A 122,834-nucleotide genomic window follows, 5' to 3' on the forward strand; every position below is an offset into this window, starting at 1 on the left:
ATAAATAGAATAATTTAACACAAGTTTCTGACATAAATCCAAATCATGGTTTTTGTATAAATGCGTTAACCAGACTCACCATTTTCTGTGATAGACAACAGACAAAGGAGTCTCAGGCTGTCAATCATCGACACCTGATAGACAGAGGTTCCGCAAGCATAACTATTATTGTAGCATAATTATACTAGAGTTTAGTTTTAATTTCTCATACCTGTCTGTTGATATGTTCTTCAATGTAAGCGATACATTCCCGGATCTCAAAGCCTTCAAGTAATGCTAACAGATGAACAAAGGGGAGGAAATATAGATAAATTGGTGTTAAAAGTTATGGGGTTGTGCTGTGTAGAATGATCTTATATCAATTGAAAAATCTTACAATGTTCAGTTTTCAACAACTCCTGGAAATCTTGCTTTGTTTTCTTCTTCATTATGGATTCGCTTGCACCAATATCTGTAGCGGGAGAAAAAAAAAATAATTTCAGGATTATTAATCATATTTAAAGGTCTCATGAAATAAAAAATAAAAATATTATCAATATGTTCGCTTTAAGGATATGTGTGTGCTCCAAAACAGTGACAAGATTTGTGTTTAGAAGATATAAATTTATAGATATAAGATATAAATCATACTTCATTTCTCATTAAAGCTTCTGACCAATCAAATGCTCTCTAGTATCTGACATGCCCCACCCCCTTCAAGACATTTCTCATTTGCTTTTAATTTGATGCGCTTTGCTTTTTAATTTGATGCTCCTCTCTTCATGTTTAAGTTGAATTGCATTAAACATCAAATAAAAAATGCACATTTGAAAGCACAGGACCCTTAACATATAAATCACAAATTATCTTACAGTCATTTTAACTATTTTAATGCATCCTTAAGAAATCTTTAATAGTAGTGTATTCAAAACCTACGAAGACTAAGAAGACGATGTTCCTGTTTCAGTCCTTTTAGTTCATCAGCAACGAATGCCTTCATCTGCTGGATGTCCATCCCACGCCGTTTCTGTTGACATTTTACACATTTGTTTAAATTGTCACAATAATAATATGCTAAAATGTTTTTACGGTATTGAGCATTATAAAAAAACACACGCCATCTCTAGCAGACACTTACATCATATGCTGTCTGAAGATTTTTGGCCTTCTGACTTAAAAAGCCAAACACATTGGAAAAATGTTCATTCCTTATTTCATTGAACACCTGATGAGTTAAAACAAAGCACGGTTTTGTAACATAGCTGCTTCTAATCACGGTGAACTAATGGTAAACATGGTGGCATCTGAGTGACTCTTACTTTATCTTGAGAGTTAAGCATCACTTTGATACTCTTGTCAGAGGAAGTGACGTCAGGGCCAAACTCCACACTGCCTATTGGCAACATTAACAGAAATCACATGACAAGAGATCAACTTGAAGATTTCAGAATGTTTTAGTTAAGCATGTTGTGAATGGATTCTGATTACTTACTACATTTTATTCTGAAAATGTCATCCACCAATCCCTCGTAAACCACTTGAGAGCAGAGAGGAGTAACAAAATCCACATCTAAAAGAGCAAAATGCAGAGATCTGGATATAAGTTGCCATTACACATATAATACAATTATACAAACTGTAATTGGGTCAAAAAAATAATCATTTCTGCACCATAATGTGTCCTGTTTAACTTAAGTTTTTCTGAGCAAATGAATAATGATTACTATACAGTTTTACCAAGATTTACAAAAGACGCCCAGTAGAAATTAATATTGTGTAAGAATAGTTTCTATATCAAACGATCTTGTCTTTATATTCTCATAAAAATGATTTGATGTCAAAATAAAAGACTACTTAATGATCACAGTATGGGCTAGAGCTGGGCAGTATAACTATATATTCAATTCAATTCAATTCATCTTTATTTCTATAGCGCTTTTACAATGTAGATTGTGTCAAAGCAGCTTAACATACAAGTGCTAGTAAATGTAAACTGTGTCAGTCCAGTTTTCAGAGAAGAAGTTCAATTTAGTTCAGTTCAGTGTGGTTTGATTTTCACTGCTGAAAGTCCAAACACTGAAGAGCAAATCCATCGATGCACAGCTCCATAAATCCCAAACCAAGCAAGTCAGTGGTGACAATAGAAACCAGGTTCTGTTACCATATATATATACTGTTACCACAGAATACAATGTGTACTGTAAAAAATATTTCATTCCATGTTTACCATGAAAAGGGAATCACGGTGGCTCAGTGGTTAGCACTGCCGCCTCATAGCAAGAAGGTCACTGGTTCGAGCCTCGGCTGAGTCAGTTGGTGTTTCTTTGAAGAGTTTGCATGTTCTTCCCGTGTTCACATGGGCTTCCTCTGGGTGTTCTGGTTCACCCCACAGTCCAAAGACATACGATGTAGGTGAATTGGGTAAGCTAAATTGTCCGTAGTGTATGAATGTGAATGAGTGTGTATGGATGTTCCCAGTAATGGGTTGCAGGTGGCAGGGCATCCGCTGCATAAACCATATGCTGGATAAATTGGTGGTTCATTTTGCTGTGGCGACCCCTGATTAATAAAGGGACTAAGCCGAAAAAAAGACGAATAAATAAACAGAGGATGAGATGTAAATAGGTGGGCATGCATGTGTGATAGATAGATGCAGCATGTGTGAGGCTGAGAAAGACGCTCCATGGGAGACTGGCAGTGTTGTCAATTGCTTTATATTTTTCAACAAGAAGTATAATATAATAATTGTAATTGTTTATATTTTGTATTTTTGAAGGGAAAACTGATATTTCCTTAAATTGTTTACATTTTTTCTCGTTACTCTGCATATATTTCATATCGGTGAGAAGATGTTTCTTGAGAAATGTTTATATTAATAGTTTCTGTCCACAATAAACTGAAATGTGACATACAGTGGGATTTGTTGTTCATCTAAAGTCATATTTTGTTCAATTTGCTCATTTTTTATATAAAGCCCTTTTGTATATTTTCTGGAATAACTACCTTTATAAAAAACGATATTGTGAAAGATATGCTTGCAGTGAAATAAACTCTCTCATACCGTGAAATAGCCCATAAATACCAACTGATTATTTAAATGTTTACTCTTTGCCACTCTCATAAATTCGGACAAATATTATTTGTCAACACTTAACTTTAATCATATAAAGTGTACTAACAATTAGCATGATTAATTTTTTATATATTTTTGTCATATTTTGTCACGCAGAGTGATGATGATATAATATTTTGACTTTTGTATATGAAAATAGGGTTATTAACATTAAATTAGACACTTTCCTTTATTATGGTTTCTGCATATATATTACTTAATTTTGTTTACTGGAATGAGCACACCAAATTGGAACACTACACCTTTGACACATTGACATTAAAAAACTATTTTCCAAAAGTGTGAAAAATGCAAATGCAATTAATTTTAAATGACTGACCTCTGTCAATAAGAAATACTTTGGCAAATTCAGGTTGTCTTGTTCTCTGTTCCCCCTCTTCCATTAGTTCCCTCCAGGATTCATACACCATCTACATAAAGAGACATACGGCATGTAAATCTGCATTTCATCCACTGAAATCTGTACTAAAAAGTTTTGCTACTAATCCTCACCTTGGCACATCTTCCAATCCCATAAACCTTTGAGAAGGAACCATAGACAGACTGTAAAAGATGTAAAGCACCCCCTCCAGTGGTCACCCAGCGCTGGTCTCCCTCCTTATAAATAACAATGTTATTATTCACACACAGTATGAAGCCCAAATGCTAAATACAATACTATAGTTAGTTATAGCAGAATAAGTTATTATTCATGTATTTTCTCTTCAGCAAAAAAGCAAAGATTTAAGCAAAGAAGTCCAAACTAGGACCCGCAGGCCAAAGTTGGCTCATGGCAACCTTTGATTTGGCCCACCATTCCATCTAAGAAGAGAAGGAGAATGATGGGGAGTATTGGGGGAATGCCTTTATAAGAGATCTTGATTTTGAATTTAACGTAACCTTTTTTGTTTGTTTTATTGTTGAGTTGAGCTACAAAAAAGTTAACTGAAATTAAATGTTTCAATTAAATGTTGTAAATTAATCAGATTTTAAAAGAAAAAGAAAAAAGGAAATATTGTCTCTAAACAGATATAGGATAACGCACAAAACATCATGAGCAAATCAATGCAAAAGCTAGACTTGTGTATTAGGCATAGAACTCTATTCTATAATAAATGTGATTTTATTTAGTTTTAACTTTAATGCATTCATTATATCTATATTATTATTTATTATACTGCATTAGTTCACATAAAGCAATGTTTTCTTTTTTTATATAAGGAAAATAAATTACTCATGGCAACTTTAATGCAATTCAGTTTGCTATATTAACTTATGGCGCACAGCCCTTAGTGAGATTTGGATTTTGGACCTTCATAAGAAAACGTTTGGGCACCCCTGCATTAAAGGGATAGCTCACTCAAAAATGATAATAACCTCATCATTCTCCCTCATGTGCACCTTTTGTAATGCTGCTTTGGAACAATAATTATTGTAAAACGTGCTATACAAATAAACTTGAATTGAATTTAATGTGTTGTTTTATACATTTACAAGTATCTTTTTTCTATTGAACACAAAATTAAGATATTTTGAAGAATGCTGGTCCATAATAGGAAAGTACTATGGAGGTCAATGGGTGCCAGCAGTCAGCATTATTTAAAATATCTTCTTTTGTGTTCAACAGAATAAAGAAACTCAAATAAGTTTTAAACAAGCGATGACATCTTATTTATTTTGGGGTGAACTATCTCTATAAGTTCATAGCATGACAATTAAAAAATAAAAAGTAGAATTTTTATGAATAGTAACAAATTGTAATTCAAAAAAAGTGTTATTGTTTAGCACACATGGCATCAAGAACATCATTACCAGAAAGTTATCTCTGAAGAACTCTGGCAGCTCTAAGCTGAGGATATCATCATCCAGAGGAAGAATGTAGAAATTCCATTCATCGGTTGTAACATCTAAGAGAGAGTGTCATAGTTAATGTCTGTCTAATGTAGCTAAAAAACAAAGCTTGAAACACTAAGCATATTTAACTCGCCTCCATGGACTCCCTGTTCCTCCAGAACAGTCTCACAGGCATAAAACTGTAAAGAAGTTCATAACCTTCCAGTCAGAAATCAAAATAAATATGTAGCACATTTAAACATGATTGCCAGAGTACTATTTACCTTTTGTGGGGTAAAGATGATCTTATATCTTCTGAATCGTCCAGCTACCTTGTCTGAATTAACTAAATCTGGAAAGGTATTTAAGACAAATTATCAAACTATACTTCCTAATGCTTTTTTTAAATCATGCAATACATACAGTTAAAGGCAAAAATATTAGTCCTCCTGTGAATTTTTCATTATTATTCAAATATTTTTCAATACATTTTTTAAACAAAACAATACCGAATTCCCAATAAATAATTTATTTTGTCTCCGCCATGATAACAGTAAATACTTTTTTTTTGTTGTTTTTTTGCAAGATACTATTATTCAGCTTAAAGTCCCATTTAAAGGTTTAATTAGGTTAACTAGGCAAGTTATGTTAATTAGGAAAATCACTGGACAACAGTGGTTTATTCTGTAACCAATTTTTATTTTAAAATTACTTCTTATTAGTCCTAAAATAATTAAAACAGCTTTTATTCCAGCCAAACACAAAAATTATTCTCCCGAATGAAATAAATCATATAGTAAAAACTGTAAAAATGTCCTTCCCTCCATTAACCATCATTTGGAAAATTCATTCATTCATTCATTTTCCTTTGGTTTCGTCCCTTTATTAATCAGGGGTGGCCACAGCGGAATGAAACTTATCCAGCATTTTACACAGCGGATGCCCTTCCAGCTGCAGCCCAGTACTGGGAAACACCCATACACTCTTCCATCCACACATACACACTACAGCCAGTTTAATTTACTCATTTCCCCTATAGGACATGTGTTTGGACAGTGGGGGAAACCGGAGCACCCAGAGTAAACACACGAAAATACAGGGAGAACATGCTAATGCCACACAGAAATGCCACCTGGCCCGGCCGGGAGTCGAACCAGCAACCTACTTGCTGTGAGGCGACAGTGCTAAACACTGAGCCACCGTGCCGCCCACATTTGAAAAATATTTAATTTAAAAAAGCAAAAACATTCGCCATGTAACTCCAAACAGTACCAACCTGAAATCCACTTCACAGTTTGTATTCTAGGACGTATGAGGAAGCACAGCCTGCACACAAGAAAGAATATAAATATTTTAAAGAAGAACCCATGAACAATCAAAACCAGTTTCCCATAAGAAACATTTGAATTTACTTACTGGTCTGAACTGCTGACGATTGGCTTAAGCTCAACTTTGTATAGTTTGTCGACTTCATGTTGCTACGAGGCAAAATCAGATTTACACGTTAAATAATTAGTGTGTGTGTGTGTGTGTGTGTGTGTGTGTGTGTGTGTGTGTGTGTGTGTGTGTGTGTATTGTTCCTTTCTGCAAAATTATATAAACAGCAAATCATTTTCAAAACCTTGTTACACACCTTCAGGATGGTGACATTTGCTATTCGATCAAGAGGGCTCATCAAATCTGCATCAATAAATAAATCCTTCTTCCCTGGCAACTGTAAAAATAACAACAAAAATACATGTTGGCACTTAAAAACGACAATACACAATAAAAGCACATTTTGGTCACCTGTTCCAGCAGAAAGATAAGCTGGTCTCTTGCCAGTCTTTTGAGCAAAGAGAAGTCGGGCAGCTCAGGAGCATCTCTCCTCTCTGTCTGTGCCATATGGACAGATCCTGACAGCTGGACAAACAAGTGAAACATTAGTGTTACAGCATTACTGCCCCTCCTATCTGTGGAAGTTGCATGTACTGAATGCTGAAAGTATACAGCTCCTGTCACAATTCTGTTAATGTCACTATAAGGCTGGTTTTCATACAGCAGCTCATGTTAGTATTTTATTTACAGTGTTTATCAGCAAACAGGAACGTCAAATCCCAACCTAATTCAGCCACGATAATAACAGTAATATAGTCATGCAAATTCATTGATTATTTTATAATAAAAATACAGTAATTTCGTATAATACCTCGAACACCTTTTCCGGAAGTGGGTTTGCTATGTGACGACTGACTCAGTGAAAGTCTGAATCATTTCCGAAAATCGGTTCTTTCGAACAGGAAAGTCAATTCAGTGATTCTTTTCAGCAAACCACGCCTTGACAGGTCTCATTATCATATGCAATCATTTGTTTTTTTTACTAGCACCAGATTCTTTGTTGTTGTTTGTTTGTTTGTTTGTTTGCTGTTTTATGGTGTATTTATTTGTTTATTTGTTTGTATCAAGAATTTTTGTGATTGCTTACGTAATTGTTGACATCAACAATTTATGTTTTAACTCGTGGAAATGTAATCTTGGTATCAGAAATAATTAAAAATCGTTCAAAGTAATAAAATATTGAAATAAATAAATAATAATAATGTGCAAAAAATCTTCAAAGAATCTGTTTTATAAACCAGAGAACTGACTCGTTGAAAAGATCCGACTCAAAAGAACAACTTCCCACGAATCAAAATATCACTACACTAGTTTCCGTACGGACATCTTAGTCTGGCGGACTCAAAACATCAGATTTCCATAATCAAATTTTAGATATGGTCAAAAATAGCTTTTTAATTCATAAGTGACATATATTCTGTAAAAACTCTTGTGAAATATAATCATAAAGCATTATACGCTATTATAGACACAATCTATATCAACCACTTCTAGTTTTAGGTACGTTAAGCATGAATTGTTCGTCGACTGCAGTGCTGCTAGAAACGGTTAATTTCGCCGCGGAGAAACATCGTAATCAACGCCGGAAGGATCCTGAAGGCACACCATATATCAATCATCCGATTGGTAATGTACAAAGCAGTTCACAATTCCTATATATTTTGACAGACGTCAGAATATAAAGGTGTTTTCCATTTCTTTACAGGGGTGGCGAGGATTTTAAGTCATGAGGGTGAAATCACAGATATCGAAGTCATACAAGTGAGTCAGAAATGAATTTCTGGCTTCTCTGTAAAGTGTGGTTTGTGTTTCATTAAGAACGTGTTTTATAAAGTTCTAAAGAAATAATAAGGAATTAAAGGGATAGCTGTCACAAAAATAGAAATAATCAAATTCTGTCATCATTTATCCGTCCTCCACTTGTTCCAAACATGTTTGAGTTTCTTTCTTCTGTTAAACACAAAAGAAGATATTTTGAAGAATCCTGGAAACTAATATGAAATACATACTATACTTTTCACAACACACAACAACCTCAAATCATAAGTGTCATCGTCCTTCATCCATCAGCATCATCCTTTTGAGTGTGCCTCACACAGGTGAGTGGAATTGACAAACCACCTGTAGAAAACACACACTTTAACACTTTAACTGATGCTTGCTCAAGTTTTGCACATTTGCACCAGATGCATTCTTACAATAACTCCATATCTTAAAAAAACGTTGTGCATTTAAGAAATGTGTTTACACAACTCACACAACAACCTCAAATCATTATAAATTCTGAGTGTGCCTCACACAGGTGAGTGGACTTGACAACCCCCTGTAGAAACACTCTTCTCTATATATATATAAAAACCCTCCCCATTACTCTAGCACTTGATTCTCTGAGCACTAACAATTCCTTTGTAAAACCAGCACTTCTTGTATGTATTGCCTCTTCTCATTAAATCGCTGGATGCGAGAAACTCGTTATATTTGGACAGGGTGAGTAAGGTTTAGTTTTGGGCTGTGAACTATCCCTTTAATTCATGACGCTTATTACAGAGGCAGAAACAGAATTTTTCAAACACATTTATTTGACTGATCTGTGTGCACCTGTGATGCAGGCAGCACTGCTTCATGACACAGTAGAGGACACCGACACCACCTTTGAAGAGCTGGAGTCCGTGTTTGGAGCAACAGTGGCCAGAATTGTCCAGGAGGTGACCGATGACAAGTCGCTGCCTAAAGCGGAAAGAAAACGTCAGCAAGTGGAGCACGCACCACACTGCAGCCATCAGGCCAAGCTGGTTAAGCTAGCTGACAAGTTGTATAACTTACGAGACCTCAATCGTTGCACTCCCGAAGGTGAAATAATGAGATTACTATCAAAATATTTAGTACCTGTAATTGTTATGCTTGTGTAAGAATGCAGTCTTGCTTTTTGTTAATAGGCTGGTCAGCACAAAGGGTTCAAGAGTACTTTGAATGGGCATCTCAAGTGGTAAAAGGGATTCGTGGCACCAATGCAGCAATTGAAGAGAAACTGCAGCAGCTCTTTTTGGAGAGAGGAGTGAAGTTATGATGACACCGATTACTTGTTGAAATTGTGGTGCTTTTTTTTCTTTGTCATGTAACTGACCGTGAGGCAATGTTTCTCACCTTGTGGACATTACAGCCAGAAATGATCATTCTGATGTTGTTCCAGATGTGTATCACCCTTTCTACTGTGAACACAAGAGAATGGTGTTTCCTTTTGTGTTGATAATGAGGTAATTCAGGTTAAAATAACACCAGGTTGGGTTAATTATCATTTGAATTTTTGAAATTCTGATGCATCTTGAGTTGTTTAATATAAAGATGTTATGTTTTTTAATCAGATAATTGTATTCAATAAGGTTTGTATTATACATGCACTGATTTAAAATGCAACTAAAGTTTATGTTGAAAGGGATTGTGTAGTTGTGTATTTACTATTTCCAAATAGATCATTATGACAAAGTATAAAAACAAAACCTCTCTATCAGGATATGTCTTGGCAACCATCATTCAGTTTTCACGCAGTCTGTGTGAGTCTTCTGAATTCTGAAAATGTAGTTTATTAACAATATTTTTGTATTGACTCGAAGAAGGTTTGAATGACCAATTAGCAAAAAGGTTAAGTTTTAGAAATTGAACGATAATACATTTAAATTCAAATATTGCAAAAAAAAATACAAACTACAACGTTTCAACAAAATTGTATATCTTTTTTTATTTGTTTCGAATTGTGCTATTTTTAAAAAACTTATTTAATATTTCTCTATAACATAAATTTTGGCTACTAATTTCTGAACCATTATTAACTGTTATTTTGTTAGAAAAGCTCCAGATTTGGCTTCAGTACTGACTAATGTACATGCACAAATATAATATTGTATAGCTTCTTATAAAAAATACTAATTTAAATGGGAGATTTGTGGGGGCTGTACTGTGCATCCATAAAGTATTCATGGCGCTTCTCTTTTTTATGTAACAGCCTTATTCCAAAATGGATTAAATAAATTTATTTCCTCAAAATCCTACACACAATACCCCAAATTTATTAAAAATAAAAACCCTGAAGAATCACATGTGCATAAGTATTCACAGCCTTTGCTTAATACTTTGTTGATGCAGCAATTACAGCCTCAAGTCTTTTTGAATATGATGCCACAAGCTTGACACACCTGTCTTTGGGAATTTTTGCCCATTCCTCTTTGCAGTACCTCTCAAGCTCTGTCAGGTTGGATGGAAGCGACAGTGTACAGCCATTTTCAGATCTCTCCAGAGATGTTCAATAGGATTTAGATCTGGGCTCTGGCTGGGCCACTCAAAGACATTCACTGAGTTGTTGTGAAGCCACTCCATTGATATTTTGGCGGTGTGCTTTGGGTCATTGTCCTGCTGGAAGAAGAACTGTCGCGCCAGTCTAAGATCAAAAGCACTCTATAGCAGGTTTTCATTATATTATTTACTGTCATCATGGCAAAGATAAAATAAATCGGTTATTAGAGATGAGTTATTAAAACTACTGTGTTTAGAAATGTGTTGAAAAAAATCTTCTCTCCGTTAAACAGAAATTGGGGGGGAAAAAATAAACGGGCTAATAATTATGACTTCAACTGTATGTGTGTATGTATATATGTATGTATGTGTGTGTGTGTATATATATATAATCTAATTGGTCATTAAAACCATATAAATGTTTCATGAAAGAGAACAAAAACAATCCTCTGTAAGGATTTTTAGCTTGTGCATGAAGAGAACACATTATTATTATTATTATTATTATTATTATTATTATTATTATTATTATTATTATATAAGTAAAATGTGACTTTATAGTTGAACATAATTAGTAAAATGTAATTACTTATAAAATGTATTATTTGGGGGGAAAATCCTTTGTTATTATGCAAGGAAATGACATGAGCAACCGAATCGAAGGTAGGAACCAGTTAATAACGCGTTTCCGGAGGACAATTTCACGGTGGGTTTTCTATAGGGTAGCACATCCGCCACGTCCATGTTGGTGGGTAAAGGACTGTAAACAGGATTTTTGTTTACGGAGAGACTTTATTCGATTTTGGGACTATTTGTAGTGTAAAAGGACCAGTGTGAACCATCCAAAATGTCGGCATTTGACGCACTGAATAACAAGCAGCCGCCGATTCAGTCGACGGCTGGAGCTGTGCCCATCCGCAATGAAAAAGGTAACAAACCGAAGAGTTAGCTTTAATTGGATGTTTTGACATGATCAGTGTTTTTATATTCTTAATAACGGGAACATGAGTTAAACAAAACAATCATTTATCTAAATCAATCTTCTGTTATTAGTCCACTTTAATTTGTTTGTACGTACCTTTGTCTCGTATGCTGCCAGTTTAATTACCTATAGTGATGGTTGTAGAAACAACAGACCATAATAAATTATGTGTTGGTGTGGATGTTCAGTTGGTGTGTTTTTTCATGTTTATATTTCACATATGAAGGTAACGTTAGTCTTTCAAATTTAATTCTGTCTTTGGTGTCATGAAGGTAAATCACCTCAAGCCCCTGCCAACATTAAAGTTTTGTGTTTGTCTCACTCCAGGTGAAATTTCTATGGAGAAGGTGAAGGTGAAGCGATATGTTTCTGGTAAGCGTCCCGACTATGCCCCGATGGAGTCCTCGGATGAGGAAGAGGAGGATTTCCAGTTCGTTAAAAAGGGTAAAGAAGCTGAACCAGAGATGGAAGTGGAAGAAGAGGAGAAATCAGATCCTCGTCTTCGACGTCTCATGAACCGAGTTTCTGAAGATGTTGAAGAAAGGTAAAGCATCTCCATCTTATCCGTCTGTAGTAAATATATGATGCTAGAGATCCGTTGGTGTTAATGCACAGCGCACTGTTTATTCCCACACAGGCTTGCGAGACACAGACAGATAGCAGAGCCAGAGCTGATTGCTCAAAGCAGTGAGGATTCAGATGAAGGAACGTGGCATCCTGAACGAGAGGAGAGCAGCGAAGAGGAGGAGGAAGTCGACGATGAAGTGTGTGACTTCATTTTAAATCTTTTTATGAGTCCAGTGCTTCCCACAGGTTTGAAATACACTTGAGGTGGAAGCCGGATTGAAACACACCATTTACCCACATCACATACATAGTTAACTATATGAGACAAACAAAACATAAATTCATTTTTAATAATAATTGTATTTATTATGACGCTGTTTCTTTTTAATGGGTTAAAGTAAAAAAAAAAGACTGTTAAAAAAAAGACTGAAATAAAAAGAAATACTTTTATGCTATTCAGAAGCCATGTGCACCCACTGACAGGTCAAATCTGCTTCTCTCTCTTTCAAGTTCAAAGCAAATTTGAATGCCAAAGGATTTTAGATCTGTATATAAAATAGCCTATGTAATATATTAATATAATCAAATTAATAAAATAATCAGCAAATGAGAAATAAATGACAGAAAAGTTAATTAAAACAGACATTATCTCTTTCATAATTGTAAATCATAATTGCAAGATTAGAACGGATAGATTAAAAAAAATAAATAAAGTAAATGCATTGATTAACCATTACTAATGGTGTACAAATTTTGCAGCCAGTTTAGATGTAATTTCATTCTTTCTGAGTATATAGTAAAATTTTACTTAGTTGTTTAGATTATTGAATCTATTATTTACTTTTCCTCTCAGTATCACAGCTGTGTATGTGCTGTCAGCTGTAAAACAAGCAGAAAGTAGTTATTATTAAAAGAGTAATGCTAAACTGCATACGAGCTTTTAAAAGCAAACATTGAATTCTGGACATTTTAGGAGATATAGAAACCCGAGCCAGATGATTTTAAGTCCCAAAAATGAACGTCTCTGTGGGTCTGAACAGCACTGAAACTGTCTGCACGATTGTTCACTGGTCTTACGGGCTTAGAACGAAACTGGTAAACGAGAGAAGATTTTCCACTACTTAATCAATCGCGGATACAAAAAACTGTAAAAGCATGTTAATATTAGTAAAAAAAATGTCACTAATATATATTCAATATTCAGTGTGTATTGTCATACAAAAGATTCCTACACACACTTTACTTGGGCAGGCTACCCAGGTGTATTAACGGCCGCCTAAGTAAAGTCTATGTGTAGGAGTCTTTTGTATGACAATACACACTGAATATTGAAAAAAGAAGTAAACAGTAATATAATGTCCATTGTTTTGTCTTTTAAACACCGTCTTTATTAATTCTGTAGGGACTTTAAACACGCACTAAAGAAAACAAAACATACAAAAATTATACATCAAATTAATAAAAATGACTATTACAAGTGTATGTGTGTGTATATATATATATATAAGAAATGTGTGTACATACACATACAAAATAAAGGTATCAAAACAATGGTATATTAATAGCAGGTGATACAAGTTATATGAACAGAAGATTCATATCAGCCTCCTTCAGAAATCTTACAAAGGGATTATATATTTTGACTAACTTTTCAGTTTTTTTCTTAATTATATAATTTTTTTTAATGGCAAACAGTTCTTGCAACCATTGTTTAGAAGGAGGGAATGTTTAGAATGTCTATTGTTAATCCCATTCAACACCTCCATTCTTTATAATTCAAATAGACAAAATAACACTTTAACAAAAGGTGACTTTAACGAAAGATTTAGGAAAGACCAATGCTTGTATACGTTTTCAGTAAGTTTACAAACTGGTGGTGTTTTCTGTGTAGGAAATTGAAAGGAGGAGAGCACTGATGCGTCAGCGTGCACAAGAAAGGAAGAACGAGGATATGGAGATCATGGAGGTGGAGGAGGAGGGAAAGTCTGGAGAGGAGTCTGAATCCGAGTCAGAGTATGAGGAATACACAGACAGCGAGGATGAAGCTGAGCCTCGGTTGAAGCCTGTGTTCATCCGGAAGTAAGTTTCGTTAGCATGAATGCCTTTGCTTATGCCTTTATAGTTATCCACCTTTTTCCTATCATCTTTTTTGACACTGCGCAAAATGTGGGAGCAGCTTCCTTATAATCTGTGAACTGTCATTAAGTTTAAAAAAAGCAGGGAAAAATAAGGTTAGTCCATCTTCTCAGCATTGAAAGGAAATAAAAAATATAGAAGCGTCAACAAATTATTTGTTGATAGCACAAAAGATGCAGCATATTAATAAACATTTTAGATATCATTGCAGTAATAGAATACATCTATAAAGATATGGGACTTACCTCATTTAGCAACATTTTTAGTAGATATTTCTATAAGAGATTTTGAGGTGAAAAGGAAAGACAGGTACATTTTGAAGCAGAACACGAAGGAAAATCTAAAGTTCATTCAGTTTTCAGAAAGGTTTGTTTCAGTTGAGTGGACGTGCCTCCATTAATCTAAAATTCAACATACTCGTTTTGAAAAATGTGTATTAATCCCAACTAAAACTGTTAATAAAACATTTTTGCTAATTGGAATAAAGCTGAAATGAAACTTTAGATTTTTGATGAAAAACAAAATGAAGAAACTTTCTGGGTTTCTGCAGAGCCTTTTTTTAAAGTCTAACATTTCTGAATTAAATTTACTGAAGTGTTGTAGTTAAATAATTTTAAACTGTTCGTATTTTTTTTTAATTCTGTGTAACACACTACCTTTTTAAAAAAATTCCCAACGTGTTGCAGTTTTTTTTCTCTGTCTATTCACTATTTAGTACTACAAATTATGCCAACATTGTGATAAGAGCATTACATTTAATAAGTGCAAGGATATCATACATAAAGATGCTTGATACCGTACATCATACAGGACAGTAGCTACATTTCCATCCAACTATTTTTATGTGCATTTTGCATATGCGGATAAAAAACTGCTTTTGCGCATAACTGAGTAGGATAAACGTTTTATTCGATAAGAAAAGATGCAAATAAAATACGATGGAAACACTTTTACCGAACAAATTTCAGGATGTGCATTAAAAAAAGAGATTATAAGAGATCATGTGATGATGAAAATGTGTGTAAATGGACAAACCAGCAGGCTGAGCACACTGTAAAACATCTGAAATGTTGTTTTGGTCATTCTAAAACGACTTAACTGTTTCAGTATTAGTGTTATATTAATAATGACTTTCAGAATCAAGAGCATCTGTGCTCCACGTCTCATGCCTTCACACACCACCCACTGTTTACTGGGTGTCAGTATTGCCTTCTGAGGCACAAGCCATTTATTAAATAAGGAAAAGATTGACGCAGCTTCTCCTACCACACCAAATTCCATTTTTACTGTTGATCTTTGCCACCATTTAATTAGGAAGTGGTGATTTTGTTCGCTTTGACTCGTTGGATGGAAACGCTGCTTTATTCGCACGTCTTTTATATGATATTCCAGTTTTGCACATAGTTATTTTGCATTTTTGGACGGAAACATAGTTAGAGATTGGAGCATACAGGACTTATGCAATTCAAAGTTTATATATAGCAGCAAGAGAAATGTCACTTTACAACAGAAGATTGAAACTGGCTGTCAACTATGCAGTCAAGCTGAAAGCTAACTAAAGAAATCCAGCATATTCTATAGTTTTCCACCCTCAATATCAGCACCTATACGAAGCCAGAGCCAGATACACCAGTCCTTTTGGAATTTGAATGAAATCTGATTTGGAGAAGTTGGATATTAATCAGGAAAAAATTACAACTACACATGTATGCCATATACCACCTTGGTGTATTAAATGAAGAATTTATGAATGTAAGATGCAATCTACCAATTTACGTACAAGTCTATAGAGACGGTTCAAAGTCAGATGGACAAGTATCTGCTGCAGCAGTGATTGGATCGGAGTGTTTCAGAAAGAGTATTCCCGGACAAAGCTCAATATTTAGCTTGTGCACTGCTTTTAGCTCTGGAGCAATTAGAAAACAACAGCAACGTTAACCTTTAATTTCCACAGATTCTATGTCCTGCTGACAAGCATTTAAGTCTATGAAAACAGATCCTCCTATGATTTTTAGGATAATAGAAAAAGTGGACAATTTAAAGAAAAAAGACTTTGATATTATTTTCGCTTGATACCTGGTCATAGGAGATTCATTGGACATGAATGTGCAGATAAAGCAGCTAAGGAAGCCGTACAGGTGGCGATAACAATGTAAAATTCCTGTGTCTGACGTTAAAGCTGATGTTTTAATTATATTAATGTATGGTATATTAATGAGAAATGGCAAAAGGAATGGGATGAATGATGAAATAACTAATTGTATAAAGGGAATTCATTTGTAAATGAAAGAAATAATTACCGTTTTGAAAATAGACATGATCAGGTTGTACATATGAGAATCGGACGCTTAAGACTTACACGCTCATATTTATTGAAAGGGGAAGAAAAACCTTCCAGTGACGTGTGTAAAAATATTTCGATGATAACACAAAGTTTAATAGAATGTGTATTTTGAAATGATATTAGAGGATGTTATTATTCAGAAAATGTTTTAAGGCAAAATGTGTCTCCTGGAGGGATTTTAGAATATTTATGTTAAATCAAACTAAAAGACTGTTTGAGTCATTTCAGTGTTGTTGCTACTTGTGCATTTTTTTTGTGCGCGTTTGTTTTTGTACAATGAGTGTTTAAGAAACTGATATGATTGTATGTTATATATTGTATATTTAGTACTTTTGCCATGAATATAGCCAATGCTACTGATATGGCATTATAAAATAAATAAATGACTGAAATGAGTGCTAAAATTAATTACTACCTGAAGCTACACAACTAAAGCTGTATGTGAAATAAAAATAAATTAAACCTATTTTATATCATAAAACAAAGTCAGCGCGCATATTGAAAAATGATTGGAAATATAAAAACCCCAAATCAAACGTTTTAAATCGAGATTGTAAAAGTATTTTAATGTTAAAATGACTACAAATAAATCAAGCATTTATCAATGTTCTCAGGAAGGACAGGGTGACTGTGGCAGAGCGAGAAGCAGAGGAGCAGAGACAGAAAGAGCTGGAAGTTGAAGCCAAAAAACAAGCTGAAGAGAGACGACGCTACACGCTGAAGATTGTCGAGGAGGAGGCCAAGAAAGAATTTGAGGAGAACAAACGGACTCTGGCTGCTCTTGAGGCTCTGGACACAGATGGAGAAAACGAGGAAGAGGAGTACGAAGCCTGGAAAGTCCGAGAACTGAAGCGGATCAAGAGGGACAGAGAATCCAGAGAAGCGTGAGTAGCACTTATCATTTTTATCCAAGAAAAAATATAACTTGTTTCCCATTACCAGTGCTTAAGCCTGGTCTAGCTGCAAGTCTTTAATAATCTGGCATTTCATGTTTATAATTGCAGATTGGAGAAAGAGAAAGCGGAAATCGAGAGATTTCACAATCTTACGGAGGAAGAGCGCAGAGCAGAACTGCGCACCAATGGAAAAGTCATTACCAACAAAGCATCAAAGGGCAAATACAAGTTTCTGCAGAAATACTATCACAGAGGAGCTTTCTTCATGGTGAGTGATGAGCAGATCTTCTCTAGCTGATTATAATCGGCTCTTGTTGACGTCTGACATGTATTTAATCTTTTCTGTAGGATGGCGAGCAAGATGTCTTCAAGAGAGACTTCAGCGCTCCAACTCTTGAGGACCATTTCAACAAAACAATCTTACCCAAAGTCATGCAGGTCAGTGCCATGTACTTAAAGAACATTATTGACAAAGTAACATCAGTGTTTCAGGGGGTGAGTTTTGACTGTAGTGATTAAACAATATTTTGATGAGGGTTATTGTGCTCTGTCTAGGATGGTCTAGTTTTTCATGGATAACTAAAAGATGCTAAAACCTTTCTGAATGAGTGATCCATAGAGTCATCCATTCAAACTATTTGTCTGAAATTTAATAATCTGTTGAGTAGATGCTTAAATGACTGCTAATGGTTCTGCTTGCTTGGTACTTTAAACAAGGATCATAAAAACTAAATAAAATACTTTAAATTAGGTACTGTGCAAAACACTTGTTCAAAAAGACTTTCAGTAATTATCATATTTTAAACTTCTGTAGTTTTATATCATGTACTTATAACAAAAGCAAATGAAAAAGTTGCTATTTTCTAGGTCAGTATGTCTAACTATATAACTATATAGTATAACTATAATCTCATTTCGGCATAAGTCAAAGAACTTTGCTGTTGTACCATGGTTGCAGCAGGCGCAATGATGTTACCAATCTGGGGACTATTTTCAGGCGCTGCATGATATTATTGCACCTGCTGCAACCATGATGTGGCAGCAAAATTCCTTGACACTAATTGTCTAATCCAATTCAATGGTCTATGCTAAGCTAAAGGTGCTCCCATTAGATATAGGCTGAATGGATTAAAATGGTCAAACTCTGCTGTATATCTCTAACAACTTATAAAATGAGCCTATTTCCAAAAAAGAGTCCTTAAGAGTCTTTTCTTTGTGTTGATTGTGCAGAGTGCAGTTAAATGTAGTCCTGCTTTCCTCCATTTTAATAGTCTAGGATTCATGTTAATTCCATTATCACGTGTCTTTCTATGTGCTTTTGTAGGTCAAAAACTTTGGACGTTCTGGACGGACCAAATACACACACTTGGTGGATCAGGACACCACTTCATTTGACTCGGCCTGGGCTCAGGAAAGTGCTCAGAATAGCAAGTTCTTCAAACAGAAGGCAGGGGGCGTGAGAGATGTGTTTGACCGGCCAACAGTACAGAAGAGGAAGACATAATCCTGTTCATCATGTCAGGAAGAGCAAGTTCAGCTCAAACAAGGACTCTTTTTTTAACTTTTCCCCTCCTCTACATCACCCTGTTCACTAATGTCTTGTGCAGAAGTTGGAGAAATCTCATAACAAAGACATCAGATGTTTATTGCAGTTGAAATCCAGTACATCTAGATAATGTTTGATTGCGTGTACAGAATTGAGGCTTTTGTTTCACTTTCTAAAAGAAAAAAAAGTGTACTTTTAGTTGTTGTTTTATGGTAATAAATTACTGTGACGCTGAGCGCATTGGGAGGTTGGATAATCTAAAGCATGAAGAGGGCTAAGTTGAACTGTTGAGGGCTGTTAAAAAAATGGTTCCTTTATTACAGAATAAGTACAGTGTGGAAAAGGTAAGGTCATCACAAGCAGAAAAAAGGCAGTCCAATGTGTCCATATACAGCTCAAAACTATCAATCTCCTCAGTTGGTGAGTGCGATCAGAGCCTCCACCACATTCCCCATGTGTTCTCTCAGACTGCGCTCCGCCACTGCTCTGGGAATCTCCATCTCTCCCATCTGAGAGAAACACGTTAACATGTTTATACATGTCAAATCATTTACATCAGAGAATACACTGCTATATACTTACTATGAGCTCCACGTCTTCTTTCTTTATTGTTACTTTGGCCAGCTCTTTTTCTCTGTGGAAGTGACAGCGCCATTTATTAATAACACTTCTCTGGGAAAATGTGTCATTTAATTGATAACTCACCCAAAAATGTCATTTACTCTTAGTCACTTTCAGGCCATACAATAGTGAGGAGGGGGGGGGGGGGGGGGAATTAAAGTTTTGAAATAAACATGTATTTAAAACAGCACATGCTAGGGACACCTGCTGCCCGAAATCATGCAAATGCAACTCAGGGAAAACATTGCTTTTTCAAACATGTTGCAAACTTTAAACTAAAAGTTTAACCCATAAATACACTTAGTGCATCATCTAATATCATGAAATATTTTGTGTATACAATATAATATACATTCTTTTATACATTCTCAAGTCTTATATCGTTTGTTACATGGTACTGATAACAGGCCAACAAGATAACAACATTATTACATTTAATTTGACAAGTGTTTCATCTACAAACTCACAAAACTGATCTGAGATCAGGTAAAAACTATTAAACCTGTTCAGTGATTGGCCAGTGGGGGTGAACTAATAATATACTCTTACACAGATCGTCCCTAATGGGGAGCCATTGAATTTTCTACATATTTTGAAGCAGTAATGACGTAACAAACTCCCAATTACTGAAAAACCTTGACCATGCCAATTTGATATGCACTCAAACACTTATTTAAAACAAAACATTGATCAAGTTTCGAAGCTTCATGAAAGCAGTCATCACTACCATGTAGCGATGTAGGTGAGTTTATCTTATTTGGCTAAACATTAAAGATTTTAACGGGACAGTTCACAGAAAAACGACAATTCTAACCTCATTTACCCTTGTTGCAAACCTGTTTGACTTACCTCTGCTGAACACAAAATAAGATATTTTAAAAAGCTGGAAACTTATCGACACCTATAGTACTTGTTTTTCCTCCTATGAATGTCAATAGTTACATGTTCTCAGCTTTCTTCAAATATCTTTTGTTCAACTGAGTAAATAAATCCATAAAAGTTTGGAACCCTTGGAGGACGAGTAAATAATGAGTGACATTAACATGTTTAGGTGAACTATCCCTTAAAGCTCAAACTAAAAATCAATGGCTACTTTGTTGAGCGAAAAGTGCTCGCACCAGATGCGAATTGGCTGAATTTAAAAAATGGTAAAGTTCAACTGTTAAACTCTAGGGTAGTTATAAATGAACCTAATTCCAAAAAAGGGAAATGAATACGAAATGAATACCACTTTGAACAAAAAACATCACATCACAGGGAGACCTGTGCTTCAGGAGTACAATTATTTCTTTTAGCAGTGGTGGAGAGACATGTGTATCAGTTGTCGTTTTGTTTTGGGTTTTTACTCAAAAAAAGTGCCAATAGCAATTGACCTGTATATTAAGAATCATCAAGGACTTCAGCTAAAAGGTTTGTTAAAATCCCTCTTTAATGTTCTAGATGCGCCGATATTCAATACAATAGATACCGATTCTTTACAATGAACATGCATGACATGACATCAAAATACCACAAGTTAAACGTTTAGAAAGCCTTTAGAGATTATTCAGACTGTTGTATTAACAGTGGTGTTCATCACAGCATATGTAAAATCAAATTAATTAAACTGAATTAATTTTATCAAAAATTCGATTAAACCGAAGTCCTAATAAGCTATTTTTAGCCAGCCATTTTCACCGTTTCATCTGGCATACATCATGACCAAGATACTGAATAAATATTCTGATTCTCTTTAGATCCTAAATAGTGAATTGTTTACAATAAGGATCCATTGTTTATTTAAACTCTATTAAGAATTCCGGTTTAACAAAGTGCAGCTTAAGCCAGAACTGCTGTAGGCCTTATTTAAATTAAGGGATTTTAAGCAGCTTTTATAGAAATTATTTAGATAAACACTATCAGTGTGCATCTTCAGATAAATCTCATCTCAAGTTATTTTCAGTTTAGACAGCTCCAATTTAGTTTAAGGCCTTGTCTGTGAAAGCAGGGGACAATGTTTTCTTTTTAAAACTAACTAACATTAAAACTTTAACTTTACTAATGATCGCCAGTTATTCTAATAAGCCTTATTGTAAGTGTTAGTAAAGTGTACTTTATAATCTTTAGCTAATTAATAAAAAAAACTGTTTATTTCAGAGATGCTCCAATCGATCAGCATTGCCTGATAATCACATTTCATGACTCTATCGGTACTTTATGATCTAGCCGATCACATAAATCGATCAAAACTGTGATTTTTATTTTTTTTTATTTTTTAGAGTTTACAAGTATAAGACACACGTGCGCACACAAACACACACATTCTCTCCTTTTAACCATGACATGTCCACACTAAATGGTTATAAGAGACATGTTTAAAGGATTACATGCAACATCCTTCATTTGTTCACTTCAGTATGATGAAAGCTCCACTTCAATATCGTACTTAAAGGGAACGTGCTTTATGCAATGGCACAATTATATAAAGCTTGAAGCATCAGAATCAGTATAACGTATCGGCTGTAATAATCTTGATCAGAGCATCCTTGGTTTAGTCAGCATTTATGTCAACAACATAAAACAAAAAAAGTTATTTGTTTTTACACCTATTAAGTATTTTTTGCAGATTATGTCAGTACTCCAAGCTTCTGCCGTAATAAGAACATTGGATATAATGAAATGCTTATGTTCTACTGAGGAAAATAAGTTGCATTTTGGATGACCCAAGAAAAAGTACATTAATAGCAAATTTTAATTCTTGAGTGAATTATATTTAAAATCAAGGTAATCATTGATGGGAATTGCTCACCTTTCTTGTTTTGCCTTCTGTTCTCTGGATCTTCTGTCTCCAATCACGGACATGGCCTTAAATATAAAAACTACGTCAATTACTTATGAAAACCCACAACCTTAATCACATTACTGTTTAATAACAGATACTTTATTAACTTGATCCACATTGTTCTGTAAATTATCCCACAATAATTACATTTTTAAGGCTTTGACATCTCGACGTAATTTAGCACAAATTATTAGACAAACTTTTATTTATTGAGTTTCAATTACTAATTTTGTAGTTAAGTATCAGGTTGAAAAATCCACCGATAAACATGTCAATATCAAGACATTGAAAATTAAGACTTTGCACGATCAGATGTATCGTAGTTCGGTGAGTTTTAATACAGAAACCTGCTGTGCACATGGCTTCACTGCTAGCCTGACTAGCTTCATTCGCTTTTAATACTCACCGTTTCCAAATTTGAGCTGGATATTTCTTTTTCCTCCGCATAGTCGGTAACCTTTTCTAAATCAGCAGCCCCACTGTCATGTTTTCTCGGCTTTTCTGTCGGTTTTCCCGTACAGTTCTCCTCAGCCTCCAGATCCAGATCCACATCTCCCTCAGCCGCCATGTTTCCTTCTTCGCGCAGCCGGAACGAAAAACAGTGATGAAAAAACCCGAACTGCCATTCATGTAACACACTATGAGGTCACGTCACGTGTGTAAAAATATTATAAAAGGATAATACTTTGCAGTTTGAATAATAATAACAATAATAAAAATAATACTTTTTTTAATTCATTCTTTCTTTTTCCTTCGGTTAGTCCCTTTATTAATCAGGGGTCACCACAGTGCAATGAACCGCCAACTTATCCAGCATATGTTTATGCAGCAGATGCCCTTCCAGCTGCAACCCAACACTGGGAAACACCCATACACACTCATTTACACACATACACTACAGCTTATTCAATTCATGAATGTGCAGTTTACACACTGCTGAAGTGTCAAGATACATCTCCTGTACATTAAACAAATTTAATGAAACAACAGCAATAGCCTATAATTAAAAATACAACAATATGATAAAATCTTTCAGAGTTATTCAGCGATGTTTAAACTCAACTATATTTTATTTTTAAAGATTACAGACTAATGTATTATATGCCTGAAAATAAGATGTATAAATGCAAGCAAAAAGCAATATAAACATACAAAAGTTAGTCAAACTGAGTATCAAAGTTGCTATTATTTATATACCAAAAAGTTTGCGTTCCAGGGACCCAAATCTTTTACAGAATTATTATTATTATTATTCGGTTAATTGGGCATGTTACAGTAATTAGGTAAGTCATTGTATAACAGTGGTTTGGTCTGTAGACAATTGAGAAAAATATTGCTTAAGAGAGCTAATAATATTAACCTTAAGTGTTTTATTTTATTAAAATCTGCTTTTATTCTAGCCAAAATAAAACAAATAAGACTTTACACAGATGAAAATATATTACTGTAAATATTGTGAAAAATTCCTTCTTCTGTTAAACATCCTTAGGGAAAAACTTGACAAAGAAAACAAATTTACAGGAGGGCTAATAACTTTGACTTCATATAACAATGAAAGCCATGAATTGTGTGTGATACAGGCTTAATTCAAAGGTAACCAAAAGCTTTTCTTTGTCAAAAGCACAGAGTGACAGTGAATGGGGACCCACCTGGTGCTGCATCAGAGTTGAGTCGAGTGCAGGTGAGCAGAGATCCAGTATCTGGACTGCAGGTGCTCTAGAAGCTCAGCAGCAGCAGCAGCAGCAGCAGGGTTTCCCAAAGTACTGCTCTCCACATCCTGTCTGAGGAACTTCTTCCTGCGCAAAAGAGCATTTGTGTTGCTGTACTGATGAGTGCCTTATGAACAATCATGCACCAGGAAGATGGCTTTGGGCATCTACATCTGGAGAAATTCAGTGAGAATACTTTTTTAATTAATTAGAGAGGAATCTGATGTGTATTAAAATGTATTCTAATTCATTTTCAGCTGTTTCTAATAGAACAGTTAATTCGACTGCTTGACAAGGAAAACTGGATTTTTAAAATGTATTGCAACAAGGAAAACACTGGATGTCATTTACTCTAAACAAACTAGGTCAACAGTACTATATAGTGATGACTTATAGCAGTGGTAAGGCTACTTAAGGGTCAGGGTGGCACTGGCCCACTTAGATTGAAGGCTGGCCCGCTCAGACAAAAGTATTTGAAGGCCAAAAAATTCTGCAATAAAAACATGTAAAGGATGTGAAGAGAAATATGAATGTCATTGAATGTCGACGATTAACGGTACCCTTTAGTTATTGTAAGTTTGTCAATCAAATAAATATCCCTGTCTATTGCACAAGAACTATTGCACAACAATGGAACAATGGCTCCGCACTTTGAGCTGATGATGAGCGCTTTTGTTTTTGGCTTGATTTAATTGAGGCAGCAGATCTGAAAATGAAACTAGAAGTGCTGTCCAGCTGACTATTCTGATTTGCTGGTCAAGAATAATACAAGTAATAAAATGACAAATAAATATTATGAGAGAAGCATAATAATACATGAATCTGGTTTAACTTGTTTTCAGCATTAAACTAAATGCCTTGTTTTGGTAGTTTAGTTGTAATGTTGTAGTGTAGTGTAGTGTAGTGTAGTGTAGTGTAGCGTAGTGTAGTGTAGTGTAGTAATCTTGTTAGGCGATCGTTTGGAGTTTTATGCTTCAAAAGTCTGAAGAATATAACAGGACATTTGTTGATCTTATTTGCAGTGTTAGGGGAAAAGTAATAAGTTACAATCTAAAGTCACTTAAAAAGGTAGCTAAATGTGTTACTTAGTTACTATCTAAGGAAAGTAATGTGAAAGTATGTGTTATTTATTTATTTATTTAGAGTATGGGCTTATTTGGACCTCTGCTTATTTGCAGTTATTAAGCATCTAAACTTATTTTGGTTTTATTAATGGGCTTAATTCAGTCTACTTTTACTTCACTCTATATAATCAAATGTGAAGATTCTTCACTGGTCATCACTACTGATCTGTACACGCCAGCTACTGGGAGAAAATGATTTAGCATTTTTATTCTGCAAAGTGTTTTCTACAAGGATGAATAATGCAGCTTAATTTCACCAAGCCAAGATATGTTTCTAATTATGCATTTAATTCCTATTTTGAAATAATAAATCGTCTTTAAATAAACAACGATTCAAGCTAGCTATTGGCCACTGTGTGGATCACTGTTACTGCAGTGGTTGCCAATAATTGAATTCCCAATCAGTGTACCACAGCCTGTAATAAAGCAAATAAACAGCTGGTTTATGTTGTCATATTTCCATTGTGTTTTTGTCGTTGTTATTGTTTCTAGCTTAATAAAGAAAAAATACATTTTATATCAGAATCAGTTTAAAAATGCTTAAATTTGGCCTCGTGGCAAAGTAATGATTTCAGATTCTCTGAACATTTTTGCTATTTACTTATTTATTTATTTAAAAATGAGGATTTGAATACTCAAAAATGTCACTTGTTAAATCAATTACTACATTTTCAAAGCTGTCTGCGCCAGTGGTGTAGTGGTTAGTGTGTTGACTCTGGTGCTCACGGTGACCCGAGTTCGATTCCTGCCTCGTGGTCCTATGCTGATTCTTCCCCTCTCTTTGCTCCCCACACGTTCCTGTCCAATACATTCTACTGTCCTATCAATTAAAGGTGAAAACCCATAAAAAATAATTCAAAAAAAAAATGATCAGAGATCATAAATATAAGAAACTAGTTATTATAAACTTTTAAGAGTATTAGAGTAGGCACTGAAGCCCATCCCTATTTCACCAAGCTCCACTTATTTAAAATATCTGGCCTCGCTCCTCATCAACAGTAGTAGTAATATAGTATTGGTAATATCTAGATCAATAATAATTCTTTAATGAAAACTCTGAACTCAGATTCAGATCTTATGCTCATGGCCACTCAGAAGTTTGAGAATACACGTTGAAAATGATTTACTTTATTATTATTTAATGAAAAGGGTACTGAGAATCTCATTAAACATTACCTTAATAGCCTCAAAAGATCTTGTGTGTGTCTACTTTCTGATCAAATCCCTGTTTTAAACAGTCCAGAAGGCGGTTTACTTCTTTGTTGAATGATTCCGTTGTTTGAGCGAAACATCTCACTCGTTAGACAACACTACCACCTGCTGGAAGATTTAGATTCTTATTTTGAGGATTATTTTCATTTTTAAATAAAATCACACTTTTCATAATAAAATGCAATAAAGTACAATAAACTTTATTCTGTGAAATAAAGGGATAGTTCACTTCACACATAAAATAATGTCGTCATCATTTACACACTTTTGTGCCATTGAAATCTGTATCAATTTCTCTGTATTGAAGACTATTTTTGTAAATGTTTACTTGCTTCTTTTCACATTTAACATAATAATGAACTGAAATATACTTTGGTGGTAATTTCAGAATTTTTGCAATAATTTGCATGAATTTAATTCAGGATAACCAATAATAACTTTTAAGTGGTCACTTCTTTTTATTTGTCTTCAGGGCCGTAAGTATTACATGTTTGATGAAACAATCCAATTATTTCACTCACGTGTTTTAGTGAAACTCGCCCATTTCAAGACACTGAAAAGTGTTTTTTTTTTTCAAAGAAGTAAAAATATTCTTTAAATTAAGGTAACTAATAAATATTTCGCAAATAAATATTTAATTCTTACCGTCTGCAATATTTATTCTATTTATTTTGTGTGTGTGTGTGTGTGTGTGTGTATGTGTAACGCCACATAAGCAGTAAATTAAAATTTTCTTCCAGTCATTCAGGCGACATCTTCTGTCTGGAGCATCAGGCCAATCTTCTGCTGTCCAGAATCAGGTGGTTTGTCTTGGTCGGGCATCTCAGCTGAGACCTGTCCACTATGGGTGACCCTACCGGTAGCTGTGAAGTACCAGTGGCGTAGCTCTCAGCATCACTGATGCACACAAGCCCTCACAGCACGTCAAGCTGCAAACCATGTGAGGGACCCTAACCTACCCTAACTCAACAGCCAACACTAACAACTCTAACAACAACCACTAATCTGCCAAAAACCACTCAGAGGAGACCAGCAACATGCAAGAAACCGCCTAGAAAACCTTGCTAAACGCATGTCAACATCCAAAAGAACCCAAGAGCCGAATATCAGTAGCACGGACAATCACCAAAACATCCAGCAATGTGATAAACTTGAATGAAAAGTCAAATTTGATTTATTGAAAACTTATTCTATAACTATATACAGTATGTACATACATGCCCATGATCCTCCATCTGGCACTATGATGGCTCAGTGCCTGGGCTTCTTCCTCCGGGGCTCCTTGGGCAGCGGCTCTTTGCTGATATCCACCATGATTTTAGGGGGGATGCTGGACCCGGATCTGCTCTCCGTGATGAGCACACGTCCATCAGGCTGCTCTGTCTCAAGCAGTGCAAGCTGGTCCAGCGTCTCCCACAGCCGCAGCTTTATCTCTAATCCTTGCTGGAGGGTGTATCGGCCAGCGCGTCTCTTGACGGTGGAGTCCATCACACTGCGGTAGATGTGCTGATATTCCTGCACACTCCGGCCGTGGATGGAGAGCGGCTCCTCCTGCAGACACTCACCCACTGGGGAGACTGAGGCTGCAGGACAGAGGACAGGAAGGACAGCCGCATTCCTCAGGTGCCGCTCCTCCATGGGAGTGTCCGGCCTGGCTTCCAGCAAGAAGTCCTTGAGGTGTCTGGGGAGAGTCCTGGTCCTTCGTGAGCGTCGCAGTGTCATTGTGAACAACTTCAAAACAACTTTCCAAACTGATGAAACTCAGCCAACAGGAGATTTGTTCAGAGTTGTGTTGCTGGATGATCAGAACAGACGACTATATAGACAGTTGTATGGATTTGTAAATCAACTCAAGTTGTCATGGTGACAGAATGACGAGGGTCATTTAAATGTACACAATTCCAGCGTTAAGTCAATTAGAGCAGCACAAGCTGAATGTTTGTACACTGCAGTTTTTTTGTTAAATGTTATTAAACACAGAAAATCTCTTAAAAAATATTATGTATAATAATAGAGGGCCCATATACCAAGATAAATCAATATTGTCCCCGTTTTCAGTGGCGCAAAAAGGGGGTGTGTAGTATATGCGGCGCATAGGGGCGCCACACATGGGGGGCGCCATTGTACCAAAACTATGTTTGAAATCCTGATTAAACATTTCAAATAACGAAAATAAATAAATATTTTGGTTAAAAATGTTTATCCTCCATTTTATATGAATATAATATTGTATTTTAATAAATAAAAAAAATATTCCACCCCTCCCCCTCCATTGACAATTTGTCAACCTCAGTTACAATCACATGTTCAAAATGGAGAGAAGAGTGAAGAGACGTGGAGTGCAAAAAGAAAATGAAAAAAAAAAAAGAACAAACAGTGGCTTAAAATGAAAACTTCCATGACATACTGGATAATAAGAGATTGGTAAGCTTAACCCACATACTTTTAATCAACTTCTAATGTTTTTGTGAGTGACGGGCCGCCATATCATTAATTATTCATTATCGTCACCCAGTCACACTGCATGGGCTTTTACTTAAAATAAATGCGTTAAATTTGTCTATAAAACATATATTTCTGTATTTCTCAGGCAATGGTCATGCTCTCGATCTTATTGTTAATTTTTTTGCGTTACTCTGTAAATTTTTTATACACAAAAATAAGTTCCTAAAAGCAATACCTATATTTAATATTTTCCTTGCTGAAATTTTGTACAATATTGAATATCTTAAGCCTATTAATAATAAGAAGAATACGTTTCTTAAAGCTTATGATTATCTTTTTTCTTATGATATCTTTTTTTCTCTGCTTTCTTATTTATTTATTTATTTATTTATTGTTATTGTATTTTTTTTCAATGCAGTGATGTTATTCTTGTATTCAATAAAAAAACCTTAAAATAAAGACAGACGAGGTGGTTTTGTGTAACCTTAAGAATGCAATAAAACATTAGTTTTGTTTATGCTCATTAGTTGTTTAAAATAAAACATGTTTACATATTATTAAAGAGCATATTGTAGTTTAGACACCCCTAGTGAGTCCATGTGTGTAAGAGTAAAGTATGAACTAAATTTTCTTTAAAATATAGGTTAAAGTTTATTATTAAGCCATCTGGAGTCATAAGCTGCGTCTCAAATGGCACACTATACACTATGTACTTATGCACTTACACACTCAACAGCATATGTAGGTAGTGTCGTCCCAAATGGAGCACTAATGTTTTTTACTAAGCGGAAATTTCAACCGTTTCCTTGATGGCGTTTGACGGTTGCCAAATTAGTGAAATAAATGACCAAACTACCAAAACAATACCTGCATGAGTATAACCGCATTCACCACCTCATAGGAGAATTTTGCTTTTACCATCCAAAATAAATAAAGTTATTCAACATGTGCGCCCGATAGCTCCGTCCCTTCCGCTACGTGAGCAAACCTGCGGTCGTTGAGTGTGTGAAATGTCCAACATTACACACTTCATATTACCGGCTGAATGAGTGCATCATCCGGGTAATTCAAGTGCACTTATTATTTTTAGAGTTTTCAATGTGAACGAACTACTTACACTATTTATACTACAAAATGGCATAGGATAGTGCATAAGTATGCGATTTATATTCAATGAAGCTTCTGCGCTAGTCTGCTGATTCTGACGGGCGCGTGCGAGTAAACAGCTTTTTGTCTCGTTTTACACTTGAACAACTAAATAAATGCCAAAGTCTATTTAACTGAGTGTATTTGAATTACATTACAACATCGATGCTGTAAAAGGAACCATATAAAATGGAAAAAAAATGTACAATAACAGGTCACCGGAAGTTTATCGGTATGGGAAAAACACTAGCTCGGCATATACCCTATTGAGCTGTAATGTGAGGAGAACAGAGCAGGTTCTCAGTGAGAGACCAGTGTTGGCTTACAGACAGATATGTAAGATAACGAAATCTTATCTGGCAACAGCAAAGCTGGTATTGATCATCTATAGGTATTAATACTTGCCAGTAACAAAAACTAATGAACATTTAACGAGTTATGCCACATTGACCATATTTTTTAATTGTAAGTGAACACAAAACACAAATAACACAGAACATCTGGAATAATGCAGAAACATGTAAAGGTACTTGAAAATCTTTTTATTATACAAAATTTTTTCAGAGCTTTTGTATTAAAATAAAAACAACATCAAATATTAAAACAATTTAAATAAGTTTTTAAATGTGTCTTTTTTGTCCGTTTTTTTGCATTGAGTATAAGATGATCCGTATCAGATCCCATTTAGGCAACAATCCATAACAAAATACAAGTAAATACAAGTACAAGTTGTGTTACTGTATAAAATATTTACAAAGATTTAATCAACAGATCTGATCTGCAATTATGGTAAATATACTTCAACCCTAATTCAAGGTCAAATACTAATTCAACTCAAATTCAAGTTTTATTTATATAGCACAAAACCATAAGCACTGTTAATGCCCAGCATTTTTACTCTTTTTATATGTATAAGTATCTGTGTGAGTGTGTGTATAAGTAGGTAACAAACATATAATACTGAAAGAAAAATATATCACCTGGTACATTTAAAAGTAAACCTTATTTAAATTATTTTTCAGTAAGGGTTAGCGATAGGGATCATGTCTTTAACGTGTGCTAAATTGTGAATGCTGTGTAAAAAGATGCTGACAGCCTCCTCATTGTCAAGCCTGTGATGACCTCCATTCCACCGTCAGAGATGCAGTGGGGGCTGATGCATATATGCTGGGGAAATAATGCAAAAGTTTAAATTATGTTTATTGATCATGTACATTTTTCAAATTTACCATATGATTTTAATATAACATGATACAAAATACCCAGCCACATTTACAATATTTAAAAAAAAATCAAAGATAGTGTTTTAGTGTTTTTTACCTGCCTGCATTATATAGAAATATTCTAGTAAATATTTGCCCTTCTATTTTTTGTAAACAGATAATACCATGTATAATTTATTCAAATTAGGGGGAAATAATCTACCTGATGAACGAGGTGAAGGTCGGAGGTTACTCTTTGAGCCAAATTGAAGCACAGTTGAGCGAGAGGCCCGTGGAGAGAAAGCCTTCAGCTCAGGGTCAGCTTCACTGCTGCAGATATGTCTCCCAAAGCCTTGTAAACACACCACATGACAATAAATTAATAATTAGCTGTAACTAAACAAGACATTTATAATATTAATACTGATGGTACAAGTTGTCTTATCACATGCTTATATTTTCACACGGTTTAAAAAAGAATATTTAATTTGCTTAATGTTACAAGCTAGAAACAGTGCTTTACTGTAGGCTACTCCAAAGTAAACGCATCGCGTTGCTTCAAGATACTCAAATAATCATACTCACTGATTTGAAAGTTGACAAATACAAAGAAAAAGGAGTTGTCTTACCGTGTACTGTTCTCGCTTTCATTGACTGATCCAGGAGTGTGTTTTTCGCCGTTTTTGCGTCAGCTCGGTCTTATCAGATTCATCCTATTTCACAAACACATATAAACCAACATAGCAACGGGAAACTTGTGGACTTGATATGCTGACAGGCTGGAGTTTGTGCAGTTCCCATAAATGCAATAATATACCATGATGATGATAAATTACACCAAAACTAGCAACAGTTTCTGCTATATGCTACTCTGCCTCATTGTAAACAGTTCATGCCTGTCAAATAAAGGGGGTCACACACCAGAAGCGCCGCTTGGCGACACACCGCGTAGCACCACGTAGCACCATACATTTCAGAATTCTAATCATAGGTTTCTATCAGGGTACACACATCAGTGCAGCGAGTCAGCAGCTGTCCGCGGCGCCCAGCCACGACTCAGGACACTGTTCACTTTTCTGGCGCGTCACAGAGCGCCATCTGAATAGTTTCGTTTAAAATAGCATGCAAATGTCGGTGCCTATGGCGTTGTGGAAAGTGCACCGACACATGCACTCTGGTGTTCGCGGCGACCCGGGTTTGATTTCCGCCTCGAGGTCCTATGCCAATCCTTCCCCTCTCTCTGCTTCCCACACTTTCCTGTCAAATTAAAGGTGAAAACCCCTAAAAATAAATAAAAATAGGATGTGATTGTGCGCATCAGGTGTGCAATACTTTTAACTGTCATGTGCGTGCAGTGTCGCAGCGCATCTGGTGTGTGTTGGCCTTAAGTCACCAATCTGACGTAATCGGGGTTGTTAGAAAAAAGAGCGGATCTTCCGGAAGTGGCAAAAACAGACACATTTTCTTTAAAATTTGTGCCCTTGCGCTACGTAAAACATTTTAATATGGTATTTTATGGTATTATATAGTATTTTCACAAACGATTCTATCTTTTTTTGAAATAGTTTTTTAACCTACAATATGCTCTTTAAGTGTATTTGTCTGTTTACACACCCGAATCTCAAAGTATCAAATCGCGTGTATAGAAGCTGTGTTCATCACTATGGAGCACATCCGTCACTCTGCACCGTTATACATGAATGGACTTATTCAAAGGCTGCACAAGGGCGACGATCGACGTGAATGCGACCGTTTTTATATTAATTTCAACGTGCTGTCAATCCAAAATAATGCAAAAGCATAATTCTCTTAGTTCTTGCAATCACATTTGAGATCGGCTTTGTAGCTGCTACTCTCACTCTTCATAGAAACATTACAAATGCGGGAGAAATATGGGAAAATACATACACGGAAGAGCAAATAGAATGGTAAAATATGGTAGAATATAATATAGGTATGAGTTGCATACGTAGGCACACACGTTTTAATTCAAAATCATTTAAAACAATAACATGCGGTCACACAGCCAAGTGTAAAGTTCATGTAGATGTAAAAGTTTAAAATATGACATTAAAAAAATACCTTTTTAACTTTTATTTTAAGTTTACAATGCAAATCAAATTAGATCCACTTATTTGGTAAACATAGCAAGTCTCTCATATAATATATCTACTAAAAGGCAGAAAATACTACTTTACCAACTCTATTATAAATAAATCAAATGAACATTTTAATATCAATATTATCATATTACAATATTATTAGTGAAATGAATTTAAAAACTGAGTTAATATAAATTTACACACATTTACACAAGTAAATAAATAAACTCAGTGATGGGCTAAAAATCTGCAGATTTCTGCATGCACAGATTCCGTGTTAATCTATTGAATATATTTCAGACTACATAGAAAACACTATTTGGATTAAAAAAATTCCCCAATATAAATTTGAGATATTTGATTATAATGATTCTTAACCCTGTTAAAACTGACACAAACACAGAATATTCACATTTTTTGAAACTGATATGTTTATTAATCCTTCTATTAAGATCCATTTTTATACCCCATGTTTTTATAAATTTATTATGTATCATATTGAATCGCTTATTATGGTGGGCATATCCCTTATTTTCACATCCCAATGTTGACAAGTATGTTCATCTATTTTCGCAGCTAAAATAGACCAAATCAGTCATTATTACATCAAAAATATAAGTGACTTAATATTATTAACTTGTTTATTGAACTCTGATATGAAATCAGTCACATGTTCAATCGTAAGGTGATGGTCAATTGACAGCTCTCTTAGTCGTCAGGTCGTGTGATGTATGTTGCTGAACTGTATTCAAATGTTATAAATATAAAAACACCACATTTTGAAATGTAACTGCAGCATGTCATTTTAGTTTATTTGTGTGTGCTGCGCTCATAGACTTTAGAAAATGGTGCTCATTTGTTTGATTTCTCCTTGAGAAGCTGAGCAAGCCTCAAAAGTTTAAGTTTAAGTTCTTGCACTCTGACTGAGTCCGAAACTGTTGTATTCGTTTTTTCATATTCGTCATTTGGTGGCTGTCAATTGTCAAAAACACCCCTCAAAATATTTGCTACGGATGTGAAAATTGCAGAAAATCGAATCATCCGATTTCATTTTTTTGACGGGCGGAAGTTGCAGAGGCTGCAAACGTATAAAATGTGAGGTCGTATTTAGTTTATATATATATATATAAAATGAAAAAACTAGTCAGAATATAGTCTACAGTTAAAGCTTTCCTTTAGTTTTTGTGCAATACACGCACGCACGCGTAAAAATGTAATGATTTGTCAATGCAAAAAGAGTACCGCCACCTTTTCCCCCCACTTTAAGCAGTGATTAAAACACAAACAAATCATCCTCCTGCGACTTTTTTTGTCAAAAGCGACAAATCCAGTGACTTTTACTGGTGTTTTTAAAGACTTTTGTGGTGTTTGGAGACTCGAAAGCCAGAATCACTCTGCAGTTAGGCCTACTGTGCTCAACGAGCAGCGGGTGCTGCCGTGAGCTCCTCTCCCATCCAAAAGCACTCACAGGTAGGGATGGCTGATGTGTGATGTTTTGACACAGTGTCGAGATTCCGAAGCGCAAGTGTTTCAAAACACTGCACCGAAGCATGATCTGAAACACCAAGGTCACGTGACTAAAGTGTTTCGAAATAACTGGTCACGTGACTAAAGCGATTCAAATCCTCAGGCATTTCAGAAGCGTTTCGAGACCTGGAGAATCTGCATTTGACTGACAGAGTCGCTTAAACTTCTGGCTCATATAGCTTGGTGGACCATGTGTGTGCATGTTGTTACTTTTGGGTTCGAATCCTGACTTGTACAAATACTCCGAAATCATGATTTTGTTTATTTGATTCATGTTACTGTTTTATGGTGTAGTCTAGATAAGATACAGCTGCTGATACGCCATCAATTTAGCATCATTTTTATAACACTGTAAAACAATAATTCATATTTTTACAGTACTGTGATGGTTGGGTTTAGGTTTTGGGTAGATGTTAATAAAATACAATGGGAAATTTAATGAATAATATAGATAATTCCTTTTAACTTCTGGCCACAACCGTCTCTGATCTAGCAACAACCCTGTTTTATGACCAAAACAAGACATATTTATTCACAAAGTGTTTATTCGGATGTGAGACCAATGTTGAAACAAAAGCATTTCAAAATAGTTGTACCAGCCTGGATTTGAACCTAGTATCGCCGTACGGAACCCTAACCACTCCACTAAATCACTTGAAGACTTGAATCTACAAAGTTTTCTCAACTGTTCTTTGCTGAAGCTGTTCCAGTGCAATACATAAAAAATGACCACTAGGTGTCACCGTAGAGTGGGGTTCACTGGGGCCCCAACTGCAATGAACCAGCTTTGGGGGGGGCCCAACTTGCAAAAGGTTGAGAACCCCTGGAATAGACAAACACAGACAAGAAATGACACTACAGGGTCTTCTATCCATTTCATTTTGTTTCAATCAATTAAACAGTTTTCTTCCTAAATGGGGCATGTGGTGAAATGGGAATCACACCTTAGGAATTACTGGAAACTGATGGTCTGGTTAGTTATTTCCTTGATTGATGGATGAAAGGATAAACAGATGCTCTTCCAAGAGTAAGGAGGTAGAGGTGGGCTTAGATTGTTAGCTAGATGTCTTTTTTGTGGCAGGTGTTTCTTTTTTAAGTAATTAACTCACAACAGGCAGAAAAAGGAGACTCACAAGAGCATCGGTGGAGATTTATCTAAAGAGCACCAGAAAACACTTTGTTTATTGCTGGAGATCAGCTAGCAAGTAGAGCTTTGTTAGTCCTGTTTTTGTCTTTTGCAGATTGAGCTGGGGCATGTGGAGAAATGTAAACCACACCTCAGCAGTGACTGTAAACTTATGCTCAGGTTAGGTATTTTCTGGATGGATGGATGGATGGATGGATGGATAAATAGATGTCCTTCCAAGAGGAAGGGGGTGGAGGTGGGCTTAGATAGATAGGTGTTTTGTTTGTGGCAGGTGTTTCTTTTTTCAGGTAATAGACACACAACATGCGAAAGAAGGAAACTCACTAGAGCATTGGTGGAAATTTATCTGAAGAACACTAGAGAACATCCTGGTTATGAACATAACCCACGTTCCCCGAAGATGGGAATGAAGATATGTGTCTACCGGCATTTTGGGAGTTAGAAAATGGGCTAATGAATACCTATGAGTTGGCAGAGCTCAGCTCCGCAGGTAGTGGTGGTTAATCATTAGTAGAGTATATAACCAACACACGCAGAGTGAGCCGCTAGACTTTTGCTGCTAAAGAGCCAAACACTAAGCTATCAGCTGGAGACCACACAAATCCGGTCCCATCTTTGGGGAATGTGGATTATCTTTATAATCTGTACTTTCCCCTTCAGTAAGAACTATGGCATGTGTCTACCGACACTTTGGGAGTGTGTATGGAAAACGCTACAGCAGCTAAACCCGTCTCACCCCAATGTGAAATTTGCTAAGCATAACATGAGTGCACAAGCATCACCAGGGTGCAACCTTCCAGTGTCCCCTAGGCCCTTAAATGACTAGAACATGCAAATAAGTTAGCAATTTAGTAGTCAGGGGTCGCAAACATGCTTTTTACCTCGCTAGCTGTAGTCTAGGGATTTTTAAGATATGACAGTACGTTGGGGAAGCGTGCCAGTCCTGAAGGGGAAGGACACTGCGGAGGCCACCTGCTACCCAAGGGGAGACTAGGTGACAATATGAACATATGAGCTAGCACTATCCAGAGGGAGTGCTACATGTGATAAGCTGGCTAGCGGGCAGAATGACACGTATGGAATTGCCACCGATCTCCAGCACACGGGTTGACCAAGCGAGCATACCAGACATCGTACTGGGCCAGGAACTCTGCAGGGTTCGCCAAAAAATGGGGAACTAAACTAACAAAGCTGAAAAAACGCACGTATCTACGGGTTAGGGAGAGTGGCGCAGCAAGCGTATTTCGACACCTTAACCGAATCGTTTCCTCAATCACCAAGGGTTACCTAATACCCTTGAGGAAACCGGCTCCACTCGCAGATTGTAACCTTACAAATGTATTGGGTGTCACCCAACCCGTAGCTCTGCAAATGTCTGTCAGAGAGGCGTCGCGTGCTAACGCCCAGGAGGATGCGATGCTCCGTAGTGGAGTGCGCTCTCACCCCCGGGGGACATGGCTCACCCTGGCTCAAAAAGTGAAGGAGATGGCATCCACTATCCAGTGGGCCAACCTCTGTTTAGATATGGCACTTCCCATCTGCCGACCACTGTAACAGACAAAGAGCTGGTCAGAGAATCTAAGGCTCTGAGTGTGGTCCACATATATTCGCAAAGCGCGAACAGGACACAACAATGAAAGGGCTGGGTCTGCCTCCTCCGCGGGCAGCGCTTGCAGGCTCACTACCTGATCCTTAAACGGTGTGGTAGGAACCTTGGGCACATAGCCGGGCCGGGGTCTCAGGACAACGTGAGAGTAGGCCGGCCCAAATTCTAGGCACGAGTTACTGACCGAAAATGGCTCCAGGTCCCCAACCCTCTTAACCGATGCCAACGCGACCAGCAGAGCTGTCTTCAAGGACAGAAATCTCAAGGATACTGAGTCGAGTGGTTCGAGGGGATCCCCACGTAGGCTCGTAGCACTACCGCGAGATTCCAAGAGGGCATGAGAGGGGGGCGGGGTGGAAACATCCGCTTCGCACCTCTGAGGAACCGGATGATGAGGTTATGCCTCCCCACGGTGCCGCCATCCACGCATCATGATGAGCGGAGATGGTGGCCATGTAAACCCTCAGTGTGGAGCGCGACAGCCTTCGCTCCACCTGTCCTGAAGGAAAGAAAGCACAACACTGATCTGGCAAGATCGGGGGTCTTCTCGGCGAGAAGCGCACCACTCAGTGAATAGACTCCACTTCAGGGCGTAGGCATGCCTCGTAGAGGGTGCACTAGCCTGAGTGATGGTATTAACCACCGCCAACGGTAGGTTACCTAAGTCTTCCTCGTCGCGTCTTATGTATCACACGTGGAGGTTCCACAGAACTGAGCGAGGGTGCCAGATGGTGCCCTGTCCCTGAGAGAGTAGGTCCTCTCTCAAAGGGACTCGCCAGGGGGGGGCGTCGCGAGGAGGGAGAGTTCTGATATCCAGGTCCGGTTGGGCCAGGGGGCGCAACTAGCAAGACCTGCTCCTCGTCCTCCCTGACCTTGCACAGAAACTGTGCGAGTAGGCTCACTGGGGGAAGTGCATACTTACGCATGCCCCGAGACTCGTGGTGGAGTCGCCATTCTTCCGGGGAAGGAGCTGCCGTGAGAGCCCGTTGGCCGCACAGTTGAGCCCATCCAGGGTGTGAATAGCAAGCAGCGACTTCAGCCGCGTATGACTCCAGAGGAGCAGATGGCGGGCGAGCTGAGACATGCAGTGGGAGCATATACCCCCCATCCATATACCCCACTACCGCAGCCGTGCTGTCCGTCCTGACCAGCACGTGTTGCCCCCTCAGCACCGGTGAAAAGTGGCGCAGAGCGAGAAACACTGCCAACAGCTCTAGGCAGTTGATATGCCAATGCAGCTGGGTTCCCCTCCACAGGTCCGCAGCAGCATGCCCGCTACACACGGCCCCCCAACCCGTACTGGAGGCATCTGCCGAAGCGACAGCATGCCTGGACGCCTGACCTAGGGGCACACTGGCCTTTAGGAAGAAGGGGTCCTTCCAGGGGTTGAGGGTGCGGCGACACAGCGCAGTGACAGTCACTCGGTGTGTGCCCGCGTGCCCTGCGCGTCTGGGGACCCGATCGTGAAGCCAATGCTGTAGTGGTCTCATATGGAGCAATCGGAGCAGTGAGGCCGCGGCTGTGGATGCCATATGCCCCAGGAGCCTCTGAAATGATTTCAGGGGGACCACCTTTTTTTCTGTCGAACTCTCTCAGACAGTTCAGCATTAGCTTGGCGCGTTCTCGTGAGAGGTGCGCCTTCGTGGTGATCGAGTCCAGCTCCAATCCGAGAAAGGAGATGCTCTGCACGGGGGCGAGCTTGCTCTTTTCTCGGTTGACCTGAAACCCCAACGGGCGGAGGGGCCGGAGCACCTTGTCTCTGTGCATAATCAATTTCTCCCGAGAGTGGGCTAAAAATCAGCCAGTCATCGAGATAATTGAGCGTGCGGATGCCCGCGAGCCGAAGGGGCGCGAGGGCACCCTCCACGAGCTAGGTGAAAACCCGCGGAGACAGAGAGAGCCCGAAGGGGAGGACCTTGTATTGCCATGCTCGACCTTTGAACGCAAATCGCGGTCCGTTTTACCGAACTTAGCGGCGCCCTGGGCGGGAGACGCTGGTGACGCGTGGCCGGGGGCGCAGGCGGGTGCAGCGAAGCAAAGCTGCAGGCGGGCGTCCTCGGCGAAAAAGCAGTGGATGTGGATGGCTCGGCAGGGGGGAGCGGTCATACAATCCCGCCGATAGAAACCTCGCCCATCGCCTCCGACTGCTCTATCATCGGCGTGAATTCCTGGGCGAATTCACCGCCAGTGTCGCCGAACAGGCCAGCCTGGGATATGGGTGAGTTAAGAAAGCGAACTTTGTCAACGTCACGCACATCACCAGTTTAGCCTGAGGTGGCATTCCTGGATCACGGATGTGATCATCATCCTTCCCAGGGCACACACAGCCGACTTTTTTTATTTATTTATTTTTGTAAGAGCATAGTCGGTTGCGGTGCGGAGCTCATGCCCAGTCCTGGGTCGGAACCATCCTCGCGCAGCCGGGCCAGCGCCTGCGCTTGGTAGCGCTCGTAGGTGGCCATAGCATGCATGGTGAGGGGTAAGGCGCACGCAGCACACTGCGCGAGCCTACTGTGCTCATCCAGGAAGAAGGGGATGGGGAGGCTTAGAAGGTCTCGCCTTCATCCTCCACATCAGACCCCTCTAATCGGTCCGGCCGCGGGGCTGGGGGATAAACCATCTCCAGAGCCATGGCCGAAGCAGCCTGGGGAAGCACAACCACAAAGTCTGCTTCTGGATTCGATGCCGCGCTCATAGTCCCGGAGGGAGCGAGCGGGTTCGAATCCTCGTCAGACCTTGACAGCCCAACCTCCAAGGATGGTGAGGATGGAAGCGCACGCAGATTGGGCAGAAAAAAATGTCCTCAGACTGCGTGAGTTTACTGTGCACTTCCGGGAAGAAGGGGACGGGAGACTTTGAAGGTCTTGCCTCCTTATATCCTCCACATCACACCCATCTAGTTGGTCCGACCGTGGGGCTGGGGGATAAACCATCACCAGACCCACGGCCGAAGCAGCCCGAGAAAGCACGGCCATCATGTCTGCTTTTTAGATGCCAACGCCGCGCTCTCCACCCCGGAGGGAGGGAGCGAGCGGGCTCGCATCCTCATCAGACAATGACAGCCCATCCTCGGATACAGCGATGGACATCTGACCCCCAGTGTCATCAGGTGAGAGAGCAACCACCCAATGACGGAGCGCTTCTCTTCACCTGAAGCTTGGATGGAGCGCGTGGAGGACCGAGAGGTCCAAAGCCCGAGGGCGGAGGATTTACTCCCACTGAAACCCTCAGATCTGCCCGAGTGCCAACCGCAGTGCGGGTGACAACTGGGGTGGGTGGCTCTTTTGCAAGAGCGAGCCGCGATCTTAACTGCGCAACAGACATGACATCAGTGATGGCATGTACTGCCAGCGAGCACCGCATTAACATGCTGGACCCCCAGACATGAAAGGCTGTGCTCGTGCCCATCATCCGGGGATAGGAAACCACCGCATCCAGAAACGCACAGTCGGAGTGACGTCTTGAAAAAGACGCGCTGCACGACCGTCTTGCTCTTTTAGGAAAGCTTTTTTTCCTATATACAAACCGCTCTTGGAGGACTGGACCCAAAGAACGCCAGGCAAGGGAGAAATCCCCAGCTCGACCATCTGCCACTGCGTATACGCGCTCTGGACCGGGAGAAGCTGCTTCTCGATCTCTCTCTGTAGACACAGGTTGGAGATACCCTCAAAGACTCTCTCAGAAGCTTCGTGAAAGGCTCTGAAAGCGAAAAGGATGTCGACCATGGCACTGGCTGCGTCTTTATAGCATGACTGATTGTCATTGACGCCAGCTGTGAACGCTGACGCTGCCAACTCATTGGCATTTCATTGGCCCGTTTTTATACTCTTTCAGATGATTGGTTTCTGACGAAATCCCCCATAGTGGAAGTTTCCACATAGCATTGGAGTTCCCCATCCAAAGGGGAACTACTTCACTACTGTACTTAAGTACCAAAAGTCTGTATCTGTACTCTACTGGAGTATTGTTTTTTTTTCCCTACTTCCACTTTTACTTCAGTGCATATTTTCGATGAGTTTAATACTTTTACTCCGATAGATTTTTTATGTGCATCGTTACTCGTTACTAGGGGTGTCAAATTTATTACTACAATGAAGGCAGCATAGCCGCTATTTCACTACTACGGAAAAATGATGTAAAACTCCATCTCTGCCTCTCTCTCTCATTTTGGACGTTTGACCCGCTGGCGTTTGTGAGGTAACTTTTCCTCTCCTCTTGGCTGTTAAAGCGATACTTGTGGATCCTGACACGAGCGTGCCTGAGGATAATATTTACATTAGTTTATTTGCTATAAATGCTCATGCTGTCTTCTGTGCATGTAAAGAGTTTTGTTTGATACATTCAGAAAGATTGCTTTCTTTGAGCAGGTCAAATTAAGGGTACAGTTCTTATATCTTACTGCTGTATTAAAGAACAAAATTGTATTCCAAATAATATATAAATATAAATATATTTATAGATTTTAATTTTAAAAATTGTTGTGTTGTGAAGAAAAAAATCTATGTATGAAAAGCATCGTTAATGCACCGAGATATCGAATTGAACCGAGTTGATGGCATGATAATCGTAACCGAACCAAACCGTGAGACCAGTGTAGATTCACACCCCTACTCCTTACAATTATAGACCTTTTTCTTGGCTACTGCATGGAGGGCGCCATAGCAACCAACGTCTTCTGGTAGAATATTTAGAACTTCCATTTACAGCCTTTTTAACTGGTAAGTGGGTTTCCGAAAATGGGTTTCAATGGCCTTTTGAGTGGATTACGGAGTGTTTTTGTGACACACAACTTTAAAAAGTGTGTTAAAGCTGTTATAATCTGTCAGATCTGTGATTCAAGCACGAGAGAAAAACAGTATTGGAAGACATGTTTCTTTTCGTTCTGCTTAATCACATGCCCCAAAAAAAGATATTTAAAATAAACAAAACAACATGATGTCTTTTGACTGCTTTCTTTAATAACTACATTACACAATACTTGTACTTTTACTTTCAGTACTTGAGTAGTAAATTTTGAAATAAAATACTTGCAATACTTAAGTACAAAAAATGTTGAATACTTTAGTACTTCCACTTAAGTATGGTGCTTAAACAGCACTTTCACTTCTACTCAAGTCACTTTTTGATAGAGTACTTGTACTTTTACTTACGTCTGGGTCACTAGTACTTTATACATTTGTGGTTCTGTCTTTGTCTTTTACAGACTGTAGTGCAGCATGTGGAGAAAAATAGGAATCACACACCTCAGCAATTACTGGAAAGTGATGATCAGGAATATCCTTCAAAGGCAGATGGATTGGTGCATGGACGGATGTCCTTCCAAGAGGAAGGGGGTGGGCATAGATTGTTAGATAGATGTCTTCTTCTCTTTGCAGAAATTTAAATTGTAGGTAATGGAACCACTACAGACAGAAGAAGGTGACTTACAAGAGCATTGTTGAAAATGTATCTGAAAATTGCTGAAGAACAGCTTGTGCATTGCTGAAGCTCAGCCATAAGGAAGGACTCTGTTAGTACTGTCTTTGTCTTTTGCAGATTTAAGTGGACCAGAAGAAGGAGGCTCACCAGGGGTATCACTAAACCCCCTTTACTGGGGCATGTTCCCCAGTAAATGCGTATAGTTACAGTTTACTTTATATGTAAGTGTGTTAATTAAAAGTGGTAATCCCAGAATAAAGACGTTATTCTTTATGTACATCCGAATCAACACTTGCGAAAGCAATGTAGTTTAATCGAAAACAAACTGAAGCATACGCACAGATAACCATTCCCACGCGCCTCACACGTTGCTCCTGCTTATGGTGTGAATCTCGGTTGTTTAACACGCATGCAGAAAAAAATACAAGCCACTCATATTTTGTGAAACCGGCATAACAGCCTTTAATTCAGAGGTATCGGCATGCAGTAAGTTTTGCAAGTCGGCAAAACTAAAGTTTAAGTAATATGATGATGATCATATTTTGACTTTTGTCGGGGGAAGTGTGTGCGGTTGAGGGGGCCCGTGCCCCAGTAGAGCTTTATGTCTAGCAACACCCCTGGACATAGGCAACAAACAAAGTAAACACAGCAAGCACTGGTTTGAGTCGTGACTGGGTCAGTTGGCATTTCTGTGTGGAGTTTGCTTGTTCTCCCTTCGTTCGGGTGGGTTTCCTCCTGGTGCTCCCATTTCCCCCACAGCCCAAAGACGTGCGCTATAGATGAATTGGGTAGATAAAATTGGCAGAAAAAAATTGAATGAAAGAGTGTAAGAGTGTTTCCCAGTGCTGGATTGCTGCTGGAAGGGCATCCGACCATGGAAAAGTATGTCAGAGTAATTGGCGGTTCATTCCTCTGTGGCGACTACTGATGTATTAGGGACCAAGCCAACGGATAGTGAGTGGGTGAGTTCATTTACTTAATAATTTAAATCAACATGTTGAAATTGTTTTTGAAGTAAAGTCAACTAATCGCTGTTTACAGTCTGACTAGCATTTACAGAAAACTAGCATTCTGTAGAACTGAATGTGCTTAATGAACTGAATTAGCTACACACCGATAAAACTTCTGAACACCTGTGTTCCTTGTAAAGCAGCTTTGACACAATTCGCAAGGTTTAAAGCGCTTCAGAAATAAAAGTAAGTTGACTTGACTTATAGGCATGCAGACAGATGTTGTTTACAGGTTCAAATGGGTTCCGTCTCGGAACAAAACCTTTTGCCAGACTATTTTTGTCCCTTAATAGGTTTAGCGACGACAAATACTTAAAGCTACACTGTTACTACGGGCCTTTCTCTTCCAGCAGGGTTTTCCTCCTCCTCAACTCATAATCAGCTTAACAAAAAAGCAAGTCTTTCCAGAGCACACCTGAAATGCAGCACCTGCTTAACTCCTCTGCTCTTCTCCGCTGAATATGTTTGCGGCGTGTGAGGAATGTTACAAAGGTTTGACAGAAAACCTTTGCCCATCATCACCAATCTATTTATTCTGCTGTACGATTGATCTCTGACATCCAGTGGACTTCTGACTGCTGGATCCGTGCGGAAGGGATGTGTTGCCGCTGTTGCTGGCCACAAGTAAGCTTCCCTGCATGTGATGTGTGTTTAGCATTTAGAGATTGACCTAAAATGTAGGTTTCTGATTTAGTAGGGCAGTAAACTGCTGTGATGATGGGATTGAGCTGTGGATGTCAAATTAGTGAGGAGATGAAGAGAGCATGTGTTTGGAGGGCGCTGTGTAGCGTGACTAAAACCGGAAGAGAAAACTAGTCCTTCACTCAAGCTTTATAGTTTTTTATTTGCTTAAAACATGTTCAATTTTAAATTAAACTCTATGGTGGTTTTATGAAGAAGCTTTAACTCAAAAGGTTCTTTATTTATGGTGATTCTACGGTGGCCGAGAAAGCTGAACGCGCTGCAATTTAAGAAAGCACATGCAATTACAAAAAACACTAGCAAATAAAGAAACGATCTTCATCAATTTGACTGCACATGTTTTGCAAATTGGTCACAACACAAACAAGTGAACTCGCAGCAAATTGGTCACAACACTTGCAAATATCTATGTAACGGAAATGTTTCTAGGGGACCCAAAAACATGATGGACCCTGCTGAGATATGGATGTGTTATGTCGTGTAATCAGGATATTAAAATAAACAAAAAACAACTCACCTTTCAAAGACCACCAATCACTTCACTGAGCAACAGTCACAGCATAATAACACATCCATATCTCAGCAGGGTCCGTCATGTTTTTGGGTCCCCTAGAAACATTTCCCGGTGCGTTACATGGATATTTGCAGTTGTTGTGACCAATTTGCAGCATGTTTCTTCACTTGTTTGTTGTGACCAATTTGCAACACATGTGCTGTCAAATTGATGAAGATCATTTCTTTATTTGCTGCTGTTTTTTGTAATTGCATGTGCTTTCTTAAATTGCAGCATGTTAAGCTTTTTCGACCACCGTATGATAATTTAGATCAGGCATTTTCAGACTGGGGGCTACAAGAGAGTGAGTCTTTGGAGGTGTTTAAAGGAAAAACATAAAAATGCTAAAATAACCAATTAAAAATCACTTATAAACGTTTTATTGGGATTAAACAAACAAAAAATGGACTAAACAGACTTTTAATTATAATAATTATATAATAATTTAATGATTAAAACAAAATTTTAATTATTTTAATTTAAAAAGAAACTCATTCATTTTCCTTCAGCTTAGTCCCAGTCTATCAAATTACACATACAGAAATCTGATGACAAAATATGGAAATCATTCATTCGTTCATTGATTTTCCTTATTTATCAGGGGTCACAGCAGAATGAACCGCCAACTATTCCAGCATATGTTTTACGCAGCGGATGCCTTTCCAGCCACAACCCTGTACTGGGAAACATCCATACACATTCATTCACACACATACATTACAGACAATTTAGCTTATTTAATTCTCCTGTAGCACATGTGTTTTGACTGGGGAAAACCGGAGCACCCAGAGGAAACCCATGCCAACACAGGGAAAATATACAAACTCCACACAGAAACGCCAACTGGTCAAGCCAGGACTCAAACCAATGACCTTCTTGTTAGGCTCTTGTTAGGCTAACCACTGAGCCAACGTGTCACCCTAAAAGAAATTCAAATAAATAAATATTATCCAAAATAAGTTTAAAATAATAGTAAAAGAAATATGAGCAGAACAAAATGTTATAATCAACCATATAAATTTAAATATTAAATATTCAAGCTAAATATTTGCCTTATATTTTTAGGCCCATTTATAATAAAAATTTTTTACGGTATAAACTGAGACTTTACATTTTGGGGGTCCCATACACAAGGACAATTACATTTGGAGATCTGTGGCATCTAAAAGACTGAAAATCACTTGTTTAAAATATAATTAGTTTCTTTAGAAAATAAATGTTTATTTAAAAAAACTGTCTACGGAAAGGTTCACTTTTATGCATTACTGAAGAAACATTTTTGTTACCTTTAGTTTTAAGTGTGTAATTTGCAGTCGTTTACATTCATTTTTAAAATATATTTTTGCATAAAAGTCTTGCGGCTGTTCATTCAGCTGTGACGACCCCTGATTAAAGGGACTAATGCCTGGTTTATACTTCTGCGTCAAGTGATCGGCATGACCCACGGCGCATGCAACGTGCGTAGCTGGGCATTTATACTTCTGCGCGCTGTTTCTGTTGTTCTGCTATAACACTTCCGAAACGCTAGTTGCCAGAGAGGTGGTAATGTTCCTCTGTGTCGAGTTTCTTCGCTGGTGTTATGTTTTTTTCTGAAAGCTTCCTTAATGTACAAGTGGCTCAAACTCGCTCATTTTGAGACAGTAACCGGCGGACGTACAACAACTTTAACCATGAGGTAAACACAAAACAAAACTTTCCATCCGGAGCTCTTTCACAGGACTCCACACTTGTAAACTATCGCTCCATCAGGCTTGCGCGCCCGCCCAGACTCGTCAGCTCTACCAAGCCGACCAATCACAGAGCTTGCGCTACGCGTCGTTGCGACGTGTAGTTACATTTTTTTGAAAGGTGCACATCAGCGACGGCGTAGGACTATGCGTCAACGCGTAGGCTGCGCTGTAGCATACACGTGCGCTTGACGCAGCAGTGTAAATCAGCCGAAAAGAAAAAGAATGAATGAATAAAAGTCTTGCTGGAAAATTGACTCTTGGTGTAGAAACACAAACAATTACAATGAAAATCACTTCATTGTAAACATACTCAAACATACTCTGATTACCTATGTTTATTTACAAGTTCAAAACACTGTTAACAATGTCCTGTTGAATCTACAGCAATTTACTGGCAGCAGTTCGCCAGTAACTTACTGTAAATCAATTACAGCAAAAATACTGTATTTGCATTTACTGCACCATTTAGCTTGCTCTATTTGTATTTACAGTATTATACATCTTTACTGTCAAATATACAGTAATTTTCACAATGGAACTTTAAAGTACAGTAACATATTTCATAACTGTCCTACAGTAAAATACAGTTAAATACTGTGTAATTTACAAAAAATGTTAACAGTGTATATAACCTGGCGACGCAGTGGCACAGTAAGTAGTACTGTCGCCTCACAGCAAGAAGGTCACTGGTTCGAGCCTCGGCTGGGTCAGTTGGTGTTTCTGTGTGGAGTTTGCATGTTCTCCCTGCGTTCGTGTGGGTTACCTCTGGGTGCTCTGGTTTCCCCCACAGTCCAAACACATGCAGTACAGGTGAATTGGGTAAGCTAAAATTGTCCTTAGTTAATGAGTATGAATGAGTGTGTATGGATGTTTCCCAGAGATGGGTTGCAGCTAGAAGGGCATCCGCTGCATAAAACATATGCTGGATAAATTGGCGGTTCATTCCGCTGTGGTGACCCTGGATTAATAAAGGGAATTAGCCGAAAAGAAAGTGAATGAATGTATATAATCTATGAATCTCATTTGTTGTTAATTTGATTGTTTTTCAGATGCAATGAATTATGTATTCCTTTAAGTTATAATAAATAAGTTTCTTTATATTTTCACATTAATTCCTTGTGCTACTTGACATTTTTGTGATTATCTGTTAAATTTATTAACAAACTGGCAGTGAAAATTGTCTCTAAATCATTTTTCAGTATAGTGACAATTCACCTTAAACAACATTGTTATGATCTAATATCACAAATGAATTAATCCTGAGACTATTACCACATTTATTAGTCATCCATGAAACTAAACATTTTAAAACCTGTGTGTGTGGCACCACGGTGGCACTGTGGTTAGCATTGTTGCTTCACAGCTAGAATGTTTCTGGTTCGAGTCCCAGCTGGACCAGTTGGCATTTCTATGTGGAGTTTGCATGTTCTCCCTGTGTCAAACACATGCGCTAAAGGTGAATTGGGTGAATCAAATAGTCCATAGTGTATGTGTTTGTGTGGGTGTTTCCCAGTACTGGGTTGCAGCTGGAAGGGCATCCACTGCGTAAAAAATATGCTGGATAAGTTGCCGGTTCATTCTGCTATAGTGACCCCTGATAAATAAGGGATTAAGCTGAAGGAAAATGAATGTGTGTGTGCGTGTTTGTACTGGTTTTGGTGTTTTACAAAGACAAAAATGTGTAGAGCGACATGAGTGTTATAGAGTGAACTATAGTTATTACAACATTGAACATTGAGGTGGTTTATGAGGACTTTCTTCATGTACTTGTAATTCAAAATGGTTAAAAAGCATACTGAACAGTGTCTTTTTCAAAAATTGGTCACATGTTTAATGTGAAGATTGGGTTTAAGGGTAAGGGTGAGGTAGGGCCATATAATAAGTGTTTTTTACAATATAAAATACATTGCGCCTATGGGGAGTCCTTGTTAACCACCAATATGATCATGTGTGTGAGTGTTTATGTCTGCTGTATATGTGGATGAAAGTTTCCCCTCACTTCTTCTAAAACCTATTAAATAACAAAGATTGAATGTTTCTTATGGAGCAAGCTGAGTGATTTGCATTGTATGTCATCAACATTGTGTTTGTTGGAACAGTGTTCCAGTGTCTCACTCGCACACCAACACACAAGGCCCCCAATTATCGGGTGAAAAGACCTCCAGTCATTCTGGGCGTTTCTTTCAAGGGAGAGATTAGTGCTTCCTTTACTACACACTCTCTCCACTAAAAAAGACTGTAATTGGTTTAGAAAAGTTCATGCCTGTGTTATGTAGCTGACCGAGGATTAAAGCCACTAAATTAAACAGGCAGTTCCTAGTATCACAGTTGTTGCAGGCAGTTATTTAGAAAGAACATAATGCTGATTCATACACTCTCAGAAAAAAAAGCTGTAACTAAGCTGAAAATAAAATGAATGAAGGTACTAATATGTACACTTTAAAGGGGACCACTTTAATGAAAAAACACCACTAATTATGTTTAATAACTTTTTGAATCTGCCCCTTTTAGGCTTTGATCTTAATTGTGTTATTTTGGTGACTGTCACTTTAAATTCAAATGAGATTGTGCTTTTTTCACAAGAGGGCGGAGCTACAAATGTCTGTATGTCTGCATAGTGGCAGATTCCGAAACTAAATTAACGTCCTATGCTAATGAGGGAGGGATTGTCACTAATAGGCAAGGCCTTCCCCTCTGATTATATGTACGAAGGGAGAATGTCAATCAAACTGTTTCTGCAGATTGTTTTTATTAAGTCTAATTCTAAAAAATAATTAATAACTGTTTACTATTGGAAGCTGGCTAAATTCACACACTGTTGAAACACAACTGAGTTTAAACCCCTTGTAAAAACAAGTTTTGCATAATAGCCCCCCTTTAAGTACTAATATGTACATTTTAGCAACTAATTTGTTACTTTAAGTTAGTAATATGGACTCTTTGATTATAGATGTGCATGTTCTGAAAGTGTATCATTTCAGTGACAGCTGGTGTGTACAACAGACTTTGTAAATGTGCTGCTCTCTATGTTTCCTCTCAGAGTTAAATGCAATGGCCATGCTGTAATGTGTTGCCACACTGGTTTCTGGATCTCATTAATAGTGTTACGTAATGATATTGTGCCCGACAAGGTTTTGGCCTCATGGCTGTGTGGAATTGTCAATATTTTAAATGTTCTTTCCCTGCTGGAATAGTACACACAGTCTGTGCTACAACAATAAACTCAATTGCTCACTTGAACAGATTCTGTACACTCACAGTTTGGCTGTCAATATCACGTTCTGCTATTCATTTCCCTGCCGGATTTTCAGGGAAATGAATAAATAGGTCAAATTACTGCACCAGGCCTACAAAGCATTAGCTAGTCGGGACATCTTCTTTCAGGTGACTGTCCTTTTTTCCCCCTGCTGACTGATTTTCTCTAAAAAAAAGTTAGACAGCTGCTTTTTTAGTATAGGGTATATGCCGAGCTAGTGTTTTTCCCATACCGATAAACTTCCGGTGACCTGTTATTGTGAGTTTTTTCCCCAATTTATACGGTTCCTTTTACAGCATCGATGTTGTAATGTAATTCAAATGCAATCAGTTAAACAGACTTCGGCATTCATGTAGTTTCTCAAGCGTAAAATGAGACAAAAAGCCGTTTACTCGCACGCACCTATCAGGATCAGCAGGCTAGAGCAGAAGTTCCATTGAATATACTGGGGTAAAATAAATGCTTATAATAAAGACATGGCGGGAAAAAATGTAATTTAATGCAGTGCTTCTTGTACAATCTGAGACCCACTTCATATAGGATATCACTCAGCCAGTGGAGATCGCTGATTTTTCAAGAAAACAGACCTTAAACGCGCCAAAATTGTATTGGCATACACTTCATCGGAAACGATTAACCCAGGTTACTGGCAAATTAAAAGTCCTATTAGCATGCTTCGGCATATACCCTATTACATTTAAAGCTTAAATGTCAAAGAAAAAATTAAAGCATTCATAAAAAGTATAAATATGTCATTAATTTGAGAAGGTTATTGAATCATTTTGAACAAACGTACTACTCATGTTATTGGAATAAACAGTATTTTTATGAAGTAATTAATTTACTCATTAACTAGCCGTCATGTAATTTTAGTTGTGTATAAACTTTCTTTTTTCAGCCGAAAAACAAAAGCTGATAAGTAACACTTTAATGTGACGCTGTTGCATGTTAATTGTGGGAAAGAGCCCATTTCAATATGTTAAATCAATCTTGAAACATATATTATTTTAATTGCTTAATAATTATACTATGTAATTATTACAATTATTACTATGTATATTCAAATCATGTTTAATGTGAAACATGTTCAACATAACAAAAGTATTTATCTAAAAACAGAAAAATCATACTTATTCTGATCTGCACCTTTTAAATTACATAGAAGAATAAGTTGCCATACTAAACTGTATTACAGTTGAAATTATTAAACCATCTCGCTGATGAATAGGTAAATGTATTGGTTTTAGGGACAGAGAAAAGTATTTTATAAACTTTTTTATGATGTTTTTATGTTTTAAAACGTTCAATTGTATAGTATTTTGGGGCTGCACTCTGATTTTTAAATACAGTCTACACTCAAATAATGATCAGATAGCATGCGGATGTGGGCCACTTAAGGCATTGATACGGCACTGCTGGCTGACTTATGGCCAGTAAAATATATATATAAGCCTGAAGTGATCCACATGTAAAATAGCAAAAATGAAATGATGGCATTTGGTTGGTCCGCTTTGTTTTAAGACAGCCGGGTTATATTTGCTTAAACATATGTGGCCCATATTAGGCTTATACCCACTTAAGCCAGTGTTTACTGTGCCACATCTTTGCCTTTTTCATCTTTGCCACAACTGGCCCAGATTTGTTTTAAGACAACTGGATAATATTTGCTGAAACATATGTGGGCCACTTTAAGCGATCAAATCACATTTGGGCCACTTTTGGCAAAGATCAAGTAATAAAAGCAATGTGTAATTTGAATGTCACCCTAAAGTGGCCCAGATGGTAAATAGTGAAACTGGGCCAAATAGTGCCAATGAAATGCACAAATGACAAAGCCCTATCAAGATCCAACCCAAATCTGGGCCACACATTTCAGCAAATGTAGCCCAGTTGTCTTAAAATTAATCTGGCAAAATTTTGAGTAAATTAAAATGTACTTAAGTGAGCACTGGCTAAAGTGTGTGTGAGCTTAAAGTGGCCCGCATGTTTCAGCAAATATCACCCAGTTGTCTTAAAATGAATCTGGGCCAGTAAAGGCAACTATGTGGCACAGTGAATACTGGCTTAAGTGGGTGTAAGCCTAATATGGGCCACATATGTTTAAGCAAGTATAGTCAGGTTGTCTTGAAACAAAGCAGACCACCCAAGTGCCTTCATTCCATGTGATACATGGGCCTGAATAGGGTGTTGAGTCTGGGGCAAATGTGTGCCAGAATTAAAATGAAACTGGCCCAGGTTTGGGCCAAGTGTGGTTTATTGATTTTAATTAATAGTGGACATTCGGCTTTCCTTTGGCTTACTTGTGGCTCAGATCTAGCAAACAGGATCGGACCGCCCAAGTGCCTTTATTCCACATGTTATGTGGGCCAGATGAATGCATTATTTGTAGGCCTGATCTGGGCATAAGGAATTTTGCTATCTGGGCTGCTTGTTCAAACTACTTATTTAAAATTAGCTGAAACAACACAATTGTTGAGATTTTTTTTCAACTTAATTATTTTATGTTCAATCCACTTAAATTTGTAAAAACAAATAGGATAACTTAATTCCTAACAAGTTTTATGCTGCGTCACGGTGGTGCCGCAAGGCTAAATTGTCCGTGGTGTATGTGTGTGAATAGGAGTGTATGGGTGTTTCAGAGTGGGTTGCGGCTGGAAGGGCATCCGCTGCGTAAAACATATGCTGGATAAGTTGGCGGTTCATTCCGCTGTGGCGACCCCTGATTAATAAAGGGACTAAGCCGAAAAGAAAATGAACGAAAGAAGTTTTTATTGTTTTTTTTGTATGCAAATTATTATACGGTCAATAAAAAGTAGTGAGCTTAGAAATCCAATGTTACTCAGACCATAATTTAAAACATATATAAGTAAAGTTAGACAAATTTGGAACAACATGAGAGTGAAGTGAATTACTGAAGCCTGATTACTGAAAGAACACATTACTCAATCAAACACTTGTTTTATGTGATGTCATGTTTACATGATGTTGATTTCAAGCGGGCCGCGTTTATCAGACCCTGCTGTCTGGATTAGTGTGTCACTCTACCGGAGAGAGAAGGTCACCCAGGCTGAGAAGAGGGCTAAAAACTCCAGGATAATCCCAGCACACATCCTCACTCATACACACTGACCTAAATATAGCGTTACCGGCGGCCTGCACACTAAAACACACAACAGAGCCTGTGACGCTACACAGACACAACACACTATCACATAAAGGATGACTATCCACTTCGGTACAACAATTATAGCAATTAAACTGCTTTAAGGTCGTCCAACCAGCACCAACACACTTGTCTAGAAGTTTCTAGTCATGATTAGCCAGTGTTTAATAAGGTCAATGCTAAACTCTGGAAGATAGATGTGGGATTGGACAACCTTGATTTACATCAAGAACAATAAGCATAAAAATAACTATAGCAATATCCATCAGTGCAAAAAATGGTTTTGTTTATTAAAATCATGCACTACACTTTTATCATCTGCCAATTTTACATTTTAAGCAGGATGGATTTTAAAACTGATTGACTGTTTTAATTAAATGGGATTTCCTTGTACTATATAAAAAAATTATTTTTACTACTGTACTGAAGTATATTTTAATAGTTCACCCGATTCTGTCATCATTTACTCACCCCTGACAAATTAACAACAGACTTAGTTAATTTCGTTTGTTGTACACAATATATATATATATATATATATACAGTTTAATTGGGGGGAAAAATAAACAGGGGGCTAATAATTCTGACTTCAACTTTGCATATACAGAAAATGCTGGTTGCTACAACCCATTGAGCTCCATCCTTCCATAGTATTCTTTTCTACGGGTTCCGGTAACCAGCAAGCAGCATTCAGTATAGTTTTATCCAGAGTGGCCCAATAGTGTTCAATTTGTGAGTTAATGTGGTTCTGTTTTTCACCCAAAAATGAACATTTCCTCAAGTGGTTCCAAGCTTTTATGAAATTCTTTCTTCTGTTGAACACAAAACAAGTTATTCTGAAGAACGCTGGAAACCAACAGCCAATGACATCTATATAAAAGCAAAAATACAATGAAACTCAATGACTCCAACATTCTTCAGTATATCTTAAATCAAACAAAATTGGAGGATGAGTAAATAATGACATATTTTCATGTTCCTTTAAAACAGCTGACAAATCATTCATTGATTTTATTTTTTGCTTAGTCCCTTTATTAATCAGGGGTGGCCACAGCGGAATGAATCGCCAACTTATCCAGCATATGTTTTACACAGCGGATGCCCTTCTAGCTGCAACCCATCACTGGGAAACACCCATACACTCTCATTTACACACACACTACGGAGAAATTAGCTTACCCAATTCACCTATAGCACACGTTTTTGAACTTGTGGGTGAAACCAGAGCACCCGGAGAAAACCCACGCCAATACAGGGAGGACATGCAAACTCCACACAGAAATGCCAACTGACCCAGTCGGGGCTCAATCCTGCAATCTTCTTGCTATGAGGCAATTGTGCTTCCCACTGCGCCACTGTGACACCCCAGCTGACAAATCGCACTTAACAAATAATTTGTGACAGGTCTGATCTGATTGCATCTGTTCTGCAGTCAACATCTCACTAATTCAAATGATCAAGTCTTGCAAAAATAAAAATAAAACTTTTTACTTTCAACAGTTAGGTAGGCCTATAAAAACACTTTGACTCAAGTAAATTTGAAACCTGGATACTTTTATGGCAGTAATATTGTGTGTGCAGGGGCAAATTTAGTCAATTGGGGACCCTAAGCAATTACAGCCATAAGGCCCAACAATCCTAATATGCACCATATGTATTTTTGCTGTCTTTTTCTTATATCGCCCATCTTCTTTTCTACATTTGCATATTAATGCAACCTCAACATTTGAAATTATTTGCTTTCTTAAAATGAACTCACAACTAAAAAAAGTATAAATAAATTATTTGTATTTAAAACTAAATTTTTTTTTTGATTTGATTTGATTTGATTTGCTGTGCTGCTCTGTGATTGGGAGTGGGGAGACACATTTGCATGGATGTAATAATTATGCTAATATTGTATTTGTTAAACTCCCACGATAGAAAATATCATTATATTATATTATATTTGATTTATAGAATTTTCTAGATATTTATTGGGGGGCTGCAGATTTCTTGGGGCCCTAAGCGGCCACTTACCTTCCCACATAGCAAAATATCTCTGGCCCAGGTCTGGTCCACACAATCAGGTTTTGCTTGGCCAGCATGCCGCAGTAAAATACGGTACATGACTTGGCCAAGTCTGGCTTCCAGACAAGAGCCAAACATGGACCATATCTGGGCCAAGTTTCAGCCAAGTTACTAACCCATAACTGAGCCTGAACTGGGCCATATATGTTGGTGTGTCACGATTGCAGTGAAATTGATAAACCCATGAAGCATTGCGCTTTAGGCTTGCCATGGGCGTGCTTTTTCTCGAAGCGACCTGATTGGTAGAATTTTTTTTTCTTTATATGAAAATAATTAAAAATGTATTTTAAATGTGGGTCAAGATAGGCCAAACTCACATGTCCCACATATCAGTTATTAACATCTGGCCCAAGTATTGTGTGCCACCTTAAAGACGGTGCCACCTCTGCCAAACCAGGGCCATGTTTGGCCCACATGCTTTATGCCAGAGCCGGATAAATGCCTGCTGTGCCAGATTTATGCCAAATCTGGGCCAGAATTCTTTGCTACCTGCGTTGTTTATTGGTTAAATCCGCCCCTGAGTGTGTGTATATAATTTACATCAAGAACTTGATTTGGTTTTGAGCTGGGATCCTTTCTGTGTGTCATTATCGTGATAGTTCTGGAAGTCTGCCCAAGTTTTAATTTGTCCATGTGGGCAATCAATGTATGCAGAAGAATGCAGGATTGGACCTGCGCCGCTCTTCCTGTGCATTCCTGCATTCGGGCCCTCTGTTTCTGGGTCAGAGCATAATGACCAGATTACATATGTGGCCTCCTGAATGTCAGACAAGCTAACAGTTGCTAAAGTACTAACAAACGGGGGGATGCAAAGGCATGTCTACTTCGCGAGAGAAATCACAAAATTGCAAGTAATTACATTATTTTGCCCTAAACCGATTAGGACGCAGAGCAATCCTATTGTGCGTGAGGTGCAGCTCTGGAACGGGGCAGCGGAGCGCAGGCCGGGGGGAGGGGAGGGACAGATGGGACAACACAGTACAACACATGGGACCTGCTCCCTCCTCCCTCTCCTCCTCTGCCTAATCTCACTGGGCGAGAACAGGCGAGCGCAGGGAGGGCAACTGGGCATCCACCCTCACATGCACACACACTCTCTCTCTCGTTTTCTCTCTTGGCACCAGTCGATGCCCCCGGCCAGCTCGTGTAGGATATGGGAAAACTCTTCGGATGTTCCCGCGAGAGCATCATGAGGGTGTTAAATTGGGGATCTGTGGAGCCGCACCTGCCGGAGAAACTAGCCGAGGAGCTGTTCATGTAAACCTGCTGGTCGTGGTAGATGGTTTTATGTATTTCAACTTTTTACTGAGGTTAGTTTAAATGACAAAGCGTCCTTGACAAATAAGAAGTGATGTCGACCGCTCAAGCTTTACACCACAGCGGCGTCTACAACTATTTCCTCAACATGGTGGCTTATCAGGTGAGAAAGATGGAGATGGAGATTATTCCGTGGGGATGAGTGATTATTGTTATGAGCACTTTAAGACAAAAAATTGTGTTAAATCTGGCTTTGTAGAATCTGTAGATGTCAAAGAGAGTTTGTGTGAATGTTGTTGAATGTAAGGAATCTGTTTCATATGCAACTTGATTCATTGTATTTACTACATTTTTTAAGGTAACGTTAACTGCACTGTAAAAAATCCTGGCTGCCTTAAATTTTTAAACTCAACCAAATTAACTTTATGAGTCCATTGAGCTTATATTATGTTGAACTGACTTAAAACAGCTTGCTTAACTTATAAAATTAAGTTAGAACATGATTAACTTAGTTTAACAATTTACAATGAATTAAAAACATATGCTGTCATGACTAATTGATCATATACTTTTTTACAGTGGGGTTGCAAACATTTTATATGGATTGAATTTAAACAAACAAAGTTGAGCTCTTCTAAATCTGTTGAAAATTCAGCCCATATAAATTGTTTGCAACCAGTTATCTTAAAAGTAGTCAATCAAATAATCATTTCTTGTTTTCAGTGTATCTGTTATAATAACATTTTCAGGTTAATACATTTTCAAACTTTTAGCTGTAGCTTTAGAAAACATCCGGATGTATGTTAAAAGTCATATTATTGGTTTGTCTTCAAGTTCTTCCAGTTGAATATTTAAAGTTTCAATGCAGAATGAGGTTATATTTCTCAATTTTCCCCAATGCCAGTCAGCCTACTGGGTTTCTGAGTGAAGTTGCCACTAAATATTATATTAACACCTATAATATTGAATATAGTTTATTATATGATTTTTAAAAAGTGTCAGGATTTAAGTGGAGAGCTATGTGGTAACCAGAAAAAAAGTCTGCTTCTGCTTAAATACTTAAATTAAGTGATGTTTACTGGCTGTCATGTGTTAGTCATGAATTTCTGTTTTATTGATTTAAAAATAACCGTGCATTTGTGCAATTTCATTTAAACAATTGAGTTTGATCAACATTTTCTGCATTGAGATGAAAAATCTTCAGTAAAAGAAAATGATTTGGTATTTTACTGCATCGTTGTTGAGTTGTTGTTTGGTTTATGAGAAGGCAAAACTCTTTACAACAGAAACACTAAGGCATCATGGAAAGTGCTTTCTGTCGAATGAAATTAAGAGGATGAATGACTCATTCAGTCATCATGAGCTTTAGGAGTCAGTGTGTTTTCATCCTCCTACATTGGCTGTAGGAATACTGTCACTGATATATTGAGAACAATTTTGTGGTATACAGTAATTACTGAGTTTCTCAGCTGTATTTTAAGAGCATAAAAACAATACAGTGATACACTGTCATTGGTCTGTTAGACACATATTTATGTCAAATTGACAAATGAATAAATGAACTTAATTGTAAAAAATATACTGAAAAGAATTTGTGTATAAAACTGTTCAGCCCCAAAAACTTAAATTACCGAAATAGTTTTATCTTGCAAAGATTTATTTATTTATTTATTTATTTATTTATTTATTTATTTATTTATTTATTTATTTATTTATTTATTTATTTATTTATTTATTTATTATTTATTTATTTATTTATTTATTTTAATTAATTAATTATTTATTTATTTGTTTGTTTGTTTTAGTTAAGAGGAAAACTATTTAATATCAAGAGCAGATTATTATTTTGCAATAATTAATTTATTCAAAGAATCACGTTGTCAGTTTTCATACTTACACTGTGAGTCATGGTAATTCAGGCTAAAAATATTGCACTGTCACAAGCTGCCACCATCACTTGAAAACCAATCTGCTCAGCATTCAACAATTAACATGGACTTTAACATGGGTTTGTAACAGCAAACTAATAACAGCAAGAAGTTCGCTGGCTCGAGCCCCGGCTAGGTCAGTTGGCATTTCTGTGTGGAGTTTGCATGTTCTCCCTGTGTTAGCGTGGGTTTCCTCCGGGTGCTTCGGTTTTCCCCACAAGTCCAAAAACATGTGGTATAGGTGAATTGGGTAAGCTCAATTGTCCGTAGTGTGTGTGTGTGTGTGAGTGTGAGAGAGAGAATGAGTGTGTATGGATGTTTCCCAGTGATGGGTTGCAGCTGGAATGGCATCCGCTGCATAAAACATATACTGGATAAGTCGGCGGTTCATTCCGTTGTGGCGACCTCAGATTAATAAAGGGACTGAGCCGAAAATAAAATGAATGAATGACTGTGACATTTTGGGTGAATTATCCTAAGGACTACAACAAATAGGTTAGACATCATTTTTGGAGAAATCTTTCAAATGATTCAAATAAACAAAATCAAATAAGCCTCTTATGCTTACAAAGACTGCATTGATTTGATAAACAATTCTGTAAAATCTCAAAAAATTAAAACAAAAATGATTACTGTGTAAATCTGAATACATTTTCAAATGCAATTTATTCCTGTAATAGCAGAGCTTTCCGCAAAGTTCTTCAGAAATTATTCTAATATGTTGAAAATATTTTTTCTTATTATATTATGTTATAATATTTATAGCACAATGTTGATGCATAGTAATTTTATGAAACTCATGTTACACTGCCATTCAAAAGCCTGGACGTTTTACACTAAATTTACGATGTTAGAAATGATTTCAAGTAAATGTTTTTTATTTATCACAGAATGAAAACTTTTAACATTTTCCACAAAATATTGGTCTTCAGAACCAATACAGATAACATAACTATTAATAAGCCGTGGTCAAAATAAAAACAACCGAATAAATAAAAATATAATAATATATAATATATAAATATAATAATAATAATAAAAATTTTATTATATGATTATATTCTCACATGGGTTTCCTCCGGGTGCTCCGGTTTCCGCCACAGTCCAAACAAATGCACTATAGGTGAATTGGGTAAGCTAAATTGGCCGTAGTGTGAGTGTGTCTGTGAAAGAGAGTATAGGTGCTAGTACTGGGTTACAGCTGGAAGGGCATCCGCTGCGTAAAACATATGCTGGAATAGTTGGTGGTTCACTGTGACAACCCCTGATAAATAAGGGACTAAGCCGAAGGAAAATGAGTGAATGAATGAATGAATGAATGATTATATTATATGTATCACCACATTTGCACACATTTAGTTTTACTCAGTTTTATATACTAGATTGTGCGATTTTTGGTCAAATTTAAATGAATAAAAAAACTTTTTTTTGCAAAACAAATAAGTACTTTACTCTCTTAATACTGAGTTACATTAAAGTCAGCATGAAATCAAATGTATTGGATTATATATTATATTAGTCTATTTTGCTAGCACACATTGTTAGTCCTAATTTTAAGAGTTAATCCATAAATTAATATGCTGTTTGCATTTGTAATTATTAATTTAAATGTATTTGCTATTAGAAAAATCTCTTCCACTCTGGAGTCGCAGTCCTTCTCCAATAATCCCAGTTTGACGGCTTGAGTGAAATATGTGTAGCTACACCTTTACAACCGTTAGTTTGCTGCAAGTGAAAGATGAAAGGAGGAGTGTGAAAATAAAACTCCGCCCCCGCTCTATGTTTTGTTTCAGTTGAAATGTGTTATTATAATGAAATAAAATCTGCAGCAACTTCTGGTTCACATAGACTTTATAATTAAAGTACTTTTTCTACTTTGACTCAACACTCAAAAAAATATTTTTGCTGCTTGTTCAAACTACTTATTTATAATGAGCTGAATCAACACAATTATTGAGATTTTTTTGGTATAACTTAATTGTTTTATGTTCAATCAACTTAAATTTGTAAAAACAAATGTTAACCAATTTGTGTTGGGACACTTGTGTGGAACCCTGCATTCTTAACAGTGAAATACAATTGAAAAAGGCATACGTAATAATTAATATATACAGTCTTGTGCAAAAATTTGGGCACCCCTCTTTGGCTGCATAGTAATGTGTTATTTTTTTTGTAAGAGAAGATCGCTGTAAAATGCCATTCGGTCTCTAGAGAAAGCTATATAATGTCAGAAAGAAATCCGTAGTGTAGCAGTATTGAGATGAAATTTAAATTAAATTGAAACTGAAAAATAGGCTATGCAAGTTTGGGCGCCCTCTCTTTTTGTGTGGATTTCAAAACCTGTAGTTACTTAATGCACACTGATTACTACACAAAATTGTTTTAAGTGACTCAGTGAACCTTACACAGGTGAACCTGAAAGTAGCAACATGGGAACCTCAAAAGAACTTCCTAATGACCTAAAAACTAGGGTAATTCACCAACATGAACTAGGAGAAGGATGCAAAAAGCTATCACAAAGGTTTAAAGGCTCTGTCTCCACAGTCAGAGATATAGTAAGAAAATAGAAGGCCACAGGATCAGTTCTTGTGCAGGAAAGATGTGGTAGGCCAAGAAAAATATCTGAAAGGCAAAGGCGAAGATTGGTTAGAATTGTCACAGACAAACCACAGATCACATCCAAAGAGCTCCAGGAACATCTTGCTGCTAATAATATCACTGTAAATTGTATCAAAATCCAGCAAACTCTTCACAAAGAACAGCTCAATGGAAGGTGATGCAGAGGAAGACTTTTCTGCATTCTGCCAACGAGAAAAGAACAAGCCTAAATCATTTTGGAAAAATATACTGTGGACAGATGCCACAACCATAGGCGCTTTGCATGGTGGAAAAAGAACAGCATTCAGGAGAAGAACCTGCTCCCTACTGTACAATATGGTGGGGCAATCACAGCTACTAGAAATCTTGTCAGAGGTCTCATGGATTCCACCCAGTATATCAGCAAATTCTGAAGAACAATGTTCAGAAATCAGTCAAGAGGCTGAAGTTACGCCAGGGTTGGATGTTACAGCAGGACAGTGACCCAAAGCACAGTTCCAGGTCTACCAAGGAATTCATGCTCAGACATGATACAGTGATCTAGAATGGCCATCCCAGTCCCCAGTCTTGAACTTCATCGAAAATCTATGGATTGATTTGAAAATGGCCGTTCATGCTTGGCACCAATCAAACCTGACTGAACTGGAGAAATTGTGCAAAGAAGAATGGCCCAAAATGCCTTCGGCAAGATTTCAGGCACTTATCCATAGCTATAAGAAGTGTCTACAGTACAGGCTGTTATTTCAGCAAAAGGTGGCTCTACAAAAGATGTCATTATTCTGTTGGGGTGCCCAAATTTTTGCACCCGTCTGTTTTTGTTATGACTTAAATTGCATTGCATCTGTTGATACTGTAAATACATTTTATGGCAGAACTGAAATGTTGCTCTTTCCCTACGGTATAAAATATATCCAAATTAATTTGCTGATTTGAAAGGCCAGCAGGCTATGGCTTGCAATTATGAAAATTATCAGGGGTGGACAAACTTTTGCAAAAGACTGTAATAATATAAATATTTGTAAAAAATAATAACTAATAATCAAAAATGAGCTAATTTAATAAAAAAATATTACAAACTAATTAAAAGTTGTATATTCGGGTATCTGTACTTTCCCCAGTAATAAGTGAGCCTCAAATGAGCATATCAGAATGATTTCTGTAGCATCATGTGACAATAAAGACTGACAATCACTAATAATTAAAGACATTTGAAAAGAGATGAAATAGAAAAACACTTTAAATTCTTGTAAAATGTCATGCTATTTTTAAACCATATTTTTATTAAATAAATGCAGCTTTAGTGAGGGTAAGAAATGTATTAATATTTATATTTTTAATTATTTCCTGAAATGTAAATTCTCAGCTTTTCCCTTAAAGTCACAATTGAAAAGGATAAAGTCAGTGTGCCACATTTATAAACGATATTTTTGTAGTAACACGTGCCGCTATCATTTCATATCAAGCATAACCTCATAAAAAATTAATCTGTGGAGTCAGTGGGAATCTGGGTTCTGGGTTTAGCCAAGGATAAAAGATGCTTGGACTTCATCCAGGCAACCAGCTTTGATCCATTTGAAAAATCCAGATGCTTTGATTAATCCCAAGCCCTGACTGACCTGCGTGTCTCTCTCCGTTAGATATGTTGCTGCTGCGGCCCGGCACCATGTTCCCTGTGCTGCTCCTTCTGTCCGCCCGTCAAATCGTCCACCAGCACGCGGATCATGTACACGTTATTCCACATCCTGGCCTGCACTGTCTCATGCCTCATGCTGTCCAAGACCGTGTCCGAGGCTGTGAGGGAGAATGTAAGTCTGCATTGCTAAAAAAAAAAACAATAAAAAGCAACAGCTCATTTCCAGAATGTTCAGAATGATAGCCACATTTCTAAATTTGTAGTAAATGTTCCCAGCTATTGAAGTACTGATATATTCAAGGACAACACATACAAATAATACACAAATACACTTCATTGAAAATGTACACATAGACATCACCTACAGTGCTCAGCAAAATTGAGTACACCCCATTTTGAAAATGAATATTTTTCTCCATTTCTCAGTGCATATAGGCAATGTATTCTGGTGCATTTAAACAAAACAGATTTATTAAACAGATATATTTCGTCACCTTAGAACTATAAGGTTCTATCTGACATTTTTATCAAAATTAAGTTATTGACATGTTTTTATTAATTGACAACTTATTTACATTATGGGATGTTTTTTTTTTATAAGTTATTTAAATTTTAAGACTTTTTATTTAAAAAAACAAATGTTACACACATACTGTTTGCTATGGAATGCAAAAACTTAGATGCTCAATATCTCAAAATCATTCAGAACGCAGATAGAACCTTATAATTTCAAGGTGACGATTTATTAAAATAATATTTTAGTCACCAAACATATTTAGAAATAATAAAAAATTAATACAATTAAATTCATGCAAATATTGAGGAAAAAAAATTGCAAACTACAAAACTTAAACAAAATTTTAAACATTTTATGTTTCTCTTGAATCGTCCATTTTTAAAAATTTAGCATTTAGTATTTTTCTATAACAAATACATTTGGGTGTACTACTTTTGAATCATTATCATGGTCCAAGTTATTTTGGTAGATAAGCTCCAGATTTGGCTTCAGTTGTGACTAATCTAATGTATATGCACAAATTTAATATTGTATAGCTTCCTTTAGAAAATATTAATTTAAATGAGAGATTTGTGAGGGGTAAATTCATATGCTCAGTACTGTAGATACTATATAACTGCAGATTAACTATGTTCATGTACAGTCTAATAACTTTAACTGTTAAAAGCTATTAGTTACTAGATAATTAGTTACAGTTATTAGTAATAAATAAAGTTATGCTAACTGATAACCTTAACTTTTCTGAGTTTGATTGTACTGCAATAACTTGCACCTTTTGTGAAGCTGCTTTAAAACAATAATTCTTGTGAAAAGCGCTTTGCAAATATGAAATATGCATTTTGAATTGAATAATATAAGCATCACTGATAAAAAAATAAAGAGAGATTTATGCAATAAATCATATGCACCAGACGACATGAACATGTTTGTAAAAAAAATGTATAATGTTAGATTGATTTGGATGATTGTGTATAGATAAATACAATAAAGAACAGGCTAGTAGCCAGGGGAGAGGTTTGGGTGTTTTGAGAGACCCACGCCTCACAGACAAAGGTGCAAAATTTGTCCTGTACATGAGCTTATTTGTCTGCTATGCCAGCATAAACAGTGAAAATAACCCATCGAAAAGGTTTTAAGACCAAGTAGAATCCGGTGTTGGCTGTCGCTTTGATGTGACTTCAGACAATCAGTTTTGGCCAATGCAAACAATTATTTATCAATTATTTTTTGCTTGTAATGTATATAATGTTCTTTAGCATTTAGGCCTTTTTAATGTTGAGGGGTTTGTCTTATGTTTTAATTGTTGTGTATGTGCTGTAGAACTTGTTATTTTAGTTAGTATTGATTATGTTCAGCACTTTGGGCAATATTGTGTTGTAAAAAATGTGCTATATAAACTAACTAATAAGCTAACTAACTAACTAACTAACTAACTAACTAACTAACTAACTAACTAACTAACTAACTAACTAACTAACTAACTAACTAACTAACTAACTAACTAACTAACTAACTGACTAGTATTTTTTATTAGTCCAGCATCCAGCTGTGCAAGAAAACATAAGAATCTGACATAAGCGAGGTCATCTTTCTGTCCTACTGACCTACTGTATTGTTGTTAAATATATAAAAATTTTTACAAGTAACTTTTATTCTTAATCTTAGACCTCATTGTTGAAACAAAAAATGACCAATAAAATGGTGTGAAGAACCAAAAGTGGCCCATATTAAAATTTATTTGAATACTAGTTTGGCTATTGTTGTTATCCATGAATTTTCAAACATACTTTTTTTACAAGAGAGGCTAGAAAAATTGTGAATCTCTACATTATTATTATTATTATTATTATTATTATTATTATTATTATTATTATTATTATTATTATTATTATTATTATTATTATTATTATTATTTTTATTATTATTATTATTGTTATTATTATTATTATTATTGTCATTATTATTATTATGTTTTTTTATTATTAAATGGGCTAAATTCTGTTGAATCCAAGTTGAATGTACTGGTCAGTTAATATTATTAACAGTTATATTATAATATTATTAACAAATGACAATAGACCACAGTTTTTAATTTAAAACTTTAACGAATTCCTTTTTTTCTAATGAAATATGATACAATAATTTTTATTTAATTTTTTTTTTTATTTTAAATAATTTCTTCATTCAAAATCTTTAGGAATTATTTTTGGTGCATCAAATAAATAGTGTGGTTATGATGACCATCTGACAAGCTAATCCAGCAAAAAATAGAGCCCGAATAGTAACATCATAACAGTGTAATGCAATAAGCATTCGTTTCTCAACATAAGGTGTAACATACAATGTAATGTACATTACCAATGAAAAAACAACAATAAACACAGCAATGTCAACTAAAATAAATAGATAAATGCATAACGTGTCACACAGGGAATTCAGTGAATGTCAATTTGAGCATGTAGCAGATTTTTACTGAGCATTTTTACAGTTTTGCCCCATTAAACCATGTCTAGTTTTTTTTATTCAGTGTGCACAAGCTACAGTCGGCCTAACCTACTTTTTTTCACCGCACTGCTGGTGCTGTAAACAGCCAAACTGCTCTTTATATTAAATCTCATCCAATCAATCTTGGCTAATCTGCTTGGCAGGACACACATGCTACACTTGCCATCAGTCTGTACCCTACAGAAACACACAATAAGAGCTCTTACTCTTCCTCAGGTGCCTTTCTTTAATGTGGTGTGTGATGAGGCTCACGGCGGGGGAGACTGTCAGATGCTGGTGGGCTACTCCGCCGTCTACAGGGTGTGTTTTGGCACAGCCTGTTTCTACTTGATGATGGCCATCTTCCTCATAGATGTAAAGTCCAGTCAGGATTTCCGAGCCCTAATACATAATGGGTCAGTGACTTTTTCTTTCTCTTTGTTTCACTAAACTCAAATAAAAGTGCAGCAAAGGAATACTGGATGTAATAGCTGATTTTAAGATAAAGACTGCATATAGTGGTTGCAGATTGCAGGACCATAAAACCAGCCATAAAGGTGAATTATTTGCACATTGATGTTTGGTTTGTCAGACAACATTTGTCTGAGATTCAACTATTTGAATATCTGGAAAATAAGAATGCAAAAAAAAAAATCTAAACATTGACAAAAAAACCTTTATGTTTCCAAATTAAGTTCTTAACAATGTATATTACTAAACAAAAGTAATTTCGTATTTTTACAATAGGGGTTTTACAAATTATCTTAATATGCTAAAGGTTTTTGGCATACAAAAGATACAGAAAAGGCAACATAGGCTTATTCTGAAAACGTAGCTCTATATACATTTCTGGAGATTGCAAATTACGTAGCTAGAAGTACGTATGGCTGCATTTCGTCTTTAAAATGCTACGAATGCTACAGGGTGGTATGACGCTGTTCCTTTTCGCGCTAACCAGCTGACTGTTGACCACTCAGTGCTTTTGAAAACACTGTCAGTTGGGTTTAGGGAAGTGGGTCGGCGGGTCAGTTGCTGCTTTTGAAAACACTATTGGTTGGGTTTAGGGAAGGACGAGGGTGGGTCAGTCGATAGGTCAGTCAGTCAATCATTCATTCAGTCAGTCCATAGGTCAGTCAGTCAATCATTCATTCAGTCAGTCGACAGCGGCCTCTGGTGGATTTACGTGAGAACAGCAGGCACGAATGGCACTTGCAAGAGAAATTTGAGATCTGAAAAAGTGTACACAGCGGTCTCTGGTGGATCCGCGTAAACAAAAACTGCAAAAATCACCTGCTGGGATGTATTTGGTGCTCTCCAGAAATGTCCATAAATGATGTGTACATGTTGCTTCTTTCACTCAAAAATACTTTTGCTGTTTGTACAAACTACTTAATTAAAATGAGCCGAATCAATACAATTCTTGGGTTTATTTTGAGGGGTTAACTTAATTGTTTTATGTTCAATCCACTTAAATTTGCCAAAACAAATAAGTTTTTAACTTAATGATTTTGTGCAGGGACAACATAGAGGAATAGTGTGGAACCCAGCATTTTTACAGTGTTCATTTAAAAGGTTGCAAATAAATAAACTTACAACAAAAACATGTAAAAAAAAAAAATCGCACAAACAAACATGTAAATAAACTAACACACGTATTCTGCTCATTCTCTCAAAGGTTCTGGTTTCTGAAGTTCATCACCATGCTTGGAATGATTGCTGCTGCCTTCTTTATTCCCACGGAATCCTTTTTGCATGGTGAGCTGATCAAACTAATTCTTACATTTCTGATAAATATACAGGATATTGAAGTTCTGGGAAGAGTTTACGGATAACGTTGTCTGTTTGTAGGCTACCAAAACTCTAAAGGTACATCTTAACTAAAGTCAACATTTCTTGGCGTGTTCTTCAAACTATAACTTGAAGAGTTTTTTTTAAAGACAATTCTTTAATATAGCCTAGTTAAACACTGGGTGTATAAACAACTTAAATATTTATGTTCATAGACTTAGATATATATAAAATAGTCAAGCTTATGGTACAATTTAGGAATGTCGCAGCTTTGAGAAGGTTTCGCAGCCCTGGATATACAGTCGTATGCAATAATAAAACTACCATTAAAATGTTTGGGGTCAGCAATATATCTTCATATGTTTGTTTTTTAATTTTGAAAGAATTTTTTATTCTAAAAAAGATTACAAGATTTTATAATAAATATTAAACTTTTATTCATCAAAGATACATGAAATTCATTCAAATTGACAGCAAAAACGTTTATGTAAGGATTATTTGATGATGGCCTGTTCAGTTATTTAAAAAATGAAGCACTCCTGAGATGGTGACGTGACCACAGTGGAATCCGGAGTAGTGTGCATTGTTTTCTATTAACACAACAGATCTGATTTATTTATTTATCTAGTAAAGGAGTCATTGATAGGTGACTAATGCAGTTATTAATGTAGTTGTTGAAAGAAAGAGATGCAAGCCTGTGTCAATGACGATTGTTTGTGTGTTTCTACTAAGAGCAAAACTAAGTGTAAGTAAAGTGCCACTACTATGTTTGAACCATTGACAGCAGTCTTGTGCAATTATTAACAATTATTAGAGAGAAAATATATACTTGTGTTTTCATAGTTTTTAGTCAGTTGTAGGTGAAGAAATGAGAAATAACACAACATGTCACTGAAGACTGGATTAATGTGACTGACTGCTGAAGTTGCCACCACAGGAATAAATTACATTGAAAATTATTCGTTATTTATATATATATATATATATATATATATATATATATATATATATATATATATATATATATATATATATATATATACAGAATTTGTGAAAAGTGTTTTAAATATTAACTTTAAAACAGCATTACATGAAGGCAAAGTCACTCTTGGTAACACTTTACAATAAGATTGTATAGGTTAATGTTAGTTAATGTATTTGCTAACATAAACAATAAACATTTACATTACATTTACATTTAGTCATTTAGCAGACGCTTTTATCCAAAGCGACTTACAAATGAGGACATGGAAGCAATTTACACAACTATAAGAGCAGCAGTGAACAAGTGCTATAGACAAAAACAATAAACAATATATTTAAAGTTTACAATTTTAATAAAAAAAATGTATAAAAATTTAAATTAAGTTGTTAGTTCATGTTAACTCACAGTACATTATCTAATGTTAACAAGCACGAATTTGCATTTTAATGATGCAATACCAATTAATGAGTCCATAATATTAATAATAATTAATATGATATCGATATGTCATAAATCTGTGCTGATATGAGACTGTGATTTGGAGTAGTCTTTATCTGTATGCTTATGAGCTTAAAGTGATTACGCTACAGTCTTGGCCCATGGCTACACTGAGTCTGATCAGTCTGAACTGCACTTCTTATTCAAATCTCCCAGGTGGTGCTATAGACAAACTGAACATTTTACATTAGCGCGGGAAACAGGCACACACAGTGGCCTCATTTATGAAACACAATAAATGAAGTCCATTAATCTCAGATGAATTCAGTTCTTGTTTTAATGTGTTTTCTCTTCTTTCCATCTAGCCTGGCATTATGTTGGGGTCGTGGGAGGCTTTTCCTTTATCCTCATTCAACTCATTCTCATCACTGCTTTCGCTCACACCTGGAATAAAAACTGGTGAGTGAAGGAACTATTTTACACCTATTAATCTGCATCACCTAATTAAAATTTAGTAAGTACCCCTGATGCTGGAGTTACATATTTATATACAATATATACTGTAAAAACATACGACTATACAATAAGAGCAAAACGTATCTAAGCTGTAATAGCATTCTTGATTTCATAGTTATGTCTGCACAAATATACTGTGAAAAGTTAAACTAAGCGGTTACTTTTTTGTTAATGTTGACTGGACCAATAAACATAAATTCAGCTAATATTACAATCTTTTTAAAGTTTGAGTCAAGTTTTGGAAAACCCAAATAAACTATTTTAGTAAATATTATAAGTGTAAATACAATATGTATAAATAAGTAAAGTAGTAGTTTTAAGATATATATATATATTTGTGGAACTAGTTAGTAATAATTAGTCAAAACTGCTTGACATTTTTATACTTTGACATATTATAGTATGTCTTACTATACGCTCACCGGCCACTTTATTAGGTACACCTTACTAGTACCAGGTTGGACCCCCTTTTGCCTTCATATCCCCCACACCATTACACCACCATTACCAGCCTGATCCGTTGATACAAGGCAGGATGGATCCATGCTTTTATGTTGTTGATGCCAAATTCTGACCCTACCATCCGAATGTGGCAGCAGAAATCGAGACTCATCAGACAAGGCAAAGTTTTTCATAAATCTGTTGTCCAATATTGAGGAGCCTGTGTGAATTGCAGCCTCAGATTCCTGTTCTTAGCTGACAGGAGGGGCACCCGGTGTGATCTTCTGCTGCTGTAGCCCATCCGCCTCAAGGTTGGATGTGTTGTGTGTTTAGAGATGCTCTTCTTCATACCTCGGTTGTAATGAGGGGTTATTTGATTTACTGTTGCCTTTCTATCAACTGGAACCAGTCTGGCCATTCTCCTCTGACCTCTGGCATCAACAAGGCATTTGTGCCCACAGAACAGGCGCTCACTGGATATTTTCTCTTTTTCGAATAATTTTCTGTAAACCCTAGAGATCGTTGTGCGTGAAAATCCTAGTAGATCAGCAGTTTCTGAAATACTCAGACAAGCCTATCTGGCACCAACAACCATACCACGTTCAGAGTCACTTAAATCCCCTTTCATCCCCATTCTGATGCTGCAGCAGATCGTCTTGAACATAAATATTAGTCCGGCTTAGATATTTTAGCTCTTCAGCATATTATTAATTGGCTTTTTTACACTGAACAGTAGGGTACACCATCCCCAGGCAAAACTGCACTTTAACTAGCTTATGCACTAGCCTATAAAACTGTAGTAGAAAGGCACCTATTACAGATTATGAAGAACCACATCTGGTTCATGTCTGAGTCACATCTCGCTCAGGAATGATAAAATATCAGCCTCCAGAGTTGTAGACTTTTAGATAATCTCTGTTCTCTACTCCCTTCCTGTTTTTTCACTCTGGTATCTCACTTACTCATACACACACGTGTACAAATGCGCATTCAATCTCATCTCCCTGTTTACCATTCGACATCTAGCTTATGTTTGTGGAATCTCAAACCATTTTGAAGCCGAATGCCATCTTTAAAAATTATACTGCTCTTTTTTAATACAATTAATTTCTGCTCGTTCTCTCATTGACAGGTTAACTGGTGCAGCTGAAAATAAGAGGTGGTACGTGGCAGTCATGTGTGCTACCCTCTTTTTCTACACCATTGCCACCATGGCCTTCACTTTCATGTACAAATACTACACTCACCCAGCGGGATGCCACCTCAATAAAGCCCTGCTCTGGACCAATCTGGCTCTCTGCACCATCATGTCTTTTATTGCCATCACTCCCTGTGTGCAGCAAAGTTAGTGCTCAGTTTGTTCATTCTCTTCTGTTCTCTCTTTCTCTCTCTCTCAAAAAACAAAACAAAACAAAACAAAAAAACAACATTTTTTAATTCATTTCATCAAATATAAATCACAAAGCTCCTCCTTAGTGTTGTGCTAGGACTAAAGTTCCTTTTGGCTTTGAGTCTTTGTCAGTGTCGGGATCTATTATCTCTTGATGCTTATATACTCATTTCAGTTGTGTTCAATCAGTCACAAATCTCATGTTAGTCACATTAGTTTGACATCTTAAAAATTAGAATGAAAGTGTTATACATCAGGAAGAAAGAAAATGTAAATAAATACAGTTAAAAAAAATAAATAAATTACAATCCAAATGAGTTACAATGCAACAGACAGACGCTTCATATTGTACAGCTAGTGAAATAAGAAGTACTATTATGTACTTTTAGGGCACTAACATTATGGGCTGCATTTTAACGATCTAGGCACAGTCTAAAGTGCATGTCACAAAAGCATTAAGGGCTTGTCTGAAGGACGGAAAAATACGGTTTGCGCCCCGACGCATGGTATAACAGGGTTGTGCTTGTTCTCTTAATGAGTTCTGGGTGTGTTTTGAGCATTACATGCATTAAAGCAATCAGAGTCTCATGTCCCATTCCATTTAAGAGTCAGTTGCGTCATGCCATGGTGCGTTTGCTATTTACATGGCAAACTTTGTAAGTGGAAAAACTGAACACTTCACTAGCGAGAAAAAAGTTAAACAGACCATCTGCAGATCGAGGATAAAGAACAAGCCTCCTCTATTTGGCCTCTTTACTTTCTCTTTACTTTAATTCTTTACTTTACTCCTTTACGTTCGTAAAGTAAGGAAAGATTGTTGTACGCACAGACTTGTTTCAAAACTATTTCTAAATTCAGTTCTAATTTCTAGCAAACGAATAAATGAACAATAATAATGAAGTGTGGTTAAAAAAACTGAGTTATATCCAAACACAAGTCTTATGCCCCATATGGTCCAAAAACCCCACAGATGGACAAATCTAAGCATGTTTTTATTAAAACAAATATAAGTATGCTTATAATAATAAATAATAATAATAACATTATACAAAAGCAAGTTGTCATGAATAAACTAAATAAGCCCCCCAAGGTGAAGAAGGCATGGAGGCAGTGGTTTTTATATTTATGTAGAAAATAATAATTTTCATAATATTTTTATCCTTTAATAGTTTTCATATGTAAAGATATTTGCATATTGCTGTACATCCTGTGGGTTTTAAGCAATGTGTAAGCGTTGTAAGGCGCACAACAAATGCTCTCTGCGCTGGACTTTAGACCTGCTTTCAGCTGGTCAGTTGCGCAGTCTATTTTAGTTCCTCAAAATAGCAGTGCATCAACAATGCACCTTAACACACCTCCTTTCTAGTCCAGCACACCCATGAGTCAAGTAGCACAAATGGATTTGCTATTTAAACAATGTGCCACAAAATGGAAAAATTAGGGTTGCATTGGTCAGAAAATAGCAACAAATAGCGGCAAGCAAGTCTTGCACCTTATTACGCCAGGTGTATGATAGAGCCCATAGACTTAAGCTACTAATAAGCTACTAATATTTACTTCAAGGTACCAATATGGAAATTTTTGGTACTTTTGAAAAGAAAGTGGACATTATGAATACAACTAGAAAAACATGATTTTATTTGATACATTTGTGGATTTATTCTTACTATATAAACAAATATTATAATAGTATTTATGTAAATCAAGTGCAAGTCAAGCTGAAGTTTGGTTTTACTGTGCCTCTCAGAGAAGCCCCGCTCAGGAATCCTGCAGGCCTCCATCATCTGCTGCTATGTGATGTATTTGACCTTCTCTGCTCTGTCCAGCCGTCCACCAGAGAAAGGTAAGCAAGAAAGACTGCCTGACACATCCAAAACAGTTTTAGCTGTTAAGACATGATATTACTGGCAAAACCCTTTCTTTATGCACTGGGCAGTTTTATTATTTTGTATTATGTTTCACATGACCTGAGCCAGAACAGTAGCACTGTCACATAAAATAAAAATCTTTAATCAGAAGTTGTTTGAGAGAGGTTTGTTTATATATGTTGTGCCATGTTCATACAAATATTTTATTCCTCAAGCTGGTAAAAATTAGTTGGCTGTAGAAAATGATTCCTGACATTGATGGAGTGATATGTATATTCAACATCATATCTGTAAATACTTTTGTTCCAAGGTATCAACAGAATAAAACAAGGATTTTGATTTCCGTTCTTAAAATTTATGCTTAAATAAATGTCTGAATGACCTAATATTATTTACTCTATTTTACTTCACCAGTGTTGTCTTGTTGTTTGAAGTAATGTAGAGTATATTGAAAGAACATGTCCTGGCTTATTGGTGTTTGTGTAGAATATTGAATATTATGCGCACACAGGTAACTATTAACTAATAAATAAAAGCATAGCATACATTTAATTATGAAATGATATTTTGGGGAAGTTGTTTGGACTTTTCATGGTTGCAGAAACCCCTTTCAGGTCAGCAGGTCATCAACCTAATGGAAAACAAATGCTTGAATTAAAAGACCTGCTGTAAACAGTCAGGTTCTGGAAAATAAAATGACAATAATGTGACAGCCAGTCACATTAATGATGAAGAGAGATCGGTGGCCTCTTTATAAATGACTAAAATCCTTTTACAGAGCAATGTAGACAATGTAGAAATCTGTTGTTTCAATGTTCAAGCACAGCTTCCGTGCACTGAATTGATTTCTACCTCGGCAACGTTAATCAAACTGACTAATCAAAGAGCCATTAACAAAAAGTCATCAGTGGAGCCCGCAAAACTCTTCCTGCTTCGTCATCTTATACCACATCACTTCATCTAATAGTGGTGCATTTCAGAGGGAATCTGAGCATGAAGCAAAGGTGAGGAATGTTTTTTGCTCAACATACGGCAGAGATGAATGAGATTTCCAGAAAGAAAAGGTTTAGATACTGAGGTCAGAGAAAAGCTCTCAAGCATGTAACACAGATGTAGTTGAGCATGTTCACGTGGGTATTTTAAATACAGATGGTAAACGGCTGGGAGTTTTTTTTGGGAGTTTTCTTTGGTGAAAACTGGGAGCAATTTTACAAAATAATTCCTGCAAGCTCATGCAAGCAGGAGTGAAATCATTTTCTAAATAAATTGAATGGCTGTATCCAAAATGTCCCATACATCCTCATTCACGATTGCCTACATTTGTCCACTAATTTAGTCTACTCAAAGGAGTGAATAAAACCAGTGAGTGAATTCAAGCACTGAGTCCACTGGAAGGGATGCTGATCAATTGGATGTTGATAAATCCTTCTGACAGATTCGATTTTCAACTTCTTGGTGGGAACCTGTGATACGTATTTAACACTTTGCAAGCTCATTCATTCAATTTTTTTTCGTTTTTTCGGCTTAGTCTCTTTATTAATCTGGTGTTACCACAGCGGAATGAACCGCCAACTTATCCAGCATTTGTTTTACGCAGCGGATGCCCTTCCAGCTGCAGCCCATCACTGGGAAACATCCAAACACACATACACTACAGCCAATTTAGCTTATTCAATTCACCTATAGCACATGTCTTTGGAAAGTGGGGGAAACTGGAGCACCCAGATGAAACCCACTCAATCACGGGGAGAACATGCAAACTCCACACAGACCTTTTTGCTATGAGGCGATTGTGCTACCCACTGCACCCCCGTGGTGCCACTTTGCAAGCTGTCTATTAGTAATGAAACAAAAGCTTTAGATTCCTGTCTGGTACACTCAAAAAAAAAATGATGTTTGCTACTGTTTAAAATGAGCTGAAACGACACAACAAATTCTTGAGGTTTTTTTTCTATAACTTAATTTTTTAAAGTTTAATCCTCCTAAATTTGTATAAATTGTTAAGTTAACTTAATTCCTTTAATTAAAAGCACCTCTGAAATCTGATCAGGCTCCTCATTTTACCGATCCCTCTCCTCAACCGCCCTCCTCCCCCGTCTGCTGTTCACTTTCACTTTCTTCCACAACTCCCACGAACTCTCTTCACTTTCGTCCGCAACAACCCCCCGCTCTTCACGTCACGCAACACTCCTCTGCCATCCAACAATAACTCCCCCCCCCCCCTCTCTCTCTCCCTAATTTTTTCTCACGACACCTCTCCATCCTCGGGTAACATGCCGGATCCATTACCCTGATCTTATCCGGGACCTCGCAATTTACGAAATAGCCACTGATTATACCCAACCCAATCAATAGTGTGGAACCCAGCGTGTTTTACAGTGCATACAAATGTTCAGTTAACAATTAAATAATAATTGATTTAGAAACCCACACCGATAGGATTATGCTGTGGCCATCTTGTGGTCAAATGTGGAAATGTATTTGTCGCATAAACTCTCACAGTGAATTGTGGGAATTCACTTATCGTATACATCAATTGTTGTGATGCGTTGTGGGATTGATTGAGTACACTGCTGGACCCAAATTATCTCATTGGTTTATTCTGTTAAAGGCGTCATGAACTACTAATGATGTCCACTAATAATGTTATCAGGATTTTTAGTAATTTGACACTTTTGGTGCTGTTTTTGATCCTTCATTCGATTCCTCTTTGAATTGGCGCGGTGGACTGTAGACTCAGAAGTAAATGCCCATTGCTGGGATTGGCTAACAGTTTTGCATATTAACAGAGCTGAACAGGCAGTGAAGTAGAAATAGGCATTGATCTTCTGCTGAAAATTGGGGCGGGGCTAATCCACCCTAATACATCATAGAGTAAAACATTCCATTTCATGTTATTTTGTCAGATTACCTTCAATGGAAGATGTTTTGAGCTTCAAAACTTACAGGATGTTTTTATAGTACTGTGAGCTCTTTTATGTCAAAAGATCACGGAAACCTTGGTTTCTCAGTTCATGACCCTTTAATATCTTGTACCATTTTATTAAAGTTTGCTTAAAGATTTTTGACTCATGCTCTAAATTAATGCATTGAGTAAAATATATATTTTAAATAACTAATCAAGTAAAATCAAGTTACACACACACAAAAGTAATTACTTTGAATGTGTCTATGTGAGATACAGTGAAATAATAAGACTAATGGTTTTACTGTTATAATTGACTCCAAACACTGTTACAGTCTCCACCACCAAGAAGGCAATTGTAACACTCTGACTTAATTTTAACTTAATATTATAGTCTTGTCCTTTTAATTGAAAATATATACAGTATAGATAGTATTAATAATTAATTCACCTATTTTTGTATAAAAAGGTGTGTGTATTTTAAGTAATATAGGATAAAAAACATAACCATTGTTTCTGATTTCTCCTACATTTTACTTTTCCTTTTTTAAATACTTAAAGTGACCTTTCAGCCAAAAATGGAAATTCTGTCAAGATTTACTCAACCTTCACTTGTCACAAGTCTGGGTTTCTTTCTTCTGTAGAACACAAAGGAAGATATTTAAAAGTGGTTACTGGTTTTCACCATTCTTCAAAATATCTTCATTTGTGTTCTACAGAAGAAAGAAACTTATAAAGGTTTGCGACCACTAAAAGCTAGTGTTTTCATTTTTTTAGTGAACTATCCATTTAAGAACATTAAAAAATGAGGTATTTTGGTAAAACATTATTTTGATGGTTCATTTGAGTATTAGTAGACGGTCTGCTTAATATTTGTTGATACTGCTCCTTCAACAGACATTTAACTATTAGAAACTTTGCAAGTACATGTCAACTTACACTAACCATAACTCTAACTCCAACCCTAACCCCAACCTAACAGTCTACTTATAATCAACGGAAAATTAGTTGGCATGTAGATGCAGTGTAACTTATATTCAACAACCTGACCATCAATATAAAGTGTGACCAATATTTTTACTATAGTAATATTTTATTACAATATCTGTACTTTTACTCCAGTACACAATTTGTGCACTTCATCCACCACTCCACTGAGTAAAAGCATTGCGAAATTAATTCTTACATTTGCCAGATTTTGATTTAGGATTATTTGCTTAATGCCAGTGAAGAGCTTTTGACCTGAAATAGCACATATGTGATGTGATTAATACTTTCTGGAAACACAGTGTTCACTTTTTTTCCATTTTTGTGAAAGCTCTGTGTGTGTGTGTGTTTGTTGTGTCCCGTCTTGTTCAGCGGTTTTATAGCCTGTGTCTGCTGCATGACTTCATAAAAGACTGAAGTGCACCCTGGGGCATGCTGGGAGTTTAATCCCATCTCAGAGGAATTCTCTCAGGCACACGACACAATGTCCACAGCCCTCAAAAGCATCTCTAAAGCTAGCAGAAAAGGGTTCAGGAATTCCTAAATGAGTTGTTTTCAAACAGTAGCAGGAATATGTAAGGTATAATTGTGAAACGGCAAATGAAGAGGTTGTTGAAAACATAATCCAGATATAAATGTGTGATCTTTCTTTCTTTCTTTTGTGTGTGTGTGTTGTTTTAGTGGAGTATCAGGGCGTCAACATAACCATTTGTTACCCCAAAGTCAGCAGGGATGAGATTCAGAACGAAGGCAATGCTGTGGCCATTATGGGGGCTGCAATCATGTACTGCTGTGTTCTTTTTGCATGGTGAGCAAAAAAATAATAATAATAACGAAAGAATTGTTAATAACAGGAATATTAATAAAAAGGCTAACAGCTGATTTTCCCTCTCAGCAATGAGGCTTCATACTTAGCTGAGGTATTTGGACCTTTCTGGATGATAAAGGTTTACCGTTATGAGTTCCAGGTATGTGACTTTCAGAGCTGCTCTAAATCTTTGTAGTGATTGAGGCCTCTAACAAGGAAAGGTTTTACCAAAAATGAAAATTCTGTCATCCTTCTCTTGCTTTCATGTAATTTCAAACCTGTTTTTATTAGTTATGTATGGGTTTTTAGTTATGTAAAGGTTTAAAATAGCTCTTACATCCAGTGTTGTGTTTATGATTTGTTATATAGATAGAGACAGTGTTACATATTTATGATTATGTTTATTTATTTAGTACCGTGGTCCTGCAAGACACAACATTTCACTCTACTTTATGTCCACACATGTAGCAGAATGACATTAAAGATCAACTTGACTTTTATGATTTCTTTCTTGTGTAGAACATGAAAGAAGTTGCTTTGGAAAATTTTTGCAACCAAACAAATTTGGTTCACTTTGCTATGAATTTTATTTTCGTCCATATGACAGAAGTTAAAGGACCACTCCAATTTTTTGGAAATAGGCCAATCTTACAAGTCACCCGAAGTTAAAAAGTTTTACCATATTTGAATCCATTCAGCCGATCTCCATGTCTGGCGGAAGCACTTTTAGCTTAGCTTAGCATAAATCATTGAATTGGATTAGACCATTAGCATCTCGCTCAAAAATGTCAAATAATTTTTCTCTTCAAACTTTGACTCTAGTGTAGTGACATTGCAAAAATGACTGAAAAGGAAAAGTTGCTATTTTCTGCATGAACGTTCAGATTTCTGCTATTTTATTAAACAGCTCTGCATAATATCATTATCAGCCTGCAGCATCAATGAGCAAAGTTCCTTGATTATTAAGCTAGAATGAATGTATAGATTCTAGCCGACTTAGCAAAATAAAACAAAAATAATTTTTTTGTGCAACAACAAAAATATTTTTTTAATGCAACAACATACGAGTGCACTGCACCAAGAGTGCAACTCTTTTTTTAATTTTTTGAGTGAGATGCTAACGGTCTAATCCGATTTAATGATCTATGCTAAGCTAAGCTAAAAGTGCTCCCGCAAAACCTAGAGATCGACTGAATAGACTCAAAAATAGTAAAACTCAACTGTTTAACTCTTGGGGACTTATTTCCAAAAAAAAAAATTCTCAAATCTTCTGTTATGTTCCACAGAATAAACTTGTACAGATTTGGAATGATGTGAAGGTGACCAATAATGGCAGACTGCTCATTTTTGGGTGTACTTTATTACATATTTAACTATATTGTTGTCTATGAATAAATGTCTCTCGCCCTGTGTCCTAAACAGAAAGCTTCCTGTTGCTTCTGTTGCCCAGAGGCTGAGGATGGTAAGAATATAACAAGTTGCAATATTCACAAACATATTAATGTCAATAAATACAATACAGTTTAAGACTAAATGTATTCACTTCTCTGTTTCTGTCCTGTCAGAGGAAGAGTTTGTCATTGACGAAAACAAAGGCTGTCAGAAAGTGGTCCACAACGAGACTCAGCGCGTGGCCTACAGCTACTTCTTCTTCCATTTTGTTTTCTTTCTGGCCTCCCTGTACGTGATGATGACCCTCACTAACTGGTTTAGGTCAGTTGTGAAAGAGCCTGAGCTGTTCTGCAGTTTAGAGTAGAAAACATTATAATGACAAACATATTTAAGTTGTCATGCTTTACCTATTTACTGTGGACTTTACTAATTTGTAGATGCACATACATACAGGGACAGACACACTACCATCAAACTACCATCCATCCATCCACCCACCCACCCATGTGTCTGTTCGTCCGTCCGTCCATCCATCTATCTATCTATTCATCCATTAGCACACCCATCCATCCATCCATCCATCCATCCATCCATCCATCCATCCATCCATCCATCTATCTATCTATCTATCTATCTATCTATCTATCTATCTATCTATCTATCTATCTATCTATCTATCTATCTATCTATCTATCTATCTATCCATCCATCCATCCATCCATCCATCCATCCATCCATCCATCCATCCATCCATCCATCCATCCGCCCATCCATCCATCCATCCATCCATCCATCCATCCATCCATCCATCTATCTATCTATCTATCTATCTATCTATCTATCTATCTATCTATCTATCTATCTATCTATCTATCTATCTATCTATCTATCTATCTATCTATCTACCTATCTACCTATCTATCTATCTATCTATCTATCTATCTATCTATCTATCTATCCATCCATCCATGCATCCATCCATCCACCCACCCATGTGTCCATTCGTCCGTCCGTCCGTCCATCCATCTATCTATCGATTCTTTCATTAGCACACCCATCCATCCATCCATCCATCCGCCCATCCATCCATCCATCCATCCATCCATCCATCCATCCATCTATCTATCTATCTATCTATCTATCTATCTATCTATCTATCTATCTATCTATCTATCTATCTATCTATCTATCTATCTATATATCCATCTATCCATGCATCCATCCATCCACCCACCCATGTGTCCATTCGTCCGTCCGTCCATCCATCTATCTATCGATTCTTTCATTAGCACACCCATCCATCCATCCATCCATCCATCCATCCATCCATCCATCCATCCATCCATCCATCCATCTATCTATCTATCTATCTATCTATCTATCTATCCGCCCACCCACCCATCTGTCCGTTCGTTCATCCATCCATCCATCTATCTATTCATCCATTAGCACACCCACCCATCCATCCATCCATCCATCCATCTCTCTCTCTCTCTCTCTCTAGATGTGATGTGATAGTGAATTCTGCTAATGCCTCTCTGTCTCCCTCAGTTATGAGACTGCAGTGCTGGAGACCACCTTCACCCACGGGAGCTACTCTACATTCTGGGTGAAGCTGTCGTCCTGCTGGGCATGTGTGGTTCTGTATCTGTGGCTCCTCTTGGGCCCCCTGTGCCAGTGCCAGTCTGACCCCAAACGCCCTCGCCGTGCCCGCATCAAGAGACGCATCGCCGCGCACCGCCACGTCAGCGTCAGCGTGTGAAAACAGCGCTCTGAACAGACTGATCAGCAGTGTCAAAGACAGATGCATGTGCTGGTTACTGGAGATTTCCAGCGCAGATAAAATGGGTCACGTTGGACTCATTAAACGAACATCCTGATAATCCTGTTAGGATTAAAATCACCAGCACTATGAATGCAATTCAACATGGGAACTGAAAATGTTCATCATGTTTAAGATTATCCGAGCACAGCCTTTGGGGAAGTGCTCAAATTGCCAAAAGGAATATAATATTAACTTTTTTTGGACAAGCTGGATGTCTGTATATTTAGTGTTTTTTTTTAATTTAGGGAACGAAAATGTATTGTCTTCTTGTAGACAAATGGACACAAATAGCTTTTTTCCAATTGAATTAACCTTTCTGTTACATGTATACATTTTGCCAGCTTTACTTCAGTGATCTGTGGCTTGTATTTATGCTCTGAGGACTTGCCCCGCCCACTCTCTCAGCCAATCAGAGCCCACAGGGAGAAAAGGCTGTTATCTGCAATATAAAGACTTTAATAGCTCAGCCTGTTCAGCTCTAATTGCATGTTTGTGTTAGAACGTTTCATGTCACTGTCATAAAAGATAAGTTATTTTTGTAAATATATTTTTAACAAAACACATTCTAGAGTTTATGTGTGTTTTGTAGAAAGGCTGGACTGTAATTTAGCAACCACATCAGGGTAATAGGATAACCTTAGTTAGTCTAATGATTAAAGGGAACAATATGGCTGCCAAATTTAGAGGAAAACAACTGTTCGCCAGCAAAAGCACTGCACCATGTGTGATATGTATACGCTGATCATCTGGGATGTGAAAAAGAGGTGTATGTGACTCAAAAACACTCATGTTCATTTCATTTAGGGACTTTATAACATTAATAAAAGCAAATATGTTTATGTTAAACCACTTAAAATTATAATGCAATGCACAGCTATGGATCAACTTAAGAGAACACTTAATTTTATGTGGATTAAATTGATTTATTAAGTATGGGTTTGAGGAATATGTTCATATTTCTTTTATTCTATAATGGTCTGATAACTTTCCAATTTCAAATCAAAAATATAGTCATTGCAGCATTTTTCAGAAGATGACAACTGGAACAACAAAGGTTTTCATTTGATGTCCATATTTTATGTGGCGACATGGTGGCTCAGTGGTTAGCACTGTCGCCTTCCAGCAAAAAGGTGGCTGGTTCGAGCCCTGGCTGGGTCAGTTGGCATTTTTGTGTGGAGTTTGCATGTTCTATCTGTGTTGGCGTGTGTTTCCTCCGGTTGCTTCAGTTTCCCCCACAGTACAAACACATGTGCTTTAGGTGAATTGAATAGACTAAATAGTGTGTGTGTGTGTGTGTGTGTGTGTGTGTGTGTGTGTGTGTGTGTGTGTGTGTGTGTGTGTGTGTGTGTGTGTTTGTGAATGAGTTGTGTTGTGTAAAACATATGTTGAATAAGTTGGCGGTTCATGCCGCTGTGGCGACCCCTGATGAATAAAGGGACTAAGCCAAAGGAAACTGAATGAATGAATTTCCATGTGTTTTAATTACTTTTAAGTCAGCACAATATAAATATTAAAGTTGGAAGAAAGGCTCAGTGGTTAGTACTGTCGCCTCACAACAAGAAGGTTGCTGGCTGGGCCAGTTTTGGGTTGCAGCTGGAAGGGCATCCACATTTATAAAAAACATATGCTGGATAAGTTGGCAGTTCATTCCACTGTGGTGACCCCTGATGAATACAGGGACTAAGCCGAAAGAAAATGAATGAATGAAGTTGGAAGAAATGCAATCAGACCTTTAAGGAACAAAACAAATATTAATATGCTAATAAATCCAGACAATGTTTAAGTGGTCTCTTAATCTTTTCTATGGCTGTATAAACCAAGGTTTCCATTAGAAATACTGTTAACTTATAAATACACACACACACACACACACACATATATATTTATATATATATATATATATATATATATATATAAACATAATACACATGATAAAGATATACATGTTGTCAAGTGATTTTATGCCATTAACAAACATGTGGTGCTAAAAAGGGCATCATAAATTCTGTGTATATTATTTACTTTGGTGTATAAGTTTTTTTTTTTTAAAGGTGACTGTCCACCTAAAGTGCTTCATTTAGTGACTCTCTTTGCTTTGGTTTGCCTCCTCTTGCCCCCATCAAGTGTCCGGTGTCCTTGCTGTGGAATGCCAAATGCTTCAGTAAAATCATCAGTATCGTAGTGAGGTTTCTAACTGTGCCGCCTTATTTATTTTCTTGTGCTTGAAAGTTTGTGGTGAAAGTGTGAAAGTCCATGTGTTTACCAGCGAGTCCTGCTCCCTCTGTTTCCACAAAGCTCCTCCAGGGGGCGTAACAGGCTGTCTTCACGCACTCGATAAGGCTGAGCGTAGCTGTCCTCCTCTATTAAGATGCGATTGAGAGTGCGTTCATAATTAATATGCCGTCGAAGCATCAGCACATACTGGTGGCCCTCCTCTAAAAGCGGACAGTCACATTTATTGGGGGCCCACAGGAACTCCCGGTGCTCCACACGATAGCGGTTGCGGTATGTGTGGATGATCTGGACGTCGTAGCGGGTTTCCTCACCAAGATAGACTTTATCCAGCACTTTTACTCTGAATACTGTTTGAGGAGAACACTGTATTGTCATAGCCCAATATATATAGACTTGTGTTTGGTTGCAAATATATCATTGAACTCACCAAAATCTTTCTGGCAATACTGTCTTTGGCGTTCACCTTTTCCTCGTACCCGCCGACATTTCCCACAGTGGCCTATAAAAGCATGTAATGTATGCATGACATTAACAAAAGGTGCAAAACAACTATAATAAATCATAAATATATGCTAATAATGGACAGTTATGTGTATCATCTTACAATTCACCTTGTCTGATACTACTAATTCTGAAATTCTGAACTGCCTATTGCTCAGGTCAACGTTTAAACAACTTTAGGGCAAAACCATTCACATAGAAAGCATCTTTGAAAGTGCAAGATGCAGAACAGCATTCATATGATCAAATAAACATTTGTCATGCTAAACTGCTGTATCTTCTGTAGAAGATTGCAATGCTTGCCCCACCAATGAGTTCTGATTGGTCCAATGCTTTGGAACTGACACTGATGAGTAGCACTAAAAGTTTTAGGTGCTGTTTCTAAGTTTTTGACTCTTCTAAAATTACCATAATATATTTGCATATAATTAAGACACATGGGTAGTGAACATACAACATTGCTAAAGTCAGTTATTCTCCTTTGAAAATGTGCGATCAGTGAAAAAGAAAATTCTGTCGTTGTTTTGGTCTCTATAAGCCACCCACTGCCAGTTTAACCAGTTATATTTCAGCACCCCAGGTTGCCTTGGTGGGAAACTCGCTGTATTTCATTTCAGTTTCGAAGGCTGTGTCAATGTAATTAATTAGCAATTAGTATTCCAAACACATCCAGCAGATTCAACACGACAGAAACATTTAAATAGACTACAGCCATTCAGCGGTGCAGAAGAGTGCACTGCATTCCAACGAAATGGTAAGGTTTAGAATCTATTTAGTACATATTAAAAACTCTTTAACATTATTAAAAGTACATGCTGAGTGACTTATATTTGTTGGTTTGCACAGTCACAGTTCTAAAGTTCAAACTACACAAACCGGCCACTTTATTAGGTACACCTGTCCAACTGCTTGTTATTGCAAATTTCTAATTAGCCATTCACATGACAGCAACTCAATGCATTTAGGCATGTAGACATGGTGAAGACGATCTGCTGCAGTTCAAACCGAGCATCAGAATGGGGAAGGTGATTTAAGTGACTTTGAACATGACATGGTTGTTGGTACCAGACGGGCTGGTCTGAGTATTTCAGAAACTGCTGATCTACTGGGATTTTCACGCACAACCATCTCTAGGGTTTACAGAGAATGGTCTGAAAAAGAGAAAATATCCAGTGAGCGGCAGTTATGTGGGAGCAAATGCCTTGTTAATGCCAGAGGTCAGAGGAGAATGGCCAGACTGGTTTGAGCTGACTGGTTTTCAGCTGTGTGAAATAGAAACCAATTCTAAAATAGAAATTTTAGGTGATGGTTAGGACAAAAACTTTTTTTAGCATGGAAAGTATTCCTTCTATGGCGTGTTGTCGTTTGTAGTTACAGTGTAGGCTCGATAGTCAAGCTTGCTCCTGTTGGTATTGTCAATCTGGCAACCTGCGTTTGCATGAAATTGTCAGAGGAAGGGCCGGGTGAAAAGTTGTTTTTAATTAGGAGTGCAATACCTAGTTCAGCCACTGGGTGTTAATCTTACATGTTTGAAATTCTTTAAACTTGACATGGCATCTAAAAAAATGTGTCGCTCATGTGCACGGTGCTTCAAAAGAGACAAGACATGAGCGTAATGTTCATACACATTTATCAGGTAAATGTTTAAATTACTAAACAATGGAAAAAAATCAACGCCAACAGCCTTGTTCTTAGTGAATCGACATAAAAAGAAATGGCAAATCACATGCAAGGTTTTTTCATCCAGTGATCATAATCGCGTAATAAATCATTTTTATGATAATAAACATTCTGTTTTTTCTTTCTATAATTTTATTTTTTTTAGTTTTTCAAGAATTTTGTGAGACTAAACCTTTTATGAGTTGTCATAGCAAGTGATTTTAAAAGTAGGATAGCTCACTTTTTTAAGATGACTGAGACTTGAATTTTTGTTTTATTATGAGCACAATCTCAAGATCATTTGCCACATCTAGAAGACAGGCTTTTTGTGAGCACATTTATTTCCTCTGCATCACACACACACGTTTGCACTTTTGCGAAATGAACTTTTTCAAATTTTGAATGGTTTCTGTGCAACATTTTATAAATGTAACCCCTGAACTCAGATGTACTGGACCAAAGTCACTGACAAAGAAGGAGCACTGCTTTCTTGACCTTGTTCTTCATGTACGAGCGGGCACAGCCATTAAAATCTTTTTGGCTCAAGATTTCCGGTCTCATTCATTTCTATTGATTTTTATACGTTTTATATACTTTTTGTTATGCTGCTTGATGTTGCAAACTAAAATGTTATTATTGTGTTATTCTACTTTTTATGTATAGTCCTGAACACACTTGTTTGTAGAGCAAGTAGTTTAACTGTTTTTGCCGTTTATTATTCCTAGACATTTCTTCAGTAAGACATTCTAAAACAACTGCAAAAACAAGTGCACTTTAAAATCACAGAATAAGATTTTTATAATCTATTCAAAATGAGAATAAGTTTAATTATGTATGCTGCAAAAAAAAAAGTAAAAAAAAAAATGTTTAATTGAGTACACATTGCAAAGTTTTGGGAATCATTGAAATTGATTGAAATAAATCTGATGTCTGAGTAGATTTTACATGAAATAAATGCAAACTAATACACCAGTCAGCTGTTCTACGCAAGTCTAAAATGATCATTTCATTGACCTTTCTTGTATACATATATATATATATATATATATAAAAAACTATATATATATCAATCACAATTTAGACTTTTTAGAGCATTGTGTGATACAAAATATTGAATATATGCTGTCAATGACTTACTACATGCTGTTTTAATTTATACTTAATTTTCACTATGATTAATAATTAACTAATATATTTTAACATAACAATGGCTGTGAAGACCTGCTGACCTCTACGATGTATTTCAGGCAGTCGATTCCTGCGGTTTTCATCTCTTTCCAAACGTGGGACCGGCTGCTGCTGATAGGGGGGCTGAAAAGGCCATTGAGCAGCGGGACCTGAGGATGACCTCGTAAATCACAGTTGTATTTACAATAGACTCCTAACATTAAGCTTTAAAGAAGCTTTTTTTGAAAATAGAGTCATTTAACAACTCCCTAGTGGTAAACAGTAATGTTTTACTATTTTTAAGTCCATTAAGTTGATCACCGCCTCTGGCAAAAGCACTTTTAGCTTAGCTTAGCATAAACAAGGAATCACCATTAGCATCTCACTCAAAAAAAGCTTTAATTTTCCTATTTAAAGCTTGACACTTCTGCAGTTGAAGGAGCAATACCTAGTTACCTATTGTTACCTAGTTACATAATTGGAGTAATGTATCATTAGACCTTGTGCCTGCTGCAGCCATGTTACGGCAGCAAAGTTCCTTGATTATTATGCCAGAATGGGAGTATATAGCTCCTAGCCATATTGCCATAGAAAATACCTTTTTTCAGTCAGTCTTAGTACAAAATATATCTACAGAGGAGTCAAGCTTTGAATAGAACAATAATCAAAAAAAGTAATTGAACTTTGAGCACTAATAGTCTGATCCAATTCAATGATCTATGCTAAGCTAAGCTAAAAGAGATGGGCTGTATTATTTTAAAAATGGTAAAACTATAGGGACTTGTAAAATGTGCTTATTTCTAAAAAAAAGTAGAGTGTTCCTTTCATCACATGTACTTAAGTTTAAATCTACAATCCAAGATCATATCACAGAAAATACATCCAAGTACCATATTATAACTAGTGTAATTTGACCAAGATTAATGAAGGACTTTACCCCAGAGGGAAGCTCTAGTGGTTGGCTGTGCTGTAGTAGTGGTTGTGGTAGTGGTGGTCCTGGTGGTCGGTGGCTCAAATGGCAAATAATTTGTTGTGTGGTGAGTCTGACGAAGCTGACTTCTCCCATGATACAGGGCATATCGGTCTGGAGGAAGCCAGTACTCATACTCTATCCCAGATTTCTTATCAGTGGACAAGACCTACAATCATGCAATACAAATTAACATTAACAAATATATACAGTACTGTGCAAAGTTCCTAAGCAATTTATCAGCTTTCTTTGTCTAAAGCACAATAAATAATCAGTCTCTTTATTAAAAACATAAAATATAGGAAATATGTACAAAAAAACAACAACAGCACAACATTTCCTCTTCAAGCAGAAGTCTATGTTTAACGTCGCTTCCCTTGGCACTGTTTTGTTCTAATTGTCCTGACATTTTCTGAAATAATGTCCTGTGTAATATCATGGTTCATTCAGCACTTTCCAGAGGTATTCTTTAAGTATAGATTGTCCTATCCTTCTTTTTCTGTCCAGATGTTCTCATACACCCTCTATAATGTTCAGGTCTGGACTCTGTGGAGGCCATTTCATGACTGTCTGTGTTTCATCAGCCGTATTCTTTCTCCAAATATGATTTTAATTGCAATAAGGGAATTATTATCATGCTGAAAATAAAAACTATTACCCCTGAAGTCCACAAATGGCACAATGGATGGTTGTTATCAGTACTTTTCAACATTCACAATTGCATCAATTTAGACAATACCGGTAACAACACTGGTCAAAATGCAGCTCAAACCAGGACAAACAGCCGTTCTCCAACATTGTCTTTCACATGTCTTAAACAATTAAAACAAAACTAACCTAACTCCTATCCTAACAAAGCATACATCAACTACAAGATAATTTATTCACCTTATATACATCTTGTATAGGCTTTTGTGGGAAAGGGTCGCATAAATCCATTATACCCTCAGTAAAACAGCACATTTAATGTTGGCCCAAAACCTTTAAGGGAGTACTGTAGATTTAAGTATTTTTATTTCTTTTTAACAGATATATTTTTGTGGGTTAAAGTGTTTGTGTAATTATAAAGCAAACCAAGATGTGCAGATCCTCCTGAGTCGGTCCTGAAACCTCAAAGCTCTCCCAGGTGTCGGCGGAGCGGCGGTACTGCAGTTTGGTCCCAGCCACACTGTACTCTCCAGGAACATTGATCTTCCAGTTCCCATTGATTACAAACTGAGAGCGTCCATTCTGTAGTGCTTAAAAAATGTCCACAAAAGTTATTTTCTCAAAAACATTGTAGCATCAAAAGACAGCATTATTGTGCATAATTTTCAGCAACTGGACAAAGCACCCTAATAAAGTTACTGCAAGAAAATTATAAAGTTTTTCAGTGTTTTTTTTGTGCTAGGTAGTTGCAGCTGTAGAAATGAGACTAAACTGTTTTTTAATTCTCCTCTCAATTGTGACTTTATCTCACAATTATAGCCATTTTTGGTAATTATCATCTTTTTTTATGATGTTTTTCATAGCTAGAAGAAAAATGATCATGCCCAACTGAGCCTGGTTTCTCTCAAGGTTATTTTTACTTTCACTTCGCCAGTTGGTGAAGTTTTTTTTCTCTCGCGACTGGCTTGCTTGGTTTGTGACTTGTGGAGCTGCGCATCAATGAATTTGCTCCTCAGTGTTTGAACTTTCAGCAGTGAAAATTAAACCACACTGAACTGAACTAAACTGGACTTTACTAGAACTATGTTAAGCTGCTTTGACACAATCTACATGGTAAAAGAGCTATAGAAATAAAGATGAATTGAATTAAATGTAAGTTTTTCAGTCAAAATGACTATTTTACAGTTGTGACTTTATAGGGTTTCTTCAAACTTTGACATTTTGTTTTCAAATTTGAATTGTTCAATTTTTAATAAAACTTTTTTCCCACTTATTTTTTCTTCATGTCTTTTTATACATCTTGCAATTTAGACTTTTTTTTTCATTAGAAGTGTGACTATATTTCTTGCGAGTGCAAATTTATAAGCTTACGTGCAATTCTGACAACTTTCTGCCAATGTACATTTATAGCTTCAAATTCTGTCATTTTTAGCATAACTGTGACCTAGTTAATTACAATTTTGAGTTTTGGGCTTCCTAGTAATTCTGACTTTATTTCTCACAATTCAGACTTGTTTTTCTTCCAGCAGTTCTTACTTTTTCTCTTCAAAAAGTTTTTTTTTTCCTTTTTTTTCAATTCTGACTTTGAGTGCCCTATCATACACCCGGTACAATAGGGAGCAAGACGTGTATGGCCCAATTTGTTGCTATTTTCAAAGCAGCTCAACCCTAAATTTCATGCTTTGCGCCATGTTGTTTAAATAGCAAATCCATTTGTGCCACTTTGTGGACTCATAGGTGTGCCTGTCTAAAAAAGGAGGTGTGTTAAGGCGCATTGTTGGCACGTTGAAATTTTGAGGAACGGAAACAGACCACGCCATTGACCAACTAAAAGCTGTTCTAAAGTCCAGCGCAGAGCGCGTTAGTTATGTGCCTATGCAGATACAAATGCTTACACATTGCTTAATAGACACAGGATGTACAGCAATACACAAATATCTTTACAAAAAAATAAAGGATTAAAATGTTAATGGTAACGTATTTATTTATATGTGTTTTAATAAAAACAAGTTTAGATTTGTTCACCTGTTGGATTTTGAAGACATATGCATCACCATATGGAGCATATATATGATAGGACATGTGTGAGGATATAATTCAGTTTTTTGACCACACTTCATTATTATTGTTCATTTATTTGTTTGCTGAAAATTAGAACTGAATTTAGAAATAGTTTTGAAACAAATCTTTGCCCTTAAAGGGTCACGAAACACCAAAACACATTTTTTGAGATGTTGACAGCCATATATGTGTCCCATGCTGCTAAAAACACTATTAAGACACATTTATTTCACAAAGAAGTGAAAATTGGTTGTTTATGCGCTATTTTGAGCAAATTCGTTCTTTCGGTTTGAAACAAATTTTTGAAGTTGCGTCACGGCGATGAGATCTTAGCGTGTATTCCAGCGTGAAGACTGTATGTCTGTACCTGCAAGTGCATCGTGACGTCTCTGAGCGTGCAGAATTAATTCATGAGAAAGACTTGGTTCAAACCAATCAGCGCGTTCTATTGTGAATGAAGTGCAACTTCATTAATATGCATGATAGCTTCGAAGACTGTTTTTACCTGTTACAGTGTTCAGACAGCAGAGAGACGCCATGTTGTGTTACCAAAACAAGTGGAAGAAGAAGAATTGTTTGGAGACATGGGTCATCAGTGTTGCGTTTTTAAATGTGCTGCAACAAAGGTTTTGTTTTCATTTCCCGGCTATGAGAGCGCAGCTGGACTCACATGTGGATTACAGTACACGTGACAAGCCACAGAAATACGTTTGTAAGGATAATTTTTTACCCAAGAGCTTTTCGCAATGGGGGGCGACTTTTCGCATCTGAAATCCCAATTTGTCGCTCGACTCCTTTAAAAATTGTCACGGCTCCAGTGGGTGTTAATTGTCCAGTCTCTACAGATTTGGTAAGCGATCAGTGGTCTTTTGTTTATTCAGATGGCAAAGTTAGTTCGTATCGTCAGCAGTGACTAAATACTTTAGTCAAAATGAAGTTTACAGTACGTTAATATCACTACAATATGAAAGATCCGCTGTAAATGTTGCTCATTGAGTGTAAACACCGCAATCAAACTATTTCCGTCGTGTAGGATTTTCGCCGCATTTTGTGACAGGATAGTCTATACACACACGGCTTTATGACGTTACCTACCGAGTGCATCAAGTTACCGAGATATTCCAGCAATATCGTACGCAATATCTCGTTTGTCACAGGGGGGCAAGCATAAAATGTTCCTGAATGAAAGTGAAAGTGCCAAACTGTAGTTAAAGTCGACAAATTAATGATTTGGCAAATAATTTGATTACTAATGTCCATATAAACACAGTCACTGTCTTTCTCCTCTGCGTCTGTGTGTTTGTTTTGCCTCTGTAAAAATCAGCACGTGCCCAAACGAAACTCCCATTTTTATCCATAACCTTCCCTCTTTCCCTCCCCCGACACTCCCACCTAAACAGAGCTAGACACACCCACTTTCCTCATTTTTTTCTGAGGAAAAGGATTTTTTAAAAACTTGAGGTGCTAAAACAGGGGGTTTTGTGGCCCTTTAACAAATGAAATTAAATATGTGGGCAGTGGAGTGAGTTTCCACCGTTTCCTTTCTCTATGAAAGTAAACGAGGATAACTAAAGGACTCTTAAAGAGAATGGGAGATGAGACTCTGATTGGTTTAATGCATGTTATGGTCAAAACACACCCATAACTCATTAGAAGAATAAGCACAACCCTGTCAGACCATGTAACGGGCCGCAAAGTGTATTCTTCCATCCTTAAAATAGCGAAAATGGATTCGGACATGCCCTTAATGCTTTTGCGCCATGCGCTTTAGACTTTGCGCCTAGATCATTCAAATAGAGCATATATAGCTTCCAAATTTTTCTTTTTTTTTTCAATTAATTGCAATTCTGAGTTTTAGGCTTCCTTAAAGTTAAGTTCCTTAAAGACTTAAAATTCAACAATTTGGTGCAAATGTTGATTTATTGCACAATCCGCAATGACATTTCCCTCAAAAATGTGGGAATTTCTCGCAATTCTCTCTGTTTTTTTCGATTATATACCAAGTCAGAATGGTAAAATACACACTCACAATTGCAAGACAAAAAAGTGTCAACTACCTTTTTAATTCTTCATCTATTCAGTCACAGAAACAAGCTTTGACAGAGAACAGATCGCACATGAGGCTGTGTTCTAACCTAGATAGTTTCTGCTGTTATCAGTTACTCTGATGTGTGTGGCTCCGGCCGGGATCATGGTGACCTCACTGTATCCAAACAGTCCTGCAGGGAAACACAGACCATAGAGTAATGCATCTCAGCCTACTCAGGGAGGAAAAAACACACAAATACACACAGTTATTTCCAACAGGTGCACAATCCCGCGCGGCACAACACTATATATATTTTCCAGCACGTCCTCCAGCTGCAGCATCAACCTGGTAGTGAACTGCAGAATTATGACCCAGGCTGCTTTTTTCTGACTTTTGACCCTTTTTACAGAGCTCTTTACTCACAGGCTCAAATCTGTTAAACTACTCTCAGAAATCCACATGGAAGAGAGTGGGAAACAGAACAGCTTTCAAATGACTTAACAATGCCAGTATTATGAGTGTGTTGTCCCCGATGTAAACGGTCTGTATTTTCAGTTGGCTGGTGTGAAGGAGGCTCCGTTTCATGTGGAGAAGTTCAAAGCCAGAGGTGTCAGTGTTATAAGTGTGAAGATATGTGTGTTTGAGGGAGAGGATAAGATAAAGATGAGAGAGAAAGAGGGAGGTAGAGAGAAAGTGAGAGAGAGGTAGATCGCTGTCTCTAAATTACCACTTAAGATCTCTGGTCAGAGAGATATATTTTCAGTTAAAATGAAAACTTTATTTTAAAGATGTATTAAAAGTGACAATAGAAATATTGAACATTTTACAAAGAATTTCAAACAAATGCTGTTCTTTTGGCAGGACTTATCAGTATATAATAGAGCAAAAACCTTAACCAAGGTAGTAACCTTATATAATGCAGTATCTATGAAGGTAAGTAAACTGTAAGTGTATATTGTCTACACATAGTTGAAGCAACCTTAAAATTCTATTCATAAAAAAAAAAAAAACAGAAAAAGATGTATTGGTTTTCTAAAGGATCATGTGAAAGTGAATAATAGAGTATTAAAAATGAAAGCTTTGTCAACTCCATGACATTTTTACAATATTATGGTTTTACTGTAGTTCTGACCAGATGAATGCAGCCTAGTTGAGCATAAGTGTAACACGGGGAGTAACACAGACAACTGAAGTTTGGATCCACATGCAGGTTTATTCGGAGTCAGGCAAGCAAAGGTCAACTCAGGTGCAAACAGATGTATAAAGGCAATCCAGAAACGTAGTCACTATAACAGGCGAGAGGTCGGAAGGCAGGCGACAGACAGGGACAAAAAGGCAAAGGTCAAAAACACGGAGAAACAAGAAGAAAGAAACGCGTTGAATTGTCACTCTACAGATAAACAAGACTCGGCAACGTGAATGAGTGTGTGTGCTGCTTAAATGGTGTATGTAATCAGTCTTTGACGATCCTCAGGTGGTGCGAGTGTAATCAGTAGAGATTTGGAGCAGGTGTGTGTGTGGCATGACTGAATATGCAGCCCTTTAATGGCGGAAATGTAATCCATATGTGTTTGTGTGTGAGACCCAGCGATCTTGGGAGTATGATCGCTGGTGATCGTGACAATAAGATATTTTTTTATCAATATAGTTGAAGTTAGAATTATTAGCCCCCCTGTTTATTATTATTATTATTTTTTTATTATTTTATATTATTTTTTTTTTATGTTTAACGGAGAGCAGATTTTTTCAACACATTTCTAAACATAATAGTTTTAATAACTCATTTCTAATAACTGAGTTAAATTACCTTTGCCATGATGACAGTAAATAACATTTGACTAGATATTTTCAAAAACACTTCTATACAGCTTAAAGTGACGTTTAAATGCTTAATTAGGTTAATTAGGTTAACTAGACAGGTTAGGATATTTAGGCAAGTTATTGTATATATCGATATAGGGCTGGGTGATATGGCAAAAAAAATAAATCTAGGTTTTTTCATAAAGTTTGACTGATTCACGATTTCGATTTTTTTATTGTGTAACTAGTCAGCTTAAAACATTACAATAACATGACTGAAGTAACATTCTCTTTATAAGTAACTTGAAAAACCATCTGGTTAGGGAACATTGCATTTTTATTAGCCTTGCCATACATAAATTGGTTAACAAGGTGTAAATAAATGTAAAACAAATGCCCGAGTTAAATATCGTTGCAGAAGATTTGAAAGAAATATGAAAGTAAATATTGTGCACTTTGAATAAAACATTAAATACTTCTGTTCTGAATATATAGTAAGAAAATAACCATTTTAACCAATGTAAACATAACATCAGTCAACTCAAAAGTTAAGCAAATTTACAACAGTAAAAAAAAAAACAACACTTTGTAGACCATCGAGCAAACATAAAGCATGTTGTTGATAAGTCACATGTAGCTGTTCTTTACAGGTTTCTTGAGAGGAAGACCAGTCTGTCTACTGTTTTAGTCTTTACAGATGCTCTTTGCGATCATTTGATGTGCTTTGCACCACTCTCTGTATTACGCTGCCTGACTGCTTGGGTTTCAACCATGTTTTCAACAAGGTCTGCTACTGACGTAATGGGGGGCGGGTTCTTTCACTTTTCACTACTACAGCTGCTGCTCACCTCTGCTCATGTTCAAACCAAACTAAGATCGGCGTGGTTTTTCACATGGCAGGTTTTTACGTCCTTCATACATGTTTTGAGTTTATTGACTTGATAAGGGAATATGCCTTGACAATCCACACAGACGTGACTTTTCATTTTAATTGTTGCATTAGTCTGAATGGAAATCCTCTCGTCAGGCAGCGCTGGAGCAGCGTGAGGGAGTGGACCAAAGCGCATCAAATGAAAGGTATTAACAAAAGAAAATTAGACAACTTAAGACACTTAAATGCTTGCATTTGTTGTATTTGCACCAGCTCTGCGATGCACGTCCACAACTTCATGCATTGGGTTAAATTAGGCTGTCCAGTCTCCGTGTTCAGTCTGTTACTACTATGGTTGAAAACCAGACAGGCAGTCAGGCAGCGTAATACAGAGAGTGGACCAAAGTGCATTGGTGCAATTATAATGTCTCTGATATTTTTAAATTTGAATTAATCGAAAAAAAATCGAAAGAATCACCCAGCCCTATAAGGATGGTTTGTTCTGTAGACTATCGCAAAAAAATCTAGCTTAAAGGCACTAACAATTTTGACCTTAAAATTTTTTTTAAATTTGAAAAAATAAATACTTTTTTTCTAGCTGAAATAAAAAATAAAACTTTCTACAGAAGAAAAATTATTATCAGACATACTGTGAAAATTTCCTTGCTCTGTTAAACATCATTTGGGAAATATTTAAAAAAGAAAAAAAAAAAATACAAAAGGGGGGCTAATAACCTTGACTTCAACTGTATAAGATATTGACCATCCTCGCTTTTTGAAACAGTAGGTTTATAATTTCCTGTATAAATGTTTTACAGTTTGAAAGTCATTGTGTTGAACTGTAAAACAATATTTATGGAGTTATCAGTAATAAACATAAAAAATTAAAGTTCTCCCAAAAATTTATGAGCTTCTTTCTTCTGTTGAACTCAAGAGACCGGCAGCCATTGACATCCATAGTAGGAAATAAACATACTATGCAAGTCAAAGGCTGAAAAACAAAACAAAACAAAACAAAACTCATAAAGGTTTGGAACCAGTTGAGGGTGAGTAAACAGTGAGAAGAAATAAAAATTTTGGATGAATTTAGAATTTTTCCCCCTGTGAAATGTCAGGGTGTACTTGATATAGAATATATGGAAATATTTGAAAATTAGGGCTTTGCGATTTGGGGAAAATATCTAATTGTGATTTTTTTTTGACAGATATTGCGATTTCTATTTGATTTGCGATATAATTTTGTAGTCAAGCGTCAGCTCAATAATCTGTATCGTAGCTCTTACTGCTAAAATGCTGTGAGTGTTCGTTAAAAAAAGAAACTAAAAGATACTAACTTACTAACATTTATTCAAATTTAATTGTAAATGTTCAGAAATGAAACACTCATTTTTCTCAGGAAAAAGCAGTAAACACAAATAAAAGGACCTTACCTTTCTGTAAACAAGTTCAACTCAAATTAGGGAGATAGTGTAGCTTATTATACAAACAAATATAATAATAATTATAAAAATACAGAACACTCAGCAAACTAACATGGCTGAAACAACTCTGAAATTGTACTTTGCTGTTGCTTGCTACTAGATTGAGTGTCACTGGCAGTAATTTCAGTTGACTTTTTAGCAAGACACTCATCACTCAATTGTGCTCCCTTCAGTTGGCTAGTAAGACTATTACACACAGACGGCAGTCACGAATTTGCTTGATTGCGATTCGATTTTGATTAATCGCACAGCCCTAATGCAAATGACATACAAGTTCATACTTGGATTTCACATGTATTAATTATATGCACACATTATATATACACAACATTCCTTCATTCATTCATTTTCCTTCGGCATTCCTTCATTCATTCATTTTCCTTCCTTTCCATACACTACAGTCAATTTAGTTCATCCAATTCACCTATCCAGCACGTGTTTGGACTGTGGGGTAAACCGGAGCACCCGGAGGTAACCCACGTGAACACGGGGAGAACATGCAAACTCTGCACAGAAATGCCAACCGGCCCAGCTGGGACTTGAACCAGTGACCTTCTAGCTGTGAGGTAACAGTGCTAACCACTGAGCCACCATGCTGCCCCTACAGTATATGCAACATATTGTTCAAAATATTATAATATATTTATTTAGATATATAGATGATGACATGTTTTATATATGTGAAATTCATGTTTGAATATATATAAACTTGTATGTCATAATATCATATATGTAATTTCCATATCCTGTCCTCAGATTTCTATATGTGTAATGTGACTGTATTTGAATTGTCATTTGATAGGAATGTATTAAATAGATTGATAGCTGACCGTTATTCTGGCCGTTGCTTTGATAAACACTTCTGTGATGAAGGCAGGTTGAGTTGTGGCCTCCACACACCATGCAGGCGTCCTCCTGCTGCTGCGATCCAAAGATCAAGTCACATCCTGGCTTCTGCACACACACACACAAACTGCAATTAGAAGGCAAAATATCAAGCTCCGGCACATTCAACAGTATTAACAGCACAGGCTGATTCTGCAGCACTGCCTGGCCAGCAGAAGCTTGGAAACGATCCAAGAAACAAATTTAGACACTGTTAAGAACCGAAGCAGCCAAGATTGCAGATCCTTAAAATAGATGCAATTATTTTGTCACTTTAATAGCAATGTGTTTGTTGTTAACCGTTCATCTATAAAAAAGTTTCTCTGCCACTTTTCAGATTTTTGAGGTTTATTTATTTAATCATAACTACAGATACTTTCAGTGTAGTTGAATATAGTGTGATGTATTGAACACTATCTTATATAAACTGTACTTAATAGTTTTTTTTATTTGTTTTGAAGTTTAAATGTGTTTAAATGAAGCTTAAAACATAATACACAGTAAAAAAAATGCTGGGTTCCACACAATTGATTTGTGTTGGGGCAACTTGAAGAAATTAAGTTAGCTTTTTAGTTTTTACAAATTTAAGTATATTGAACATAAAACAATTAAGCTGTCCCAAAAAAAGCTTAAAAAATGTCGTTGTTTCAAGTCATTTGAACAAACAGCAAATGCATTTTTTGATTGTACATAATATACATACAAAGGATTTAATATTTATAAAAATATGTATTAAAGATATTTAATATAAATGCTTATAAAAAGATTGAACTTTCTGTTTATCAAGAAGATTTAAAAATCACATGATATTAAGTATTATCATATATATTATAAAAAAGCACTCAACCGTCTTCAACCGTTTTTAACCTTGAAAATTATTCTTGAGCATCAAATCAGCAAATTAAATTAAATTATGAGACTGTAGATTGGAGTAATCAGCACTGAAATCAATGGGAAATAATATATTTTAAGACATATTTAAACAGAAAACAGGTGACGTTTTCAGAATAATATAAAATTTACTGTTACTTATTTTGATCAAATAAATGATCATAACAGATTTCTGTCAAAAACATCAAAACAAATCCTACACCAAGCCCAAACCTTTAAACAAGAAAAGCTAGAAAAGGGTAGAATACTATTTGTTTTATATAACGAAATATAAAACTTTTTAAAACAACATACACTACCTGACAAAAGTCTTGACGCCAATCAAAGTTTTAGGAAGAACAAAAATTACCTTGACTTCTAGTTGATCATTTGTATATAAGTGGCTTATATGAAAGGCAAAGGCCTTTAGATTACGCTTATTTTACCAAAATAAAATATGATCATGAATTGATTTTTAATTACTTAATTAGGACAGTAAGCTCTGACTTTGCTGAGACAAAATAAATAATGTCCAGTATAGAATATAAAGTCATGGTGCAGTGGAAAAAGAATGAATATTGTGTATGACTCCCATGAGCTCGGAGGACTGCATCCATACATCTCTGCAATGACTCAAATCACTTATTAATAAAGTCGCCTGGAATGGCAAAGAAAGCGTTCTTGCAGGACTCCCAGAGTTCATCAAGATTCTTTGGATTCATCTTCAATGCCTCCTCCGTCATCTTACCCGACATGCTCAATAATAATCATATCTGGTGACTGGGCTGCCCAATCCTGGAGCACCTTGACCTTCTTTGTTTTCAGGAACTTTGATGTGGAGGCTGAAGTATGAGAAGGAGCGCTATCCTGCTGAAGAATTTGCCCTCTCCTGTGGTTTATAATGTAATGGGCAGCACATATGTCTTGATTCCTCAGGCTGTTGATGTTGCCATCCACTCTGCAGATCTCTCACATGCCCTCATACTGAATGTAACCCCAAACCATGATTTTTCCTTCACCAAACTTGACTGATATCTGTCAGAATCTTGGGTCCATGTGGGTTCCAATAGGTAGGTCTGCATTATTTGTGATGATTGAGATGCAGATGACTCATCAGAAAAAATCTACCTTCTGCCACTTTTCCAAATGATCAAGTAGAAGTCAAGTTATTATTTGTTGCTCTTACAACTGGGATTACAGACAAGACTTTTGTCAGGTAGTGTATATCTCAAAATCTATTGAATTGAAGAAAGGATAAACCCCTAATGTGTTTTCAGTTTTGCATTAAATGACAAAAACAGACATCAAAGACCCTCAGTAGTGACAACAGACTTCTTTCAACCTCCACTACAGAATGAATCTAAAGTAAAGCTTCAATGTCCTGAAAGATCTGTGTGTGAATATGTTTTTTAAAGGTCAAAACAGTGCCAACACAGGCAGGTGAAAACAGATGGACAGCAGAAGGACAGATTTGTCTCTCTGAGTCACCACACACACAAACAAGAGCAGGATCATAAGGCCCGGCCAGGGCTCAAGAGCATTCAGGCAGAAGTTTGGCTTAAGCCGCAGAGAACAGGACTAGAGAATGAAAAGAGGCATGCAGGAGTCTTCAGCACGTCTTCAGGATATAATTAACCCCTTCTTTCTTTTTTAGACCTCTAACACACTCCATTTGACACAGGTGCAGCCCTTCTCCTCATACCTGACCACCCGTGTGTCTCTGGCTTTCTCTGTCCCTCCTTAAGGATAATCTCTGCAGTTTGTGAACAGTGATCCTCAATGGCACATTCCCATGATTTAGGGGGCCTCACCGAGGGGCGATCTCACATACACAACACAGGCTTTTTGGAAATATGTGATTCACACTACATTTTTGTAAAAAAAAACATGAAAACGTACTTCGACATACATTTCACTGCAGTTTCTAGCTAAAATGAAGGTTTTGAGGAAATTTGATGGCAAAAAACTTTTGAATCTTTTCACACTTATGATATTAATACAGACATATACTCGATAAATAAAGGATTTCATGCAGTTCTTTGCACAACTCCAAATAAATACCACAAAACAAATCTATCTATCTATCTATCTATCTATCTATCTATCTATCTATCTATCTATCTATCTATCTATCTATCTATCTATCTATCTATCTATCTATCTATCTATCTATCCATCCATCCATCCATCCATCCATCCATCCATCCATCCATCCATGTCACTTGCTCAAAATGGATAGCTAATTCCTCAAAAGCAAGTATTCATGTCATTGAAAGTGTCAGTGTTATCAAGATAAAAAGTCTGACACCATTGTTTATGAACATGATAGTCAAATGGCTTTGTCATGTTTTCATTATGACAGTTTACTCTGTAAATGTTTTCTAATGCAAAAAAGTCAGGTTTTGGTTACACTTTCTGAAAATGCTCAAGACAGCACTATATACTATTTGCACAGCCATTTGAAAACTACAGTAAACTCAGACATCACTGCATTTAGTGAGGTGTCTGAGTACAAGACACTGAATATGTATGTTTCACATTTTTACTGCATTTGCTCTTTGCAATTCTAATTTATTCACAGCATTGTGCAAAAGAATAAACACACTCTTATTTACAACAAACATAAACTTCCTTTGGGTAGAGCTGTGCAGAATTGTAAACAATATTCCAGTACATATTGGAACTGAACCTACAACATCCACAGGTCTGTAAATCATTCATGAAATTGTTCAATTTAGAAGACATTTTCAGGAATTAAAAAAAAAAAAGATTTTTATTAAATTTGCTTGGCAGATTTTGACAACTAGTTCAATTTTTTTTGTATGTAAAGACTTAAGTAATGAAATGAGGACTATTAGTTTTATATGGAATGACTATTCAGCATTCACAAGTTTAGTTAATTTTGACTGACATGACATAAGCAATGATAATGTTATAAAATAGCAGAGAGTTGTGTGTGATGTCATGTTGCAGGGCACTTATGGCCAAATCTAACAAACCTCTGAAGCATTAAGAAAAACATACAAAACATGCAGAGCAGGAGGTCACGAGGACCAGGATTGAGAACTGCTGATCTAGGTTATCTGTATGACAAGCCCTGTCTTCTCATAGGTATGTACAAAAAGAATCTGACACATACAACAAAATGAACCCTATGTAATGTATTTCAAAATGTAAAAAATGTAGACAGTGTCCTCTAGTGGATTTGTTATCTCAAACATGCAACAAAATGTACCTGGTGCTACATATTGTTTGCTAAATTTTTAAAACCGATGTTCCAATGAGCTTGAGCTGCACATACACACACATACAAGGTGTGCTTCACACATATGGGTTCAATTTGCCACATGGTACTAATGACTGGGCCCCACTATGCATGTGCTTCTCCTTTCCAGTCCTCATATGATGGAAACCAAATTCCCCAGCATGACGTCAGGACTAGTCCATTCAGTCATCTGTATGTGCACACACAGTCTAGAGCAAATTTAAAGAACAAACTACAATTTCTAAATCTCTGAGGCCACTGCTTAGATCTATTTAAGTGAATTTGGACTAAGAGTCTCTGCAATGACCAAACTTTTTTATCAGCAAAAAGATTTAAAAGGTTTAACCTTTGCTGAGGAGCATGTTGTGTTGTTAGAAAAGTGAATTTTAGTGATTTCCTAAATGTGGTTCTTTAATCAGAGGTAATACTATTATATATACAATGATAGTGAATATCATGTACATATGGTAGAGACAAAAGGCTATCATGGGACATGTTCAAGATACTATTCAATTCAATTAATCTTTATTTCTATAGCGCTTTACAATGTAGACGGTGTCAAAGCAGCTTAACATAGAAGTTCTAGTAAACTGAAACGGTGTCAGTCCAGTTTTAAGAAATTAAATTCAGTTTAGTTCAGTTCAGTGTGGTCTAGAAGTAGTTACAGTATATAAACATGTATAGCATTTGAGTATTTCTAACCAAATATCTAGTGCATTAGGACAGAAGGAGTGTGTCCTTCACATGGTTTGTCAAGCTCACTCACCTGCATGGAGCACACTCATGCATCATACCGCTATGTGATGCACTGAGAGTATGCTTTACTAAAAAGATAGGTCTTTAATCTAGTTTTGAACTGAGAGAGTGTGTCTGAGTCTTGGACATTATCAGAAAGGCTATTCCAGAGTGTTGGAGCCATAAATGAGAAGGCTTGACCTCCTTTAGTAGACTTTGCTATTCCGTATACTGCCAGAAGCCCTGAATTTTGAGATCTCAAAGAGCCGGTTGGATTGTAGTGAGACAGATGGTTGGTTAGATAAACAGGAGCAAGATTATTTAAAGCTTTATAGGTAAGAAGCGATACTTAAGAACTTAACAGGCAGCCAGTGTAAGCAGGATAAAATTGGGGTGATATGGTCATGTTTTCTAGACCTGATAAGAACTCTATACACAGGAGCATGTGATATGATTGATTACAGCTGATCCTCATTGCTAATCATTAGCTAGCCTATCAGATCATTCTAAAACTACTATAAATATCCTGCCTAAACTTCCTTCCTTATCTTCGTTTTTGGAAACCCCCCCCCCATCCTTCCCTTCTCCCTCCTCCTCTTTCATGATCGGGCAACACGGTGGCTCAGTGGTTAGCACTGCTGCCTCGCAGTAAGAAGGCCACAGGTTCAAGATCTAATTGAGCCAGTTGGCACTCCCTGCGTGGAGTTTGCATGTTCTCCCTGTGTTTGCGTGGGTTTTCTCCGGGTCATCCGGTTTCCTCCCACAGTCTAAAAACATGTACATAAGTGAATCGTAATACAGTCACAAGCACTTAATGCATACATAGCAAAAGGGGGCACTCGAGAAACACCTGATCTCGTATCCCTCCTAATGCTCATTGACCAGGCGGGAACCTCGGGCTCATCTATCTTCAAGCTCAGGGTTCTTTAATAAGAGTTAAGCAATATTACAACATTTTCTCTCAATTTTGCCAATGATTTGCTTGATGTATGGCATAGGTGTCAAACTCAGCTCCTAGAGTTCCACAGCTCTGCACAGTTTAGTTCCAACCAATTGAGTCCTTGTTTGAAACCTAAAGGTAAGTATGTGTTAGGGTAAGCAGGGTTGGAACTAAACTGTGCAGGACCGCAGCCCTCCAGGAACTGAGTTTGACATCCCTGATGTAGGGTGTCATGGGGATTTGTAAATGACTAATGGCCATCAGGAAGCAAAATTCAATTGTTTCCTCACATGTACCTGTACTGTGTCATAGTGCATTATTAAAATGCCAAGTCTGCAATGTTTCACAATGTTAATTCATAAAGTCTAGCAGCATGTTTCATTTTTTTTCTCGCTGTCCATGATGGGTTTCATCACATTGGTGACGATAACCAATAAGATGACAGAATCACTTCTGTACACAACTTTTAAAATGACAAAACAAAAGAGAGAGCACTGTGCTGCTAGATGGACATAAAATAGAAGAAAGCTTTGTGGAGTTATGACAACATTACACTTGCCACAGCAGAATAAAAATAATTATACATAGAGGAATCAGCATTAATAAAAAAATCTTTAACACTTTATCGGGCGAGGAACCATACATGGTGGCTTCCTTTGCATGTATTACATTATTATTTCTTTAAAAAAACGTATGCTATAAAAGTCCAAAAGTCTTGTAATCACCTCCACACTGTAAAAAATGTTGAGTTTCACACAATTTATTTGTGTTGGAACAACATGAAGGAATTAAATTAGATTCTTAGTTTTATTTTTGTTCAAATTTAAGTGGATTAAACATAAAACTATTAAGTTGTCCTAAAAAAGAAATATTTGTGTTGTTTTAGCAACAAAAGTACTTGCGAACGTAATTTTATGAGTGCAGTAACACTCCAATGTTAGGTTTTTCCAAATGAGTATTTCAATGAATGCCGTGTAACGGGTTAATAGAACTATTCAGTGAAAAACATTTTTGACGAGGTACTTCAAGAGCCTGGTGAATACTGGATTTAGCATGTAGACTAACAAATCACTCATTATGTTCTCTTTCCCAATGCAGTGTGGGAAATGTTACATGAATGCATCTTTGAATGTAACATTTCAATTTTAAATGTCATTAGCATTTGTGAAAGAAGGGCTGTTATGTTACTGGCAAACGCCTTCCATAGCTCTAAAAGCACCTCTTGCTAGACCAGAATTAATCTACTACCACTGCATTCATTCAGAAAACACACACACATACATCCACATAGATACACTCACCGGCCACTTTATTAGGTACAATTGTCTAACCGCTTGTTAATGCAAATTTCTAATCAGCCAATCACATGGCAGCAACTCAATGCATCTAGGCATGTAGACATGATCAAGACGATCCGCTGCAGCTCAAACCGAGCATCAGAATGGGGAGGAAAGGTGATTTAAGTGACTTTGAACGTGGCATGGTTGTTGGTGCCAGACGGGCTGGTCTGAGTATTTCAGAAACTGCTGATCTACTGGGATTTTCAAGCACAGCCATCTCTAGGGTTTACAGAGAATGGTCTGACAAAGAGAAAATATCCAGTGAGCGACAGTTCTGTGGGCGCAAATGCCTTGTTGATGCCAGAGGTCAGAGGAGAATGGCCAGACTGTTTCCAGCTGATAGAAAGGCAACAGTGACTCAAATAACCACTCGTTACAACCAAGGTCTGCAGAAGAGCATCTCTGAACGCAAAACACATCTAACCTTGAGGCGGATGGGCTACAGCAGCAGAAGACCACACTGGGTGCTGCTCCTGTCAGCTAAGAACAGAAACCGAGGCTACAATTGGCACAGGCTCACCAAAACTGGACAAAAGAAGATTGTAAAAACGTTGCCTGGTCTGATGAGTCTTGATTTCTGCTGCGACATTCGGATGGTAGGGTCAGAAATTTGTGTCAACAACAGGAAAGCATGAATTTATCCTTGCTTGCATCAATGGTTCAGGCTGGTGGTGTTGGTGTATTGGTGTGGTGGATATTTTCTTGGCACACTTTGGGCCAATTAGTACCAATAGAGCATCTTGTCACCACCACAGCCTATCCGAGTACTGTTGTTGACCATGTCCATCCCTTTATGACAACGGTGTACTTATCTTCTGATGGCTACTTCCAGCAGGATAACGTGTCATGTCATAAAGCGTGAATCATCTCAGACTGGTTTCTTGAACATGACAATGAGTTCACTGTACTCAAATGGCGTCCACAGTCACCAGCTCTCAATTCAATGGAGCACCTTTGGGATGTGGTGGACGGGAGAATCGTATCATGGATGTGCAGCCGACGAATCTGCAGCAACTGAGTGATTCTATCATGTCAATATGGAGCAAAATCTCTGAGGAATATTTCCAGTACCTTGTTGAAACTACGCTACGAAGGATTAAGGCAGTTCTGAAGGCAAAAGGGGGTCCAGCCCGATACTAGTAATGTGTACCTAATAAATTGGCCGGTGAGTGTATAGAGTACAGTATATGGGGAAAATGGCCATCTTTCTCATTTGTACTATATGCAGCTTCTCGATAACAGAATGCGCATTGTAGATGTCATGCAATGATTGATTGTGAAGCAATGTGTAATCTGTCATTTTTGATGACACGTTAAGATTTTATCTACAGAAAATCATATAATCTAATACAGTGACTGTCGTAACTGACAAAAAAAACTGAGTAGTCTGAAATGGGTTTTAGCTGTTTTTTTAAGGTTACTATTATGCAACTGTATTCTGAGAACCAGCTACTCACCAGACACTTCCCATTCACACAGACTGTCCCCTGATCTGATTGGCATGGTGTCCCATCAAGCACCCGTCCAAAGTTGTAGTAGAAGTTGTGTCCAATAGCCAGACAGCTGAGCTCACACGGGTCAGAGCCTGAAAGTCGCATAAATCAGGTTTCAGTCAGTAAAAGCACACAGCAGAAAGAGAAGAGAAATCTGCACAGTAACACAACACACGCTTCAAAGAGGAGCATCATGCTCGACTGACCGCCGTGAAAGGTAGTCCAGTGGAAACTGCTGCCAGCGACCAGGGGTCTGTCATTGAACGCTTTACACTGCAGCTCTCTGAAGTCCATAAAGTCAGCAGGACACTCCTGATGATACAGACACAAGGCTCAGGAGAGAAAACAAACACACTGATTCATTGACACTGTTTAAACCTGGTATTACACTCAAAAAGCTCCGGTTTCCCCCACAGTCCAAACACATGCGCTATAGGTGTATGGAATAAACTAAATTGGCCGTAATGTATGAGTGTGTGTATGTGAATGAGTGTGTATGGGTGTTTTCCAGTACTGGGTTGTGGCTGGAAGGGTATCCGCTGCGTAAAACATATGCCGGAAGAGTTAGCAGTTCATTCCGCTGTGGTGACCTCTGAAATAGAGACTAAGCCAAAGAAACACTCCAATAAAATACCTCTGCTGCTTCTTCAAACTACTTATTTGAAATTAGCTGAAACAACACACGTTTTGATTTTGGGAACAACTTAATTGTTTTTAGTTCAATCCACTTAAATTTGTTAAAACAACAATGTAACTTGGCGTAACAGCAAGAAGGTCGCTGGGTCAGTAGACATTTCGGTGTGGAGTTTGCATGTTCTCCTCGTGTTCACGTGGATTTCCTCCAGGTGCTCTGGTTTCCCCCACAAGTCCAACGACATGTGATACAGGTGAATTGAGTATGCTAAAATTGACCGTATTGTGTGTGTGTGTGTGTGTGTGTGTGTGTGTGCGTGTGTGTGTGTGTGTGTGTGTGTGTGTGTGTGTGTGTGTGTGTGTGTGTGTGTGTGTGTGTGTAAATGAGTGTGTATGGATGTTTCCCAGTGATGGGCTGCGGCTGGAAGGGCATCCGCTGCCTAAAAAAACATATGCTGGATAAGTTGGCGGTTCATTCTGCTGTGGCGACCCCAGATTAATAAAGGGACTAAGCTGAAAATGAAAAAAATGAATGAATGAAAAATGTAACTTAATTGATTTGTGTTGGGACAACATGAATGAATTGTGTGGAAGCTGACATTTTTTAAAGTGTAGGATCCGTGTCTGTCAATCTGATCATGAGTAGATAAAGTCATATACAGGTATAAATGGGGTATCAAATGCTTTGAGCTTGTCCACATTCAGCAACATTTAAAGGTGGTCGAAAATAAATCAACCTGCTTGCATTCAAACAGCCACGAAATACCAGCTATTCTTAGCCTACTGATCTAACAAGACCATAATGCAACACGTTGTCAGAAACCACACCCAAAAAAGCTATTCAGACTTTGCCATGTTGTTTCAAAACACATGGATAACGTTCTCCTTTTCATTCACTTGCTTTCTCGTTCACTTGTAAACAGCTTAACATGAATTTGTTCATTTGACAGCACTTGTGCGTCACACTCAATGGTCTTGTTCAGGTGATGTAGAGTGTGAAAAAATAGAAGATGTCAATGAAGGGCGGCACGGTGACTAAGTGTTAGCATGGTTGCCTCACTGCAAGATGGTCACTGGTTTGAGTCACGACTGGACCAGGAGGTCTTTCTGTGTGGAGTTTGCATGTTTTCCCTGTGTCTGTGTGGATTTCCTTCCCCCATAGGCCAAAGCTGTGATATATACAATAGGTGAATAGGATAATCTAAGTTGGCCAAAGGAGCGACACAGTGGCTCAGTGGTTAGCACTGTCGCCTCATAGCAAGAAGGTCGCTGGTTCGAGTCCTGACTAGGTCATTTGGCATTTCTGTGTGAAGTTTGCACGTTCTCCCTGTGTTCGTGTGGGTTTCCTCCGGGTGCTCCGGTTTCCCCCACAGTCCAAACACATGCACTATAGATGAATTCATTGAGTCATTCATTGTCTTTTCAGGTTAGTCCCTTAATTAGGGGTCCCCACAGCGGAATGAACTGCCAACTTATCCAGCATATGTTTTACGCAGAGGATGCCCTTCCAGCTGCAACCCATCACTGAAAAACACCCATACACTCCCATTTACACACATACACTATAGACAATTTAGCTTACCCAATTCACTTGATAGCACCGGAGCAACCGGAGGAAACCCATGTGAAGACGGGGAGAACATGCAAACTCCACACAGAAATGCCAGCTGACTCACCTCGAACCAGCGAACTCCTTGCTGTGAGGCGACATCGCTACCCACTGCGCCACAGCACCACTGCTAGGTGAATTGGGTAAACTAAAATGTACATAGTGGATGAGTGTGAATGTGAAAGTGTATGGGTGTTTCCCAGTACTAGGTTGCAGCTGGAAGGGCATGCACTGTGTAAAACATTCTGGATAAGTTGGCGGTGGTGACCACTGTGGTGACCTCTGATGAATAAAGGGACTAAGCCGAAAGAAAATGAATGAATGAAAGTTGGCCAAAGTGTGTTAATGGGCGACTTTATGTGTGTTTTCCAGCACTGAGTGTTGTACTCTCACATTGCTGGTTTGCTTATGGAATTGCATCCGCAGTGTAAAACTTCATTTTGCTGTGGAGACCCCTGTTATGCATAGCATAAAGGAAAGTGAGTGAGGTCTAAATGAAATCTCTACATAAGTAGCCACAAGAGACTCATATGAATGCATGTTAATAGCAGGCCAAAATTGTAATGCGTCCCAGCTGACTATTTAAATTCAGGTCACTGAAAATGTATGTTAATACCAGGTGGTAACACAGACTCAGAGTCATAAAAACTGCCCTGGAGGATTCAGGATAAACATCAAACATGCATCCTTGTGCTGACACAATAACCCTATTTAAACCTGGTATAAACATCTGTGCTAAGCAATGGGAACACACAAGCTATGCGTAAACAAGGTTTAAAATCAGATCGTTCTAAAGCCAGTTTTTTTTTATTGGGCTGAAAGACTTTTATTTCGGCTTAGTCCCTTAATTAATCTGGGGTCGCCACAGCGGAATGAACCGCCAACTTATCCAGCATATGTTTTTACACAGCAGATGCCCTTTCAGCTGCAACCTATAACTGGGAAACAACACACTCATTCACACACATACACTACAGACAATTTAGCTAACCCAATTCACCTATACCACACATGTTTTTGGACTTGTTGGGGAAACCGAAGCACCCGGAGGAAATCCACGCCAACACGGGGAGAACATGCAAACTCCACACAGAACTGACCCAGCCGAGGCGATCGTGCTACCCTTCATTGCCTTAGTAATGGAAGTGTAATGTAAAAAGCAATATGGATGTTGATCTGATATTTCTGTTTTTGGGATGCTTTTTTCTGATATTTCTTTCACTGAATATCATTAATAAATAGCACAGTCTTGCATAGCAGGATATAGACAGCAATAGAGCCGTCACGTCACATGCAGATACGCAATACCAGTCCAGTATGGTTTTCTAACCATGCCTTGAATTCTGACCCGAGTATGTTTCGGAATCTTGTCACACCGTACCAGCCTCATATGGAAATACAACTGGAGCCATATCTGAGTGCTCTTAGAACTGTTTGGCATGAAAAGGGGGTAAAGTCAGGAAGACATATAACTACACGTCCTAGACTTTTAGGAGCCTTACTCAGTGGGGGCCTATGTCAGCGTGTTAATAAAAATTCCCAAATGACCCCTTAAGATGATTTAGAGCAGATTCACTGTCAACAAACAACAGTGAGTTAAAATTACAAATTATAGAATTAATTTTAAAAAGTGCAAATAAATTAAACAATTTAGCCTGTTAAACAATACCAGCCTAATTCAAAAATATTGAATAATCAAATTTCATTTCACTTATATATACATATATACACAGATATATATTTGATATCTGGTGGTTCCTATGCATCATGCATGTTCTGCATATCACTGTAAAAAATGGTAAAAAAATGTAAAAATGCTACAGTAAAAATCCATAACCTTGTTAACGGTATGTTTCCTTAAAACATACGGCAAATAACCGTAAATTGACTTTCCCAGAATTCCCTGCATGGCACATCACTTTTTATGCTTTTTGTTGACATTATTATGGATCTTTTTAGTTGTTTCTCCATCAGTTATGTACATTAGAGATTTATAATACATCAAATGTTGATAAAGAATGTTCATTTCATGACTTTAATTTTATGCGTGTTACCATACCGGTGTTTAGTAGCAGTGTGAATGACACTGAGCACCTTCTATACAATGATACACTTTTCTGCTCTTTTTGTGGATATATTTATTTACAGTGTAGGGAAGATAAGCACTGTACATTGTTGTACCTTAATTAACTTAAAAGGTAACTTATTTAACTTTAACTCTATCCCTAAGTGATGTCAGTGCCTTAATTCTCTGATCGCACATAATGGTGTGATTTAAATGTACTTCAAGGTATACATCCTGTTCAATTGTAAAGAATTTAGAGCACCTTTGAGTTACAAATCTTATATTGCCGGGTGTCACCAGGGCACGGCCCTCCGACCAGGTTTCTAGAGAGAAAAACAAAGATGTCAGATGCAACAAATTAGTATATTTACAAATTTAAAATAATCTCATGAGCCTGATCCAGGTAAACACCAATTTTAGGCCACTCAGACTGTGCTCTTGCGTTATTCGCTGTCACGTTGGAAGAATTAAATCTTCAAAGCAAGTAGGGCACTAGGGCAGTTCCCTTAAATGAACTCAAAATCCATCTCTATCAATACCATTTTAAAATATGCGCAGATTCAATTTCACACTAATTTAAATTTACGATTTTGAATTACATAAATCTAATGAATGATACAGTATTTTATTATATAATAAGCACAGGTAAATTTAATATAAAACATCCAGTAGTTTGCATCTCTGGATCTTACTTGTTAAACATCCCTGTGGTAAAACAGTTTTATCACTTAATGCATTGTTCTTTGAATTTAACTCATGATGCTTTTTTCTGGTATTTGTGCTAGAATTTGCAATTGTGATCTGTAAACTCCACCTAGACTTAAGCGATTCAAGCTACGGTCACACTGGGCTTTGTGTGTGCGAAATTCTGTGGCGCTACGAAAAGGGGCGGGATTAAACAAGATGATTAGACATTAAAAAAAGCAAGCGATTTGCTCCATGTTTTAAATTTCTATCCAGACCGGTCATGTTTTGATCCTCAATTGGTCGCAGCAACATGCAAAACTTGACGCATGACCTTGCATTTCCGGTCTGACGCATTCGTGTGTGTATGAATGGAAGTCTATGGGAGGAAAAGCCCAGTGTGACCGCAGCTTTAGAAAATTACAAGGGCTCATTTTGACATTAATGAGTGCTAATTGATTGATCTAGCTACAGATCCACAGACCCATACGTTTCAGGACACACTAGACTACTAGATTAAAACCTAGGGTAGACGTCAATTAAACACAATAGTTTGAACAAACATAAAATAAATACCTCATCATAACCTACAGTAAAAAATCTGTGCAAGTTAATCTAGTGAAAATTGAAATAGTTTTTTAATCTTCAATCAAAATCGAACCATTTGCTTCCACGTTCGGAGTAGTGGTTCTTCTCTGTTGACGTCAGTTTGATGGCATCAGCCACAATATTCTTAACCACACCCCTGTTACTGTTAGTTTGCGATGAAGGAATCATGTGAAAAAAGAAAGCCCCGCCCCCTACTCAAAATTTAGTTTCAGTTGGAAGTACATCATCATACTGAATTAAAAGTTTGAGCAACTTCCAGTTCACATGGGCTTTAAAGTACTACAATGAACCTTTCTGGGGTAAATAAAGTAAAAGCATAAGATGGCCATCAAAAATAATATCCTGATTAGTCCTTTAGTGTACTATTAATTTACAGTAAGTGAATTATGGTAATAGAGATTATTCTGAAAAATAAACATATTCTGTAATTTGTATACAATATCCGAATTCATACAGCATGACACTGATGCAAAACCAGACTTCAATCACCCACTCTCTCAATTGGTTGATCTCTACATCACCATTTAGGAAATAGGTTAAGCATTTATTTATTTAAAGGGATGAATGCTTTTGAATAGGGCATTTGACTGAACGACAGAGTTCAAATTAATTAATGACATCAAAACTGTTGATGCATATAAATAAGTGTGGTTAGTAGTTCACGACTAAGGTGATTTTGAGCATTGCTGTCTTAACCCAAGGGTCTACTTTCATCTTTCCTTCAAAAATAAAACAATATTTTTTCCCTACATTATTCCCTATAGTTTTATTTTGCATAACTACCATTGCTACTATCTGCCAACAGAGAAGACATCATATGGAGCAGTAGTCTGTACTCTACCTGGTGATGCAGGTGCGTGTACGTACAGAGGCTCCTCCCCCACAGGAGCGCGAACACACGGACCAGCCGCCCCATGAGGCCCAGTCATTCATGAAATGCATTTGGCTTCGCATATGCAGCCCTTCACCTCCCAGCTCTACTCGACTGGATGACTGCAAATACATACATGATGAAGAGCATGAAAGGTTGTAGAACAACAACAAAGACAGACAGCAGATCTGGCAGATGTGATCACCTCATTTGTGCTGAAGTGTTTTAACACTATCCAAAATATATTAAGGAAAAATACTTGTTAATAGAGATATTATTTCATATACACTGGAGATCAAAATTACAAAACAGATTGTAAACCTCACTTGACATCACTAGTCTCTCAGTGGACATTACTAGTTTCTCACTGAACTTCACTAGTCTCTCACTGGACATCACTAGATTCTCACTGGACATCAGTAGTCTCTCACAGGACTTCACTAGTCTCCCACTGGACATCACTAGTCTCTCACTGGACATCAGTAGTCTCTCACAGGACTTCACTAGTCTCCCACTGGACATCACTAGTCTCTCACTGGACATCACTAGTATCTCTCTGAAACTTCATGTTGCTGAAGGAGCTTCTGATAAATAATTTCATTCACTCTGTCATGTAGAGTCTTTCCCAGAGTAACAATGAACATAATGTTTCCAAGCTAAACCTGCTTTCATCACCAAAGAACTTCAGACCTGTTCTCTGTCCACACAACAAGCTCCTCTGAAAAGGTTAGTCTTGCCTTTTGATTCTTTCTGCTGACGAAAGGTTTGGACAATGCAGGGCTTTCAGTCTAAATTCTCTTAAATGTTGACAAACTAGCCAGCATTTCCACTGCTGCATTTAAAGCGAGGAAGTGCTCCCACAGTAACTTACTGGGCTTGATCGGCCTTCTCTGGGCTTCCTTCATTGGGCCAAATGGGCTAGCCTGGGTTTTGGGGCAGGTTGAAAGTAAAATCAAAGTTTTGTTGGATTCAGGTAAAGAGGGTCTGCTAGTTTTGCAATCATGTGTGAACAGAGACTACTAAAACAGAAAAAAGAGACAGTACTGGTACAGTACTCAAGCTCTGGGGCTATTGACCATGGTTGGCCTGATGAAAGCCTTGGCTCACACTGGCCTGACAGTGGAAAAGTGGCTAATGTATGTCAAGACAGATTCTTCAGCACCGATTTCAGCTGTGAGAGTTTTTTTAAGTGATCTGTTTAAAAGCTGTGACCTTTCAGTAGTTCCATAGCAAATGTTGAACCAATTTTCTATTGAGATTCTCCAAATGATCTTGTTCTCTTGTGTATTTGTCTTTTGTGGATCACCAGACTTTTTAAGGAACTGAGTTAGTGACAGATTTGAAACAACCAATGCTATAGCTGAGAAGGTCTTCATTTCCCTTTGTCCTTCATCTGGACAACCTGCTGTTAGAGGTTTTCAGTCATTTTTGAATGGCTCACCATCTTGCAAATTCAGAGAAAACTGGAAAATTAAATAAAATAACAACTAGGTGCCAAATAACACCAATAACAGTGAGGTAATGGGAAATATTTTTACTTGTCCTTTACAGTATGTAACTCTTGTTTTAAAACTGCTCTTTTCTGCTCATTTACTCCTGCTAGGATAGCTTAGGATAATTTTGATTGGCACTGTATGTTAAGCAAGAGTATCCTGCGTCTGTAGTGTAAATGATTACGCACTAGTGCTGTGCGCGGCCACCAAAACACTTCCTGCTCATCGGTCATGCTAGACTGCACTTGACATTTGTGGAAGTGTTTGAGTGTTCCCCAGGTGCTCGACTAAGGACGCCACATCAGCTCTATTACACACAGCCTCCATTACACAAGCGGTATTCCTATCAGACCACCGCTAATCGTCCTCAAGGATAACATTACTCTGTCATTCTTAGATCCGCTGCTGGCTTTGAGCCGAGACAAACAGGCAGTAACAGCCCGTGAAGAGTAAAGAGCTTCCACAAGTTGCCTGAGGCCTAACCGTCCCCTAAAGGTGTGTTTCCCTGTAAATGTAATGTCTGTGCGGAGAGCGTGTTTTCCTGCTTCTATCATGTTAAACAACCTCCTGCACAGCAGCTGTTTGTCTTCCTAAAATAATATCACGTAGATCTAATTTGAGCAGCTCTGCGAGTCATATGAGGTTTGTAAACACGTTGCAACAAAATCAAATGATTTTGGCATACAAATAGAGCACTGAAGCAGCATTCCAAAGTTTGATGCCTAAAGGGATGTTTTACTGGCATACTTATGATTGACTTTTGGTGCAGAGCTTGTGCTGGATTAACCCTTTCAAATGAAAGATTAAATATAAAAGAGGATTTTGCTCATTTTTGACTGATCTAGTAAGGTTCTGCTATGGAATGTGGCCAAAATCTTCTTACCATATCATAAAGGTCTGGTAATGAGTGAGGACGCCAAGCTGTGAAGGTTAAAACAACAGATAACTCCACTCACACAGACACAATACTGCTTTATGACCAACGTCTATCGTCTTCAAAACCTGCATGACCTGGAACTGCCCTCATTACCCTAGCAAAGACCCAAATTAGTGTTGATGACAGTCTGTCATAGGGCCTGTGGGCAGGGCGGAATAATGAAACCGACCTTTCACCTTCAGAACACTAGCTTCCCGCCCAAAGGCATGATTTTCAAAAAGTCATGTTGTCGAGTTTTTCTTGGAATTGCATTATGTTTGGAAATTAAATTCATAATTATGAAATGAGATTGTTGGCTTTCCACTGATAAGTCATGTCTGTGTTGCTTTCTCAGAGATGGTGAAAGTCATTCCAGTGGAATGAAGATGACTATCACTGGTGGACAAGACCTAGCTTGGAACTCTGAGTCTGGAAAGGGAAATGGGAAAATGACTGGGTGAGGTCTATTAGGTAACAAAGGCAGAGCAGCGCATACACACTTCACTTACATTTACTTTAAATGTTAGTATAATCTTTTTTTAAACATGATTAGTGAAATGAATGGTGAAAATTTTTGGACTTTCAACTGGAAAAACATTCACTTAAAATGTTATTTGAATTCATATGGCATTATGTTGTAACCAAATTACAATTTAGAACACATCAAAGTGGCTCAATGGAAGCTCGAAAGTATTTGTTGGATTTTGTACCATGTCTTTTGAGGTCTCTGAAGCATCAAAATTTAATTTACATTTTTTTATGGATAAAGGACTCTCTTAAGTGTCATAGTGGTTTGGAATGTCACAAGCTTGAGTAATTGTTGGCAGAAAAGTTTTAGATTTTTATGAGAGCGAGGTGGGTTGGGTAATTGGTCCAATGAAGACCAGAAATGTCCATCCAGTTAAGGACAGATACAAATGCATGAAAGACGTTTTATGCTGACTTAATGAAATTGTAAAAAATGCAATGCTGCATCCAAAATAGCTTACTTACATATGTGAAAAAATATATGAGGCTTTTAATTATTTTATTTAAATACACATATATCTGAAACAAAGTATACGAGAATCATCTGCATGACCTACTACTTCTGAAGTGCGAATCTATTGGACACTTTACAATCCCATAAGAAGACGGGAAAAAAATTCATGAATGATAGTGAACTCATTATGTGAGCAGATTATGTGATTTTTACAACATGGTCAATGAATTCCATTCATACTACTCATAGTCTTATTATTTACAACAGAGATGCCCAAAGTAGGCCCCGGGGGCCAAGTTGGCCCACTGTAACCTTTGATTTGGCCCACCATCCCATCTGAGAAGACAGTAAGAAGGATGGAGAGGGTCTCGCGAATGCCTTTTAAAGAGATCGTCATTTATAATTTGACGTAACCTATTTTGTTCGTTTTATTGCTGAGCTACAACAAAAAAACAAAACAAAAACAAGCTGAAACTAAATGTTTCAATTAAAAGTTATAAATGAATCAGATTTTTTAACATGCAAACGATGTCACTCGACAGATAGAGAACTATGCAGAAGACATCGGTGAGCTTTGTTGTAAATGAGATTGTTTTTGAATATACTGTTAGGTTCATTATTAAAGGTTATGCTGTATTATGCTGTATTAGTTAATATAAAACAACGTTTTCTAGTTTTTTTTAAATATTAAGTGAATTTGAAAATTACCCATGGCAAGGTTGGTTTTTGGCCCTTCATAAGAATATGTTTGGGCACCCCTCAACCAGCTTCCCAAGTTGTTTTCCCTCCAGTAGCCAGCTTTGACAGCTTTGATGTTTTTGATATGATGTCATTTGATAGATTTTACTCAACATTTTAAGGTGATAATATAATAATCCGGGGACATAAAATGCATAGAATCACAGGAACGACACAAAACATGAATGACCAACAAAATTATATCATCGCTAAATGCTAAAAGCTCCCCATGTATTATCACCATAAAGCTTTAGAGAGACAAAGTGAGGCAAAAACTACATTCTTATAACCACATTTCTACATTGTGTGTAAACAACAATTTCAAAACTCTACAAGGTGGCATCCCAGAATCCCCTCTAGGTGAACTAGCCTGGGTTGCGCTGATTAAGCTCTGCTCTTGGCAATCATCTAGAAAGATAACACTCTAGTTAAAGTGAGCAAAACCCTGGCAGCGAGTCTTGCCAGTCTGAGCATACCCAACTGAGTGTTCAAGCTTGTCCTTAAAAATTCAGGTCAATGGCCTGTTTAACATTAGAATGACTTTTGCAAATAAAATATTAAGCAAAGAATAATAGGACAGGGATTGATCTTACCGGCGGAGATGACAGGCAACCTGGAGAGAGCAGCAGTGTTACGAGGGCGAGAGCCTGGCACAGAGACAGTTTCCTAGAGACAGAGAAAATAAATCACGTAAGTCAATCACCAAGTCCACTTACAACCACACCATTTGACTTTAAAATGGAGGCCAGGCTCCAGGGCTCAGTGTGTGCTGTTGCTCAACATCAAAGGGTCTTGATTAATGACAACAAATAGTGACAGTGTGTCCTATACATTGAGAAGTCAGCGCCACTGAGAAAACATGTTTACATGCATTTTTAGAGTGTGAGTCTGACTCCCATCAGTGAGGTCAGAATACTGAGAGACCACACAGCGATTGACTCATCAGGAGCAGTTACTCACAATCTTTATGGCACGACTGTCTTCTCTGCATTACTGAGATGACTATGAATTTGGAATTGTAAAAGTTTATGAGGAAGAAACGGTTGTAAACATCCCACAATACTCATTTCTTCATTGTAGATTTGTGTACAAACATTGTTCCTCTTCCGAATCTGCAGTGGACCTTATTTCAACAGCAACCTAGAGTGGACAATCGTCAGTTATAAACAACACACTGCTGTAAACTGCTTAGGAGGAGGAACATGGTGAAATACATCAACCTTTGATTACATTTACAAAGGACCACATGCCTCAGGCATTATGAAGGAACTCTTTAAACTTACATCATGAATAAAAACAAAAATGCATCATGGTTATTTATTCATTCAGTCCCCTTATAAATCAGGGGTTCCCACCGCCTACTTATCCAGCATATGTTTTACACAGCGGATGCCCTTCCAGCTGCAACCCAGTAATGGGAAACACCCATACACACTCATTCACATTCATACTCATACACTACGGCCAATTTAGTTTATTAAATTTCCCCATGGGGCATGTGTTTGGACTGTGGGAGAAACTGGAGCACCCGGAGGAAACCCACACCAACATGGGTAGAACATGCAAACTCCACACAGAAATGCCAACTGACACAGCTGGGATTTGAACCAGCGACCTTCTTGCTGTGAGGCGACAGTGCTAACCACTGAGCCACCGTGTACCCCTCATCATGATAATATATAGTTTTAATTCACATCCTGGACTCTACTTCAGGATATTAGAGGTTAGTTTATTGACAAGGTCAGGGGCCAAGGGGTTTATTTAAAAGCCAGTAATTATGTTCAATTAAATGTTCTTGATTGCTACTAAAGCCTGAAGGCAAGAACATAAACCTGAGTCTCCAATGATCTTGTGACAGAAAACAAATTAACATTGCTTTTAATGTTACAATACAATGGTATTTTTCATAGTTAAAACCATATGAAGCCACATGAAAGAAATCTTAAATGGGTCCCTGCAACCATTAGATTTCTGCAGACAAACCACAACGTGCTAAATATGAACTCAAATGGAGTCTTAAATCTGTTTATGGGTCACGCCGAAGCACCTCAAGTTTATGTGAACCATAAACTGTTCTGCTCTTAAGGATTAGATTAAACAGTTGTTTCCGGGATGAAGGAATGATGTAGTCCCTTAATTCAAGAGAAGCGTTCCTCCCAAAACATCACAACCAGATTAACAGCATGGCATTAGTTTGGACTTTTGTTGCAAACATAAAATCGTCAGTAGTGCTACAAAGTGAAAAATTCATTCATTCTTTTTTTTCTTCGGCTTAGTCCCTTTATCAATCAGGGGTTGCCACGGCGTAATGAACCACCAACTTATCCAGCATATGTTTTATGCAACGGATGCCCTTCCAGCTACAACCCAACACTGGGAAACACCCACACTCTTGCATTCACACACATACACAACGGACAATTTAGTTTTATTCAATACAAAGTGAAAAATTTTGTATTTTAATAAATAACAGATGAAAAATGTTAGAAACTGTTCAAAAGAAATCATTATAGTGATTTGACTAAACTTATAATAGTCAGAAAGAAATATTTTGTTAGCTAAATATGTGACTAATCTAAGACAAAAAATCTAAATTACATTCATATTCTTAAAATGTCTAATAGTCTTAATGAACTGTCTGTATTTAACTAATTTAGTAATTGTGTCTGCTTCAGGTTGTTTTCTTTGTTCTCTTCCATCTTCCCTTTAGCAACACCATAAAATCATCAAGATGTTTCCACACACAGACAAGGACAAGTTTAAGATCCACATACCTGTAGTTTGACTTCTGCATTGTAGGTCTTCGTCACACGTCTCAAAATATCTTTAAAAACGATTAAGATCTGAAGCTGGAATCATTTGACAAAGAAAAGACCACAAACTGTGTGATCCCAACGATTTTTATCATCAAAAAAGTCGGGAAACCAGATTACTTCCATTCTTCACATGTGTTTTTCTCTGCTGGCCACTTGTCCTGAAGTTTTCTCTCAAGTATAACCCAAACAGGATGAGATATGAATCCTACATAATCCCGAATAAAAAGATTAACTGAACCAAAATATGGGCTTCTTCACACAGTCTTAGTTTATTTTCGTTATTTAAGGCTCTCCTGGTTTATTAGGCAATCCTCTGAATCCCTTTCAGTTTCACATCAGTGTCCAGCGTCCGGTCTCTCAAGCGGAAGGTCTTGTCATGAGCTTTCAGATCTTCGGTCTTCAGGTGCGTTTCAGTGAACTTTATCCGAGCTTCAGTCACACCGTTTTCCTTGAGCAAAACATAACGGCGCTTCGATTTGATTTCACATTCACTTTCAGATTCACATCTACAGTCGCCGAATGTCATCTGAGAAAAGAAATAATATTGCATTTGTCCTGATTTGATCTTAAGCTCGCACATTATGCGTCATTACGCTCAAATGGTAATTTCTTTTAAATAAACAAAAAGAAGCAATCTATAATATCACAATAGCTTTATAGTAAAAAGACAGTTCGACTTAAAAAGTGACAGCATGCAGTTTATAATAAACATTTGGGTTTGTAAGCTTAATTAGGTTAGCCTATACTGAGAAGAAAATCAAATTAAATCTCTGAAGTATACATGACATAATTTTTATATGAATAAGTAGAAAAATAATAATGTATGGAATATGTTACAGTATACAGTCTACTCCAACAACAGCATCCCCTGTCAGAATAACTAACATAATATAAATGCATCCTTCATAGAAAAGAGTGGTTTACCCGTGCAGCAGCAGTATCTTCTGTGATGTCCCAGCGTGTGTAAATGAACCGAGCCTGAGTTTGTATGACTATGAATGAGAGCTCGGAGCAGTATTGCGTGCCGCCGCCGCGTTCACCTGAAGCTCAGCCCAGTGTGTGCCTACATTCCGATGGAGGACTAGTAAACACGCCCCTCTTAAGCGGAATGTTGCCCAATCCAGATTCTAAATGCTCCTGCAACTTGAGATTCGTGCATGTACCAAATTGTATTGTGATCCTTAATAACAGAAAGTTGAAATAAGTTGAAGCATGCGCTTATATGCCGTCAGAGAATGAATTATAAAATGACATCCAGAGGGATTAACTTTTAGATGGATTTTTAGGTAATTTTCTCAATCTGTTCAGACTCGTTTTGAGAACGTCAAATTGTCTTATGGCACTGCAGGTACAAGATGAATAAACAAAGGCTTTTAAAAGAAAAGCAATAAAAGACAATAAGTTTATTTGTGCATGAAATTTACTAAAGTGAAACAACAAAAATGAAAATTTCTAAAAAAAAAAAAAAAAACTATTTACTTTGTTACAACACTAGTGCTTTATCGACCTCAAATTTTACTTCAGTTTGAGCACTGATGTTGTTAATCAGTTATATATGTTCAATCATAGATGCAAGTTAATTTTAAAAGCAACTAGCCTACAAAAAATACCACTATAAAGGCCCAGAAAAGTGCACCAAAATATATCTTTAGCTCCAGCCCCTCAGATGAAACACCACAATAGTACGTGATGATGTAATCGAGATATATTCTTTCTAGATACAATATTTAAATAAATAGTGTCAATTCAATTTAACCGAATAAGTTCATATTATGTTGTCATATTTTGAAATGATAATATCATTCTCATTGCTTCATTGTAGTTTTTCTCTATTTAAAGGGATAGTTCATCCAAAAATTCGCATCATTTACTCTTGCTCAAGTGGCTCTAAACCTTTATGAGTTTTTTTGTATGTTGAACAAAAAGAAAACAGTTGTAAACCAGCAGCAATTGAAACATACTGTATAATGGAAAATGGCACGGTGGCTCAGTGGTTAGCACTGTCGCCTCACAGCAAGAAGGTCGCTGATCGAGGCTGGGCCTGTTGACATTTCTGTGTGGAGTTTGCATGTTCTCCTCGTGTTCGCAAAGGTGCTCTTGTCCAAAGTCCAAAGACATGCACTGTAGGTGAACTGAATAAACTGTGTGTGTGTGAATGAGAGTGTATGGGTGTTTCCCAGTACTGGGTTGCGGTTGGAAGGGCATCCGCTGTGTAAAACATATGGCGGAATATTTGGTGGTTGATTGCACTGTGGCGATCCCAGATAAATAAGGGACTAAGCCGAAGGAAAATGAATGAATGAATATTTTCTGTGTTCAACAGAACAAAGAAACTCACAGGTTTGAAAAAAGAGGTGGGTGAGTAAATGATGACAAAATTTTAATTCAACTCAATTCACTTTTATTTGTATAGCGATTTTACAATGTAAATTGTGTCAAAGCAGCTTCACATAAAAGATCATGGTAAATTGAAACAGTGTAGTTCAGTTTTCAGAGTTTAAGTTCAGTTCAGTTGAGCTCAGTTCAGTGTGGTTTAATAATCACTATTCAATTCAATTCAATTCAATTCAATTCATCTTTATTTGTATAGCGCTTTTACAATGTAGGTTGTGTCAAAACAGCTTCACATAAAAGATCAAAGTAAATAGAAACAGTGTCAGTTCAATTTTCAGAGATTAAGTTCAGTTTAGTTTAGCTCAGTTCAGTGTGGTTTAATATTCACTACTGAGAGTCCAAACACTGAAGAGCAATCCAACGATGCACAGCTCTACAGATCCCACACCATGCAAGCCAGTGGCAACAGCGGCGAGGAAAAAACTTCACCAATTGGCGAAAGTGAAGAATTAAAAAACCTTGAGAGAAACCAGGCTCAGTTGGGCATGACCATTTCTCCACTGGCCAAACATCTTGTGCAGAGCAGCAGTCAATGCGCCGGAGGCTGGTAGCTGGACCTCAGCGAAAACTCGTCTGTCCCTGGAGCGTCGAAGGAATCAGTCTCATGCTCTCCACTCCTCCATGACCACCACAGTAGCTGCTCAGGATACGGCCTGGTTATGGAAACCTTGGGATCATATCGTCGCTGGTC

At 37.3% G+C, this 122,834-nt stretch overlaps 6 protein-coding genes across 6 annotated transcripts in view; 3 read left to right on the forward strand and 3 right to left on the reverse strand.

Moving 5' to 3' along the window:
• Window positions 1-7,167, reverse strand: part of vps33b (VPS33B late endosome and lysosome associated) — a 16,871-nt gene extending 9,704 nt beyond the window's left edge. The window contains exons 1-17 of the mRNA XM_056462058.1: window positions 7,113-7,167; window positions 6,713-6,826; window positions 6,558-6,638; window positions 6,341-6,402; window positions 6,201-6,250; window positions 5,209-5,276; window positions 5,079-5,124; window positions 4,904-4,998; window positions 3,605-3,709; window positions 3,432-3,522; window positions 1,472-1,549; window positions 1,299-1,372; window positions 1,118-1,204; window positions 916-1,006; window positions 377-451; window positions 212-276; window positions 80-134 (exon numbers count right to left, since the gene is read on the reverse strand). Of these exons, the coding sequence (XP_056318033.1) occupies window positions 80-134; window positions 212-276; window positions 377-451; window positions 916-1,006; window positions 1,118-1,204; window positions 1,299-1,372; window positions 1,472-1,549; window positions 3,432-3,522; window positions 3,605-3,709; window positions 4,904-4,998; window positions 5,079-5,124; window positions 5,209-5,276; window positions 6,201-6,250; window positions 6,341-6,402; window positions 6,558-6,638; window positions 6,713-6,808 (1,219 nt within the window). The 5' untranslated portion in view covers window positions 6,809-6,826; window positions 7,113-7,167. The remainder of the gene's footprint in view (window positions 1-79; window positions 135-211; window positions 277-376; window positions 452-915; window positions 1,007-1,117; window positions 1,205-1,298; window positions 1,373-1,471; window positions 1,550-3,431; window positions 3,523-3,604; window positions 3,710-4,903; window positions 4,999-5,078; window positions 5,125-5,208; window positions 5,277-6,200; window positions 6,251-6,340; window positions 6,403-6,557; window positions 6,639-6,712; window positions 6,827-7,112) is intronic.
• A 450-nt stretch (window positions 7,168-7,617) lies between these two features.
• hddc3 (HD domain containing 3) lies at window positions 7,618-9,737 on the forward strand. Its single transcript, XM_056462922.1, has 4 exons — window positions 7,618-7,927; window positions 8,007-8,062; window positions 8,911-9,151; window positions 9,238-9,737. The coding sequence occupies exons 1-4, from the start codon at window positions 7,813-7,815 to the stop codon at window positions 9,366-9,368; spliced, it is 543 nt and encodes a 180-aa protein (XP_056318897.1). The 5' UTR covers window positions 7,618-7,812; the 3' UTR covers window positions 9,369-9,737.
• Window positions 9,738-11,282: 1,545 nt separating this feature from the next.
• mfap1 (microfibril associated protein 1) lies at window positions 11,283-19,299 on the forward strand. Its single transcript, XM_056462059.1, has 8 exons — window positions 11,283-11,517; window positions 11,898-12,114; window positions 12,208-12,334; window positions 14,029-14,216; window positions 17,232-17,501; window positions 17,622-17,781; window positions 17,862-17,951; window positions 18,838-19,299. Exons 1-8 carry the CDS (start codon window positions 11,436-11,438, stop codon window positions 19,015-19,017), a joined length of 1,314 nt encoding a protein of 437 aa, XP_056318034.1. The 5' UTR covers window positions 11,283-11,435; the 3' UTR covers window positions 19,018-19,299.
• On the reverse strand, window positions 19,138-23,089 carry hypk (huntingtin interacting protein K). The gene is made up of 4 exons (XM_056462060.1): window positions 22,908-23,089; window positions 22,469-22,524; window positions 19,642-19,693; window positions 19,138-19,568 (listed from the first exon to the last, which is right to left on the reverse strand). Exons 1-4 carry the CDS (start codon window positions 23,067-23,069, stop codon window positions 19,473-19,475), a joined length of 366 nt encoding a protein of 121 aa, XP_056318035.1. The 5' UTR covers window positions 23,070-23,089; the 3' UTR covers window positions 19,138-19,472.
• Window positions 23,090-56,974: 33,885 nt separating this feature from the next.
• On the forward strand, window positions 56,975-82,091 carry serinc4 (serine incorporator 4). The gene is made up of 12 exons (XM_056462923.1): window positions 56,975-57,043; window positions 63,044-63,211; window positions 66,278-66,456; window positions 67,716-67,795; window positions 69,617-69,710; window positions 71,341-71,552; window positions 73,346-73,441; window positions 78,040-78,166; window positions 78,254-78,326; window positions 79,589-79,628; window positions 79,732-79,879; window positions 81,110-82,091. The coding sequence occupies exons 1-12, from the start codon at window positions 56,975-56,977 to the stop codon at window positions 81,318-81,320; spliced, it is 1,497 nt and encodes a 498-aa protein (XP_056318898.1). The 3' UTR covers window positions 81,321-82,091.
• A 1,222-nt stretch (window positions 82,092-83,313) lies between these two features.
• adamtsl5 (ADAMTS like 5) lies at window positions 83,314-120,791 on the reverse strand. The gene is made up of 14 exons (XM_056462061.1): window positions 120,674-120,791; window positions 119,708-120,275; window positions 117,527-117,599; window positions 112,775-112,926; window positions 110,903-110,963; window positions 106,540-106,645; window positions 106,298-106,425; window positions 97,636-97,759; window positions 92,760-92,843; window positions 88,990-89,153; window positions 87,883-88,084; window positions 87,008-87,115; window positions 84,046-84,117; window positions 83,314-83,965 (listed from the first exon to the last, which is right to left on the reverse strand). The coding sequence occupies exons 2-14, from the start codon at window positions 119,725-119,727 to the stop codon at window positions 83,643-83,645; spliced, it is 1,617 nt and encodes a 538-aa protein (XP_056318036.1). The 5' UTR covers window positions 119,728-120,275; window positions 120,674-120,791; the 3' UTR covers window positions 83,314-83,642.
• Window positions 120,792-122,834: the final 2,043 nt, after the last annotated feature.

This window comes from Danio aesculapii, chromosome 7, assembly GCF_903798145.1.
Source record: "Danio aesculapii chromosome 7, fDanAes4.1, whole genome shotgun sequence".
Classification (NCBI taxonomy): Eukaryota; Metazoa; Chordata; class Actinopteri; order Cypriniformes; family Danionidae; genus Danio; species Danio aesculapii.

Excerpts from the sequence above, each read along its gene's own strand:
- hddc3 (XM_056462922.1), top strand. The coding sequence starts at position 7,813 with ATGAATTGTTCGTCGACTGCAGTGCTGCTAGAAACGGTTAATTTCGCC. Across the intron at positions 7,928-8,006 it reads ATATATCAATCATCCGATTG|GGGTGGCGAGGATTTTAAGT; the intron begins GTAATGTACAAA and ends ATTTCTTTACAG. Across the intron at positions 9,152-9,237 it reads CAATCGTTGCACTCCCGAAG|GCTGGTCAGCACAAAGGGTT; the intron begins GTGAAATAATGA and ends TTTTGTTAATAG.
- mfap1 (XM_056462059.1), top strand. The coding sequence starts at position 11,436 with ATGTCGGCATTTGACGCACTGAATAACAAGCAGCCGCCGATTCAGTCG. Across the intron at positions 11,518-11,897 it reads GCCCATCCGCAATGAAAAAG|GTGAAATTTCTATGGAGAAG; the intron begins GTAACAAACCGA and ends GTCTCACTCCAG. Across the intron at positions 17,502-17,621 it reads GACAGAGAATCCAGAGAAGC|ATTGGAGAAAGAGAAAGCGG; the intron begins GTGAGTAGCACT and ends TTATAATTGCAG.
- hypk (XM_056462060.1), bottom strand. The coding sequence starts at position 23,069 with ATGGCGGCTGAGGGAGATGTGGATCTGGATCTGGAGGCTGAGGAGAAC. Across the intron at positions 19,694-22,468 it reads CAGAAGGCAAAACAAGAAAG|AGAAAAAGAGCTGGCCAAAG; the intron begins GTGAGCAATTCC and ends TCACTTCCACAG. Across the intron at positions 19,569-19,641 it reads AAGAAGACGTGGAGCTCATA|ATGGGAGAGATGGAGATTCC; the intron begins GTAAGTATATAG and ends TGTTTCTCTCAG.
- serinc4 (XM_056462923.1), top strand. The coding sequence starts at position 56,975 with ATGTCGACCGCTCAAGCTTTACACCACAGCGGCGTCTACAACTATTTC. Across the intron at positions 63,212-66,277 it reads CCGAGGCTGTGAGGGAGAAT|GTGCCTTTCTTTAATGTGGT; the intron begins GTAAGTCTGCAT and ends ACTCTTCCTCAG. Across the intron at positions 78,327-79,588 it reads TTTACCGTTATGAGTTCCAG|AAAGCTTCCTGTTGCTTCTG; the intron begins GTATGTGACTTT and ends TGTCCTAAACAG.
- adamtsl5 (XM_056462061.1), bottom strand. The coding sequence starts at position 119,727 with ATGCAGAAGTCAAACTACAG. Across the intron at positions 88,085-88,989 it reads AGGAGGATCTGCACATCTTG|GTCTTGTCCACTGATAAGAA; the intron begins GTTTGCTTTATA and ends GCATGATTGTAG. Across the intron at positions 83,966-84,045 it reads GTATTGCCAGAAAGATTTTG|TATTCAGAGTAAAAGTGCTG; the intron begins GTGAGTTCAATG and ends CTCCTCAAACAG.